Source organism: Dendrobates tinctorius, unplaced genomic scaffold (genome assembly GCF_039654945.1).
Source record: "Dendrobates tinctorius isolate UK_male_01 unplaced genomic scaffold, ASM3965494v1 ptg000434l, whole genome shotgun sequence".
NCBI lineage: Eukaryota > Metazoa > Chordata > Amphibia > Anura > Dendrobatidae > Dendrobates > Dendrobates tinctorius.
The window spans coordinates 1,117,864-1,242,339 of record NW_027362097.1 but is presented as its reverse complement, the minus strand read 5'-3'; the positions used below and the strand labels follow the sequence as shown (position 1 = coordinate 1,242,339).

General features: G+C 44.4%; 1 protein-coding gene across 3 annotated transcripts; it reads right to left on the bottom strand.

Moving 5' to 3' along the window:
- Positions 1 to 24,267: 24,267 nt before the first annotated feature.
- Positions 24,268 to 88,930, bottom strand: PPM1B (protein phosphatase, Mg2+/Mn2+ dependent 1B). Of its 3 annotated transcripts, none has more exons than XM_073564186.1 (6): positions 88,104 to 88,597; positions 61,774 to 62,633; positions 53,119 to 53,236; positions 44,381 to 44,492; positions 41,885 to 41,942; positions 24,268 to 25,610 (listed from the first exon to the last, which is right to left on the bottom strand). In XM_073564186.1, exons 2-6 carry the CDS (start codon positions 62,617 to 62,619, stop codon positions 25,581 to 25,583), a joined length of 1,164 nt encoding a protein of 387 aa, XP_073420287.1. In that variant the 5' UTR covers positions 62,620 to 62,633; positions 88,104 to 88,597; the 3' UTR covers positions 24,268 to 25,580. The 3 variants fall into 3 exon arrangements, with proteins under 3 accessions (XP_073420287.1, XP_073420286.1, XP_073420284.1); XM_073564185.1 differs by lacking the exons at positions 24,268 to 25,610; positions 88,104 to 88,597 and adding exons at positions 27,589 to 28,539; positions 88,739 to 88,930; XM_073564183.1 differs by lacking the exon at positions 24,268 to 25,610 and adding an exon at positions 27,589 to 28,539 and having other exon boundaries at positions 88,104 to 88,604.
- Positions 88,931 to 124,476: the final 35,546 nt, after the last annotated feature.

The following is a 124,476-nucleotide window of genomic DNA, read 5'->3' as shown; positions in this document are numbered from 1 at the left end:
TCTTCATTACATTTTTGATTGTGAGCGAGCGATGATCGAGCACTGAAATGCTCGATACTCGAATCAAGTGCGTCGGACGCTCGGATGTGCTCAACTTGAGTAGCCAGCATAGTTGAGGCGAACGGGAAACTCAAGCATTTTTCCGAAGGCATCTTGGTTGGGGGTCTCTGTCTCTCCTCCTGACATCAGTGCGGGGTGCGGCTCAGATGATTCAATTGAGCGTATTATGGGAACACGAGCACCACGCGATACAAAGCACTACTCCAAACTCGACTGAGCACCACAATCCTTGATCGAGTATCGAGCAGGGTCGAGAACACGTCGCTCGCCCATCACTATTTTGAGTCAGCCTTGATGATACCGTGGGGGAAAAAAAATTTAATTTCTTCTATTCTTTTGTACTTTTTCACATTATATTTCAAACTGATGCATTTAAATATTTACCTGTTTTGGAATTCTTTTTCATTGTGGCAGAACGTGCTGCTTGTTAAAGGGAATCTGATAGCAGATTTTTGCTATTTAATCTAAGAGCAGCATAATATAGGGCAAGACAGCCCGATTGCTGATATGTCTCACTTACTAGGTTGTGTGCTGTAGTTTCAATACAATCAGTGTTTTATCAAAAGGGCATTTTCACTAGAAGACTAGGGGTACTGTTACACCTAGCGATGCACCAGCGATCCCGACTAGCGATATGACGCGGTCAGGATCGCTGGTGAATCGCTGGGTGGTCGCTAGTGAGCTGCCACTCAGGCAGATCTCACTAGCGACATCGCTGGGGACGGGGATCGCTACTTACCTGTCAGACGCGGCGATCCTGCATCCTCCCGCCCGGCTCCACGCGTCGCTCGTCGTCACAGCAGGAAGCGCCGCAGGAAGTGACCGACGAGAAATGATCCAGGACCTTCTCGCGCGATCAGCGATAACCAGCGGGGGAGCCGGTCGGAGGTAAGTATCACATGCAGCGATATCGCTAGTAATATCGCTGCAACGTCACAAAATCGGTGACTTTGCAGCGATATTGCTAGCGATATCGCAGTGTGTAACAGGGGCTTAGGTCTCATGTGCACAGCAGTTTAGCTAATCTGTGTAACCTGGCCCCTACCACTCATTTGCAGCTTGCTGATAATTCAGTGTACACAGGAAGCTGTCAAATCGGTGTGGGCGGGGTTATACACAGCTCAACGTTCTGAGCACTGCTACATCTACAACAGAGAAAACAGGGATTCTATCAAAACTACAGCAAACAGTCCAGCAAGTGACACATCGCTGGAATTAGAATCTCTGCCCCACTTCATGCTGCTCTCAGATTCCATAGCAAAAACCTGCTAATAGATTCCCTTTAAGACCTTCACATGGATGATAAGGATTAAACTTCACCTACATAAAGCTTTGACTGTATTATACATGTTTTGTACAGATCTGTAAAAAAAACAAAACCTCAAGTATATTTATTGTTCTATACTGTTATCTCGGTGAGCCCCCCCCCCATGTCCAATGCGGGCAGAGGTTCTGTAAGACTGGGTACAGATCACAGGTTATATAAGCTGAAGGTCAGGGTAGGTGGCAGACAACAAAAACTTGTGAAAAATGCAGGGTGAATATTAAAAAGTTCAGAAACGGTCAAACTCCTTGGCAGAGTACAGGAATTTACAAGACCCAGTATAGTAGCTACCTGCAGGGGCAGATGGGGTGGTCGCCTCTGGGCCCGCGCTCTGAGGGGCTGACCCGGAGCTACGCTACTGTAACTGTATCAGTGTGTGCAGTGCGCCCATTACAGTTACACTCCGTGGCAGAGCAGGGAGACTCTATTTCCCTTCACTGTCTCCCGGCCGCTATGGGTGCCAGTGACAGCAGCTGGACCCCCACCCATCATCGCAAGTTCAACTGTATCGGTTAGATGCCAATATAGTTAAAAGCAATTATGGGAGAGGGAGTGTGTTGCATCAGTCCCCCTCTGCATCTGATGTCACTGATGCAGAAAATGACACCGGATGCAATGATGTCACTACATGGCGCCCGCTGTCCTGAGATGTGTGGGCATGCATTATACTATATAGAGGCCTTTGGGGAGTGAATTGCACTGTATAGAGACCTACGAGGAGTGCGTAATACTATATGGAGGCCTATGGGGACTGCATTATACTATATAGAGGCCTATGGGGAGTTCATTACACTATATAGAGGCCTATGGGGAGTGCATTATACTATATAGAGGTCTATGGGGAGTGCATTATACAGTATAGAGGTTCATGGGTAGTGTATTATACTATATAGAGGCCTATGAGGAGTGCACTATACTATATGGAGGCTACTTAGGGGGCTATCAGTGTGGGAGCTAATGTGGGGGTTTTGTACAGTGTGGGAGCCATCATACAGTGTTGGAGCCATGAAAGAGTTTGGGGGCTACTAAGGGGACAGTACTCTGTGTGGGCATCAAACTGTGTTTACAGGAGCTGTACAGAGGGAGTTAAGTGGGCACTTATTATAGGGGCATTCTGGTTATTGTCAAAGGGGTTCACAGAGGTATTACTTTCTAGGGGGCAAAATGTGGGCACTGTTTTCTAGAGCACTTTCATAAGGCATTACTATTAGAGGTTTGTTTACCATCTAGAGGGCACAGCTGTCAAGTCAGCAGTCTTCCCCATGATTGCGGAGCTACTGAAACAGACTTAGGCTAGTTTCACATTAGCGTTTACGGCCGCAGCGTCGGGCTGCGCACGGCCGCCGCTAAGCCCCGCCCCTGCCACGCCTCCGCCGATAGCTCCGCCTACGGACGCATGATGCTGCATGCGTACTGCGTCCCCTATCTTAAGCACTGGGGATGCAGGCCGTGCGCAGTATGCGTTTGGCGGCGCATGCGTCCTTTTGACGCTGCGCCGAGCGCACCAAATTGCAACCTGTTGCGTCAAAAGGACGCATGCGCCGCCAAACGCATACTGCACACGGCCTGTGTCCCCAGTGCTAAAGATAGGGGACGCATGCAGCGTCATGCGTCTGTAGGCGGAGCTACCAGCGGAGGCGGGGCTTAGCGGCGGCCGTGCGCAGCCTGATACTGCAGCCGTAAACGCTAATGTGAAACTAGCCTAAGGGACTTTTTTATACATTTAGGAAGTCTTGCAGGTGTTTTTGTTAATTATTCTAATTTACTGAGATAATAATGACTTTTGGGTTTTCATTGGCTGTAAGCCATAATCATCAACATTAACAGAAATAAACACGTGAAATAAATCACTCTGTGTGTAATGACTCTATATAATATATTAGTTTCACTTTTTGTATTGAAGAACTGAAATGAACTTTTTGATGATATTCTAATTTTGTGAGAAGCACCTGTACATACTATCGTTTATACAATTTAATGGAGACAGGCTTGTAAAGATTTTCACCTCCAACTTGAATTAACACAACTTGGGGTGTGTGGAGAAGTACGCCATCTTTTAGTACAGGAAAGATGTATAGAAAACAATAAAAATGGAGATAATTAAAAAATGAACCAACATGTCAATCTACCCTGTTAGTCAGCCTTAGCTAATTCTGCAATCTCATCTTTTCAAAAGCCATATACGCTCTTGACTTGACTGATGGACTTGCTGCCGTCAGCTGGAAATCACCTTCAATTCCCTTTAAAAGAAAAAAAAAACATTACTAAAAATCAGATATCCGGGATTTTGAACACATCCTTGTTATTTTAGTTTTTTAACCTTATGCTACCAGTCTACAGTCACTGTATCTGACTGCAGACTTGTGAATCAACATATTGCGTGCATGTGCACTTTGGGGTTTCTCTGTTGTCGGGAACAGGCGCTTGTAACTGCAACATATGTGATTTCCATACATCCTTTGGTCTCATTCCGATTAGACGTATCCGGCCTAGCTCCATACATTTGCATTAAGCAAGGCCAAGTACGTCTAGTCGGCATGAGACAGCAAATATGCAAATCATGTACTTGTGGTCACGAGCACAACGCTCCTGACGCCGGAGAATACCCACAGTGAACACGATGTGAAAATTCACAAGTCTGCAGTCACATAGAGTGGCTTTAAGCTACAAGTCTGCAGTCAAACAACCCCTTTAATAAGTGACAACTTGATCCTAATGGCAGGGTTTACGCTCTTAAGTACAAATGTTCTGACTTATACAGACGTGGATTATCAAAGTAAGTACATCAGCCTCATCAAGTGTGAGAGACCTCTTTAATAATGTACCCTGTCTGTATTGTGAAATATTTTGACAGGTTTGTTTAAAAAAAAAAAAAAAAAAATATTTGATACACTGCCGATTTTGCAAGTTTTCCCACCAACAAAGAATGGAGAGGTCTGTAATTTTTATCGTAGGTACACTTCAAGTGTGAGAGACAGAATCTTAAAAAAAAAAATCCAGAAAATCACATTCTATGATTTTTACACAATTAATTTGCATTTTATTGCAGGAAATAAGTATTTGATACAACAGAAAAACTTAATATTTGGTTCAGAAACCTTTGTTTCCAATTACAGAGGTCAGGCGTTTCCTGTAGTTCTTGACCAGGTTTGCACACACTGCAGCAGGGATTTTGGCCCCCTCCTCCATACAGAAATTCTCCAGGTCTTTCAGGTTTCAGGACTGTCACTGGGCAACATTGAGTTTCAGCTCCCTCCAAAGATTATTGGGGAAATAATAGTGAGTGTATGGTATATACTCCTTGGATTCCAACGCATGGAATTTATGTATGTACCCCTCATACGATCGCTGCCAGCTCCACAACAAAAGAACCTACTCGCATCCACCACCAATCTATAATAATAAATGTCCTAAGCAGCTTCCGGTTGTAACAACTTCCGTCCAGTTGTAATCGGTGACGTCACCGCACACCTCTTTCCATGTTAACCCTCAACACACCACAACTCCTCAACACACACTCCTCTCACCTTTCACCATCTCCACTCACTCTTTCACTCCACATACGACCCTTTCTCTCACTCCGTCTCTCATACTCACGCCGTCATCGCCGCTGATCCACGATCCCCGACATCTTCCGCCGGCGCCATCCTGGATCCAGACGTCCTCCACGCCGGCGACATGTTCTTGCGGCGACGCCATTTTGGATCGGCGAAATCCCGCGATAGTCAAGATGGCGTGCCGCAAGAACATGTCGCTGGCGTGGAGGACGTCGGGACCCAAAATGGCGTCGGCGAAATCTCGCGAGATTTCGCCGACGCCATTTTGGATCCCGACGGCATCCACGCCAGCGACATGTTCCTGCGGCGACGCTATTTTGGATCGGTGAAATCTCGCGATACTCAAGATGGCGTCGCCGCAAGAACATGTCACGAGGACGACGTCGGGATCCAAAATGGCGTCGGCAAAAACTCGCGAGATTTCGCCGACGCCATTTTGGATCCCGACGTCGTCCACGCCAGCGACATGTTCTTCCGGCGACGCCATCTTGAGTATCGCGGGATTTCACGATACTCAAGATGGCGCCACCGCAAGAAGATGTCGCCGGCGAGGACAACGTCTGGATCCAGGATGGCGCCGGCGGAAGATGTCGGGGATCGTGGAGCAGCGGCGATGACGGCGTGAGTATGAGAGACGGAGTGAGAGAAGGGGTCGTATGTGGAGTGAAAGAGTGAGTGGAGATCGTGAAAGGAGTGTGTGTGTTGAGGGTTAACATGGCAAGAGGTGTGATGCTATCGCATCCTCCCGATGCGATAGCATCGGGCCATAATCTAGTTGTATATAAAAGCGCTTAACCCTAAATTTAGAATATCATCAAAAAGTTAATTTCAGTTCTTCAATACAAAAAGTGAACCTCATATATTATACAGAGTCATTACAGACAGAGTGATCTATTTCACGTGTTTATTTCTGTTAATATTGATGATTATGGCTTACAGCCAATGACAACCCAAAAGTCATTATCTCAGGAAATTAGAATACTTTATAACAATAACTTGAAAAATGATTTTAAAATCCGAAATGTTGGCCTACTGAAATGTATGTTCAGTAAATGACTGCCTTAGGGTATGTGCACACGTTGAGGATTGGGCTGTGGATCCGCAGCAGTTTGCCATGCTGTGTACAGTACCATGTAAACCTATGGAAAACCAAATCCGCTGTGCACATGCTACGGAAAATTCAGCGCAGATTTGCTGCGGTTTATTTTCTGCAACATGTCAATTCTTTGCGCAGAATCTGCAGCGTTTTTACACCTCTTCCATTATAGGAATCCACAGGTGCAAAAACCCCAGCCGAAATCCGCTCAAAATCTGCAGAAAATCCGCAGGAAATCTGCACTAAATCCACAGATAAAACGCAGCTCATTTTACCCGCAGATTCAGCCAAATTCGCAACATGTGCACATACCTTTAGACATCTGTCAAGTCAGCAGTCTTCCCCATGATTGTGGACCCTACTGAAACAGACTACGAAACCTTTTTAAACGCTTGGGGTATGTTTCCACAATCAGTAAATGCTGCGGGTTGAATGCTGCGTACAGCTGCAGCGTCCAGATGTTACAGCATAGTGGATATTTCATGAAATCCCATCTCCACTATGCGTGCAGGGACGCCTCAGACTTCCCTGCATATCCGGACAGGCGGCGCGTTTTTCCAGACCACAGTATGTCTATTTCTCTTGTGAAGATGCTCCGTCTCTGCAAGGTAAAGTCACCCATACAAAGCATATGACGCGGGGATTCCGCACGGTTCAATGAACACATGCGGAATCACCGGTGTTCAAAAGCTGGAAGCAGTTTGGACGGAGCGGACATGTGCTGCGTCCAAAGTGCTTCCGGATACTGACCGTGGAAACATACCCTTAGGAAGCCTTGGCAGCTTTTTTTTTTTGTTAGTTATTCTAATTTACTAAGAGGATGCCTTTTGGGTTTTCATCGGCTGTAAGCCATAATCATCAACATTAGCAGAAATAAATACGTGAAAAAGATCACTCTGTGTGTAATGAGTCTATATAATATATGAGTTTCACTTTTTGTATTGAAGAACTGAAATAAATTAACTTTTGATGATATTCTAATTTAGTGAGATGCACCTGTACATGCCGACTGGACACCCGATACAGGTAGCGTATGGCTTCAGAAGTGCGGTTTAGGCTATGTGCCCACGTTGCGCTTTAATCCGGACACTCAAAACCGGACTCCTTTCCAGAAATCGCGCGTTTTTTCTGCACGATTTTACCGCGATTATGTTCGCGATCTTGCCGCGATTTTCGCGTGCGATATTCAAGCACTTTCCAAGCGATTTGAAGCATCGCTTGGAAAGTGATTGACAGGTTGCTCACACTCGTCAAACATAGTGTTTGACAAGTGTGACCAGCTTTTTACTATTGAGGCTGCCTATGCGGCATCAATAGTAAAAGATAGAATGTTAAAAATGATAAAGAAATTAAAAATCGGGGTATATTTAACTTCCGACGTCCCGCGCAGTCTCAGCGACGCTCCCGTTCCCAGCGATGCCTCGCGACACCTGTGATGACATTGGTCTCGCGTTGCTATAGCGATCTCATGAGACCGCTAGAGTCACGCGAGACTGCGTCATCACAGGACCTTGCCGCAAGGCATTACTGGGAACGTTGAAGCCCGGGAAGGCGCGTGACGTCGGAAGGTAAATATACCCCGATTTTTTTTTTTTTAATTCTTTTTTTTACAGGGGTATGGTACCCAGGGCCTGGAGGACAGTCTCCTCTCCTCCACACCGTGGGTACCAACCGCACATGAGACGCTTAACTTCGCGCATGGTGGGCATAGCCACATGCGGGAAGTAAGCGATTCTCATGCATTCCTATGGGTGCGGAATCGCGGCAATTCTTTGCAATTCCGCAAAAAAGAATGAGCATGCTGCATTTTTTCCGCGATGCGATGCCGCAACGGAAAAAAGCGCAGCATTAGCACAGCATGTGCGGAATGCCATAGGAAAGCATGGGGTGCGTTCTGTTTTTTAAAAGTTTTCGCGTTTTTGCGCCGAAAATCGCGGCAAAAACGCTTAATAATCGCATCGTGGGCACACAGCCTAAGAGGCCAAGAGGAACAGAGCTGTTACATTTTATAATTAATTCAGAACAATAGGCAGCATTTATACAAATATACAAAATATTTTACAAAGGGGATAAAAGAATAAAGCATATAAAATTACATACAATAAAAGAAATAACGAAAGAAAGTCACTAAACCTGGTCACAGAAATGGCTCAGATTTATGGAGGGAAGAACTCTGGTGAAAACACCCAGTGACAGCATGGATCAATTCTTACACGGCAATGTATCTTCCTGGCATTGAAAAAATATCATAATTGGTATTGCCTTTTTAATAGCCCAAGATACACACACCTCCCCTCTGGTGACTCATAACAGGACTGGACTTCAGAGAACCATAGGATGGGTCTTAGAAAGATATGAGATTCTCAGCTTTTATGAAATATTTGCCCATTTGGCGGCACGCCGATCATTGCCCAGCGCCATGAAACCATACATTGCATTCGCCATTACATCATGTCTCTGAAAATATGACTTTCCTATATATCATATCGATAAAAACCTCACTCCATAATTTCCATAAAGAAGATAAAAAAATTTTAGGTTTTGTCTACGTTTTCTTGGACATTGCAATAAAATGTAATAACGGGTGATCAAAATATCGCATCTGCACCAAAATGGCATCAATAAAAACAGCTCGGTGCGCAAAGTATAAGCCCTCACCCGAGCCGAGATCAAGAAAAATGGAGACGCTATGGGTCTCAGAAAATGGTGCCATAGTTTTTTTTCACTACTTAAATAAAAAAGAACCTAGACAAGTTTGGTGTCTGTGAACTCGTAATGACCTGGAGAGTCATAATGGCAGGTCAGTTTTAGCATTTAGTGAACATGGGAAAAAACAAACAAACTAAGGTACAGTATTGTACTTTTTTTTTTTGCAATTTCCCCGCACTTGGATTTTTTTTCCCACTTTTTCCAGTACACGATATGTTAAAACCAATGTTGTCGTTCAAAAGTACAACTCGTCCCACAAAAAAACAAGCCCTCACATGGCCATTTTGACCTGAAAAAATTAAAAAAAAAAAAAAAAAAAAAAAAAAGTTATGGCTCTGAGAAGACTGGGAGCAAAAATTGGAAATTCAAAAACTGAAATACCCCTGGTCGTTAAGGGGTTAAGTTGCCTATAGACTGTGTATCCGAATACAGTTATCTGATACGATAACGATATGTCAGGTATATGACAAGGACTGAAGGTGTAGCATGAAAACTGCTGCTGTAAACCTTGATTTAATAGATTTCCGTTCTTGTAGGAATCACAGAGTCCATTCAACTTTATGACTTTGCTCTGTGAAACATTTAGCCTGTTCTGCTTTATGGCTGCATGTTTTCTCTTTTTAACTGAAGAATTTATGGTGCTTTGGGTTTTTTTTGTAGCGCTATGCTACAGATTTAATATTATTATGCACTTACATTAAATTTGAGTCTTGGAAATACGGTATATTCTTTTCTCCGCTATAAAGGATTAGAAAACTATACATTCTCTCTTCCAAACAAACAGTGCCATGCCCCTTTAGGGTCTGTGTCTGCATTTTCAGACTGCTGACTTCTTTGCATTTTCACAATTAAATGGAAAGTATCTTCAGAAAGTGACCAATTTTGAAGGGCTACAATTTAAAAAAAAAAAAAAAAAAACTTTTTTTTATTTATTTTTGTTTTGTTATGCCTGCACAATGCTATGAACGCCAAGAATAGAAGTCATACACTGCCTTGTAACAACTTCCATTGGACTTAATACAGCATTAGTGCCTTTCATTTCCTAAGTCACTGTCTATATTAAAAAGAAGTATATATTTTAATTCCCACCCTGGCCACTAAGCCTTCACAAAAAGCTAAAGTCCTGATGCATTAAATAGTTTTTGCCGAAATCATAGTGTAAGGGTATGTTCACACTGGGCGTTTTTTTTGCTGCTTTTTACAGTACCAGCAAAACCTGAGATTTCAGAAATCTCATGCACACACATTGTTTTTTTTGTCATCAGGATTTTGTGCTTTATGCTTTTTTTGGACATAGAGCATGTCACTTCTTTCAGCGTTTTTCACCCATTGGCTTGGTATCATAATTTGCAGCTTTTATTCTGCAGAAAAGTCATGGACATTAGCATGGACAAAGAGACAAGATAGCCCAAAAAAAACGCACCTTATACCTGCGTTTTTGCCGCAGCTTCTTTTCTGCCAAGAAAGAAATCAGGTTTGTTGCAGCAAAAACGCCCTGTGTGAACTTACCCTATATCTGTTTGAAATTTTGTAAAACTTTAGTGAAATTAGTAGTTGCACAAAAAATTGAGCGGCATTTGGCTTCTTGTACACCAATCTTGGTCAGCTCTGCAACTTTTTTGAAAATCAATTGCTCCATTGCACTCTTCACCAAAACTTTAGTGCAAAAAAAGGCCTAAAACTGTTAGGGTATGTTCCCACGGTCAGTAAACGCTGCATCTGTAGCATCCAACCCGCAGCGGCCAGATGTTACAGAGCAGCACTCTGTTTTAGCACTATAGCATGCAAATATGAAATATGAAAATTGAATTGCATTACTGCACTAGAAATATGAAAAAATTGAGAATGCTTAGCGCATAAACTGGCAAATTCATGTGTACCTGGCAGCCACGGTAAGGCGATTCGCTCTAAAACAGAGTGCTGCTTCTTGCTTGATTGCATATGAGTTGGCGACTCTAGGTAAGCACCTGTTCAGACCTAATTTATGTTTGGATGTGACGCTCAATTTTTTAGATATTGTATTTATGCAGTTGAGACGCTCAGTCTCCGCTGCGTAAATTAGTTTCATTAGATGCGGTAAAACCGCATTATCTTCCTAGTCACATGCCTATTAAGAGTGGGAAAGCAGCTTACTATGCATGTGTACTAATTTATATAATGGTGTACCTTGATTTAGATGGAAGTACACACACACTGCAGTTCTCATGATCAACTGATCAAGAGAACTGCAGTGCACGTGACCGCCGGGGACCTAGTTGTCTCCTGTCAACAGCTTCAAGCTCAGCTGTGTTCTGGATGTCAGGCTGAATGATGGCATAATGCCCAGCCAAAGACATCCAGATGTAGCAGAGCTGGACTCATCGTGAGACAGTATGTATATCTTCTCGGCGGACAGGTAAGGAATATTGTTGCTTTTTATTTTAATTCTCTTCCAGGAGACGAGGGCGTCGGTGGAATAGGCAATGCAGTAAGTATGGTTTAATTAAGATCTATTAAAGAAGTCTGTGTCTTTATTTCAAATAAAATACTTTATTCTGGCTGTGTCTTTATTTACCATGTAACTATAGGATTAGTAATGGATAGGTCTTATTGACGACACTCCATTACTAAGCTGTGGCCTTGATGTCACCTGACAATACAAAGGTGACATCAACCCCACAAATATGAACCCCACTTGCCACCGCTACAGGGTGAGAAGAGCCAGGTAAAGTGACACAATTGGCGCATCTTTGGATATGCCAATTGTGGGGTGGCTGCTGGCTGCTATTTTTTAGGCTGGTGAGGGCCAAAATTCATGAGCCTCGCCAGCCTGAGAATACAAGGCCGCAGCTGTCTGCTTTTTCCTTGGCCGGTTAACAAAAATAAGGGAACCCCACACTTTTTTTTTTGGCGGGGATCCCCCTATTTTTGCTAACCATCCAAGGCAAGTAGACTGCTGCGGCCTGGTATTTTCAGGCTGGTAAGGTTCATGGATATTGGATCCTTACCAGCCTGAAATATCAGTCCCGGTAGTCTGCTTTAATCTGGCTGGTTAACAAATATAGGGGAACCGCAAGCTATTTTTCAAAATTATTTATTTAAAAAAAGGGGGACCTCTGTGCTTTCCTCCACTTTCTAGGTCATGTACGTCTGGCTGTGTCACAAGATTCACCATTATTAAATTTTTACAAATGCGTAGTAAGCTGCATTCCTGCACTTAATACACATGTGATTAGGAAGATAATGTAGCTTTACCGCATCTAATGAAAGTGTATGGGTAATTTAAGCAGAGGAGACTGAGCATCTCCGCTACACAAATTGATATGTCTCTGCGGGTGAGCTGCGTGCATTAGTACATAGTGGGCATGGGATTTCTTGAAATCCCATCCACTATGCTGTAACAGCTGGACGCTGCTTCTCAGAAGCCAACTTTCAATTAGCTTTATTTCAAGTGACAAAAAACCGCAATGAAAAAACGCATAAAAAATGCAGGTGACCTGCCAGTGACCTCAGATGCGGATTTCACCTGCGTCAAGTCCTGAGCAAACACTGAGCTATTCCTGATCGTGTGCACATACCCTTAGAAAATGATTTATTTTGATGATAACAGGACAACAGATGACCCTGCCCCAGAGCGCTAAGCGTCAGTCTCAGCTTCAGGGCCAGACTCTGCTACCTTCCACTGTGACCACCGCCATTTGCTGTGCTCCACATCGAGGTTTAACAAGTTGCCTGGAATATTCCGGTGACATAACCCAAGGTCTGAGACATCTATTCCTTCATAATGACCAGCAATGTGATCAGTTAGTGTTGTGTTCAGTTGCTGTTTGTTTTATAGAAACCAATATCCAGTTCCTTTGGCTGTAATCATCTCTACAGACTTTACAATTTCAATCTATTGCTGCTCAGACCTGCTGATTAACCCATCATCTGCTGAAAGCCTTACAAACTGATGAGTCAGGGCTGTGGAGTCGGTAAGCCAAACCTGCGATTCCGACTCCTCAATTTCCCTTACACCGACTCCCACATATATTGCTTATATTTAAGTGAAAAATTTATTGTAGCACAATGTGAACATCAGACATTTAATCATTTTTATGATACAATAATCAAGATATTTAGATAGAACATATTTATTGGAATACAACTTTAGAACACAAAAAACTGTAATAAATTGTAAATATGTAATACACTATGTAATATTGATTACATATATATTGTATGTGTGTGTATATATGTATATATATATAGTATATAAAACACTATGTAATAAACTATATACAGTTGTGGCCAAAAGTATTGACACCCCTGCAATTCTGTCAGATAATACTCAGTTTCTTCCTGAAAATGATTGCAAACACAAATTCTTTGGTATTATTATCTTCATTTAATTTGTCTTAAATGAAAAAAAACACAAAAAAGAATGAAGCAAAAAGCAAAACATTGATCATTTCACACAAAACTCAAAAAATGGGACAGACAAAAGTATTGGCACCCTCAGCCTAATACTTGGTTGCACAACCTTTAGCCAAAATAACTGCGACCAACCGCTTCCGGTAACCATCAATGAGTTTCTTACAATGCTCTGCTGGAATTTTACACCATTCTTCTTTGGCAAACTGCTCCAGGTCCCTGATATTTGAAGGGTGCCTTCTCCACACTGCCATTTTTTAGATCTCTCCACAGGTGTTCTATGGGATTCAGGTGTGGACTTATTGCTGGCCACCTTAGAAGTGTCCAGTGCTTTCTCTCAAACCATTTTCTAGTGCTTTTTGAAGTGTGTTTTGGGTCATTGTCCTGCTGGAAGACCCATGACCTCTGAAAACAAAGAACATTCTTCCAAAACGTTTTAGGCTTTTTCAGGTAAGTTTTGGCAAACTGGCTTTTTTATGTCTTGGGGTAAGAAGTGGGGTCTTCCTGGGTCTCCTACCATACAGTCCCTTTTCATTCAGACGCCGACAGATAGTACAGGTTGACACTGTTGTACCCTCGGACTGCAGGGCAGCTTGAACTTGTTTGGATGTTAGTCGAGGTTCTTTATCCAACATCCGCACAATCTTGCGTTGAAATCTCTTGTCAATTTTTCTTTTCCGTCTACATCTAGGGAGGTTAGCCACAGTGCCATGGGCTTTAAACTTCTTGATGACACTGCGCACGGTAGACACAGGAACATTCAGGTCTTTGGAGATGGACTTGTAGCCTTGAGATTGCTCATGCTTCCTCACAATTTGGTTTCTCAAGTCCTCAGACAGTTCTTTGGTCTTTCTTTTCTCCATGCTCAATGTGGTACACACAAGGACACAGGACAGAGGTTGAGTCAACTTTAATCCATGTCAACTGGCTGCAAGTGTGATTTAGTTATTGCCAACACCTGTTAGGTGCCACAGGTAAGTTACAGGTGCTGTTAATCACACAAATTAGAGAAGCATCACATGATTTTTCGAACAGTGCCAATACTTTTGTCCACCCTCTTTTTTATGTTTGGTGTGGAATTATATCCAATTTGGCTTTAGGACAATTCTTTTTGTGTTTTTTCATTTAAGACAAATTAACTGAAGATAATAATGCCAAAGAATTTGTGTTTGCAATCATTTTCAGGACGAAACTGAGTATTATCTGACAGAATTGCAGGGGGGTCAATACTTTTGGCCACAACTGTAAGTGGCAAAAAACAGTTTTCAACAAAAACATACTAAATAACATTTGTGCATTCTATGAATTTATTGTAAGAAATAGAATTGCCTCCATCAGATCCTCCTTCATAGAGGACCTCAAATCTGACCTAATAATTTTAAGGCCAGAGAACAACCTCTCTACACTGACTTGGGTTGGAGGCAAAGCCGTAACCACATGGGCAACATCTCTATCAATTTCCGGGTATAAAGGAATTGCCTCATGCACAGTCAGTTTGGATGAACGGTTGAATTTTTCTATTTCTTTGAGAGCAAGTGAAACATTTTGCTGAAATATGGTCAATCTGCTTGCTATAGGAGACGGAGTGAAATCTTTTTCCTTGCGGCAACGCTTTGCCTGCTCCATGTTATTCAAATACTTTTCAAAGTCAAACTCCTCATCTGATGATGAAGATATGGTAGCAGTAGCACTGTCAGGACCCAAGACCTCTTGCGCCTGGCAGTCCTCCTGTAGGCCACTCTTCCTAACTGCTACCTCAGTCAGAGCTTCTTTTTCTTTAGTAAGCCGTTGATCATCAAGCAGTATATGATGACTTGGGTCCACATAAACAGCTGCCAGAAAATTTTTATTTTCCATTAGCTGTCTCTCTCTCCATTTCATTGAAGCAGAAATGCCATCTGCAATTAAACCTCCTCTTTGGACAGGCAAAATAGCAAGTTCTTCCACTCCCTTATGAAAATGCCAGGAGTTAAATCCTCAGCTTGTAATTTTTTAGTCACGGTAAATGGGTGATTAAGCAATTCCTTCTATTCAGCCACCTGTGTCCATTGACCATCATTTAGGGTTACCCGAGGGATCGCCATATCTATAAGAAACGGTTTTAGTTCAAGCAATCGCTCAATCATTAAATAAAGGCTGCCCCACCGAGTGGCTTGATCAACAATTGCCCCTTTCCCAGCACGTCTCTTCAAGATGGAATCAATTTTAGGGGTTCTGGCGGCAATAACCAATGTCCTCACTTTTCCAATCAGATTTCCAGCATGTCCCTCTTGCAGACTATGTCTTATTGCCAGCTGCGTGTGCACAACTTTCTCCAGCTCGGGGCCCAGGAAACGGATCCTGTGCAGGGCAGGCACCCCTCCCCCTCCTCTCTCTGGTAAAGACGGCAGAAGACAGGACAGAGGAGGGGAGATTGCCCCCTGCAGTCTGGAGCCGTTGCAGGATGGGATCACTGCAGCATACAAGTGAGTTTGGATAGGTACGTGCCCCTGCTTCTGGGGGGGGGCATCTGCCCCCCCTGCCCACGGCCATGATTCACACACAGCGTTTTTGCGGATCCGTTTTTTTGCAGTAAAATGCAGTGACTCTGGGCATCCCAGCAAAGTCAATGGGTTTCAAGATATGACATTCAGACACATCGTTTTGTTAGGATTTGTTTTTGGACTGAATAGACATGTCAGTTTGGGGGGCGTTATTCTAAACTGCTTTTGCTATTGAAAACATTATCTATGAGCTCAAAAACCTTTCAGGTGATGCGGTTTTTTAAAAAGCTGATCTGCTTTTGCAGCTGAAAGACGTATCCTTAAAAAATACAGCAAAAACGCTGTGTGTGAATGTAGCCTTAGATCAGGAATAGAACAGCCATTTATAGGACATTTCATAACTTTCCCAAATTCCTATGAAAAAATATTCTGCACATTCTGCATTTAGCTACTGTACCCAATTTATTATACATTTTAGGAGTCAGAGTCGGTCCATTTTATACCGACTCCACAGCCCTGCTTGTAAGGCTAGTTTCACACTAGCGTTCCTGGGCGCAGCACAGGGCCGTCACCAAGACCCACCCCCGGCCACACCCCCTCTGGTCAGTTCCTCCTCTGATCGCATGAGGCTGCATGCGATCAGCGTATCCTATATTTAGAGTGAGATATGCTGATCGTGCGCTGGTCTGATTTTGCTGGCGCTGCGCCCAGAGCACAAAAATGCAACAGCGCATTTATTCCATCCAAATCTGTCCACTTTCGGGGAAACAACAAGCCGTGGTTTACAAATAAAGTCAGGTTGATCCGTAAGAGAAAAGAGGAGGCTTATAAAGCAGGCGATATTACTGAATTCAAGAAACTTAGGAACTCGCTATCTAAAGAGATCAAGTTAGCCAAACACGAGTATGCAAAGATTCTGGAGGAAAGGTTCTCATCAAAAGATAATAGATCTGCATGGAGAGGATTAAGAGAGGTCACCAATTATAAAAGCCACCCCACTATAGTGAACCCCAGCAGAAGTCTGGCAGCAGAGTTAAATGAATTCTACTGCAGATTTGAGGCAAGCTCTACACACAGTGGCTATTCATCTCTAAGCTCCTCAGTCTGTTCATATAAAGATCATTCATTGTGCAACACCCAAGTAGTGATCTCCGAGGCAGAGGTGATACGCATCCTGAAGGGACTTAAGGTCAAAAAGGCACCTGGCCCTGATGGTGTATCTCCAATGTGTCTGAAAGTATGTGCTACCCAGCTTGCCCCTATACTGACAAATATATACAATGTGTCACTGAAAGAGTGCGTTGTACCTCAGTGTTGGAAAAATTCCACAATTATCCCTGTCCCCAAGAAAGTGGGATCCTCTGAGTTGAACGACTATAGACCAGTAGCACTCACATCTGTAGCTATGAAAGTCTTCGAAAGAATTATGATGTCCCACCTGATAAAATTCACGCAGAAGCTATGGGACCCGCTTCAGTTTGCCTATAAGGAGAATCGTTCGGCAAACGACAGTCAATCTGGCACTGAAGTACATTTTGGATCATACAGATGAACTGCACTCATATGTCCGGATTCTTTTCATGGACTTTAGCTCAGCGTTCAATACCATTGATCCGAATTTACTTCATAAGAAAATGGTAGCTCTTGGAGTCCCTCTTAACTTATGCTTGTGGACTTATAACTTCCTGACAGCCAGGATACAGAGTGTAAAAGTTGGACCATTCACTTCGGACACCTTGGTCAAAAACATCGGGGCACCCCAGGGGTGTGTTTTGTCCCCGTTACTGTTTTCTCTCTATACGAATGATTGCATCTCTTCAGCAGACTCAGTAAAAATCTTGAAATTTGCCGATGATATGACACTGATTGGTCTCATCAGGGGAAATGCTGAAGACTTGTATCGGAGTGAGGTGGAAAGAATATGTGACTGGTGTAAAGCCAATAATCTTGTACTCAACACTAAAAAAACTGCTGAGATGGTTGTGGATTTTAGGAAAGATCAACATGAGATACTTCCAATCTACATCCATGACGAAGTGGTTCTTAGGGTCACAGAGACCAAATTCCTTGGTGTTATCATCTCTCATGATCTTAAATGGGGGAAAAACGTGGATGCTGTTATAAGAAAAGCACAACAGAGGATGTTCTTCCTGCGTCAGCTGAAAAGATATGGTTTGTCTAAGAATCTGCTGATCTTATTCGTTAATGCTGTCATCAGATCTGTGATTTGTTCCTCTCTGATAGTCTGGTATGGGGGAGCCACTGCGCATGACAAACTCCGCTTACAAAGGACTTTCAGAACAGCAGAGAGAATTATAGGTTCCCCCCTGCCTAAAATCCAGGATCTTTATGATAAGAGTATTCGATCCCACGCATTGAAAATTTCATCCGATCTCTCTCACCCGGGACACTCCTCATTCCAACTACTCCCTTCAGGACGTCGCTTTAGAGTCCCCAAATGCAGCACCAACCGCCATATGAACAGCTTCTATCCACTCTCTGTTCAACAATTAAATCGTCATGTGTAGACTATATACTGTATCTGTCTTGTTAGATGTTACTTGTTGTATCTGTTGTTATATATTATGTTGCCTCTTTGCCACAAAGAATTCCTTGTATATATGTAATATGTACTTGGCGATAATAAATTTGATTTTGATTTGATCCCGAGATTTTTTACCAGATCTGTCAACGATGGGGAACCCCGGATGTGGACCTAATGGCATCCCATCTCAATACCAAGGTTCCCAATTTCATGGCCAGGACACAGGACCCGTGGTCGCTCGGAGCGGATGCCCTGGTCCAGGACTGGTCCCAGTTCCGACTCCTGTACATTTTTCCACCCCTCCCCCTAATCGCCAGGGTCGTGAGGAAGGTCAAGCAAGAGGGAGTTCCGACCATCCTCATCGCGCCAGACTGGCCCAGACGTACTTGGTACGCCGACATCGTCCAACTTACGGCTGACGCCCCCTGGCGTCTACCCGACCGCCACGACCTTCTGTCTCAAGGTCCGTTCTTCCACCAGAATTCAGGGGCCCTCAATTTGACGGCATGGCCCTTGAAACCTGGATTCTAACCCAGGCAGGTTTTTCACCGGCAGTCATTGCAACTATGATCAGGGCAAGGAAGCCTGCCTCCGCCAAGCTCTATTATCGTACTTGGAGAGCCTTCTTTTCTTGGTGCGAATCTCATGGACAAGTCCCACTCCCTTATTCCCTCCCGAAGGTACTAGGTTTTCTTCAATCGGGCCTAGATGCCAAGCTATCCTTAAGTTCGCTTAAGAGTCAGGTGTCGGCGCTTTCAGTCCTTTTTCAAAAGCGCATTGCTATTAAACCGCAAGTAAGGACTTTCATCCAGGGAGTATCCCGATTGGTTCCTCCCTACAAACGTCCGATGGATACGTGGGACCTCAATCTGGTCCTGACAGCATTGCAAGCTCCACCCTGCGAACCTCTTAGAGGAGTTCCACTCTCCATTCTGTCTCAGAAAGTGGCTTTTCTAGTGGCTATCACCTCGTTACGCAGAGTGTCGGAATTGTCAGCACTTTCCTGCAGATGACCTTTCCTAGCCTTTCACCAGGACAAGGTGGTTCTCCGCACGGTACCATCCTTCCTTCCGAAGGTTGTGTCCAACTTTCACCTTAACGAAGAGATTTCACTGCCTTCCCTTTGCCCGGTTCCGGTCCATAGAGTGGAGAAGGCACTGCATACGCTTGACCTAGTCAAGGCATTGCGGATTTACGTGTCCAGGACTGCACCTTTCCGGAAATCCGATTCCCTCTTCATTCTTCCGGAAGGTAGTCGCAAGGGGTTGCCGGCTTCCAAGGCTACCCTTGCCAGGTGGATCAAGTCCACCATACATGAGGCCTACCGACTTAACAGTTCCCCTCTTCCGGCCGGTATCACGGCACTCTACACGGGCAGTAGGGGCCTCCTGGGCCATTCGGCATCAGGCTTCGGCACAACAAGTGTGCAAGGCGGCCACTTGGACTAGCCTACACACGTTTACGAAACACTACAGTGTTCATACCCAGTCCTCAGCGGATGCGAGCCTGGGTAGACTGGTTCTGCAGGCGGCAGTACCCCAAGTCTAGGGGACTGTCAGCACAATATTCGTCCACTGCTTCCCACCCAGGGACTGCTTTGGGACGTCCCAAGGTTCTGTGTCCCCCAATTAGGCGACAGAGTAAAGGAGATTTTTGTGTACTCACCGTAAAATCTTTCTCTTAGCCTTTAATTGGGGGACACAGCTCCCACCCTGTTGCCCTTACGGGCCGTTGTTTCCTGTTGAGTTCTCATATTGTTCTTGAGCTCGTACATAGTAGCCTTCTTACAGGCATGGTTATGTTATTTGGTTACATTCCTCCTTATGCTTTGGCACAAAACTGGAGAAGGCTGACGCCGTCCAGGGGTGTATACTGCAGACGAGCCAAAGTTAATCTTTTTCAGATTATGCATAGTGTCGCCTCCTAGTGGACAGCAGCATAACACCCAAGGTTCTGTGTCCCCCAATTAAAGGCTAAGAGAAAGAGATTTTACGGTGAGTACACAAAAATCTCCTTTTTCTTTCCATTTTTCATTTGTTTATAAACAACCAGGTTCACATACAATATACCGTATTTTTCGCTTTATAAGACGCTCCGGATTATAAGACGCACCCCAAATTTTGAGGAGAAAAATAGGAAAAAAACTTTATTTTTAATAAAATGGTGGTGCATCTTATAATCCATGCGTCTTATTGCTTACCAGGGGTGGTGATGGAGGAGGCCGGAGTGGAACATTGCTGCTGGGATGAGGGGGTGTTTTGATGTGCAGCGTGCCGCTGCCGGTGTCTGTTACTGCCGCCGCCCTCTGTCCCCTGATGCTTGCCACCACCGCCACGCTCTGTCCCCCGGTGCCTGCTTGCCACCACCGCTGCACTCTGTCCCCCAGTGCTTGCCACCACCGCCACGCTGTCCCCCGGTGCCTGCTTGCCACCACCGCCGCGCTCTCCCCCGGTTCTTACCGCCACGCTCCTATCCCCCGGTGTTTGCCGCCATCGCCGCGCTCTGTCCCGTTCTGAGGGTACTTGCCGTGGCACTCTGTGCCCTGATGCTGCCGCTGCGCTGTCCGCCACCGCCGCGCTCCTGTTCCCCGGTGGTTTCTTCCGCCGCGCTCCTGTCCCCCGGTGGTTTCTTCCGCCCCACCGCCGCCGCCGCGCTCTGTCCCGTTCAGCGTGGGGGGGGGTCTCTGTCGCTCCATGCCTGCTTTCTTCCTGGAAAATGGCCGCCGCGCATGCGCAGACGGACATCTCGGCGCTGAAATCTCATCTCCCGAGATTTCAGTGCCGAGATGTCCGTCTGCGCATGCGCGGCGGCCATTTTCCAGGAAGAAAGCAGGCATGGAGCGACAGAGACCCCCCCACGCTGAACGGGACAGAGCGCGGCGGTGGGGCGGAAGAGACCACCGGGGGACAGGAGCGCGGCGGTGGCGGACAGCGCAGCGGCAGCATCAGGGCACAGAGTGCCGCGGCAAGTACCCTCAGTGGCAGCGCAAATGTATATCCTCTTTGTAAGACGCACCCCCTTTTTCCCCTCAATTTTGGGGGAAAAAAAGTGCGTCTTACAAAGCGGAAAATACGGTAATACTGCAAAAATTATTCAATTAAAACACTTAAATTAGCTAAAAATCAAGACTTTATTAGATCCGGTCAAAAATGACCGGAACATAACAAGTGTATAGTGGCAACGAACAGAATAGCAGGGTTAAGAACATTTTGCAATACGTTTGGGATCACGCTTATCCTGCGCTCTACGCTGAGCACTTACACCGGAGTTTACATCTAAATCTTTGAGTGATGCAATTCAGATGAAACACTCGAAAGATCCACGCACTGTAATGAAGCAGTAGTTACTCTGGACCCAGTCTGGCCTTTGTTCAGCGTTGCCTCCCCCCCCTCCAAAAAAAAAGTGCACAAAACTGTGGCGGACCGCATTTTTATGCGCTCCTAAAAAGATGGATACCGCCGGATCATAGGTAGCCAGAAGGCGTCCACAGTGCCCCAATCTGCCTCATTATAGGGAATTTTCTGCCGAGGTTTCTGTCTGAATCCCGTATTTCAGAGATTTACATGGAAACACCGATGTAAGCGCTCAGCGTAGAGTGCAGGATAAATGGGTACCAAGCCTTACTGCAATCTTTGGAAGGCAGAATGAACAAGTCAACAGCAGGCAAAGAATTAGATTTATTTTATTTTTAAGCGATTAGACTTATTCTTCGGACCAGTACGATTATTACAGCAATACCATATATCATATCAATGTCGACCCTTTATTTATTGAGATTCTGGTTTGGCTTTTATCCCAAGTCATGTGAAAAGGCTCGTTAAAGGGTCGATATTGCTACTTCCAATAGGTGGTACTAGAGTTCTTGTCCTCTCTGAAGAGACTATTTGCATATTTCCCAGGAACATTGCGGCTTCAAGTCTCCTTATCTCGGCATGGTCAACATGTCACTTTCCGCAAGGAGAAACATTACTACTTGGATTACGGTCAGACGCCTCCCTCACACAGCCAAACCAGATCTCACACTTTGTGTTTCGGGGTACAGCCCCTCATCAGTGCAGTGTCTGCAAATTGAGACTCTGGTTTGGCTTCTATCCTAAGTCATGTGAAAAGGGTCAACAAACACTTTTAGGACTGTTACTTCCAAGAGGTGGCACTAGAGTTCTAGTCCTCTTCTTCTCTGAAGAGACTATTTCTATATGAGTTTCACTTTTTGTATTGAAGAACTGAAATTAACATTGATGATATTCTAATTTTTTGGTGAGCACCTGTATATACACTGCAAATGTCAGGAAGGGGTTAAAGCATCATTTCAGCGTCGCAATAAAAACGCTAGGGTGGCACTTTAAAGATCCATTGAAAGGAATTACTGTTGACCCACGGAACTTTGCTATTATGACAGAAAAAAAAAAAAAAAAAAGAAAAAAAAAAAAAAAAAAAAATCAGAAAATAGAAAACCAGACACCATTTTACCAATTCTTTATTGAATGTAACAAGTTGGTTATGTTCACTGTATTGTATGAAACATCACAATGTGGTACTGGGAATTTGTACATTTGGACCAGAGTGGACACTTATCAAGCTTTTCTGCATTTTTTTCTCCCCAAATAAAACTAGAAGGGAAAAGAAAACAAAAAAAAAAAAAAAAAAAATCCCAGCCAATGGACAAGTAGAACTCTGCATTATTATGGAGAACACTTAACTTACAAACCTAAAACCTAATGAATGAATAAATAAAAATATGGTAGCAATAATCCTAAGACAATAAAACACAGGCATAAAAGACAGGAAAATAAAGTAGTTATTGGCAGAACTGATCTATATGTACCAGTATGGACCGTATTTTTCAGATTGTAAGACACACTTTGCCTCCCAAAATGGGGAGGAAAATGGGGGGTGCATCTTATTGTCTGGATGCACTGGCTCTGGTAGGGAGGTGGGGGAGCGGTATCTGCAGAACAGCGGGTCACAGGGTCACAGAGTCAAGAGTCGGCGGCTCCGGCTAACTCATGTGCCTGCTGCTAAACAGAAATGAATATTCACTGCATGGGCATGGAGGGCAATGAATATTCATTTCTTTTTGGCATCCTGGCATGATTGGCCCCATCAGAAAAGATTAAAAAACAAAAAAAAAACAAAAAAAACATTACACTTACCTTTCTCCGCTCCCTCGCAGTGTCCTGCTCCGTTGCCAGCAGCTGCTTAATGCTTGTAAACAGCGCATGGCAGGAACGTCATGCGCTGCTCACAAGCAGAGCACAGCTGCCGAAATACTCACCGGGCCTGTTGATTGCAGAGAGCAGAGAGTATTCATTGCTCTTCAGTAGCGCGCAGTGTCAGCCACCGGATTCCTGCTACTACCGGCGGTCACGTGTGCCGATGCTTGAGAAATGAATATTCAGAATATTCATTTCTCTTAAGTAGCGGCACACGTGACCGCCGGCAGCAGCAGCAGGAAGGCTCCGGCTGATGCTGTGCGCTACTGAAGAGCAATGAATACTCACTGCTCTCTCCGATCAACAGGTCCGATGTGTATTCCAGCAGCTGTGCTCTGCTTGCGAGCAGCGCATGACGTTCCTGCCATGCGCTGTTTACAAGCATTAAGCAGCTGTTGGCAACGGAGCAGGACACAGAGGGAGCGGAGGAAGGTAAGTGTAATGGTTTGGTTTTTTTAATCTTTTCTGATGGGACCATGCATACAAAGATGGGTGTGGGGCCAATCATACCAGGACAAGGATGGGACCCTGCATACCAGGACAGGGATGGGGCCATACATACCAGTATAGGGATGAGGGCGATCATTCCTGCCAGGATAAAGATGGGGGGGGGGGGAAATGAATACTTGGCACTAGGGATGAGGAGGCCGTGCACATCAGGATAGGGATGAAGGAGCCATGCATACCAGGACAGGGATGAGGGGGCCATGTGTATTGGGGATATTAAGTACAGAATTAAACATTTTTTGCTTCAGTTTTTGTCCCCCTAATTTCCTCCTCTAAAATCTAGGTGTGCCTTACGGTCCGTTGTGTCTAATAGTCCGAAAAATACGGTAAATAGACTTCCAAAATTTCAGCAACATATCTGTTACAATAGAATACCATACATTTTCTGTAAAAAAAAAAAAACAAAAAAAAAAGAATTTAACATTCTAGCATCCACAGCATGTAAACCAATCTATACATTCCTCATTTCTTCTCCATTAGTTTTTTTTTGTCATTTTTTTCCTTTCTTAGATAAATACTTTTACTCCACGTTCAATATTTGACAGTATGTCTGACATGCACAACTCGAATTATAAAAAAAAAAAAAAAAAAAAAAAAAAAGCAATCAGGGTTATTGCAAAAATAGAATTAGACGATATTCAAGTACCTCACAACAACTACTCTTGTACCATGCTCATTGCTTTGAAAATGGAAAAAAAGTCATGAAAATATCTGCATTTGCTAAGATTTAAAATAGATTATTTGTTGTATATCTATATTTCTATATAGTCATTTCAAATTGGTAAGTTGAGCTCTGAAAATGAGGGAAAAAAAATGAAGCTATATCCACATTACACATTGCTACCATGTTACAATGAAACCAGAGGAAAGAAAAAAAAAAAAAAAAACCTAGAAATCCACTTGAACAAAAATCACAAATATACATTATAAAAGGAGGCTTGGGTTTTAGCTTAAAAAAAAAAAAATACCCTGAAATTGTGGAGGGGCTGTCCTCGCTTTGAGCGATATGTTCCAGAATAGAAGCCATCTTGTGGCTTTTCAATTGCTGTGAAGGTACCAAAAAGTAAAAGGACAAGCGCTCCCACAACAAAAATCAAAATGGTAATCAGATCTTTGAAAACTATAATTTTTTTTTTTTTTTTGGGGGGGGGGGGGGTTGAAATCAAAGGCAATAGTCTGACATTTCTTTCAAACAACTAAACTCAAAATCCTGAAAAAAAAAAAAAAAATGTCTCATACAATTAAGTGTTTTACATGCGTGTGGAGTTTAGTTTCGAAGTGGTGCACCTTTAAATGTACAAACGACATGCACCTCGATACATCTAATAAACTGCACGAGGCATCAGATTTCTTCCTAAGCTCTTTAGCACCAAAGGTGCCCGGCGAGACAATGCACAGCAGGACCCTCCAGTTAAGTGTTAAGGAGTAATGTTGCTGAGACGTGATCAGAAATCCTGAGGCTGGCAAAAAAAAAATAAAAAATACTGCTAAAGTGTGACAATGTTATAAAACATACCGATAAATGGTGCAAAATACTAATCATTTCTCATTTTGCCCATTTGTGTTTTTTTTTTGTATTATTACATAGCTGACGCTCCACCAGAATCTCTTTGTTGGTTTGAAGAAAACAGTGATTTTTAAGTTTTTTTTTTTCCCCCTTTAGTCCAGACCAAAACATAAGGAGTTCTGAAAGGCTACCATGGGTCTTCTAGATCACCAGCACCCTACAAGGAAAAAACAAACAAACAAAAAGAAAAAAGCATGACTTATTATTGCAGAGTTTGTTGTGAACCTAGACGTTATCCTCATCAGATAAAATAGGACATTATTATGCAAGAAATTCTAACTGGCTGATTAAAGGGAGGCACATTGCACAAAGTGACTGAACCAGTCATAGCCCTTCAATTAGGTGCAGATTCCCATCTACTTGTTTTCCAATTATCTCCACCCTCTCTTCATTGATTGACAGCTCTGGCATTTCAAAAAAATTCAGAAAGGAAAGGAAGCAGTCTGTCCCAGGAAAAAAAAAAAAAAGTTTTTTGCAGAATCTTTATAAAAATGGATGCAAGAGAATGCAGGTGCAAGAGACTGATGACGGCCGTTTCACACACAATGGTGCTTCAATGGGTTCAAACACCTGTTGAAGCATCTGTGTGCGTGAAACGGCTATTTGTCTCTTGGACCTGTATTCTCCTCCATCCATTTTTTAAGGATTCTGTAAAAAAAGACCTTTTTCTTGGAAGGAATGCCTCCTTTACGCTCTCTGAAGTTTCACGAAAATCTTGCATTTGGTGAAGCACAAAACGTTCCTGAATAATTGCGAGGTGTGTACAGTTACCCTATCAAGTTGTGCAAGTTATTAATAGTGCAGATTTTTCTCCTTTTTTTGTACATTGTCTGGCTTTGCAAAAGGGGGGCAGAAATAGACAAAAAAAATAGAAGGAAAAAAGATGCACTGAAGTGCTCGGCCAAACTAAGGGTGCACTGTGCACCTGTGCTTGGTTTGAAGAGTCATTTTGTGAGGACAGACTCCCTTCTGATACTGTAGGGCGATGCCTGACTAAATGCTGTGACGCAGATGCATGACAAACGTTGAACAGCTGACAAGCACCGCACACGGGGCGCGATTTAATCAGGACAACATGTGTACCAAACTTGACAACTTCACCGCACAATTGTGTCTCTTCACGTTTGAGGTCAGATCAGGTGGGATGTGTGTGTGGCGGTTTTCCAATGTAAAAAGCGATGGCATAGCAATACTAGGAAGATTACTGCAAGGGTCCTAATTGATTCTGAAAATGAACGGGCCAGTGTTCTAATCTGAGGGTTTGTCCAGGATTTATGCTTCGAATAATCCTTATGTAAGGTCAAAAATATTTTTTCAAAGGACTATGGCAAGCAGCACTACCAAAGATCAGTTCTTTGCAGCTCCTTCAGTGTAAAGAAAGAGTACAGCCCATCTGTGCATTGTGTAGTGGTCAATTTTTGGGTGCCGATACTCAGCCTCCCAAAGTCCTGGACAATCTCTAAGTACTGCAGCTCCTTCCCAGGGTGTCCCCAACCACCCATCGTTTAGCAACTGCAGCACCGTCCCTTTACTTCACTACAGAGAGATTGGACGTGCAACTGTGCAGATAAAAGGCTAAGGGACCTCTGTCCCTTCATAATCGGTGGGGGTCCACGAGGGAATGCATCATGACATTACATGTTGTGGGGAAACCCCTTTTGCACCAGGCAGTCTTACCATCTGACTCGGTACAAAAAAAGACTGTTCAAACACAGAGCAAGTAGGTGGGAAAATGCTCAGCAAAGGTCCGTGAGCACCTGTGCTTGGTTTGAATATTAATTTGGTGCTGACGGACTCCCTTTAAAAAGGGACTGTCCGCACAGAATGACTGTTCAAACCAAATACAGGCGCTCGGTGCTACTCAGCAGAGCCAATTCCTACATCTTCCCACCTGCTTTTCTTCCATCTATCTCCTCCATTTATCTGACAGTGAAGCCAGAACCATCAGTGAAGAGGGAGGATGAAGATTGAGGGAAAACAAGCAGGTGGGAAGGTGTATATAAATAATTGACAGAGCGCCTGTGCTTTGTTTGAATAGTCCCTCTGTGCTGACAGTCTCTTTAATAATATGTAAATAGTGATTGTTGAACTGGTGACTACAGCTAGAAGCTTGGGTTACAAAGAAAGAAACTGTCTGATAGTAAACCAATGGAGCATTTATTTTATTGATTGCAGTTAGAACAGAGGGTCATCTACAAGAGATAAAAAATGACATTGATACCAACAGTCTACAATAAATCGGAGTACAAATCCAGTACATAAAAAGCAGAGTAACATTATAAAAAGGTCATTACTGATATCGCCACCTTCCGAGGACTCATGGTGTTAATTGGTGCAATACTCAGAATGAGGTGTTGAATTTTTTTTTTTTTAAAGGAACTACCAACTATCAAACTCAAACACTACGGGACATCAGTAAGTAAGATGCCTGTATGGGATTCCAGTACTTTCTCCTCCCCACTTGATCAAAGGAAAAGAAAACAGCATCTATAAAGGATCAGAAAGCTTAAATGGATAAGTTGAATACTACAAAAAAAAAAACAAGAAAACTTACATCCAAGCCCGCATAAAATCAACTAAACAAGGTATCATTTAGCAGAAGTAGCGGACGGGTCCTATGGGAGATGGGTGGGTAACGTTTGATGCACACCAGACTTTATATATTAGTAATGCCTCTACGGGCAACAAAATGGTTTACAAAAAAAAAAAAAAAAACCTTTAAGCTTTAAGCCAGGGATTGGATGCAGTCTGTAGGAAGGGATGCTGACCAAAATCTTCCGTTGCGTTCACCTTGACACAACCTTACATGCAAATTTACTATGTAAGAGGGGGAAGCGAATCATGCCGTACACACTTTATTCCACATGAGTGTGGCTTCCGGTTACTGTGTCGCTGGCCGCACCGTCAGAAGCAGGAGATCCTGGAGATCCAGCAGGTGACTCTTCGCCCTGCATTTTACCTAGCCTGTAACTACTCAACATTTCCTCCAGGAGTTGACGGCAATTTCCCCTATGATTAATCCTCAGCTCCCTGAGAGCTTCCACCAACTTCCCATTCGCTGCATTGTCCGCTGTTCCAGTAGGGCCCTTATTTTAGATTAAAGACCCCAGTCAGTAAGTAAAAAAAATAAAAAGTAACTTATTTACCAAAACACTCAAGACCTAAACATGGATTACTACTCCATCGGCAAGACTTCGATCAATCATATCATACAAGCTATTCATTTGATAGGTTATTAGCTACAACCAAGCACACTCGGGAAACGATTATATGTGGATGTGAGAAGAAAAAGTACATTAACAAATGCATTTGGGAACCACACACTCTCATACATAAATGGGAGGTAATGGGATATGGCTGACTTTATCCCGTACTGGTACATAAGCCATAGTTGGTGCACACACAGCAAAAGGTTTTAACGTGTCAGCAGTCTCGACCATACAGAAGGGCGAACAGTGATAGAGACATGTGTAAAATACACCCGTGCCTATAGCATTAGGCATTGCATTATATACAATGTTTAACCCCCTTCACGACTCAGACAATTTTCAATTCTACACTTTAGCTTTTTCTCCCCTTCTCCCAAGATTCATGAACACTTTTTTTTGCTGTGAACCAAAAAAAAAAAATCCAAATTGTGGTGATGTGGAAAACGCAATTCCTCCAATGTGCTTGTTTTTAACTTTATTCAATATACATAAATTAATAGGATACTCCAAGTCAGTATAATTACAGAAATACTAGACATGTCTTTTTAAAAAAATTTTAGTTGTCAAAATTCTGAACTTTTTGCTTAAACAAAAAAAAAAAAAAAAAAAAACGTTTCGCCATTTTCTGAGACCCACAAGGTATCTTCTGTTGATGGACATTTGTGAGAGCTTGTTTTTTTGTGTGCCAATCCGTTTCCACTAATACTTTTGATTTCTCTTTACTGCTTTTTTTTTTTTGGAGGAAGGGAGGAGCAGCGATTCTAGTCTTTTGGTTTTTATCTTTTTCAAGGTTTATGGCTTGAGTTAAAAGGGTTTTTTTTAGTTTTAGAAAGCCATTGTTGTCTCCAGGCACAATTCAGAGAAAAAAAGAACAAACTGAGCTTTACTTACCCACCTCAGGTCCAGCGCAGAGTCTCTGCTGTTGTACTTACCCAATGCCTGCAGCGCAGACATCACATCAACACAGATGCAGCCAACTGACTGAACTAAAACTGTGTTCCAAATTATTATGCAAAAAGAGTTTAGGAGTGATAAGGTTAGAATTTTTTTGTCATTTAAACTCATTGATGGTGATGTGTGTCAGGGCTCTTTATATCACTGAAAGCAATTGTAGATACCTGTGCAAATTAGTTTGGCAGGTGTGTCCAAATAAAGGCAAGACTACTTAAGAAGGCTGTTCCACATTAAGCAACCTACATTTTTTGCCAAAATGGGAAAGAAAAAGGATGTGTCGGCTGCTGAGAAGCAACAAATTGTGGAGTATTTAGGTCAAGGCATGGCTACAATCAACATTGCCAAGACACTTCATCGTGATCATCGCACAATCAAGAAGTATGTAGCCGATTCCCAGCACACACGTGTGCGTGCTGATAAGGAAAAATTGAGGACTCTTTCCAACAGGCAATTGCATCAGGTTAAAAGAACAGCTGCAAAAATGCCTTGTCATAGCAGCAGACAAGTTTTTGAAGCTGCTGGTGCCTCCAACGTCCCCCGAACAACAAGATGCAGGGTCCTTCAGAGGTTTGCAGATGTCTGTAAGTCATCCTGTCGACCACCTCTATCCACTGCACACAAGCAGAAACGGCTCCAGTGGGTCAAACGATACATGAAGACTGACTTCCAAACCGTTTTGTTCACCGATGAGTGCCGTGCAACGCTCGATGGTCCAAATGGATGGAGTGGAGGATGGCTAGTTGATGGACACCCCATGAAAACACGGCTAAGGCGCCAACAAGGAGGAGGTGGAGTAATGTTTTGGGCTGGAATCATGGGGAGAGAGTTTGTCGGCCCCCTTTAGGATCCCTGAAGGGGTAAAGATAAACTCCATAATCTATGTGGAGTTTCTAAAACAGCAATTCCTGCCATGGTACAAGAGGAAGAACCGTGCTTTCCGCAGCAAGATCATTTTCATGCATGATAATGCACCATCTCATGCTGCAAATAAGACATCTGCATCTCTGGCTGCTATGGGCAGAAAAGAGGACAAACTTATGGTGTGGCCACCATCTTCCCCTGACCTCAACCCATTGAGAACCTCTGGAGCATCATCAAAAGGAGTGTCTATGATGGCGGGAGGCAGTTCACATCTAAGCAACAGCTCTGGGAGGGTATTCTGTCCACATGCAAAACAATTGAAGCACAAACCATCCAAAAACTGACAAATTTAATGGACGAGAGAGTTCAGAAGCTTCATTCGAACAAGGGGTCCTATGTGCAAATGTAACATCACCGAGAATAAAGTTTTGACTTGAAAACGGTTTGATTTCATTTTGTAATAAGCTGATAATTTCACAATTGACCATTTTTTTGTTCAAAATAAAAAGGTTTAAAACTCTGCTGTGCATAATAATTTGGAACGTGCATTTTGAGTGTTTCTTATTTTTAAAAATATACTATTTTCATAGGCAGTTTGCTCAAAAACATTGCAATTATACTAGAATAGTAGATGACTGGAAAATAACAATGACTGCAATTCATATAGGTAATTTAGAGAAAATATGAGGAAATATTTTTTGCATAATAATTTGGAACACAGTGTAGTGCCTCGTACCATTTACACTGACGTGCCATCAGAGCATAGAGAGAGACCAGGGCAGTGGCAGAGACCTCGCTGAGCCTGGGGAGGGCAAGTTTAGTCCACACTGAACTCTGCACCTGGGGACAATGGCTTACTGAACCAGGAAAACAACTTTACCAAATATGTTGATAATTTTAATTCCTACATTTTTAAATTGGGAAGAAAACAGCTTAAAAGATGCATTTTAAATCTTTTATTTGAATATAGTTTATTAAACTCCTTAAGGGCCTTAAACCTGACATTATTTGATAGTTGTACTATATTCAGCTATTTTACAGTATACAGTAAAATTGAAGATCTCCAACAAAAGCAGAGGTTTCATAGGAGGATCAAGATGGCAGTGACCGGGGCCTTCAATAGGCTCCTGGCTGCAATGGCAACCCTCAATCACATCACAGGTGGGGCACACGGACGGAAGTGCGTGTACCAGCTATTAAAATGCCGCTGTCCATTTAAATGGATAAACAGCAGCAATCAGAGCTGCTGTCCCTGCTGTTATGTTAGAGTCAAGACCTGTTCTGTACACATCACATGATCCCACTCTGACATATGCCAGTGTCAGGATGCACATGTAGGCCAGGGTGGGCAGAGAAGCTAATGCTGGCACATGAGAGGCAGTCCTCAACTCATCGGTGCTCACCAGCCTCTAGTGAACGCTACAGAACACCTTCTTACTTTGAACTTGAATTACCAGGGCTGTGGAGTCGGTAAGCCAAACCTGCGACTCCGAAATTTCCCTTACACCGACTGACATATATTGCTTATATTTAAGTGAAAAATTAATTGTAGTACAATGTGAACATCAGACATTTAATCATTTTTTTGATACAATAATGAAGATAGATAGAAAATATATTTATTGGAACACAACTTGTTGTAAGGTGTAGGTTGGGTTTCTTTGTTTTATTTTATTCTCATTTTATTCCCATTTTATTCCTAGTTTCTGTATTACATTGGTGTGTGGTGTATTTGGACATCGGGTCAGGACGATACCTTCAAGCCTACTGATTGAGAAGCTGTTACATCCCATCTGATATTGGAGCGACTCGAATATCTATTGGTCGACACTCATGGGAAATCAAGAGAGAATGTGATCATCGTGGGATTTATTTCTCAGGATTGCTTTTCTGTATTACATTGGTGTGTGGTGTATTTGGACATCGGGTCAGGACGATACCTTCAAGCCTACTGATTGAGAAGCTGTTACATCCCTTCTGATATTGGAGGGACTCGAATATCTATTGGTCGACACTCATGGGAAATCAAGAGAGAATGTGATCATCGTGGGATTTATTTCTCAGGATTGCTGTATGTCTACACTGTGGACTCTGATGTCTAGATAGAGTGCGCACTCATCAGTACATCCATGTACGTTCTTGGGTTCACACATTACCTGTTTTGGAGCCCTCACCTTTGTAATTTCAATATAGTCATGTGCTAATTGACTTGCACATGGTTGACACCCTGGTTATAATTATATTTCCATACAAAGTATTTAGGGAAGGAATACGTAGTGATACGTTATGTTATATTTTCACATCTCCATATGGCCATCCTTTACTTAACGGTGTTATGTTGCTCTGGGTATGTTGACAATTAGGGGGATAATTCATGACATCATATGCCTTTGATTGCAATTCTCTAGTGTACGATGTGATTCATATTGTATGCAGTTGAAATTTTCAACTTTGCTGCTATATATATTACTGCTCAACTTTCTAATCATACAGTTCTCTCTATAGTAATAATCTTTAGAATTTTCTCCTTATATCTCATCAATAGATATTCACTTATGTATATTGTATGGTTTAATGGTGAAAATTTTGGAAACATGTATTTCTGTATATATATCTTACAGGACGCTATTTAAGTCTATCATTTATTTATAAATGATGCATTTGAGCAACATGATTTCAAGACTCTTTATTATACCTTAATCTCTATGCATCTCCCAGAGCACCGTGCACACTCTGTGCGGATACGTCTGTTGGATGGGTTAAGCCTGCCTCTCTTCCCTGACACGTCGGGTGGAGGAGTGGCTTACCTATCTGCAGCGTTATCCTGCAGCGTGGTGCGTCGCCTTGGCAACGCGTTCACCCTGGCCTCATTCAGCCGTCTCCACATCATGACGTGTATGATGGGGAGTGGCTGTGCGGCCGGGGGACGCACGCCATGATGACGTCACACGCCGGGCACCGGATGATTTCTCAGCGGTGAATGATTTGCAATCATGTTGCTATATATACACTCTAATACACCCCACAGCCATACTCACTTACCTCCCAGGACGAAGCTAAGGCGAAACGCGCGTCGGGGACCGCGGTATCTCAGGTCATATGTGCTTTAAATTAAGGGGGCTCATCAGCATTTCTATGGGGACTTATATGCTATGCACACTTTGTGCCATTCCTTGTACCATATTTGTGATATGACTATGTGGGTATATACCATTTTATGCTACCTGGCATTCTAATTACCTAAAATAGCGCATTCACAATCATTGAACATTCTGGCCTATTCTTTTTGCACGTTTACTTTATGTTACAGTTGTGACAGCAGACTTACATTTTGCACTATTAGCACTTTTTAGGACTGGGTTGTCCAAATTATAGCAGTGTTATATTATAATAGCATATGTGTCTATGCAGTGTCATAGCGGTGACAGGGGGTGAATACATATATCATTACCTCTCTATTTGGACATGAATTTTTGTCCTAAGTATTTTAGTAATGTCGTGCATTTAACTTGGCCTTATTAATGTATTAGCTGCTAAGAGCTCTTTTTGGCCATGTGGGTCATATATATTGGGTGGTGGCCATATCACTGCCATGGATGCCTATAGCTTTCTTTCTTGATAGTAATATTACTATAGCATTTCACAATCCAGTCGCCTAAGAATGCATATACGTTATATACTTCTTATACCTCTTATTGATACACTTGGTTACGATATCTTCGACATCGGATTATTAGGTATATTATTTTTTGTGTATCTGTACATGTTTAGCACATTTGTACCAGTGATATCCACCGATATATCCATCTCTTTTTATGTACATCTTTTATGTCTATCTTTGTTATACGTCATTCAATAAAGTAAATTACATTTTATGGCATTATGCTTCCTTGATCTTTTTGGTATATGTAATACACTATGTAATAACGATTACACATACTTAGTGTGTAAATATATATATATATATATATATTTTGAACTATGGAACTATGTAAGTGGCAAAAACAGTTTTCAACAAAAACATACTAAATAACATTTGTGCATTCTATGAATTTGCTCTAAGAAATAGAATTGCCTCCATCAGATCCTCCTTCATAGATGACCTCACATCTGACCTAATAATTTTAAGGCCAGAGAACAACCTCTCTACAGTAACTTGGGTTGGAGGCAAAGCCGTAACCGCATGGGCAACATCTCTATCAATTTCCGGGTATAAAGGAATTGCCTCATGCACAGTCAGTTTTGATGAACGGTTGAATTTTTCTATTTCTTTGAGAGCAAGTGAAACATTTTGCTGAAATATGGTCAATCTGCTTGCTATAGGAGACGGAGTGAAATCTTTTTCCTTGCGGCAACGCTTTGCCTGCTCCATGTCATCCAAATACTTGTCAAAGTCAAACTCGTCATCTGATGATGAAGATATGGCAACAGTAGCACTGTCAGGACTCAAGTCCTCTTGTGCCTGGCAGTCCTCCTGTAGCCCATTCATCCTAACCGCTACCTCAGTCAGAGCTTCTTTTCCTTTAGTAAGCTGTTGATCATCAAGCAGTATACGATAACTTGGGTCCACATAAACAGCTGCCAGAAAAATTTTGTTTTCCAATAGCTGTGTCTCTCTCCGTTTCATTGAAGCAGAAATGCCATCTGCGATTAAACCTCCTCTTTCGGACAGGCAAAATAGCAAGTTCTTCCACTCCCTTATGAAAATGCCAGGAGTTAAATCCTCAGCTTGTAATTTTTTAGTCACAGTAAATAGGTGATTAAGCAATTTCTTCAATTCAGCCACCTGTGTCCATTGACCTTCATTTAGGGTTACCTGAGGGTTCGCCATATCTATAAGAAACGGTTTTAGTTCAAGTAATCGCTCAATCATTAAATAAGTGCTGCCCCACCGAGTGGCTTGATCGACAATTGCCCCTTTCCCAGCACGTCTCTTCAAGATGGAATCAATTTTAGGGGTTCTGGCGGCAATAACCAATTTCCTCACTTTTCCAATCAGATTTCCAGCATGTCCCTCTCGAAGACTATCTCTTATTGCCAGCTGCAGCGTGTGCACAACACAGCACATGTGATGAATATGAAAGTGTTTTGAAGCAGCTTCAACAAGATCATCTATTTCTAAAGTATAATTTTGCTGTTCTTCTGTTGTAATATCTGTTTGTTCCTCAGTTACATGAACAGCACTGTGGCCTTCCATCTCAAACATACTGAATCCTAAATTTTCTTCTAGCTGTTGTTCATTACTCTCATTCATCAGTTTAATTGTACTTATGTTTGAAGCATTGTCCGTTACAATAGCAAGAACCTGTTCTTTTTTGAGTTCGTAATCTTGCAGAACTTTTTCCACTAAGGCCTGGAGAAACTGGCTGCTGTGATGAGCTTTAGTATCTTTTACTGCCAGTGTCTTGGTAACAATTTCTTTGTTGTCACAAACATATCGAACATTCATGGCAAAATAGTAAACTCTGTGACGTGTGCAGACATCCATTTTAAGAAACAGGAAGCGTCTTTTGAGAGTCTTTTTAAGATCTTCCTTTTGTTTAAGGCCTCTTTCACACATCAGGTTTTCGCCTTCAGGCGCGATCCGGCGCTTTTGACAGAAACCGGATCCGGCGAAATGCAATGCCGGATCCGGTTCCCCCCCATTGACTTGCATTTGCGCCGGATCGCGCCGATGGCCATGCGTTTCATCCGGTTTTCGCCGGATCCGGCAATGTGTCCGGATCCGGCGTCTGGAAAAAACGTCTACTGTAACGTTTTTTGTCTCCGGCGAAAAAGCCGGACACGCCGGATCCGGCGCGTCCGGCTTTTTCACACAATGGAAGCCTATGAGCGCCGCAATAAGCCGGATCCGGTGGCCGGATCCGGTTTTTTTGGTCTGAGCATGCTCAGTAGCCACAAGGGTCAATTTTAAAAACCGGATGCGGCGTAATCCGTCGAAAAACGGATAGAAAAACGGATGAACCGGATGAGACGGATCCGGTTTTGTCTGTCAAGAAAAAGACGGATCCGGCAGAAAACCGGATCCGTCACATCCGGTTTTACAAAACATTTGCCGGATCCGGCGTTCCGGCACGACGCCGGATCGCGCCTGACGCCGAAAACCTGATGTGTGAAAGTAGCCTAAGGGCTTCTTCAATCACTAATTTTCTAATACTTTCTCTTTCCAGAGAAACACCAAGTTTGCGGGCCATTTCTCCATTAAGAGCTGTAAAAGCTGGTCGTGCAAATAATGATAATGGTACACCGTCCTTCACAACAAGCTGTATGAGCTGTCTTTTAAACATATCTGCTGTCATTGTTACAGTAACTTTGTCACTTACAAAATATCTTGTTAATGATGTTTGCGATGCTCTTTCCTCCTCCTTTGCCTGGCAGGAAGTGCTGGGCGTGGGTTTCTTGGTGCTGCTGTTATCTTTCTCACTCACAGCTTTGAAAACTTCTGGGTGGAAGCATTGTAAATGTCTTTTTAGATTAGAAGCTCTTGTAGGAGCATTTTTATCACTGCCTGAGTATGCACTAATTTTGGCATCACAGCATTTGTTTTCCTCTGGGTCACTTGTCATACATTGACACGCAAAATATCTTTCATCTTGAGTCACTGTGAAATGCTCAAATACAGCTGACTTAAAGGGGAGCTTCTTAGACATTTTGTAATCATATAAATTCACTCTCAAAATACTTTTGTCCTATAAAATAAAATAATGTATATTATAATTCCAGCAAGAACAGGGAACCATGTAGTGGGGAAAATAAGAATTTAATACACTGACAATTTTGCAAGTTTTCCCACCTACAAAGAATGGAGAGGTCTGCAATTGTACACTTCACCTGTGACAGACTAAAAAAAAAAAAAAAAAAAAAAAATCCAGAAAATCACATTGTATGATTTAAATATGAATTTTATTGCATGAAATACGTATTTGATACAATAGAGAAACAGAACTTAAAGGGAATCTGTCACCCATTTTTAGTGATATCATGTAAAGATATCACCCAATTGTGAATCCCATAAGGATTCTATTAGGACTTTTGATTCCCCCGACCCCGCACCTTTGATGCATAAATCCCTTTATCATCTTGGTGGAGGTGTATGGAAATCGCAGCGGTCCGATGGGCGTGGCTTATTCGCCTTCTCTGCCCCCCACCTCGGCTAGCTGAACGTATTCTTCATCTGTGAATATCACAGATGCCGTAGTTTTTCCGCGCTTGCGCACTGAAAAGGCCTCCGGCGCTTGCGCAGTATACTTTGCCCAACTGCGGGCAAAGCACATAATCGGTACTGTGCATGCGCCGGTATTTTTCAGCGCGGTCTATGCCCCGGAAGTCTTCACATGCAGGACACACTTTCGGGGCATAGACCGCGCTGAAATACCGGCGCATGCGCAGTAGCGATTATATGCTTTGCCCACAGTTGGGCAAAGTATACTGCGCAAGCGTCGGAGGCCTTTTCAATGCGCAAGCGCGGAAAAACTACGGCATATGTGATATTCACAGATGAAGATTACATTCAGCTAGCCGAGGGGGGGCGCGAATAAGCCCCGCCCATCGGACAGCGTCGATTTCCATACATCTCCACCAAGATAAAAAAAAAAAAGGTATTATTGCATCAAAGGTGCGGGGTTGGGGGGAATCAAAAGTCCTAGTAGAATCCTTATGGGATGCACAACTGGGTGATATCTTTACATGATATCACTAAAAATGGGTGACAGATTCCCTTTAATATTTGGTACAGAAACCTTTGTTTGCAATTACAGAGGTCAGACATTCCCTGTAGATTCTGTTTCTCTCAGTTGAAGTGTACCTGTGATTAAAAATTTCAGACCTCTCCATTCTTTGTAGGTGGGAAGCGACAGGGTATCAAATACATACTTTCCCCACTGTATAATTTTAGATAGAAATAAATCAAACTTTGCATAAATCAATAGTACAGATGACAGATATAAAGTCTGTAAAGTATTTTACTACCGTATATACTCGAATATAAGCCAAGATTTTCAGCCCTTTTTTGGGCTGAAAGTCCCCCTCTCGGCTTATATTCGAGTCATATACACCAGGGGGTCGGAGGGGGTGGGGGTCTACTCATGTCATACTTACCCGTCCTGGCACGGTCTCTGCAGCCTCCCAGCTTCTCCGCGATTTCCCTTCCTTCCTTCAGCGGTCACATGGTACCTCATTAAACTCATGAATACGCACATATTCATGAGTGTAATGAGCGGTACCACGTGACCGCTGAAGGAAGGAAGGGAGATCGTGGAGAACCAGGGGGCTTCAGAGACTGCGCCAGGATGGGTACGTATAGCGATATTCACCTGTCCGGGGTCCATCGCTGCTTGCTGCTGTCTGGCACGTCATCTGTCAGTGACGCTCAGACAGCAGAGGGCACGGTGACGTAGTTAGTACTCGCCGTGCCCCGTGCAGTCTGAACGTCACTGACAGATGACGTGCCAGACAGCAGCAAGCAGCGATGGACCGGGGGACAGGTGAATATCTCAGGTGCCAGCAGTGATACCGGCAACTGGCCCCTGCGACGGAGAGGTATGTCTTTTTTTTATTTTTAAATGCAGCAGCGGCAGCACATGGGGGCATAATCTATGGAGCATCTTATACGGGCATAATCTATGGCGCATCTTATAGGGGCAGCATATGGGGGCATAATCTATGGAGCATCTTATGGGGAAGCATATGGGGGCATAACCTATGGAGGATCTTATGGGGCAGCATATGGGGGCATAATCTATGGAGCTGCTTATGGGGGCAGTATATGGGGCCTATTCTGTGGAGCATCTTATGGGGCCATAATCTATGGAACATCTTTGGGGCTATCAAACTGTATGGAGCATTATGTGGGGCTCCTGATTCAATATGGATATTCAAAAACATTTAACCTACTGATGTCTCAATTAACTTCACTTTTATTATCTATTTTTATTTTTTAAATTTACCAGTAGCTGCTGCATTTTCCACCCTAGGCTTATACTCGAGTCAATTTTTCCCAGTTTTTTGTGGCAAAATTAGAGGGGGGGGGGTCGGCTTATACTCAAGTATATACGGTAGATAGCTTTACTTTGAATTCCCATGAATTTCCAATCTCAGGCTTTTCTTAGGGTACAGCTCACTAAATGCTTCACAGTCTATGAAGAGGGGAGGAGGGAGGGAGCAAGTTTGTTGTGTATCATATTCCAGGAACAAAAACTGATAACAGCTAATAACTTGATGTTTTGGCTTCTATACCTATACAAGTCCTCATAAGTCCTCATCAATCCTGTTGCTGTATTTTCCCTGTATATTGTATGTATATTGTATAAAAGCTAGCTTCCCAAAAGTATATGAGCTCAAAGATAAAACAAACAAACATACAGAGAGAACATACAGTATACTGGACTATTGATTTATGCACAGTTTATTGAAAGTTTAAATATGCTTTAAGAAGTAATTACCTTATTCTTGTTATCCTGTTCACTCTAGCAATTCTTCTGAGATGAGTGCAGGCCTTCCTTCTTTCTGAGTGTGTTTACTTTGTACCCTTGTCTGTAGAGGAGGCGCTTCACTGGTGCTGGAGTGCAGCACTGACTTCTCAGCTAAGACAAAGACTAGATCCTCAGGCTACATACACAACATGGGTATAGCCGGGATCAAAACTAGGGGGGGGGGGGGGGCAGAACCCCACACTGTTCCGCAGAACCTCATACTACACACCTCAGCTGCTGCAGAACCTCATACTGCACACCCCTACACTTGAAAATAAAGCCTGCACCTTAAGAAGATGTGGTGAATGCAGTCTATTTATTCCAACTATCAATTGATGTTGATGTGTTACTGAAGACAAGCAATGCCTGTCCTGGGCGTCCTTTTGGGAAGCTATGTCGTGTACCTGACTGGTGCTAAAAAAGGAGTGTTAAGGTACTGTCACACTTAGCGATGCACCAGCGATCCCGACCAGCGATATGACGCGGTCAGGATCGCTGGTGCATCGCTAAGTAGTCGCTAGTGAGCTGCCACACAGGCAGATCTCACCAGCGACATCACTGGGGACGGGGGTCGCTACTTACCTGTCACACTAGGCGATCCGGATGTCCTCCCGCCCGGCTCCACGCTCGTCTCTCCACAGGAAGCGCCGTAGGAAGCTGACGACGAGAAACGGTCCAGGACGTTCTCGCGCTTTCAGCGATACACAGCGATATCGCTAGCAATATCGCTATAACGTCACAAGTTATAGCGATATTGCTAGCGATATCGCTCAGTGTGACAGGCCCTTTAGTCTGTGTGCTACCCGGCTTTCATTCTTTTTGGTACAGATAAGATATGGATAGACAGATATGGATAAATGGATAGATAGAGCAGTTTTCTAGTCTGCTTTTGCTATTGAAAACATTATCTATGAGCTCAAAAACCTTTCAGGGGATGAGTTTTTTTAAAAAAGCTGAAAAACGTATCCTCAAAAAACGCAGCAAAAACGCTGTGTGTGAATGTAGCCTTAGATCAGGAATAGAACAGCCATTTATAGGACATTTCATAACTTTACAAAATTCCTATGAAAAATATTCAGCACATTCTGCATTGAACTACTGTACCCAATTTATTACATATTTTAGGAGTCGGTCCATTTTTTTCCGACTTCACCAAAATGAGCACCGACTCCACAGCCCTGATTACGACTTTGGAGCCCAACCAGAAAAACAATACAGCCATCAATCAAAAGCAGATAGAGGGGGGTTGTGGAGCGCTCATTGAGAAGTCTGGAGAGCATTTTAGAGTTAGAGATCGCCATCACTTTGGCAGCGCAACAAACAACGCACACCGGCATATTTATATTTAGGCTGGTCTACAATCTATCACTGTCAGCAGTTTTGCTGGGTCAAGTTCCTTTATAGGATATGCACTTTAAATGGGTTGACTCCAGATAGAAACTGGTGATTGGTGGCAAGGGTCCGACGGGTGCATCTCATTAAAGCTGCTTTCCCACATCACTGTGAAATGTCCGTGTGATGCCCGATTTCTATCAAAAGGCACTTGGAACCATAAAAGTTTCATGAAACTATTGACAAATCTGTGATAATGAAGTACCAGAGTATGAAATCTGTGATACTAATCGCATCCAATTTTGAGGATTAGAAGAGGACACTCAGTGGGTCTGTGTCCTAAATAAATCAGACTGCACGCCGACATTTCACATGGATGTGTGAATGTAGCCTAATTGTTAGTAAGAAGTGGTACCCTGTAAAGATTTATAAAAGTCCCATTAAAGTTAATATTTCCATCAGTAGGTTTAGCTTTTACGCAATTTATAACATTTTTATCCTTGCTATAACGAGAATTTCGGCACGCACAGACACCCTGGTGTGCTTGTCACGGGATCCTGCTTGCACAGGTCAAGAGGCGATCAGGAGGCAGATAAGTAACTTACCCCATCGGTCTCTCTATGTGGATTCAACCTATTATAAACATCTTCAATAACACTGCGTCTATAGAAAAGAAAAAAAAAAAACAGAAAAGGGTGAAAAACAATTCCATGTCAGAAAATCAAGTGTGCGTGGTGCCATGTCACATCTCCCCCACATTATAATTACCTAGCTTGGATAAAGAGCAAGAGCCTTAGGCTATGTGCCCACGTTGCAGAAATGCTGCGGAATTGTTCGCAGCATTTCCTTAACTCTCTGCCGCGGGTAAAACGCATGTGGAATTTGCATGCGTTTTCCCACAAAACACAAGCGTTTTTAGCTTGCAGAATGCTTGCGCTTTACAAACGATTTGAAGCATCGCTTGGAAAAGTGATTAACAGGTTGGTCACACTTGTGACTTGTGGGACCAACATTTTACGATTGATGCTGCCTATGCAGCATCAATAGTTAAAGATAGAATGTTAAAAATAAACAAAAATACAAAATAGAGATATACTTACCCTCTGTCGGCCCCCGGAGTTCTCATCGGCGCTGCCGGCAACTTCCGTTTCCAGGGATGCATTGCACTAATGACTTCTGATGACGTAGCGGTCACGTGAGACCACTACGTCATCAGAGGTCATTCGCACAATGCATCCCTGGGAACAGAAGTTGCCGGCAGCTCCGATGAGGGCCGGGAGGACTCCGGGGCCGACAGAGGGTTAAGTATATCCCTATTTTTTATTTAAATTCTATTTTTTACAGGGATATGGTACCCTGGGCATGGAGGAGAGTCTACTCTCCTCCAGACCATGGGTACCATCCACACATGAAGCGCTCACTTTACCCATGGTGGGCATAGCCACATGCGTAAAGTGAGGGTTTCCATGCAATCCTATGGCGGCAGAGTTTTTTTCCACGATTCTGCAGAATTAATGGACATGCTGCGGATTTTACCGCTACGCGATTCCGCAGCAGAAAAATCCGCAGCATTGGCACAGCAACTGCGGAATCCCATAGGATGCGTTTTGTTAGCGTTTAAGCCTTTCCGCAGCGGCAAAAACACGGCGGAAACGCTTAAAAAACGAATCGGTCACTCTAGTCATGCTGTCCAAACCATGAGCAGCATGAATCAGACTAGTTGAATGAAAGCTGCCATGCAGATATCCGTTCTAGCATTTTAAAGAGAATATAGTTTGAGCCTCCCTTTCCCAGCACTGCCTGGGTGATTGACAGGCCCCTTGCCAAGTACACACAATGTATAGTCCTGCCATTAAACTACAGGGGACTCAGGGAAGAGGATCTCCAAACTATATTTTTCCTGAAGCACCAGAGTGTTTCTGGCAAATATACCTGAGTGCATTTGTGAAGCCAAACTTTGATTCATGTTCGCTGTTTGGACAGCATGCACCAGCTAACAAGTTCCCTTTAAAATGTTCCCAAATTCCTCAGAGGTGGCAGGCATCAGCCATCTCTCCCGACTCCACCATACATATTACACTTGGTCAAGCATTCATGTGTTCTCAACACAGGAGAAAGCCGCTGTCCGGCACGTCAAGCGGCAACTCAAATGCCAGAACGCAAAAAGCTCTGGAGTTTTACATTCAACCCACTTGATACTTTGTTCTCCAAACATCATCTGTAGGGAGAGTCAGAAGACTTCGATTACGACATCAAATAGATAGCGATTTAAAATTGAAATTTCGTTTGCCTTCGGACAATCCTTTAAGCTTGATTCGGCCTGGAAACATGCTTAAAATCATAAAGGCAATGCCTACTTTAAGAAAAGGGTTTGTAAACGCATGGATGTTTTTAGGTCAGGGTTCCACACTCATTTACTGAATAGGATAATCACCTAAGAAAACATCACTATACGTTGTGTTTTTGTATAACATTGCATGTGTACACGTAATGTAATGTTTCGGCAACATAAAAAAAAAATTTTCAATGAAACTTGGAAAAACATTTATTCCATGCCCAACACGTGACGTATCAGCTCAATAAACGGCTCAATGTTCGAGCCGAAACGTCGCATGCCTTGGGCATGGAATAAATATTTCTCAAAGTGTTATTGAAGGACATGCTGCCTCCCATTTTTTTTTGCTTGATCTGGAGGTTTGTACATGCATTGGCAGAATGTTTTGTGGTTTTCTTTTTCTTATAATGTATGATATCCATTATAAATCCCAAAGCCAGTGGTAAAACTATACACATTTTGAAAAAGGGTTTGGTTCCTTTGAGACTACCCCATTAAAAAGATCATAAAAAGATCATATGGAATTGGAAAATTAAAAAAAAAAAAAAAAAAAAAAAAATAATAATGGGGATCTATACATATTTCTACATGGTAATAAAGGAAACATAAGCAGAGTATATGGATTTGGCTTATGTTTGTTAATTCGGACCCTACACGCCTATGCAGAGGAATACATTGTAGGCCTCCATCCAAACTACAAAATGGAGGCCATTAGCATGACTTGAATAACAGGACCCGACCCACAAGACATTATACACACACTCACTTTCCAGATAAACCACCTCCAGGTGGTAAATGTGGTATGTTCTCTGCTGATAATATGCGCATTACATGAGCGAGGTCTGGCATTCCTTCCTCCCCAGCAGTTGTCATGATTTCTAGAAGACAGACATTTGTATCTTAGATCACATGGCTTAATCTCAAAAACAGTAGATGCAATTCCAGAGACATATACAGAACGTGCAATGCAGTAGGAAGTTATAAACGGTGTATTGTGTTTGCGCACCAACTCTGCACCCTTTGCCATGACCAAATTTTATCTATATGCAGTCATAGGACCATCCTACTATGACAACCCCAGTCTATGCACCCTACCAAGCCAAATTGACATCATGGAGGTGAAGGTACAAAGTGTCTGCTCTCCATCACGTCAAAACAAAGAAGCTGCAAACCACAAGGTGGTCAATCATTTATACTATATATGCTACCACATTTTACTGGGGTTTTCAGAAGATTGAAATGAGTTTCTAATTAAGAGAAGGCGTTATCCAGATGGGACAAACACTTTAAAGAGAATCTATCAGTAGGATCAGCCCTCCTAAGACATCTATATAGGCATGTAGGTCATAGGTAACTGAATAAAATGATACCCTGGTATCTGCAATCCTCTGTTTTATTCCAGAGAAAAACATGTTTTCCTGGTAAGTAAATGAGATGTTAAAGATCTATGGGTGGCATATAGATCTCCCTGATAATCTGTCTCCAGAGCATATTTCAAGCGAAAGAGACATTACCAGCGTGAGACATGAAGGTCAGGAGATCAGACTGTCAGTCATTACATGTCTCACACCGGTAAAGCCTCCTTTCATTTGTAAGCAGCTCTGGAAGAAGATTCTCACGGAGATGTCCCACCTATAGATCTTAACAACTCATTTACATATTAAGGAAAAAAAAAAAACTATTGGGAATAAAACACAGGATCACAGAAATCAAACGGACATACAGTACAGACCAAAAGTTTGGACACACCTTCTCATGCAAAGAGTTTTCTTTATTTTCATGACAATGAAAATTGCAGATTCACTCTGAAGGCATCAAAACTATGAATTAACACATGTGGAATTATATAATTAAAAAAAAATGTGAAACAACTGAAAAAGCCGGATTACTTACCGGTAATGCTCTTTTAATGAGTCCACGACAGCACCCACTTGGAGAGAGGGATCCGCCCATAGGAACAAGAAACCTACAGAGATAAAAGAGGGCGGTCCGCCTCTCCCCCTCAGTTAGATTTCAGAGTACCAGGAGGACCGCCAATTATTAGGCCATTATATTATCCAGTATTATAAATTTATTAACTTTACAACTAAGAAGGTGTATATACATTATGTTAACTTCTAGGGAGGGTTAGTGAACGGGTGCTGTCGTGGACTCATTAAAAGAGCATTACCGGTAAGTAATCCGGCTTTTTACTCTTCGCCACGACAGCACCCACTTGGAGAGACTTTCAGAGACTTTCACCTGGGAGGGACCACCGTGCTGAGGACCGCTCTACCAAAGGCTAGGTCGGATGAGCATGATAAATCAAGCCTATAGTGATTATAAAAGGTAGAGGGTGTAGACCAGGTTGCCGCCTTACATATAGACTCGATTGCGACGTCTCCCCTCTCTGCCCAGGAGGAAGCCATAGCTCTGGCGGAATGTGCTCTGATACCCTCCGGAGGATTTTCATTGCTCTCGGAGTATGCCAGCCCAATTGCGTCTCTGATCCACCGAGACAAAGTACCCCTTGTGACTTCATGTCCCTTCTTTTGGCCCTGGAAGGAAATAAACAGAGCCCTACTCTTCCTCCAGCTGCTAGACCTCTCGATGTATTGTAATACAGCTCTTCTAACGTCTAGTGTATGGAACTTTTCTTCCTCTGGAGTAGAAGGGTTACTAAAAAATGAAGGGAGGTGGATCTCTTGTGATCTATGAAACTTCCCTGCTACCTTTGGTAAGTATGAGGGGTCTGGTTTTAATATTAACTGATCCTGAAATGTCAACAGAAAAGGAGGTTCTATTGAAAGGGCTTGTATGTCGCTAACTCTTCTGGCTGAGGTTAGTGCAACTAGCAGTACTGCTTTGAAGGATAGGTGTTTAAGGGATATTGAATCTAAAGGTTCAAAGGGAGGACGTGTTAGAGCCTCCAGAACTAGGTTTAACTCCCAAGGAGGAACTCTAGGTATGTGCACCGGCTCACTCCGCTCACAGGCCGAGATGAACCTGCTTACCCATCTATTGCCTGCCACATTATAACTATAGAGGGCCCCTAGAGCTGACACCTGTTACTTTAGTGTGTTAACAGCTAACCCTAATTCCTTCCCTTTCTGTAGGAACTCTAGGATCGCTGTAATCGGAATTTCTCCGAAATCCGGCTCTGCGTGGGACTCTAGGAATTTTCTCCATACTCTGGTGTAAATTTTTGTCGTTGTCACTTTTCGACTTTGTAGGAGTGTATTGACTAATCCCTCCGAGAAACCTCTTGATCTCAACATTTCCCTTTCAAGTTCCAAGCCGTCAAGTGGAGATTGTCCACTTGAGGATGGAAGAATGGTCCCTGTGAGAGGAGCCTGGGGGTTGAAGGAAGCACCCACGGGTCTGTCAATGATATTGCTTGCAGGCAAGAAAACCAAGGCCTCCTGGGCCAGAATGGTGCTACTAAGATTATTCGTGCTTCCTCTGCTCTGATTTTCCTGATCACCTGCGGTAGAAGTATGATTGGGGGAAATGCATATGGCAGTTTGAATTGCCACGGGGCCTGGAGGGCATCCAGAATTTCCGGATTGTCTGTCATATTTAGAGAGGCGAATCTTCGCACCTGTCTGTTCTCTCTGGTGGCGAAGAGATCTATTTGGGGACAACCCCATAGTGCCACGATGCGTGTGAATATCTCCCGGCTTAGACACCACTCTCCTTGTCGCAGTGTATGGCGACTTAGAAAATCTGCCTCCCAATTGTCTCTTCCCCTTATGTGGAGGGCTGAGAGAGACAAAAATTGTTTTTCTGCTAGGGATAAAATCCTTCTTGCGGAAGACATTAAGGTGACTGATCGAGTTCCGCCTTGTCTGTTCAGATATGTGACTACTGTGGTGTTGTCCGAAAGGATTCTCACGTTTTCCCCTTGTAACTGCGGAAGAAAATGACACAATGCATGATAGACTGCTTTTAGTTCCTTTAAATTTGACGAATCCTGATCTTCGCCTATATCCCATAGGCCTTGGGCAAAACTATTTCCCATATGGGCTCCCCATCCTGTGGGGCTAGCGTCCGTGATAATTATACGGGAGGGTGTTATAACCCAAGGTACTCCTCCCGCTAATCATCCCTTAGCCACCATGTAAGGGAGGTTAGGACCTCCTGGGATAGCGTGTTTTTCTTTGTCAGATTACCCCGATCCCGGGATTCCTCTAAGAGAATTTGGTGTTGTAGTTCCCTCGTGTGGAACTGGGCCCAGCGAACTGCAGGGATGCAGGCAGTAAGGGATCCCAGGAGGGACATTGCTTCCCTTAAAGATATGTGTGGCCGATCTATTGCTATCCTCACTTTCTTTTTAATTGCTGAAATTTTTACCTGAGACAGTAGACATTTTTGGTGTATGGAGTCTAGCTCGAGACCTAGGAAGGACTGAACAGACTGAGGCTCGATTCTGGACTTCTTGAAGTTTATTATCCACCCTAGGGCCTGTAGGGACAAGATTGTATCAGCAACCCGCTCATTACATTGCCGAATTGAATTCCCTACTATTAAAAAATCATCCAGAGAGGGTACTATTAGTGTGTCCTTCTGGCGTAAAAAAGCCATCACTTCCAGCATCACCTTTGTAAATACTCGTGGTGCGATGGAAATGCCGAATGGCATGGCTGTGAACTGGAGATGCTGTATGGTGCCATCGAGGAGGACCGCCACTCTGAGGTATCTCTGATATCTGCAATGGATGGGAATATGATAATAAGCATCCTTCAGATCCAAGCCTGCCATCATACAATTAGGGAAGAGGAGCTTAATCGTGGATCTTATGGATTCCATCTTAAATTTATGATTATAAAGGAATTTAATTTCTTCAAGTTGATTATCGTCCGGAATGACCCGTCTGGTTTAGGTATCAGAAAGAGGGGAGTAAAATCCTCTCCCTTCCTGCCTTTTAGGTACATGGACCAAAACTTTTTTGTCCAGAAGGCTCCAAATCTCAGCCTCCAGGGCCTGCTGTTGAATTGGCGAGCTGAAGGATGTTATGATTAACGAATTATGGGGTACTTGATGAAATTCTATCTTTAACCCTTCTTTAATAATGCCCATGACCCAAGGGCTAAGCGTAATTTTCTCCCATTCTCGAAAAAAAATTTTTTAGCCTCCCCCCTACTGGAGGGACTGGCTCCTCAGTTCCTGTCCCTGCGGAAGGAGGATCCCCTAAACATGGCACCTTTGCCCTTTCCTTCCTTTGTGGACCAGCGGTTTTGATTTTCTGCTGGTCTTCCTCGGCCAAATGGTCTCCTAAACGCCCTCCTATAAAATGGGAGAGGAGGGTTAGGGAATCCTTTTTTCCTTTCTTTTGCCTTCGTAAGGATTTCATCTAAGGCTTTCCCAAATAAGAACTCACCCTCGCAAGGAATGGTACAAAGCTTTGCTTTGGACTGGGTGTCACCTCTCCAGCTTTTTAGCCATAGGCTACGTCTGGCGTTATTAGCCAACCCTGCTGTTCTGGCTGCCAAACGTAAGGAATCAGCCGAAGCATCTGCTATATATGCCGCTGCGCCGCGGATTAGAGGTATGGCGGCACGTAGCTTGTCTCTGGAGATCTTCTGGTCTATTTGCTGGTCTAGTTGGTCGATCCAGACCAGCATAGAGCGAGCTGTGCAAGTACTAGCTATTGCCGGTTTAAACGTGCTGGTAGCTGCCTCCCATGCCCTCTTTAATGAGGCGTCAGCTTTACGGTCCAGAGGGTCTTTTAGCACGCCCGAGTCCTCCACTGGTAAGATTGTTTGCTTTGAGGCGGAGGCCACTGCCGCGTCTACCTTCGGGACTTTAACCCATGTCGACAAGTCTTCGTCGTTAAAGGGGTACCTTCTCTTTGAAGTTGAGGGAAGATACCCTCTCTGGTCCTGTCTCTCCCACTCCTTCTTAACCAGAGCTTTTATTGCTGGAATAACCGGAAAAACTTTCCTCTGTCTGTTAGACCTGCAAACATAATTTCCTGAGCCGTTTGCGGCTCTTTTGTATCTGTGCAACCCATTGTATTCCTCACAGATTTAACTAAATTATCCATATGATCTAATGGAAAACAGCAACGGCCCTATATCTCTGAGGAGGATGCCGATGTAGATGCATTAGAACTATCCGAGGCTATTTCGCCCTCATCGGTGTCTACGGCGTCTGCTGGCCTAGTTGTTTCGATATTAGTAGGCCTGCTAGACTGATTTAGGGCCTGTAGTTCTTCTCTAATTATAGCCCTTATGTCTGCGGCTGATGTGGACGCCTGCTTTGCCGTTTCGTTTATGCATCCTTGCACAGTCTTTTTGTGTAAGAGTCCGGTAGCAGACGTGTACACAGGGCACATTCTTTATTTTTTGATTTTTCCTTCCTCTTAGTCTGAGATAGAGACATCATGACGGAGGGGGAGAGGGAGGGGGGAGAGGGAGGGGGGAGAGGGAGGGGGGAGAGGGAGGGGGGGGAGAGGGAGAGGGAGGGGGGGAGACACATTTTATCAGCTTGATAGGCAGAGCGTCGTCCACTCACCCAGAGAAGCTGTAGGTACCGGCTCAGGAGGCTGAGAAGGAGGCTGAGAAGGAGGCTTGTTGGCATGGCTACGATCCGAGGACCCTCGTCTTGCGTGGTCCTTGGCTGCTGCTGCGTCGCCTGCCTGGGGATGCGTGTCCTGTCTTGGTGAAGACATGATTGCACGCCATATTTCTGTGCCCCAGGCCTTTTATAAGCCCCTTCATACCTGGTACCTCCCCCTCCTATCTGCGGCTCCTCGCTACAGCGCCGAGACTAGCCGCCCGCGCTCTGCAGATCAAATCGCTCTTTTTTTTTTTTTTTTTTTCTGGAGGGGGCGGGGAGCGCCTCTCTGCTTGCAGCGCCGCCCAGCCGCGCGTGCGCTCTGAGCCGAGGAACCTCCGGTAACCCGGAAGTTCCTCCTTACCACTTCCTGCCGCGCTGCCTGTGCGTCCTCCTGGACGCTGAAGCCCTTTAGGAACGCCGGAGGCTGCCGTTTTCTCCGGTTCCTGCGCCCCCACATGGACCGGAATGGATCCTCCCGCCCGGTGTCATGTTGTCCACAGAAGAACCCCGGTCGGCGCCACCCGGTACCGGGGTTTCTGCCCGTCATCCATACCAGCCGAGGAGGGAGCCGGATTCCAGCACTCCCCCGTCGCTGCTTCTGGACCGGAACCCCTGCTGTTCTCGCAGACACTGCACAGGCGGTTCCTTGGCCCAGGTAAGACTCTAGCGTATCCTGCGGTTCCCCTTCGGAACAGGAAACCAACTGAGGGGGAGAGGCGGACCGCCCTCTTTTATCTCTGTAGGTTTCCTGTTCCTATGGGCGGATCCCTCTCTCCAAGTGGGTGCTGTCGTGGCGAAGAGTAAAATATGTCTTATATTCTAGGTTCTTCAAAGTAGCCACCTTTTGCTTTGATTACTGCTTTGCACACTCTAGGCATTCTCTTGATGAGCTTCAAGAGGTTATCACTGGAAATAGTTTTCACTTCACAGGTGTGCCCTGTCAGGTTTAATAAGTGGGATTTCTTGACTTATAAATGGGGTTGGGACCATCAGTTGTGTTGTGCAGAAGTCTGGTGGATACACAGCTGATAGTCCTACTGAATAGACTGTTAGAATTTGTATTATGGCAAGAAAATAGCAGCCAAGTAAAGAAAAATAAGTGGCCATCATTACTTTAAGAAATGAAGGTCAGTCAGTCCGAAAAGTTGGGAAAACTTTGAAAGTGTCACATGAGGACAGCCCCAGGAAAGGAAGACCAAGAGTCACCTCTGCTGCGGAGGATAAGTTCATCCGAGTCACCAGCCTCAGAAATCGCAGGTTAACAGCAGCTCAGATAAGAGACCAGGTCAATGCCACACAGAGTTCTAGCAGCAGACACATCTCTACAACTGTTAAGAGACTTTGTGCAGCAGGCTTTCATGGTAAAATAGCTGCTAAGAAACCACTGTTGAGGACAGGCAACAAGAAGAAGAGACTTGGTTGGGCTAAAGAACACAAGGAATGGACATTAGACCAGTGGAAATCTGTGCTTTGGTCTGATGAGTCCAAATTTGAGAACTTTTGTTCCAACGACCGTGTCTTTGTGCAACGCAGAAAAGGTGAACGGATGGACTACATGCCTGGTTCCCACCGTGAAGCATGGAAGAGGTGTGATGGTGTGGGGGTGCTTTGCTGATGACACTGTTGGGGACTTTATCAAAATTGAAGGCATACTTAACCAGAATGGCTACCACAGCATCTTGCAGCGACATGCAATTCCATCCGGTTTTAGTTTAGTTGGACCATCACTTTTCAACAGGACAATGATCCCAAACACACCTCCAGGCTTGGTAAGGGCTATTTGTCCAAGGAGGAGAGTGATGGGGTGCTACGCCAGATGACCTGGCCTCCACAGTCACCAGACCTGAATCCAATCGAGATGGTTTGGGGTGAGCTGGACCGCAGAGTGAAGGCAAAAGGGCCAACAAGTGCTAAGCATCTCTGGGAACTCCTTCAAGACTGTTGGAAGGCCAATTCCAGTGACTACCTCTTGAAGCTCATCAAGAGAATGCCAAGAGTGTGCAAAGCAGTAATCAAAGCAAAGGGTGGCTACTTTGAAGAATATAAGACATTTTCAGTTGTTTCACACTTTTTTGTTAATTATATAATTCCACATGTGTTAATTCATAGTTTTAATGCCTTCAGAGTGAAGCTACAATTTTCATAGTCATGAAAATAAAGAAAACTCTTTGAATGAGGAGGTGTGTCCAAACTTTTGGTCTGTACTGTACATTTGCATTTCATTCAGCTTTCTATGACCTACATGTCCATATAAACAGCTTAGGAGAGTAGATCCTACTAACAGATTCCCTGTGATTCCCCAGTGAATATCTGCAGCATAAAAAATCTTGCAGATTTCAAATCCACAGCACAGGCCAATAAAAGCTGCAAATTCTTTCACCAGAAATTAAATGGATAAAAAGCAACACAGCAATAACAGAATGGGGCATTGGGCAGGTCAGGGTCTTCTGTAAGGAAGCCCTACATCAGTACACAGAAGCACAGCATCTACCAAGTATCAGCAGCACTCTCAGTATGTATCACTACTGAAATGTACCCCAGCTTTCCCAGTGTCCTCCTCATACATTGACAGAAGCAGCTGCAGTGGAATTAAGCCCAGGGCTACTGGATAGCAGTGCAGGCAGTATTTCTTCCCTCTTGATCCTACATCTATAGTAAGACTGCTGCACTGCACTATTGCAGTTTTAGCAATTTTTTAATTCATATTCAGCATCTGCAAGCCATACATGTATGATCATAGCAGTCTGCAGATCCTGTGACATACTGACAATGTATTGTGAAGCAGTCTGACTGTGCCATTTAAGGAGACAGAACTTTGTCCACCCAATGTACTCTGCCTGGCAGTCAGGTGGGGAAGTGCCGCTTACAACTCAGAAAGTGCCGAGGATTAAGTGCAGCAGTATAGTAAGGGATAGAGGGGTAAAAAGGAACAGGGTCAGGAAAAAAAAAATAAATAAAGTGTACCTTCAATTTTCGATTCTAAATATTTATCCAGCTCGGCATCTTTCTTGATAGCTTCGTCTGAAACTTTAGGAGCATTTTGAAGACAAACAAGTACGATACTCATGTTATCACGACTTCCCTGTGGAGAGAAGAGAAATCTTAACTTCCAGGATACATCATGTCCTAAATATTATATAAGATGGTATGACCCCAGAACTGCTTGTGTGCTGTAGCTCTACACCACTGTGGATAGAAGGGTTTATGTTGGAAACATAGTTTAGAAGCACCAAAGACCACTGTAGTCAAGCAAGCAGCAAAATTACCGCTGACAACACTTGACTGTTCCAGCATTAAACACAGCAAAGCAGCAGCATGGAGACAAATTCTGTCATGTATGCTTTAGAAACAGAAGTTCCCATGTTTTATGGTTATATGTGGATGTCCTGTAGATCTGCCAGAGAATATGTCCATGGACTTCAGTGATCTTAACAGATGCTGTATGTTCTTTGCAATACTAAGTGACCCCGCCAAACACAGGTACAAACGTTTAATGGGAGACACATGCAACTAAAGTTGTATTACAGATGAATATGTTGAGATTTTATATTTGGTGTGTATGCCCAATGTGCACTGCAAGAAGCATAGACATTACCCACCTTGCTGCACCCTCAGGAGCTGTGCGCCACTCACCAACAGGGAGTTCATTTCATGACCCAAGCCAACCAAAAGCAACTCTACAACTGTCACTGAGAAGCTTGTAAAACGCATCTGGTTGCACAGAGGCCTCATAGCACAGCTGTCCCTATAGGCCCCGTGTCCATACAACCATCTCTAACAGGAAAGGTGGATTATTGTGCAGTACATCAGCAAAAAGAATGAGCCTGAATCAACCATTGTGAGATCTCAGACATGTGGACTGTGCAAGGTGCAAACATTAGTGTTAGAGTTGGTGGCTTGTGTATAAACGTGTGGGGAAGTGAAAAATGGCAGGCACACTTACTGTAATGTACGTATAAGAAATGCTGCACTGTTATAGAACTGAGGCAACACCCCCCCTTTAGTAAAGACATTTCTCCCCCCCCACCTCTCCTAACAGCATGCCCCAAATGAAGAGTGATGTGAAACTACAAATCCGTCTGGCACCAGCCAATAGTACAATGACCAAATAATTTAGCCGAACGCCCACTCGATCTGGGGAATCCCACCAGTGTGAACCGCCAATCTCCAAGTCACGGAGCAACTGCTAAAATTTACCTCGGAAAACACCTTTAAAAACAGCAACGTGGCTACCCAATACCACAAAATCAGAATAGCAAATATTAAAGGGGTTTTCCACTTTAATATTTGTCCCGAAACACTAAGGCTATGTGCCCATATAGCGATTTTCATGCGTTTTTTTCCTGAGCAGAAACGCATGCCCTTGAAATGAAAAACGCATGCGCTTTTTGACGCGATTGTCAAGCATTTTTGCATGCGTTTTCCAATGCGATTTGCCCATATAATGGATGGTATGCGGAATCGCGGGCGATTCCGCAAAATTAATGAACATGCTGCGTTTTTTACCGCTAAGCCTTTCCGCAGCGGTAAAAAACGCACCATTGGCACAACATGTGGTGCGTTTTCTATTACAAATGCATGGAATGCATTTTTTAAGCAGCGGAAACGCTTAAACGCTACGTGGGCACACAGCCTTAAACATTTAATAACACAGCTGTCCATCACCTCTAGCAGCGCCAGGAGGCAGGTGGTCTCAGAGAATAATACACCTGGCAGCTTTACAGCCAAGACTCCTATTCATGATGCCCCCAAATGCTCTCTAACACTTTTACGCCGCTGACAACTTCCATTATTTCCTCCCCTTCTTTGCAGAGACATGACTCTTATTTATCTGTCCACATTGACATAAGAGGGGCTTGCTTTTAAGGGACGTTTTCTACTTTTGAATAACTTCATTTTACCACATACATGGTGAACTGAAAAATAGTTAAAAAAATAAATAAATAAATAAATATTCCAAGTGGGGAGAAGTTGTGAAAACCCCCACAATTTACCTTTTTGGGAAACGGTTTTTGCAATGTACATTTTGTGGTAAAAATAACCTCACAATATGATTATGGTGATACCCAACATGTCCAGTATGTTATTTTTTTAAAATTATTTTAGGGTAAAAAAAAAAAAAAAAAATGGTGTTGTGTCGCCATTTTTTGGCAGATGGAACACTGATGGCTTAATTTTTGCAGGGCAAGACAATGTTTTTATAAGTACCATTTTGAAATAGATTGCAACAGCATTTTTTGTGGAATTGTGGAGACAATGTAATTTTAGAGTTCTTTAATTTTTTTTCTTTTACGGTGTTTACAGACCTGGTTAACAGTTTTAATATTTTGATAGATCAGAATTTTCTGAAAGCGGCGATACCAAATGTGTAATTTTTTATACTTTTATTTACAAAGGTTGAAAAGGGGTGTGAGTTGAACAAGTTTTTTCATTTTCAAAATTTTTTTTTAGCCACCTAAGGGTGTGTGCAGACGCTGCGGAATCCGCACAGATTTTGCAAAAACCGCAGATAAACCGCAGGTCAAAAGACCTGCAGATTATCAGCGGTTTTGCCTGCGGTTTGGACCTGCGGATTCACCATCTCCACAATGGTGGAGATAGGAACCCGCTGCGGATTTGAATGGTACTGTACACCGCAGCTAAATCTGCTGCGGGTCCGCAGCGGCCAAAAACGCTGTGGAAACGCAGCGGAATCCGCAGCGTGTGCACATACCCTTAGGGTGCACCACTGCATTTAGCAGGCTGGGTATCATGGGATCACTTTAATGACAGGCACCAGGGTGGAGGGGAGTCATGACAACCCATCAGACACCAGCGACCACATCCCGGGCGCGCCAGTGGACGGAGATAATGATACGCTGACATGCGTGCGTGTTATATGCCGCTGTGAGAGACAGAGGCTTTTAACTAGGTAATTACAGGCGGTTAGTGGCAGGTTATGGCTGCAATAAGCAGCCATCATCTGCCGGGTATTGGGAGGGCTCGTAGCTTGAGCTCGCTCCATACAACCGCTCCCAACTGGCGTTATAACAGGGCTGTGGAGTCCGAGTCTGTGTCATGGAAATTGAGGAGTCGGAGGTTTGGCTTACCGATTCCACAGCCCTGGTTATACATGCAGAGCAGATGTTGAGAAGGGGGTTAAATCATATCTCTTATGCACCACCACATTAGCTCCCATGTTGAGTTTTGTCCATCTTCTGCAACTTCACCTCCCTGCCACAAATTGTAATATAAAAAGGACCTCTCACTAAATCTATCTTGTTGAACAATGTAATACCGGCTGCAGAGCAGAATACCATTTTTTTTATTTTTATTTCCCTGCTGAGATATTAGCAATCAAAATATTATTCACCTAATAGGTATTTCCATCGCCAAGATCCTATCACAATATGTAGTAGGTGTAATATTAGCAAATACCTCCAATTAGAAATGTAGTATCGATTTGCTGTCTTACCCCATGGGCAGGGAATTAAGAAATCATGGTTACGACTACTGTCCATATGAGTGGTGGTAAAAATGGATGCCTAAGGCTACTGGAGGTATTTACTAATACACTGCTCAAAAAAATAAAGATAACGCAAAAATACCACATCCCAGTTGCAAATCTTTTTTCATTACTTAGTAGGATTGAGAACAATTGAACAAAAATGATCAAATTAACATCCCATGGAGGTCTGGATTTGATATAATACTCAAAAGTGGAAAATCAGATTACAGGCTGATCCAACGTCAGTGGAAATGCATCAAGACAAGAAAATGATGCTCAGTAGTGTGTGTGGCCTCCACGTGCCTGTATGACTTCCCTACAATGCCTGGGCATGCTCCTGATGAGGTGGCGGATGTTCTGAGGGATCTCTTCCCAGACCTGGATTAAAGAGAATCTGTCACTCCATGAACGATTTTGAGCTATTACTATGGGTATACAGGTAATAGAATAGTAAAACCAGTCTTAGCTGCATGTATCATAACTGCGGTGTATAGCTTGAGAAATTATGTTATATGTTAATGATTTCTTCCAGGCTCTGGGGCGTGTGGCGCCTGGAAGAAATCACTGTCTCCTGACTTCATTATAATGGTATCCCCCCATATCAGCATCACACTGACCTGTTTGTCGCTGAAATCCCACGCATGCAATATGCGCCGCGTGGTAACGCGAACCCTGTCTGCCCTCCTACGAGCAGTATCTGAGCAGAAGATCAATACAAACACTGCTCATAGGAGTGGTTTTTTTTAAAGATATAGAGTGAGATATGAAAAATAAAACTCAAATAATGTTTGATCAAACTTTACTTACAATAAAGAACTAATTGACAACGAGTTTCTGGTCAGACAATCCCTTTGATCAAATGTTTTGATATATCGTTGAGTGTCATTTGGTCTGATATCAGATTATTCTAAAAAATACATAGAATTAACATTCTGCAGCACTTCTATCCCTATGATGTTTCAAAAAGAATGCAGGTGACAAAATTCAGTGACCTTTAAAAGAATCACAAGAGGGATCACAGAGGTTATAAGGCCTCTCTCTCCTCCAGTGTTTTTTTCAAAGTACCACAGAAGGATAGATGGAAATGGTCTAAACACGCCCTTACAAACGCATATGTAAGAAACCCTTTAACGGCTCCATCTCAATTTCAGGCCAAGGCGACTTGATGGATGAACTATCTCCCGGAAGGTCGATCTTGTGTGAGCCTAAAGACAAACATAAGGGAGGGAAATAAGGGTGCTGTCCTGAAGAACTTCTGGAAACAGAATTTCCGGTAGGTATAATTCCCTTTTTCCATTACATTCCTCTGGACAGCACCATGGAGAATACCAAAGAAAAGGTCCAAGGGTGGGTACAGAAGCCCAAGGACCAAAGTCCCAGGCAAGAACCAGGCTGGATCTAGAAATGATCTGAAAGATCAAAAGAAATATAGATATCTAAAGAAATCCGTAAAGATACCGTATATACTCGAGTATAAGCCGACCCGAGAATAAGCTAAGACCCCTAATTTTGCCACTAAAAAAAACTGGTAAAACTTATTGACTTGAGTATAAGCCGAGGGTGGTGCTGCACAAGGGTTAATGGTGGCCCAAGAAGATACTCCATAGATAAATAACCCCCATAAAATGCTGCAGAAGGGTTAATGGTGGCCCAACAAGATGCTCCATAGATAAATACGGCCCATATATTGCTGCTGTTGCAATTAAAAAAAAAAAAAATAAATAAATAATGACACTCCCCTCTCGTCGCTGGAGGCCAGGTGCCGGTGTACTGAGCAGGTGGGGACACCGACGCGCTATGGGGGACAGGTGCGGGTGTCACCGCTGGCTCAGGCCCCTGGCACTGGCGATATTCATCTGTTCCCATTCCATCGCAGGGCGCCACTGTCTCCTGAGTCTCTGCAGTGACGTTCAGCAGAGGGCGCGCACTGCCTACGTCATCACGCCCTCTGACCTGAACGTCATAGTCAGAGGACGCGGAGGACAGAGCGAAGCGCGGCGGTGGAACGGGGACAGGTGAATATTGTACTGCTCCCCGTCCTCCCCCCAATCATAGGGTCTCTACAGCCCCTGCTTCTTCCATTGTCTCGGCGCCCCTGCTCTTCCTGCGTTCAGCGGTCACGTGGTACGGCTCATTAAAGTCATGAATATGCGCATATTCATGACTTTAATGAGCCGTACCACGTGACCATGGAAGAAGCAGAGGCTGCAGACACCGTGCCAGGAGGGGGCGAGTATGATCTCTGACACCCCCGCTCCCCTTCCTCTGCCGAATCCTGGTATATGACTCGAGTTTAAGCCGAGAGGGGGACTTTCAGCCCCCAAAAATGGTCTGATTATCTCGGCTTATACTCGAGTATATACGGTAATCAATGTAGCACTAGTGAGTGTCTGATATATGTCTATAATGGCAAAATTCAGTATGAATGTGATAAACAAATTACCACAGCAGAGACGGAGAGTGAATCACACCCGTTGTACCACAACAATGAATCGCAGTGAATTACTATTATTGTGATAGATACTTATAAACACCACAGCCAAAGAATAGGCCTAAAAAGTCATATTGCCCAGAAAAAGTATGGTGATAGCCACAACACAATGAGGCCTGTACAGACCAACAATCGGCTGCATGTGCTTAATAACAGGACTGTTCCTTCATCGGTTCACCTCGGCTCAGATTAAACCTTGGTTACAGACCAGCTTACCAAACTACAAGCAGACCTGCAGGACAGAGACACTGGACTGCGGGAAGATCAAACCAATAACAGCTAGTATATGGATAATGGGCAGAGCATTGGGATGCATGTACCTTACTCATCCAGGAGATCACGTTTATTCCGAATCCTTAGATGTCTAGGCCTCAAGAAAGGGCTGGATATTATTGAAACTAAGGAAATACGCCGTCTGACAGGTAACATCTCCTGCCATTACCAACGTCGGGCTTCTCATTAGAGCCACTGAAAGGGGAATCCTTTGACACAAGAGATTATTTGAAACTGCCTCTATACCAGTCATTAGTCCAGACATTATATGTGTGTCACTTTAAAAAAAACAAAAAATATTAGCCAGGACAGGCTATTCAACCTAGGCTCAGCCAGAGAAAAAATAAAGGCCTAAAAGGCAATCTTCTCAGTGATATTTATACACCCAGACTGCAAGGGACCCTACTCTATAACTAGAGGAAAGTAGGTTTCTTCCCATCACAGAAGGTGATTATCTACTGTAAGACAGTGGGACTATGGATTCTCAACTGTATGAGTCCTGGATACAGATTATCTTAGGAGCCCTGACTGCTGTAAGAGCAGCGAGTATGGGATCCTCTGCCACATGACGCAGTGCTGCTGATTTGCGACAAGGTACAAAGAAGGCAGTGATGAGGCCCCTGGTAAACACAATACAACAGACTTATGGGACGAGAATCTGTCTACCGGATGTTGATCAAGGAAACTAGTACGACTGCCGTATGTGGAGTCGGGAAGGATTCTTTGCACCTCGTGAGAATTCCTGCTCCCAGAACAGTAGTAGGTCCTTTCATAGGATGAACCCAAAAGACGTATGTCTCCCTTCAAAGCTGACTGTGAAAGAGACTTGCCTTTAGCACTCTAGGCAGTAGCTCACTTGAGAGTACTGGTCCAAACAGAAGAAATACTAAATTACTAGGCCAATCCAAGCATAGCTGTTCCTCTGCCTAAGACCGGTTGCAAAGAATGAAGCAACAAAAGCTGGACCTGGGTCTAGAAACACGAGGACTCTAACTGGAGTTGGGGCAAGAGTCAAAATATGAAGTGGTAGGCCGACTATACAAGGTGTGGCCACACTGCCAGAGTGATGAGGTACAAGTCAGAAGGTCTAAGCCAGAGGGCAAAAAGGCACAAAGCCACAGGTACTATGAAGCACCATGAAGCACAGAGGCACTATGATGCAATATGATGCACAGCGGCACTATGAAGCAATGATGCAAAGAGGCACAGACAGCCTATGGCCATACTTGAAGGTGCTAAACAAGAGACCAGGTGCACAGCTGCATCCAAGTGAGGAATCTATCAGCATTCAGGATAAACCTTCACTCTGAATAGTACATCTCAATTGTCAGACTAACCCCACCTGAAGAAGCTAATTAATGAGTCGCAGCTGGAGGGCAGTCTTCATAAAGACAAGGTGCTGTATTAACACCATGTGTCCTCCTATGGATGGAATAGTTAAGTTGCAAAGAACAGCGAAACACTTGGTTATTAAACCCAAAAAATGGAAACATGCTTCACAAAAGTGACTGTGAAGCCCAATCATAAGGCCCTGTGCAGACATGACATGCAACTAACTGAAGTCAAATCATGAGATGTAGTCCAGACATATGGCCTTACCACAACCTAGAGATCCAAGGCCTGGCTGCATATATGTGAAATCAAACCTCAGCATGAGGCTCTAGGCCCAGCTTCGGTACAAAGGCATGAGACTAGCATTAGCCCAGAGGCCTAGGCCATCAACACAAGATTCCAAAGTGCACTTACCTGTGCTGGCTCCACACAAATAAAACCAGGGGCAGCTGGTAATGCCAAGAGGGAAGCAGCCTCACATCAGAATTACTGCTCATGATGCACAGGCTGGCTATTGACTGAGGGACCCCTCTCAGAGAGACCCCTCTTCATTCAGAGAGGTGTCTGCCACGGACTGCTTGACAGGGGGAAGGGAAGGCCGAGAAGAACCCCAGACCCCCCCAAATATTATAATAGATAACCGGTATTGCAATGAATAGGGCATCAATAACAAAATAGTACAGCCACTTTTAAAAGTATTTTCCCATTAACGTTTATCAACAATCTACAGGATAGATATGTAATCGGAGGGTTTCCACTGACTTGGGACCCCCATTCTTGTGCTCAAGAGGTTGAATCCCATGGGGGAAAATTACTGCTAGTCCTTCATGCTATGAGTACGAGTTTGTGTGTTCGGTGGGGCCCTCAGCGATCATACATTAAAGTATATTATGGACAAAAATAAAAGGGGTCTTATCATAAACCTTTAACAACCAAAGACACTGATGATAGTGGAAGAAAAAAACAAAAACAAACAAAACTTTTGTTCTATTTAGGACCATCTTTGAATTGCACAAATTTTTCTCTAGTCACTCACCTTATGTAAACAGGTGTCCACTACAGAATTGCACACTTTCTCGAGGTCATCTGTTAGCTGAAGCCTATAGTCGACAAATTCACAAAGCTCTTCGTTGCTCATGACATCCCAAATGCCGTCGCACGCTAGAACTATAAACTCATCATCTTCTGCTCGTACAATCTCATACACCTCAGGCTCGGGAGAGACAAGCTGCTCGGTAGGACCCTTGCCATCGACACACTTGTAGTCATAGTCCCCGAGGGCGCGAGAAACTGCCAACGATCCATTGACGCGCTGAATCATGACGCTGCCGCCAGCATTTTGAATCCTCTCTTTCTCCCTTGGATTGCAAGGTTTGTGATCCTGTGTGGAAAAGCAAACTTGTCCACTCCTATACAACACAGACCTAGAATCCCCACAGTTGATGAAATACACATGGCTTGGTGAAATAAGGACTGCCACAGCAGTAGAGCCGCTTCTGTCCATGCCATTCCTTAAATCGGCAAAGTTGCGCATATACTCATCAATTTTTAAAAATCCAGTTCGTATGCCACTTTTAACATTTTCTACAGAAGGTTCCACGTTGGGCCCTGACATTTCAGTCGCCCTGAAGTCCTCATTATCTGTTATATGCTCTAACAAGTGCGACGAGCAGTAATTTGCAACACGAGATCCAGCATGGCCATCATAAACAGCAAAAAAGGACCAGTCTTCCAGGCCATGAGGGATCCCTACCACAGCTGTGTGAGCGTCTTCCATTTCAACACGCCAGCCCTGCATGCTGCTGAGTCCATATCGCAAACCATTTCCAGCTCCGTGAGCGTTGTGTTTCTCTGTTTTAGGTTTGTCCAAAAATGCCCCCATGATCAGTAATTAGCCTGCAGAGAGAAAAATAGCAAAAAGGGTCAAATAACACTAGATAAAAGTAAATAAAATAAATAAGGTTACTTTTGAAAAAAGAAATCTCAAGTGATAGGTGTCTGGATCCCAAAACCCTCCCATTTCAAGAGAAGATTGTGTAAATTGATACATTAAATCCATGTAAAGACGTGGAGATTCATGATGCAGGTTTCACAACAAAAATCTGCAGAAAGTTATAGTGCAATACATGTGGAAGGTGTTCTAATATGCTCTCTACAGACAAAAAAAAAAAAAAAAAAAAATTTTACATGGAGATATTTAACCCTTTCCCGACATTGGATGTCCTGCTACATTCTATTTCCCCGCAAATGGACTTACCGGTAAGTGATAGCCGAGCCCTAGCCGTCACAGCCAGGAGCGGTGCCCGCACCTTCTCCGCCTGTTTTACCCTCTAAATGCTGTAATCAATAGTGATCTCAAAATTTAGACAGCAGGGAGAGGGAAGGCACTCTCTCTCACCCGATCAAAACCCCAGCAACATCATGGCGATGACGACCCCCTGGCCTGTTAAGACCATGCCTGCACCTACTGTAGCCGGCAGACTAAGGCCGTTATTTGGTCATGAATTGCCATGGCAAAAATCAGGACCACACAATCATGATCTCAGGGTTCCGATTGGGACAAAAAGAGAGCCCACACACTTTGTTAACCATGTATATGATGCAATCACTTGACAGCAGCATCTAAGGGGTTAAACAGATAAGGATGGTGCCAACAGTGATCGATTGTCCACTATAGTGTACAGCTGACAGCTGGTGGATTGTCACCTGTATGGGGATGCTGTTCTCTTTATCTCAGGTCAGTAAAAAGATGTATTGGCTGTCATTAATGGGTTGAGTCAAAACAGTCACTACACCTTTAGATCACTTCCTAGAGAGGTGTCATTTCTAAAATGGGGTCACTTGAGGGGAGGATTCTGCTCTTGTAGCACTCAGGGGCTCTGCATATGCAGTTAGCAAACTATTCTACAAAAATCTGTGCAGGAGGCAAATCGTGCTCCGTCACTCTCGAGTCTCGCCGTGTGGCCACAAATGGGGTATTTATACGTACAGCAGAAAGTGTGAAAAATTTTGGTGCCATTTTTACCCATTTCTCAGTATGAAAATGTAAAATATGGGGCCAAAACAATGTTGTGATAAAACTTGAATTTTTTTTGTCTTCACTGTCTAATGGTATGAAATTCTGTGACACACCTGTGGTGTCAATATGATCACTGCAAATTAGATTAATTCATTGAGTGGTGTAGTTTGTAAAAGGAGGTCACTTATGCAATTGGGGAGGAAGGGTTGTTCTGCTACCTCAGTGAATCATGGCACCCACAAACCAAACAGCCAAATCTGCACTATAAGTCTATGTGCACACGACGCAGATTTGCTGCGGATCCGCAGCGGATTTTTCCTCGCAGAAACGCTGCAGATCTGCACTGTGATTTATAGTACAATGTAAATCAATGGAAAAAAAAAACCTGTGCAGATGATGCAGAAAAATCAGTGCGGAATTGCTGCGGATTTAAAAAGTGCATGTCACTTCCATTGTGCGGATCTGCAGCATTTCTGGACCCCTCCATGATAGAAATCCGCAGTGGCAAAAGCTGCAGAAAATCCGCATAAAAACAGCGGCAAATCCGCGGATGCGGATTCTGCAAGGAGATGCGAATTTTGTGCAGAAAATTCTGCACCACTTTTCCTACGTGTGCACATACCCCAATATGGCGTTCCCTCCTTTCTGAGTTTTTCACTGTAAAAGTAGTTCCCGATTACATGCAGGGGATTGATGTAATCAGGAGAAATGTAACAAAAAACTGAGGTCCACTTTTTCCTATTGACCCTTATAAAAATTAGACTTGTAGTTTTAAGAATTCTTTTGTCACTGACCAATGATATAAATCCTGGGAGGCACATGAGGTGTCAACATGCTCACTGCACCCCTAGATGAATCCATTGTGGGGGTGTAGTTTGTAAGATGGGCTCACCTATGGGGGAGGGGTATCTGACAGGGCTGTGGATTCAGATTCGTGGAGTCTGTGTCCATTTTGGTGGAGTCAGTATAAAACGAACTGACTCCGACAATATACAGGGTGGGCCATTTATATGGATAAACCTAAATAAAATGGGAATGGTTGGTGATATCAGCTTCCTCTTTGTGGCACATTAGTAAATAGGAGGGGGGAAAACTTCTCAAGATGGGTGGTGACGATAGCAGCCATTTTGAAGTCGGCCATTTTGGATTCCAACTTTTAATGTCCCACCCTGTATAATAAATTGAATGCAGTAATTCAATGTAAATTATGCTGTAAATGTTTTCATAAGAATTTGACAAAGTTATGAAATGTCTTATAAAGGTCTGTTCTGTATCTAATGATCTCTGCTTTTAGTTGAGATGAATCTGTGCTGCACTTTATGTACATGCTCAGTAGTGACCAGTGTTGTGGGGTCATAGATTAGATGAATCTGTGCTGCACTTTATGCACATGCTCAGTAGTGACCAGTGCTGTGGAGTCGTAGTAGGGATGAATCTGTGCTGCACTTTATGCACATGCTCAGTAGTGACCAGTGCTGTGGGGTCGTAGATGAGAGGAATCTGTGCTGCACTTTATGTACATGCTCAGTAGTGACCAGTGTTGTGGGGTCATAGATGAGATGAATCTGTGCTGCACTTTATGCACATGCTCAGTAGTGACCAGTGCTGTGGAGTCGTAGTAGGGATGAATCTGTGCTGCACTTTATGCACATGCTCAGTAGTGACCAGTTCTGTGGGGTTGTAGATGAAATGAATCTGTGCTGCACTTTATGCACATGCTCGGTAGTGACCGGTGCTGTGGAGTCGTAGTGGGGATGAATCTGTGCTGCACTTTATGTACATGCTCAGTAGTGAAGCAGGGCTGTGGGGCCGGAGTTGTGAGTCAGGGAAATTGAGGAGTCAGAGGTTTGGCTTACTGACTCCACAGCCCTGGTTTCTGTTGTTCTGGCACCTCAGAGGCTCTGCCAATGTGACATGGCATCCTCAAAACCATGCCAGCAAAATCTGAACTAATATGGCGCTTCTTCCTTTCTGAACTTTGCCTCAAAAGTAGACCACATATGAGGTATTGGAGTACTCAGGAGAGATTGCACAGTAAATTGTACAGCTCCTTTTCTCCCATTATCCCTTTTGAAAATTAAAATCTTGAGGCCAAAACAACATTTTAATGGATGAAAATACAGCTTCATGACGACTTAATATATTTTGTTACTTATTTTTTTTAACAAACTAGGATGTTAAACTGCTATATTGTTTCAGGAATTATTAATTGTGATAAAATAACTTTCCATTTCATAAAAAAAAAAATAAAGTGATAGATGCGGGTGATTCTTTCTCCGCCTCTCAGGGCAATATTAGAGGAGAAATTTTTTTTTTTTTTTTTTTTTTTTTTTATTCAACCCCTAAAACCACCAGAGTTCTGTTTGGTTCCCCTAAAGTATTAAGAAGTATTTCAGTCACAAAGAACAATGAGCTTCACATGTTTGGATTAATTATCTCTTTTTCCAGCCTTTTCTGACTATTTAAGACCCTCCCCAAACTTGTGAACAGCACTCATACATGGTCAACATGGGAAAGACAAAGGAGCATTCCAAGGCCATCAGAGACAAGATCGTGGAGGGTCACAAGGCTGGCAAGGGGTACAAAACCCTTTCCAAGGAGTTGGGCCTACCTGTCTCCACTGTTGGGAGCATCATCCGGAAGTGGAAGGCTTATGGAACTACTGTTAGCCTTCCACGGCCTGGACAGCCTTTGAAAGTTTCCTCCCGTGCCGAGGCCAGGCTTGTCCGAAGAGTCAAGGCTAACCCAAGGACAACAAGGAAGGAGCTCCGGGAAGATCTCATGGCAGTGGGGACATTGGTTTCAGTCAATACCATAAGTAACGTACTCCACCGCAATGGCTCCGTTCCAGACGAGCCCGTAATGTACCTTTACTTTCAAAGCGTCATGTCAAGGCTCGTCTACAGTTTGCTCATGATCACTTGGAGGACTCTGAGACAGACTGGTTCAAGGTTCTCTGGTCTGATGAGACCAAGATCGAGATCTTTGGTGCCAACCACACACGTGACGTTTGGAGACTGGATGGCACTGCATACGACCCCAAGAATACCATCCCTACAGTCAAGCATGGTGGTGGCAGCATCATGCTGTGGGGCTGTTTCTCAGCCAAGGGGCCTGGCCATCTGGTCCGCATCCATGGGAAGATGGATAGCACGGCCTACCTGGAGATTTTGGCCAAGAACCTCCGCTCCTCCATCAAGGATCTTAAGATGGGTCGTCATTTCATCTTCCAACAAGACAACGACCCAAAGCACACAGCCAAGAAAACCAAGGCCTGGTTCAAGAGGGAAAAAATCAAGGTGTTGCAGTGGCCTAGTCAGTCTCCTGACCTTAACCCAATTGAAAACTTGTGGAAGGAGCTCAAGATTAAAGTCCACATGAGACACCCAAAGAACCTAGATAACTTGGAGAAGATCTGCATGGAGGAGTGGGCCAAGATAACTCCAGAGACCTGTGCCGGCCTGATCAGGTCTTATAAAAGACGATTATTAGCTGTAATTGCAAACAAGGGTTATTCCACAAAATATTAAACCTAGGGGTTGAATAATAATTGACCCACACTTGTATGTTTAAAATTTATTAAAATTTAACTGAGCAACATAACTTTTTGGTTTGTAAGATTTATGCATCTGTTAATAAATCCTGCTCTTGTGTGAAGTTTGAAGGCTCTAACTTATTTGCATCTTATCAAACCTGCTAAATCTGCAGGGGGTTGAATACTACTTGTAGGCACTGTATACCCTTTTTCACATGTAATGCGCCATGGAATAAATGGTGCTATAATAAATAACTGTATCAGGTGAGCAATTGTTTATAACTCTTTTACCAAATCTTACTACTCTTAGGCTAGAAGAATATTTAGAATTGAGAGTCTTCAGTGGTTGATACCATCTTTTCAGTTAGCCATTAAAAGGTAACAAATTGAAAGCTTTCGAGACTACTCAGGTCTCTTCATCAGGCTAACCTGAGTAGTCTTGAAAGCTCACAATGTGTTACCATCTTTTCAGTTAGCCATTAAAAGGTATCTACCACTGAGGACTCTCAATTCTAAATATTCTTCTATCTACTGGCTAACACGGTACAAAGATATATATCTTTCCTGTACTCTAAAGCCCCCCGTCACACAGTGATCTCGCTAGCGAGATCGCTGCTGAGTCACAAGTTTTGTGACGCAACGGCGATCTCACCAGCGAGATCACCGTGTGACAGCTATGAGCGACTGGCCCCCCTGCTGGGTATCGCTGATTGTTCATGAAAGGTCAGGACTTTGTTTGGGTCGTTGGTCTCCCACTGGCCAGCACGCATCGCTGCGTGGCAGGCGGGAGAACAACGACCAGCTAGCTGGTAACCAAGGTAAACGTTGGGTTTCTAAGTGTCGCGAGGTGCTTAGAAACCCGATGTGTACCTTAGTTACCAGCGCGGTGATGCAGGGAGCTGGTAACTAGCGTACACAGCGACGTGCCCGCTCGGCGTCATTGATCGCTGGTGAAGCTGCCTGTTTGACAGCTCACCAGCATCATGTAGCGACACAAGCGATCCTGACAAGTTCATATCGTTGTCGGGATCGCTGGTGAGTCGCTATGTGACGGGGCCCTTAAGCTAGGTTCACATTGCGTTAGGGCATCCGTTTAACGGATCCATTAAACGGATGCGCTAACGCTGATGTAATTTTTGAGATCTTTAGTGACCTAGCGCTAACGGTATGCGTTAACGCATGGTAGCGCTAAGGTACCATGCGCTACCATGCAGTTCTATGCACAGCGATCGGGTCCGCTCGCTGTGCGTTACTGCCAACGCACCCAAAAACGCTGCAATCAGCGTTCGAGGGTGAGTCATGAATTAATGCATACTTCCTAAAGCATGCCAAAATCGGCATGCACTACATTCATTGTGGGCAATGGCGGCGTTAACGGATCCGTTACATAGCATTAGTGCCGCTATGTAACGGATCGGTCAGCGCATTGCCCCCAACGCAATGTGAACCCAGCCTTAGATGGCGCAACAATTTTCCTCCTTTAGGACTACTCAACCATTGGTTAGAGAAAAAAAAAAAAAAAAAAAAAAAAGTACGGTAATTTTCAAGTGACTCTGCTCAAAGTTATGAAATTTTGTTAAACGTTTGAGGGTTAAAAATGCTTACTACACCCATAGATGGATTCCTCAAAAAGTGCAGTTTCCAAAATGAGGTCACTTGTGAGGATTTCTGCTGTTTTGGCACATCAGGGGCCCTTGCAAACGTAACATTGTGTCTGCTATCTGTTCCACCGAATTTTGAACTCTGAAAGTCAAACTGTGCTCCTTTCCTTCAGAGCCCTGCAGTACGCTTTAAACAGTAGTTTTCAACTACATATGGGGTATATTTTTACAAGTTGTACTGTCCATTTTCTCCTGTTACCCTTGTGAAAAAAGAAAAATTTAGGGCTAAAAATGTTTTGTTGGAAAAACTAACATTTTCATTTATTCCTTCCACATTGCTTTAAATACTGCGAAGAACCTAAAGGATTAATACATTTCTTGAATATGGTTTTGAGCACTCTGAGGGGGTGAAGTTTTTAAAGTCACGTCAAATGTGATGCGTTACCTAAAATAAGTTTCAAAAACCTTGTTGAAAAAATGAAAAATTACAGCCCTTGTAACAAAAAAAAAAGTGTTTTAAAAAGATGCTCATGTTAAGTAGACATGTGGTGTTATTATTTATTAACAATTTGTGGTATAACCATTTCATTTAAGGGCAAAAGAATAAAAGTTTTAAAATTGTAAAGTTTTCACATTGTCATATTTTTTAGATATTTTCCTAATTAAATTCAAGTCATATCAATCAAAGCTTACCACTAACATGAAGTACAACATGTCATGAAAAAAATAATCAGAGTCACTGGGATATCTTGAAGCGTTCCATAGTCATTGCCTTAATGTAAAACTAGTCAGAACTGTAAAATCCGGCCGGGTAAGGAATGTGAGAACAGGATCAGGGCTGAAGAGGTTAAAGAGATTTTTAGCAATTTTGAAAAAGTCTCTGCTTGAAAAAAAATCCTACAGGGTACCAACTTTGTGTGTTGGATAGCTTTGTTGAGTGGGAATAGGTGTGGTGACATCCCAACCCTCAGGCTCAGGTGACTGGGACATCGGATCAGTGGGGTATTCTATCACTTACAACCTTTAGAAGAATATCTATGGTCTTCACTTTTAAAAAAAAAAAAAATGATTACTTTCTTCCATTTAATGAGCATGTCATGGATATAAATGCCGCAGAAGCTCTTTACAGTCAAAATTGGCATGTAACATGGGAAACAATGGATACTGTTGTGAATTTGCAGCAATATTTGTGGCAGAAAAATTCCATGTATGAACCTGGCATAGGCTCGTTGGTGCATCTTAGAATAATGAAAGGCTGTTAATATTTCTTATTAGTAAGTTGAGGTCAGTAATTTTAGAGGAGAATGGTAAATCAAACCTACACCACACTGGAATATATATGTGATTACTTTACACAATGGTACATAACCGGCAGCAAAGTAACAAACGGGGCTATTTGTAGTATAGACAACATTCCTTTCCAAATGAAGCAGCGCTGTCACCACATGATATTAACAAGTCTCTGTTTGTACAATACTATGGTCCTCGAATAAGGAATGTATACTGCTCAGCTGAAGCCTGGCGTGTTACTAGAGAAGAACCACGCTGTAGTTTGGCCAAAAACTTGCTGCGCTCCACAGTGCACTGTGATCAGGGCGTAAACATTGTGTCTTTTTTATGTAGAAAATCGGCTGCATTTAACCCCTTAGTGACAGAGCCATTTTGCAGCTTAAAGGGAATCTGTCATCAATTTTTTTTTGCCTATCAACTGCGGCCACTGGCATCAAGGGATTATCTACAGCATTCTGTAATGCTGTAGATAAGCCCCCAATTTTACCTGAAAGAGAAGAAAAATGAGTTAGATCATACTCACCCAAGGGCGTTCCGGGTGCAGTTCGGATCCAGAGGGAGTCGCGGTCCGGCGCCTCCCATCTTGCAGTGATGACGTACTCTTCATTCCTGGCCGTCGCGGCGCAGGCAAACTGCTCTGCCCTGTTGAGGGCAGAGCAGAGTCCTGCAGTGCGCAGGACCTCTTCCGGCGCCTGTGCACTGCAGTAATCTGCTCTGCCCTCAACAGGGCAGAGCAGTGCGCCTGCGCTGCGACGACCAGGAATGAAGAGGACGTCATCGCTGTAAGGGTATGTGCACACTTTGCGGTTTCTGCTGCGTTTCCGCAGCGGTTTTGGCTCTGCAGAAACGCAGCAGATTCTGCTGCGTTGTACAGTACCTTTATTTCCTATGGAAATAAAAAAAAAAGCTGTGCACATGCTGCGTTTTTTTCCGCACGGTTTTCAAAACGCAGCATGTCAATTGTTTGGTGCAGAAACGCTGCAGTTTTACACCTCATCCATTATGAGGTGTAAAACCGCAGGGCAAAACCGCAGATAAACCGCAGGACTTTGTCCTGAGGATTTACCTGCGGTTTTCTATACAAAATCCGCAGAGCCAAAAAACTACGTGTGCACATACCCTAAGATGGGAGGTGCCGGACTGCGACTCCCTCCGGACCCTGAACTCCCCTGGGTGAGTATGATCCAACTCATTTTTCTTATTTCCGGTAACATCGGGGGCTTATCTACAGCATTACAGAATGCTGTAGATAAGCCCCTGATGCCAGTGGCCGCAGCTGATAGTCAAAAAAATTGATGACAGATTCCCTTTAATGACCAGGCCAGTTTTTACAATTCTGACCACTGTCACTTTATGAGGTTATAACACGAACGCTTTAACGGATCCCGCTGATTCTGAGATAGTTTTTTCGTGACATATTGCACTTCATGTTAGTGGTAAAATTTCTTCTACACGACTTGTGTTTCGTTATGAAAAAAAACAGAAATATGGTGAAAATTTTGCAATTTTCAAACTTTAATTTTTATGCCCTTAAATCAGAGACATAAGTCACACAAATTTCTTAATAAGTAACATTTCCCACATGTTTACTTTACGTCAAAAAAAAATTTGGGTTCCAAAATCATGCTGTTAGGAAGTTATAAGGGTTAAAAGTTGACCAGTGATTTCTCATTTTTACAACACCATTTTATTTTTTACGGACCACATCACATTTGAAGCCACTTTGAGGGGTCTATATGATACAAAATACCCAAAAGTGACACCATTCTAAAAACTGCACCCCTCAAGGTGCTCAAAACACATTCAAGAAGTTTATTAACCCTTCAGGTGCTTCACAGGAATTTTTTGAATATTTAAAAAAAAAACAAAAAAAAAAACATTTAACTTTTTTTCACAAAAAAAATAATTCAGGTTCAATTTTTTTTATTTTACCAAGGGTAAAAGGTGAAATTGGACTGGAAAAGATATTGTGCAATTTGTCCTGAGTACGCTGATACCTAATATGTGGGAGGAACCACTGTTTCGGCACATGGCAGATCTCAGAAGGGAAGGAGCGCCGTTTGACTTTTTCAATGCAAAAGTGGCTGGAATTCTGATCGGACGCCATGTCACGTTTGGAGAGCCCCTGATATACCTAAACAGTGGAAACCCCCCACAAGCGACCCCATTTTGGAAACTAGACCCCCCAAGGAACTTATCTAGATATGTGGTGAGAACTTTGAACCCACAAGGGCTTCACAGAAGTTTATAACGTACAGCGGTACAATTAAAAAATCTTTTTTTCCACAAAAATGATCTTGTCACCCCCAATTTTTATTTTCCCAAGACAGGACCCTAAGAGTTATTGTGCAATTTGTCCTGAGTACGCTGATACCCCACATGTGGGGGTAAACCACTATTTGGGCGCATGGCAGAACTCGGAAGGGAAACAGCGCAATTTGACTTTTTTGGCTGGAACTGAGATCGGACACCAAGTCGCGTTTGGAAAGCCCCTGATGTACCTAAACAGTGGAATCCCCCCACAAGTGACCCCATTTTGGAAACTAGACCCCCTAAGGAACTTATCTAGATGTGTGGTGAGCACTTTGAACCCCCAAGGGCTTCACAGAAGTTTATAACGCCAGGGCGTGAAAAAAAAAAAAAAAAAAAAAAAAAAAAAATCGTATTTTTTCCACAAACATGATCATTTAGTCCCCAATTTTTTTATTTTCCCCAAGGGTAACAGGAGAAAATAGACCCCAAAAGTTGTTGTCCAGTTTGTCCTGAGTACCTTGATACCCCATATGTGGGAGAAAACTACTGTATGGGCCCACGTCGGGGCTCGGAAGGGAAGTAGTGACGTTTTGGAATGCAGACTTTGATGGAATGCTCTGCGGGTGTCATGTTGCCTTTGGAGAGCCCCTAATGTACCTAAACAGTGGAAACTCCCCACAAGTGACCCCATTTTGGAAACTAGACCCCCCACGGAACTTATCTAGATGTGTGGTGAGCACTTTGAACCCCCAAGGGCTTCACAGAAGTTTATAACGCCCGGGTGTGAAAATAAAAAAATCATTTTTTTCCCACAAAAATATTTTTGCCCCGAATTTTTTATTTTCCTAAGGGCAACAGGAAAAATAGGACCCCAAAAGTTGTTTTGCAATTTGTCCTGAGTAGGCTGATACCCCATATGTGGGGGTAAAACACTGTTCGGGCGCATGGCAGAGCTTGGAAGGGAAGGAGCACCATTTGACTTTTTCAATGCAGAATTGGCTGGAATTGAGATCAGACGCCATGTTGCGTTTGGAGAGCACCTGATGTGCCCAAACAGTGGAAACCCCCCAATTCTAACTCCAACCCTAACACACCCCTAACCCTAATCTCAGCCCTAACCCTAGCCCTAATGGGAAAATGGAAATAAATACATTTAATTTTATTAATTTTTTCCTAACTAAGAGGGTGATAACGGGGGGGGGGGGGGTTTGATTTACTATTTATGGTGGTTTATTTTTGGCAGCTGTCACACGCTAAAAGACGCTTTTTATTGTAAAAATAGTTTTTGCATCACCACATATTGAGAGCTATAGTTTTTCCGTATTTTGACCCACTGAGTCATGTGAGGTCTTATTTTTTGCGGGACGAGTTGACGTTTTTATTGGTATCATGTTCGGGCAGGTGACATTTTTTTATCGCTTTTTATTCCGATTTTTGGGACGTAGAATGAACAAAAACCAACGTTTCATGAATTTCTTTAGGAGGGGTGCGTTTACACCGTTCCGCGTGCGGCAAAACTGATAAAGCAGTTTCATTCTTCGGGTCAGTATGGTTACAGCGATACCTCATTTATGTCTTTATGTTTTGGCGCTTTTATGCAATAAAAACAATTTTATATAAAACATTATTATTTTTGCATCGCTTTATTCTTCGAGCTATAACTTTTTTATTTTTTCTCTGGATGACGCTGTGTGGCAGCTCGTTTTTTGCAGGACAAGATGACGTTTTCAGCGGTACCATGGATATTTATATGCGTCTTTTTGATCGCGCGTTATTGCACTTTTTGTTCGGCAGTATGATAAATCATTTTTTGCTTCATTTTTTATTTTTATTTTTTAAGGGGTTCGCTAAAGGTCTTAACTAATGAGACAGATTTATAGGGCAGGTCGTTACGGACGCGGCGATACCAAATATGTGTACAATCTCACAGATCACTGTGACAGATCAGCAATCTGTCACAGGCAGTGCAGAAGGCTTCCTCATGTCTGCACTTTGCAAGCACTGAGGAAGCCAGCTCCCTGCAGGCCCCCCGAAGGTCCCCGTCGCCATCTTGGATCCGGGGACCTGCAGGGAAAGAGCCCCCACTGCAGCAGCGCTGCACATTGCGCTGCTGTGGGGGGGCTCAGGGAAGCACGGAGGGAGCCCCCTACCTGCTGATGCTTCCCTTTAACCCCCAATACACCGCGATCGTTTTTGATCGCGGCGTGCAAGGGGTTAACGTGTCGGGGGCGGTCCGTGACCGCCCCTGACACATAGTGCCGGGTGTCAGCTGTGATAATCAGCTCACACCCGGCCGCGATCAGCGGCGCTCACCACGTGGGCGCCGCTGATCGCGCTAGACGTACTATACCGTCCATGGGCATAGGGGCCCGGGTCCCATGGACGGGATAGTACGTCTGATGTCAGAAAGGGGTTAAAGAGGACCTTTCATCAAATCTTTCACACTGAACTGGACACAATGTAATAGTAGATGCAGAGATAAATAAACCATTTTGTATTATTTTGCCTCTCTGAAGGAGATATTAGCAAAGTATTTGGTACCTAATGAGGTAACATGTTAAATACAACTGGGTGTTACCAGACAGTAATGTGATAATGTGTGCAAAACGAAAGCGCTGCGGAATGTTAGGAATAAAATTAATATTCCTATTATTACGCCAACAGGGAGAAGTGCAGCCACCTCAGTGATCAGTTTACTTAACTAAACTGTAGTTAAAAAAAAACAAAAAAAAAAAAAGAACAAACAACAACACAAAAGCTTTATTCTGCTCTGCAGCCAATTTTACACGATTAGTCCAGATCAAAATGAAATATTTGGCAAAAGGTCCTGGACTCGTGCTATGTAAATCAGTAAGAAACCATTTCAGGGTAGGGCGTTGATTTCCTGACTACTCCTCCCTCTCATTGTGCACGTACTTCCTTGACGATGTAAGTGAAATGATCTGCAAGAGCGGCATCACCACCGAATTGCTGCAGATGTTGCATATGTATACAAACTCTCTGCCTTCGTGGGAATGTGCAATGGCATGGGTTGTCCTCTCCCCAGCTTCGTAGGTTCACTGTGCATGCCCAGGGGACACAGAGCTGGCAGTGCTTGCAATAAGGCAGCTGCCAGATTCCCTTTCAACAGAAGGACCATGGGCTGAAAAACTGATCGTTCTAATGCATAAACTAAGAAGTATTTAGCCTCAAAAACATCACTGTAGTCTGCAGTCAGCTCACTGAATAGCCACAGTTTTAGGTTTCAAGGATAATTTTCATTGTTCATCCAACAGGATCACAAGTTTTCCAGCATAAGCAGAAAATTATCTATCTGATGTAACTAAAGTAAAGTATGTGAGTCTCCAAATAATGTGCCGCTTCCTAGCATGGAATCCATGTAGCTGCCCCGCAGCATGTAAGCCAGTGCAGACATGTCCATGTAGCAAACAAATGCCACGGTCAACAGTTTGTACAAGGAGGCCGACATTCTGCAAGCCAACGTATGCTTTCCAAACAATCTCACCTGCACAGTGGAATCATCCCCAGCTAGAGCCTAAATAAATTTTGAAGTACTAAGACCACATTATTTAGGAAAAGAAATCATGCAAAAATTATACATCCAAAAACGGGCACTTTTTTTTTTTTTTTTTATAGACACTTATCACTCTGGAGAAGCGTCTTGTGAGTGAAATGTATCTGATAATTTATTGAATTACGCCAAAACTATGTCTTTTGAGCTACATAATAAAGCAGTGAAGTAAACCCAGACGTGCTCCAGTAGTTGGGTGTCACAATCACGGTCTTATTTCTACTGTCACCTGCAGAGCTGACATTAGTAACAGGAAGTCGCTATTTGTCAAAAGCACAAAAACATTGAAAATTCCTCAGCACAATAATAATCTCCATTTACAGTAATCGGCATTACTGTATTGGTTATGCCATTACTATAGACACTGGCTGGCTGTGGTCTGATCTGTGTTACACGAGAGCTCTACAGGCCTCCTGCAGCACTTCAATAGTAATTGTGATGCAACGTTATCAAGCCATGTCTGATATATTTTTAGTGCAATCTAATAAAAACTTCACGTCCTAGGGCAGCTGTCGAGCTACAAAAAGTCTATGTACAGACTCATTTACCCTTTGGCACCGCAGCCAGCTTCTATCCTTGCTTATCAAGAACCTTGTTGGACAAGACTTATTTTTATTTTTTAAAGCCACCATTTGAGGCTATGTGCCCACGTTGCGTTTTAATCCGGACACTCAAAACCGGACTCATTCCCAGAAGTCAAACTTTTTTTCCGCGATTATGTCGCGATTTTCACATGCGATATTCAAGCACTTTCCAAGCGATTTGAAGCATCGCTTGGAAAGTGATTGACAGGTTGGTCACACACGTCAAACATAGTGTTTGACAAGTGTGACCAGCTTTTTACTATTGAGGCCGCCTATGCGGCCTCAATAGTAAAAGATAGAATGTTAAAAATGATAAAAATCGGGGTATATTTACCTTCCGACGTCCCACGCAGTCTAAGCGACACTCCCGTTGCCAGCGATGCTCTGCGAGACCTGTGATGACATTGGTCTCGCGTTGCTATAGCGATCTCACGAGACCGCTAGAGTAACGCGAGACTACGTCATCACAGGACCTTGCCGCAAGGCATTACTGGGAACGCTGAGGCCCAGGAAGGCTGCGCGTGACACCGGGAGGTAAATATACCCCGATTTTTTTTTTTTTTTTACAGGGGTATGGTACCCAGGGCCTGGAGGACAGTCTCCTCTCCTCCACACCGTGGGTACCAACCGCACGAGACGCTTAACTTCGCGCATGGTGGGCATAGCCACATGCGGGAAGTAAGCGGTTCTCATGCATTCCTATGGGTGCAGAATCGCTGCAATTCTTTGCGATTCCGCACAAAAGAATGAGCATGCTGCGTTTTTTCCGCGATGCGATTCCGCCGCGGAAAAAAGCGCAGCATTAGCACAGCATGTGCGGAATGCATGAGGTGCGTTCTGTACAAGTTTTTAAAACGTTTTCGCGCCGAAAACAGCAGCAAAAACGCAAAAAAAATAAATAAAAAAAAAAAAAAAAAAAAAAAAAAAAAAATCGCATCAAGGGCACACAGCCTTATTCATCAGAGCACCATTAACCCCGTTACGACATGCGCCGCACATATATGGCGCATGTCGTGTCTCTCTGATGTGACCTCCGGCGCTGAGCCCACATCTTTCCTGACATGTCTGCTGTTTTGAACAGCTGACATGTGCCCTTAACAGTAAAAGGTGGAACCGCGATCCATCCGCGGCTGTTAACCCGTTAAATGCCGCTGTTAATCTTCGACAGCAGCACTTAATGTAATCGTGCCGAAAGTGCATCATTAATCCAGCCCAGTGGTCGGCGCTCATAGCAAGTGAGCATTTCTGCTACACACAGGCGATGATTAGATCGCCTATGTGTAGTAGAGGTGATCAGACAACTGCAGCTTCTTGTCTCCCAAAGAGACTATTGAAGCATGCAAAAGGAAAAAAAAAAAAATTTATGTTTTTAAAAATAAAAGAGTTCAAAGCACCCCCATTCAAAATAAAATTAAAAAAATACACATTTGGTATCGCTGCATTCAGAATCGCCCAATCAAGCTGTAAAAAAAAAAGTTAATTCGAACGGTAAACAGCGTAACGAAAAAAAAAAAAAAGTCAAAAAGCCACAATTATGGCTTACTGGTCGCCGCAACATTGCATTAACCCCTTAAGCCCCAAGGGTGGTTTGCACGTTCATGACTGGGCCAATTTTTACAATTCTGACCACTGTCCCTTTATGAGGTAATAACTCTGAAACGCTTCCATGGATTCCGGTGATTCTGACATTGTTTTCTCGTGACATATTGTACTTCGTGTTAGTGGTAAAATTTCATTCAAACAACTTGCGTTTTGTGAAAAAAACTGAAATTTGGCGAAAATTTTGCAATTTTCCAACTTTGAATTTTTATGCCCTTAAATCACAGAGATATGGCACACAAAAAACTTGATAAGTAACATTTCCCACATGTTTACTTTACATCAGCACAATTTTGGAACCAAAGTTTTTTTTGTTAGGAAGTTATAAGGGTTAAAAGTTGACCAGCGATTTCTCATTTTTGCAACACCATTTTATTTTTACGGACCACATCACAATTTGAAGCCACTTTGAGGGGTCTATATGATAGAAAATACCCAAAAGTGACACCATTCTAAAAACTGCACCCCTTAAGGTGCTCAAAACCACATTCAAGAAGTTTATTAACCCTTTAGGTGCATCACAGGAATTTTTTGAATATTTAAAAAAAAAAAAAAAATGAACATTTAACTTTTTTTTTCACAAAAAAAAATACTGCAGGTTCAATTTTTTTATTTTACCAAGGGTAACATGAGAAATTGGACTGCAAAATTTATTGTGCAATTTGTCCTAAGTACGCTGATACCTGACACGTGGGGGGGAACCACTGTTTCGGCGCATGGCTGAGCTCAGAAGGGAAGGAGCGCTGTTTGACTTTTTCAATGCAAAATTGACTGGAATTCAGATCGGACGACATGTCACATTTGGAGAGCCCCTGATGTACCTAAACAGTGGAAACCCCCCATAAGTGACCCCATTTTGGAAACTATACCCCCCAAGGAACTTATCTAGTTGTGTGGTGAGCACTTTGAACCCCCCAGTGCTTCACAGAATTTTATAACGACCGGGCGTGAAAATAAAAAAATCTTATTTTTTCCACAAACATTATATTTTAGTCCCCTTTTTTTATTTTCCGAAGGGTAACAGGAGAAATTGGACCCCAAAATTTGTTGTCCAATTTGTCCTGAGTGCGCCGACACCCCACATGTGGGAGAAAACTACTGTATGGGCACACGTCGGGTCTCGGAAGGGAAGTAGTGACGTTTTGGAATGCAGACTTTGATGGAATGGTCTGCGGGTGTCATGTTGCCTTTGGAGAGCCCCTAATGTACCTAAACAGTGGAAACTCCCCACAAGTGACCCCATTTTGGAAACTAGACCCCCCACGGAACTTATCTAGATGTGTGGTGAGCACTTTGAACCCCCAAGTGTTTCACAGAAGTTTATAACACCCGGGCGTGAAAATAAAAAAACTCATTTTTTTCCAACAAAAAAGATATTTTTGCCCCCAAATTTTTATTTTTCTAAGGGTAACAGGAGAAATTGGACCCCAAAAGTTGTTTTGCAATTTATCCTGAGTAGACTAAGCTTTGAAGGGAAGGACCACCATTTGACTTTTTCAACTCAGAATTGGCTGGAATTGAGATCAGACGCCATGTTGTATTTGGAGAGCACCTGATGTGCCCAAACAGTGGAAACCCCCCAATTCTAACTCCAACCCTAACCCCAACACACCCCTAACCCGAGCCCTAATGGGAAAATGGAAATAAAAGACATTTTCTTTTAATTTTATTATTTTTCCCTAACTAAGGGGGTGATAACGGGGGGGGGGGGGTTTGATTTACTATTTATGGCGGGTTTTTATGTTTGGCAGCTGTCGCATGCTAAAAGACGCTTTTTATTGTAAAAATAGTTTTTGCATCACCACATATTGAGAGCTATAATTTTTCCGTATTTTGACCCACCGAGTCATGTGAGGGGAATTCTCAACGCTGCAAAGCCTGCCCCCATCGTGACATTACCGCTCTCGCGATGCGATAGCATCGGGCCTCCACTAGTTTTACAATAAGTGGGAATCCAACCTCTGGGATTCCCCCACTAACCAAGAGAACTAACCCTATGACCCATTTACAAATTGTCCCTGAACAAATTGGAGTCGGCCCTACTTCATTTGACTGGAATGCATGAGCAGATGCCAAGACTATCCCAATTCTGGAAGTTGGCGTTCTAGAGGTCAGACAGATACCAAAGTAATGGCATATCCAAAAGGAACAGAGCCTTAAAGGGGCTGTTCCATTTTCGCCAAGTGGACCTCAAATTAATTCCCCCATCTGCTGCTCAGATGTCTGTTTTGACTGCAGCAGTGATTTCTAGTGTGAATCACTGCTGCAGGCAATCGCTGATCACAATGGCTTTGCCAATATTGATACAATGCGCTCAGCAATTAGTTGCAGCGGTAATGTGTACTGTCAGGGTGTGTGCACACACTGCGGATTCTGCTGCGGTTGCGCAGCGGATTTGGCCGCTGCAGGTCCGCAGCAGTTTTTGCTGCGGTGTACAGTACCATTATTCCCTACGGGAATACAAAACCGCAGTGCAGACGGTGCGGATTTTTCCGCGCGGTTTTTCTGCAGTTTTGAAACTGCAGAAAGAATTGACATGTCACTTCTTTCTGCAGATTCCGCTGCGGTTTGCCATCTCCTCCATTGAGGAAATGAAAAACCGCAGGGCAAAACCACAGCGTGTGCACGTACCCTCAATATTACATCACAGCTGCAGTCAAAACAAAAACTGGAGTAGACTAATTCGGTTATGTTACATGCCTCAAAGGGTTTGGGGTCAGTTTACTAAAAGTGGGAAACCCCTCAGAAGGGCAAATTGATTGAAATAATGTAACACTTGCCATTTTTAGCCAACCATCTAATATGTATTCTTGTTCCAGACTTTAGTTTTCGGGAGGAAATAAGATTTTCAACATGAGCGGCAGGCATTAGTGCAGTGTTTGCAGTCACTCATAAGGGAAGATTATTAGTCGTGAAACATTTGAGGGGCCTTGATGCTGATTTTGCAGTGGGGCCCAAGACCTTCATGTTACGACATTGGTGAGCGATGATTAAATGTATGACTGTGCGGACTGCATCGGCACTAGATAACCAAATCTAAAGCTCGGTTTACATTTGTATGTCAAAAAGTATACAGTCGTGTCAAACACTTCCAACTACATCTACCTAAATTGAAACAAATACACTGTTATGAGGACATCTATGGTTTAAGATTAAAAAAAAAAAATAATAAAATTTTGTTCCAACTAGTTTACTGGTTTAGACATGCCCTAGACACCCCTTGAACTTCTGCACAGAGTTTGTGGGGATGTGCACGGTTTGTAGCTAAAGTAAATCTTTTTCACCCCACGAAATTCATTTACAGATTAATTTGGGCCAGTTTTTTGCCTAGATTTTGTTCCCATTACTGCTTTTTTTTGTTTTGTCTTAACTTTGCTGTACGGTTCCAGAGATCTGGGCCTTGATATTTAATGTGAAGTTATGGTCTTTACAGGTGGGACTTGCTCACAATGCAGAGCAGTCTTAAAGACCTGCCCCGAGAATCCAGTCAGCCGCACCCCACTGTAAAGACCATAAGGCTATGGGCACACTGAGTATTTGCTTGCAGAAAGTACTCCAAGGTTTCTGCATCTCTTGGCAGCAAAAAACCACGGTATTTTTTTGTGCATTTTTGCATGTGTTTTTTTTCCCCTTGCGCATTCCATGGTCAAAACGCACAAAGAATTGACATGCTGCGGATTTAAATACACAGCAAATCCTGAAAGGAAAAATATTGATTATGTGCACAACACTTCAGGATTCTTATTGACTTTGCTGGCATAGGATTCGTTAGCGTTTTTGGCTTATTTCCATGGGAAAAAAAATGCTGCCCTAAGGCTAAATTTACATGCAGCATTTTTTTTTTTCCCTACAGCCAAAATGTGCTCTCTTGGCAAGAAACAAAGAGCATTTTAGAAGAGTGTTGATTTATGCAGCCCTTTTTTCAGGGTGTGGATTACATGTGCGCTTTTTTCTACAGTACATGTAAAGTTACTTTTAAATTCATTGCAAAATGCTGTTGCATTTGTAGTTGCTTTTCTCACTTTCTCATTGCTTTCTATGGGTAAAAAAAGGAGCAAAAACGCTGAAAAAAAAAACACAACAACTTTTAAATAGCGAAAACCGGAGAAAATAAGAGTAAAAAAAAAACTATATAATGAATATTCTATTAATCCATAGAAGACACATGGGTGAGATACAGGACATGTACTATTAAATAAGGTGGTCAAAGGGTAAATTAGCCTGGAAGGAAGCGGTATTAATACCGCGAAACGCGCGTAGGGGTCTTCTGACCAGCGGCCGGTTCATGATATGATGGGTATGTGCTGACTTATTACACTGTTTTCGAACATGTGCGGGCATTGTGCAATACATTTTTCCATATGACTGCAATACTCGGGTATACAGCATACTGCGGCTCCCTCTTATACTGTATGTTTCTGACTCGTGTGGCGGCATTTTCACAGCCACGGCTGATTTCACCACGGGCAATTTTGACTCATACCTTATTTGTAAGCATTTTATGTCATTAGTGACGATTATATCTGCTGTGGCCAGGGGTGGATTAAGGGTAGCCAGGGCCCGGGGCAGTTCAGACTCTGTGGGCCCCCCTCGTCACGTGACGGGGGTCACGAATCGTAGAGCCACACTCTACATAGAGAATAATGGGGCCTCCAGCACCGACCTCCACCCGCAGAGCCACACTCCACATAGAGAATAATGGAGCCTCCAGCACCGACCTCCACCCGCAGAGCCGCATTCCTCATAGAGAATAATGGGGCCTCCAGCACCGACCTCCACCCGCAGAGCCGCATTCCTCATAGAGAATAATGGGGCCTCCAGCACCGACCTCCACCCGCAGAGCCGCATTCCTCATAGAGAATAATGGGGCCTCCAGCACCGACCTCCACCCGCAGAGCCGCATTCCTCATAGAGAATAATGGGGCCTCCAGCACCGACCTCCACCCGCAGAGCCGCACTCCACATAGAGAATAATGGAGCCTCCAGCACCGACCTCCACCCGCAGAGCCGCACTCCACATAGAGAATAATGGAGCCTCCAGCACCGACCTCCACCCGCAGAGCCGCACTCCACATAGAGAATAATGGAGCCTCCAGCACCGACCTCCACCCGCAGAGCCGCACTCCACATAGAGAATAATGGAACCTCCAGCACCGACCTCCACCCGCAGAGCCACACTCCACATAGAGAATAATGGAGCCTCCAGCACCGACCTCCACCCGCAGAGCCGCACTCCACATAGGGAATAATGGAGCCTCCAGCACCGACCTCCACCCGCACTCCACATAGAGAATAATGGAGCCTCCAGCACTGACCTCCACCCGCAGAGCCACACTCCACATAGAGAATAATGGAGCCTCCGGCACCGACCTCCACCCGCAGAGCCGCACTCCACATAGAGAATAATGGAGCCTCCAGCACCGACCTCCACCCTCAGAGCCGCACTCCACATAGAGAATAATGGAGCCTCCAGCACCGACCTCCACCCGCAGAGCCACACTCCACATAGAGAATAATGGAGCCTCCAGCACCGACCTCCACCCGCAGAGCCACACTCCACATAGAGAATAATGGAGCCTCCAGCACCGACCTCCACATAGAGAATAATGGGGCCTCCAGCACCTACCTCCCCCCGCAGAGCCGCACTCCACATAGAGAATAATGGAGCCTCCAGCACCGACCTCCACCCGCAGAGCCACACTCCACATTGAGAATAATGGAGCCTCCAGCACCGACCTACACCCGCAGAGCCACACTCCACATAGAGAATAATGGAGCCTCCAGCACCGACCTCCACCCGCAGAGCCGCACTCCACAGAGAATAATGGAGCCTTCAGCTCCGACCTCCACCCGCAGAGCCGCACTCCACATAGAGAATAATGGAGCCTCCAGCACCGACCTCCACCCGCAGAGCCACACTCCACATAGAGAATAATGGAGCCTCCGGCACCGACCTCCATCCGCAGAGCCACACTCCACGTAGAGAATAATGGAGCCTCCGGCACCGACCTCCACCCGCAGAGCCGCACTCCACATAGAGAATAATGGAGCCTCCAGCACTGACCTCCACCCGCAGAGCCACACTCCACATAGAGAATAATGGGGCCTCCAGCACCGACCTCCACCCGCAGAGCCACACTCCACATAGAGAATAATGGGGCCTCCAGCACCTACCTCCACCCGCACTCCACATAGAGAATAATGGAGCCTCCAGCACCGACCTCCACCCGCACTCCACATAGAGAATAATGGAGCCTCCAGCACTGACCTCCACCCGCAGAGCCGCACTCCACATAGAGAATAATGGGGCCTCCAGCACCTACCTCCACCCGCAGGGCCGCACTCCACATAGAGAATAATGGGGCCTCCAGCACCGACCTCCACCCGCAGAGCCGCACTCCACATACATGGCTGCTCTCAGTGCTCTGTGCTGTGCGCACAGGACCTGTGATGAGGTCACAGGAGGGGAGGAGACAGTGGTCACATGATCGGGGGCCCTGACACCTTCCCTCCTGTGATCTCATCACAAGCCTTTGCACGCTACCAGCAGCATCAGCGTTCAGGCTACTTGTAGATGCTGCTGGTAGCAGAGCACATAATGCCGCCCCCACGGTCACTCACTTTTAGGTGGGGAGAAGATGGAGTGCCATTGCAGCAGCCAGCAGGAATGTGGTGGGGGCCCCGGGGCTGAAGCCCCGCCTGCCCTGCCTATAATCCGGCCCTGCGCGGTGGCGGATTATAATGGGGCAATTTACTGGCCTGGGCTGTGGGCCCCTTAACCCCACTGGGCCCGGGGCAACTGCCCAAATTGACCTCATTATAATCCGCCACTGGCTGTGGCTGTATGTCTTGCCACCGTGTCAGCAGTTCAATTACACTATTGTGTTTAGAGGATGAGCACGATAGACTATAGCCAGCATCTTGATAATAATTTCTTTATTTTTTTTCATATGATTTTTCAGTAATTTACTGCACATTTGATATATATCTATTTACCCTATCATCATTGCTATACTTGGCCTTTTCTATTGTTCCTGTCGCTGGCCTATTCTTTTGTTCCAGGCTAATTTACCCTTTGACCACCTTATTTAATAATACATGTCCTGTATCTCACCTATATGTCTTCTATGGATTAATAAAATATTCATTATATAGTTTTTTTGACTCTTATTTTCTCCAGTTTTCTCATTTGAGTTAGTCGTTGCTATGGGTACTTCATGAGGCAATAATTTTTGGATATAACTATATGTGTTTGAAATGTATCTTTGGTGTTTTTTTTGTATATTAACTTTTAAATAGTAGCATACAAACCGCAACGTGTGAAAATCGCCTAAAAAGCAGCAGTAAATAAAGTATTATATAAAATAATGAAAAAAAAAATAATGTTAACTGATTGAGGGTAGCAGCAGCAATGACTTGTGAGCAAAAACTGGTCACATTTCAACTGGTAAAAGGCTCTCTTTAAAATCGTATATGTTGTAAACATATTGACATTATTCTGTAAGTACCCCAACATAAAAATATCCAACACGAATTACACCTGTCAAAATAGTCAAACGAAGAGAAAAATAAAAACATTTTTTATTTTATTTTTTACACCAAGGGTCCTGTATTGCATTTGTGCCCATTTTTTGTTAAGTTTAGCGTTTTGCACCTTTTTTTTTTCAAATTCATTTTAAAAAAGGTATACACCTGTGGTTTTTAATTATTATTTTTTTTTTTTTTTTTAGTCTGTCAGGCCTGTTTCACACTTGCTTTTTTTTGCAGCGCGTTTTTCCCGCAAAAAAACGCATTGAAAAACGCATACAAAAGCATACAACTGCTGCGTTTTTTTCAAGCATTTTTATGAGCATGCATGAAAAAAACGCAGCGTTTTTAAGCGTTTGTATGCGTTTTTAGTGCGTTTTTACCGCGTTTGCGTTTTTTCCAACATTAGGTGGCCACTCACACTAACCCAAACCATGACTTTACTAACCCTAACCCTAACCCTTAACCAAACCATACTTAACCCTAACCCTGACCCTAACCCTTAACCAAACCATACTTAACCCTAACCCTGACCCTTAACCAAACCATACTTAACCCTAACCCTTAACCAAACCATACTTAACCCTAACCCTGACCCTAACCCTGACCCTTAACCAAACCATACTTAACCCTGACCCTAACCCTGACCCTAACCCTTAACCAAACCATACTTAACCCTGACCCTAACCCTGACCCTAACCCTTAACCAAATCATACTTAACCCTAACCCTGACCCTAACCCTTAACCAAACCATACTTAACCCTAACCCTGACCCTAACCGTGACCCTTAACCAAACCATACTTAACCCTAACCCTGACCCTAACCCTTAACCAAACCATACTTAACCCTAACCCTGACCCTAACCCTTAACCAAACCATACTTAACCCTAACCCTGACCCTAACCCTTAACCAAACCATACTTAAACCAAACCCTTAACCAAACCCTTAACCAAACCATACTTAACCCTAACCCTGACCCTAACCCTAACTTTACCCAAACCCCTAAATTCCATTGTCTAAACTAATGGTAAAAAAAAAAAAACGCATGTGCAAAAAAACGCATACATAAGCATGCCAATGCGCACATATGCTCACCATAGACTTATAATGGGTGTCTTGCTGTAAAAAAACGCATTGCGCGCGCATGCGTTTTTTTGAGGCAAATCGGACGCACAAAAAATGCAACAAGTTGCATTTTGTGCGCCCGAGCGCATTCCGCAAAAAAACGCATGCGCGGTAAAACGCGTACAAACGCATGTGTATGCGCACATAAGCGCATCCCATGCAAAGTATAGGAAAAAAAAACGCATGCGCTATTTAGCGCTAAATTACCGCGGAAAAAAAAACGCAAATGTGAAACCAGCCTCACACTAGGCAGGATTTAAGGTTTCTGGATAATTTATACCAGATCCATCATTTGTGACTTTTAGGCTGCTTTTACACTTATCGAGTTTTTGCGGGCCAATTTTGCGGCCCCAATATCGGCCCGCAAAAATTAGTAGGAGGGCAATGCGCCGTATGGCCATGAAAAAAATATCTAGCTTTCTCGATATTTTTCACGGCTGCAATACATTTCAATGGTACCGCTAAAACAACGGTAGCTTGTTTTTGCGGTACTCTGTATTTGCGGATCGCCGTATTTTTCCCACCAATTGGTTAAAATAGGGAAAAAATGCGATCCAAGGTGGTTTTTTGCGGCCCGTTTTTGCGGAAGACCGCAAAAATCACGGCAATACGGCCCGCAAAAAACCCAGCAAGTGTGAAACCAGTCTTAAGAAAAGACTCAACATTTATCACAAAAATGTAATCCAGTCCTACAATGTAGTAATTGAGTAAGAATTTCTCTCACCCACTTAAAGTTACAAAAAAAATTATATATTTTTCTTTGCGTTTGTTCGAAGCACATTCTAGGTTGGTGAATTTACTGCAGGAGAAAAAAAAAAAAAAAGTCCAAATATACTTCCAGCAAAAAAAAAAAAAAAAAAAAAGACAAGCAAATGAGGAATGGGGCAGTGTATGTTGGTAATTTTAGCTCCGATCCGGGCACACGTCCTGCAGAGCACATGTGTACATGTGACCCTTCCCCATCCATACATTTTCTCATCCAGATGCATTCAAATACATGGAGGGAAGATAAAAACTTTCTGAAAGGACACCTGTCTAGTTTAGCACCTGGCAACCAATCAGGGAACCAGCTTTCATTTTAAATTCTGCTCTTGAGAAATGAAAGCTGAGCAGTGATTGGTTGCTAGGGGGCAGCTAAGTTTCCCTGCCAGAAGGCGCTCAGTTCGGGCCCGGATATGTCGCACCGTGCCGTGAGCTGCTCCGGAGAGCGGCCATGACAGCAGCCCCGGCCTGAGGAGTGTGTGTGACCTCTCACTTACCGAACAGCCCAAGTTTCAGTGTTTTCCTCCCTACACGGCAAGCGCACGCTGTCTTGTCTCCTGCTCCTGTCACACCAGGACGCCTTTTGAGGCCGCACTGAAGGAGGAAACCGCCGAGAACATCTTGGGCCAAAACGAAGGTTAAAAAAAAAATATATATATATAAAACGAACGCCTCCCTGAGGTAAACCGAGGACCTTGTCGCGATAGGACGTTGAATTCACTGCTTCATCGTGACGGACAAGCACGCAGGCCTCACAACTAACATGACGTTACACGGGCCATTCAACGAGCATGACTCTTCTCCAACGACCGAGCGCAGCGGCGTGAGGGGGGATGGGAGCCGAGATAACGCCGTCCTGCCTCTGATTGGACGAGCGCCGAAATAAACCGACATCCGATTGGTCAGTAAGCACGTCAATCAAAAGCGACGTTCCCTAGTACGGCGCTTGTGATTGGCTGTCGCTTGTAGAAGTTTATATAGTCGAAGCCGTACTGCTATTTCTTTATCATATTAACACGAGCTTCACGCAGATCAGTATTACTCAACACGTCACGTTCGTCGGACTCCCACTAGTTCGGTTTTGAGGCCTAAAGCGCTGAAGCAAGTTCTTGCCGTTCAAGAGTCAACCAACCTTGTATGTCGCCGAGGAAGAGGCGGTCTTTGGGGTTTGAATTCGGATTGGTTTAGACGTTTTGATTGACGGACAAAAAGTTCAATGGCCTTTAGCAGTAGGCTCAAGCTAGAGTGAGAGTCAAGAAACGCAGAGCGAATGTTGTTTTCCTCAATGCGAGTCGAGGAGGGTGGGGGGAAGCGAGGAGCCCGGATGTAACATGAGATCATCACTGGCCAATCAACAGCTGCGGTGACGTCATCGTCTTCGCCAAAACATCTCGCCGGGCCTGTCTGTCAGGGAGGACGAGGGGGCGTGGCCAGGAAGGAAAGTGAAGTTTAGTGGCAGCGCTGCGGGAATGTGCTGTTGTTGTGGCACATGACGGGCTGCTGAGCAGCGGGAGGTGCAGCTGCCATGGGAACACGTGAGAGCGCTAAACAGCAGCAAGGGTGTCAGAAACACGGGGTGTAAGTCACTGTTCACACAGAGGGGTTTTCATGTGGATTTTGAGGCAGATTCTGCGCTGAAATTCACATGAAAACCTGGCTGCTGGTCTCTGGAGTTTTGTAAACCTGAAGCGTCATTATTTTTTTGCGTTATTTGTTTCCTAAATATTTTTGCAGTGTTTTTTTTTTTTTGCCACTGGTGATTTATTTATTTTTTTTTGCCATTTTTGGTGTTTTCTCTTTGTTTCTTGCAGTATGATAAGCCATGAAGAAGATGCAGGGGTTTTTTTTATTTTGCATCTTAAACGTAAAAGAAAAATGCTCAAAAATCGTCTCTGCGGTTTCTTGGCTTTTCCAGTAATTGTTAATTGTATTGAGCGTCTTCTGAGCAGCAAAGGCCAGAAGAGTGGGTGTCACGTCATTTAACCACTTGGCATTCTCAGGCCACGTTCGTGTTTGTATTCTCTCTCTTTCTCTTTCTCTCTTTCTTTCTCTTTCTCTCTTTCTTTCTCTTTCTTTCTCTTTCTCTCTTTCTCTTTCTCTCTCTCTTTCTCTCTCTTTCTCTCTCTCTTTCTCTCTCTCTTTCTCTCTCTCTTTCTCTCTCTCTTTCTCTCTCTCTTTCTCTCTCTCTTTCTCTCTCTCTCTTTCTCTCTCTCTCTTTCTCTCTCTCTCTCTTTCTCTCTTTCTCTCTTTCTCTCTTTCTCTCTTTCTCTCTTTCTCTCTTTCTCTCTTTCTCTCTCTTTCTCTCTCTCTCTTTCTCTCTCTCTCTTTCTCTCTCTCTCTTTCTCTCTCTCTCTTTCTCTCTCTCTTTCTCTCTTTCTCTCTCTCTTTCTCTCTCTCTCTCTTTCTCTCTCTCTCTCTTTCTCTTTCTCTCTCTTTCTCTTTCTCTTTCTCTCTCTCTTTCTCTCTCTCTTTCTCTCTCTCTTTCTCTCTCTCTTTTTCTCTCTCTCTTTTTCTCTCTCTCTTTTTCTCTCTCTCTTTTTCTCTCTCTCTTTTTCTCTCTCTCTTTTTCTCTCTCTCTCTTTCTCTCTCTCTCTTTCTCTCTCTCTTTTTCTCTCTCTCTTTTTCTCTCTCTCTTTTTCTCTCTCTCTTTTTCTCTCTCTCTTTTTCTCTCTCTCTTTTTCTCTCTCTCTTTTTCTCTCTCTCTTTTTCTCTCTCTCTCTCTCTTTTTCTCTCTCTTTTTCTCTTTTTCTCTCTCTTTTTCTCTCTTTCTCTCTTTCTCATGTTATAGCGTTCCCTTTATATTTTTTGAGCAGTATATTATTCGAGCACACCCAAGATGCTCTTAAAGGGAATCTGTCACCACATTTTTGGCCTATGAGCTGCCGCCACAGCCATCAGGGGCTTATCTACAGCATTCTGTGCGGGTCCGGTGTGTGTCGCGGTCCAGCGTCTCCCATCTTCTAGAGATGACGTTCTCTTCCTTACTTCTGCCTCGGCTCCTGCGCAGGCGTACTTTCTTTGCCCTGTTGAGGGCAGAGTAAAGTACTGCAGTGTGCAGGCGCAGGGAAAAGTCAGAGAGGTCCGGCGCCTGCGCACTGCAGTACTTTACTCTGCCCTCAACAGGGCAGATAAAGTACGCCTGCGCAGGAGCTGAGGCAGAAGTAAGGAAGAGAACGTCATCTCTAGAAGATGGGAGACGCTGGACCGAGAAGTAAGAAGTTGGACGTCATCGCTAGAAGATGGGAGGCGCTGGACCGGACCCCCGGGAGAGTATAATATAACTCGTTTTTCTTATCTTTCCGGTTATTGCTGGGGCTTATCTACAGCATTACAGAATGCTGTAGATAAGCCCCTGATGGCTGTAGCTGCAGCTCATAGGCCAAAAATGGGGTGACAGATTCCCTTTAACATCCGTGCATGCTCAGATAACACCTTATGGTGGATCAGTGGCTAGCAATGCAGCCTTGCAGCGCTGGAGTCCTGGGTTCGAATCCCACTTAGGATAACATCTGCAAGGAGTTTGTATGTTCTCCCCGTGTTTGCATGGGTTTCCTCCAGGTACTCTGGGAATTTAGATTGTGAATTTAGATTGTGAGCCCCATCGGGGACAGTGGTGATAATGTGTGCAAACTGTAAAGCGCTGTGGAATATGTTAGCACTATATAAAAATAAAGATTAATATTATTATGTTTGCTCATCACTAATCCTCACCTGTGCCCATATAACCTTTATGACAGCTCCATGTACATACAGCACTACTTACCACAGTGAGGTACAAAAATACATCCAAAGCAGCACCAAATATTACAGGTCAGCATTGAACATCTCCACCGTGCCAGAGTGGGTATACATGGTATATGGGTATATACCTTTGATGCATAAAATAAGTCTTCAGAAACACGTGTGACTGTGCTGTAGGAAATACTCCTAGCAATGTAAGATTCCCCGTAAAGGCTTGTTCACACGTTGCTCTTTTGACGCGCTTTCTTTCTTCTCGTAGGTTTTTGCTGTTTTACACTACCAGCAAAGTGAATGACATTTCTGAAATCTCATGCACACACTGCTTATTTTTTCTTTGCTGATTTGGCCATGTTCACACAATCAGTATTTGGTCAATTTTTTACATCAGTATATGTAAGCCAAAGTCAGGAGTGAATGAAAAATGCAGAAGTGGTGACGTGTTTCTATTATACTTTTCCTCTGATTGTTTCTCTCCTGAGTTTGGCTTACAAATACTGCATATTTATGCAGCATCAAAACCGCTGCAGCCAGATGTTACAGCATAGTGGACATGAATCCTAAAATCGCCCAGACTGCACGCAGTAAGGTCTCTCTGGTGCCACAAGTTTGCACTATGCTTACATGCAGTCATGTGCCGACTAGACGTGTGTGGCCTCTCTCAATGCAAGTGCACTGAGCGAGGCCAGATACGTCTAGTTGGAATGTGGCCAGAAGCATGCATATCGTCCATGTCCAGTCACGTGATCGCCCACCTCTGGCATCTGAGAATCCTTACAGGTCATAATAGGCGTGATGTGAGGAATAACAAGTCTGTAGGCACACAGAGTGACTGTAGACGTGTAGCCTATAGCCAGACAACCACCTTAAGGCCTCTTTCACACGTCCGTTTATTTCCGGTACTGGAAAAATTGGTACCGGAGATGTCCGTGTGTGTAATACTTGCGGTGCAAATGTGGCAGCCGTGTGCCGCATCAGTACCAGACGGACAGCAGGGAAAAAGCGCTGCAGTAAGCACTGTTCCCCGGCGGCAGGAGCTGAAGACAATTCTCATCATTCTCCCCTGCTCTGCCGGCGATCAGCGCTAGCAGGGGAGAATGATGAGCGTTATATTAAAGTCAGAATGATGACAGCAGGTGGGGGCTTTTTGGGACTATTACTCCCATCAACCTACACTTTCTGCCGCTAAGAACAGTGACAGCAGGAGTGGATGATCGGGGTATTCCTCACCCGCCGCCTGCACTATAACTAAATGAATGAAAAACCCCTCGTGGCTTCCCCCTATTTTCTATAACCAGCCTGGCAAAACTCACAGCTGGGGGCTGCAACCCCCAGCTTCAGCAAGGTTGGTTATCAAGAATAGAGTAGTCCCCACAATGTTTTTTTCATTATTTAAATAAATAATTTTTTTTAAAAAACAGCATGGGGTCCCCCACATTTTTGACAACCAGCCTTGCTAAAGCTCACAGCTGGGAGTTGGTATTCTCAGGCTGGTAAGGGGCCATTGATATAGGCCCCCCAGCCTAAACAGCAGCCCTGAAAAGGCACATCTATTAGATGCGCCAATTATGGCTACATGGCAAGTGGGAAGAGCTGGGTAAAGCGCCAGAATTGGCACATCTAATAGGGTTGCAGCCCCCAGCTGTGAGTTTTGCCAGGCTGGTTATAGAAAATAGGGGAAAGCCACGAGGGGCTTTTCATTCATTTATTTAGTTATAGCGCAGGCGGCGGGTGAGGAATACCCCGATCATCCGCTCCTGCTGTCACTGTTCTTAGCGGCAGCAAGTGTAGGTTGATGGGAGTAATAGTCCCAAAAGCCCCCACCTGCTGTCATCGTTCTGACTTTAATATACCTCTCATCATTCTCCCCTGCTCGTGCCAATTGACAGCAGAGCAGGGGAGAATGATGAGAGCGCATTCAGTTCCTGCCGCCGGGGAACAGCGCTTACTGTAGCGCTTCTTCCCCTGTGCCGATGCATGTCACACGGATGACATCAATGTGTGTTCTCTGTGTGCGGGACGTTTTGCGGCCCGTGCTGATGGTAAAAAACGGACATGTCAGTGTGTTTTGCCCTCAGACACCCGGTTCCTGGAAACACACTGACATGTGCACAGACCCATTCATTTGAATGGGTCTACGTATGTCAGCGTCTCTGCTATGTGTAAACTGTCACCACACGTACCGGAGACACGGATGTATGAAAGAGGCCTAACACCAACAGAATATACTACAGCATTTATTTCTTCCTTCTGATACTCAGGACAGATGAAGACCAGCACCTCATTAGGAAGTTAGATTAAAAAACTGCTAATGTAAGGGGTAGGTGGAGGAGATCCTTGGGCCCAGCTCATCATTTGTGTATACCGTTTTTTTTTTTTCAAGTCACTTTTCTTATTTTGTCTTTGGGTTTTCGTTGATGTTTTTTCTCTCCAAAATCTTCAAAATGTCGAGTATAGTTCACGAACTTTGTATAAACTCAAAAATTCTCTTTGTGTTTGTTTTCTACCTTTTTTGCAGCTTTTAAGAGTAAAAAGTCACACATCTGGCTAAAATGTCTCAAAAAGTGCAGTGGGTGAAAGCAGACGATAAAAAACGCACATAAAATCTGGGAACCCCAAAACCCAAACCTGTCCCACTAAGGCCTCTTTCACACATCAGGTTTTCGCCGTCAGGCGCGATCCGGCGCTTTTGACAGAAACCGGATCCGGCGAAATGCAATGCCGGATCCGGTTTCCCCCCCATTGACTTGCATTTGCGCCGGATCGCGCCGGATGGCCATGCGTTTCATCCGGTTTTCGCCGGATCCGGCAATGTGTCGCGATCCGGCGTCTGGAAAAAACGTCTACTGTAACGTTTTTTGTCTCCGGCGAAAAAGCCGGACACACCGGATCCGGCGCGTCCGGCTTTTTCACACAATGAAAGCCTATGAGCGCCGCAATGCGCCGGATCCGGCGAAAGCCGGATCCGGTGGCCGGATCCGTTTTTTTTGGTCTGAGCATGCTCAGTAGCTCTGCCCACAAGACATATATAAAAGCAAGACAGTTGGACCCACAGCCACATCCAACATGCCACCCAAGCTAAGAACCAGGAGAAGGCAGCAGACATCTGCAGCACCATCAGCACCACCACCACCCCAAATGGAGCAGCAAATGGAACATGCTGAGGAGGGGAGTCCAGAAGCTAATGAGAGACGGTAATTATCAAATCCCCCATTCCTCCAAACTAGGGCCATGGAATATCAAGATATTCATTGGCCCTTTGTTTTTCTTTATTCAACAGCCGCCAAAGAGATGCAGCAGCAGCAGCAGAAATGGCATCACTGGCAGCAGCAACAGCAGCAGCAATACCCACAGCCATGGAGTCTGGCCATCAACAGGACAGCACATCTTCTTCTGGGAGCCCTCCCTCGCATCGTCAGCGTTTGACGGTAAGTTTTTATTTCCAAAATCCATCATCTCTGTAATATATGTCTATTCATTGACTTTTATTTCAAAACAGGAATCACAAGATGAAGAGGAGCTCCCAGAAGAAGAAGGAAGGGGTGGACAGACACCTGGAGTGGGCTCACAATTGGTAAGTTTTTTGCATCAAACGCAGAAACACAACATCACACTACACACAACACATAGAAAACAATGTTCTGCAGACCACACACAGCAAACAAATGCCTACATCCAAAGACATAACATTTTTTGTTTTCTTCTCTAGTCTTCCCAATCTGGTGCTCGGCCAAGAGGTCCTCGCAGTGCCTCCCAGGGTCGTCGGCGACAGCAACGCGGCGGTCACCAGCGTGTAAGTATAAATATTTTTGCTTTGTTTTTTTGCACTTTTTATTTCATTTCTTTTGTGGAGGCTAATTATGTTATTTTTGTCTTTTTCTTTAACAGCCTTCACAGCGTGCTCCCGACTCTGACGGTGAGGATGGAGGGATTGATGTGGACCGCCTCATCGATCTCGTCAGAGAAAGGGAGCCGCTCTGGAATATGGCTGACCGCCGCCACGCTGACCTGATCGTTACCCGACGACTCTGGGAGGAAATCTGTTCTCTCCTTGTGGGCCGCTGGGAGGACCTCGAAGCTCGGGCCCAGATTAAAGAGCGTAAGTATATACAGTACCGGTTGCTTGATGTAAACCAGTGTTTCCCGAACTCCAGTCCTCGTGGTCCCCACGGATCATGTGTTCAGGATTTCTATTTACTATGGAAATCCTGAAAACATGACCCCTGGGGACCATGAGGACTGGAGTTTGTGAAACACTGATGTTGTATACTAACCACTCCTTTCTCATTTCAGGGAACAGAATTGTGAATCGGTGGCGGTCTGTGAGGGATCGTTTCAAGAAGGAGTTCAATAAAGAGATGCGGGCCCCGAGTGGATCTGGAGGACGCAGGAGCAAGTACAAGTACGCACAAGCCCTGTCGTTCCTCCGGGAAACAATGCTCACCAGAAGGTAAATATTACACACCACATGTGAAAAAAATGTTAGATGTAACTTTTTTTTTTCAGCCAGGGCCATACCATGTCAGTATTTTAATTGTTTTTTTTTCTCTTTATTACACAGCACGGTGAGCAGCACTCGGGAGCCTGCACGATTGGACCCTTCTGAGGCGATCCCTGAGGAGACTGGCACCGAGGGACACTTCGACCGCCCCGGTACATCTGCACCTTCCCAGCCTTCCCACACATTCGACCCATCTGTCCCATCCACCAGCACAGGAGCATCGTGGCCGCCTACATTACATGAAGCTGCTGGTGAGGAGATCGCTTTCCCTTTACCCCACCCTTCTGCCCCTGCCACCTCTAGTACACCTGCGGGTACTGGGCTGCAGCGGCAGAGGGGTCAGGAAAAGAGTTATGCGCAAGAGTTCTTGCATCTGAATGCATCTTTCCAGAACTGTCTCAAAGTCTTGTCAGAGCAAATCTCCGCAGGCTTTCAGCAGATCAACTCCAGCATTCTGGAGGTGAAGACACTTCTGCAAACCATGCATTCAGAAGCAAGATCTTCGCCAAACCACACCTTTTTCAGGTCTGTTGTGGAGCGCATGGCAACACTATCTCCTACCCAGCAGATGCATGTAATGCATTCGTGCCACGGTGCTCTACAGCAGGTTACCTCCCAACCTCCACCTCCCACCACTGTAGTTCCTCCACCTGCACCCCCTCCAGCCACTTTCCATCCTCCCCCTCCTATTACATCTGCACCCCCTCCAGCCACTTTCCATTCTCCCCCTCCTATTACATACCAGCAACCTCACCAGTACCAGCAACCTCCCCAGTACCAGACATCTCCCCACTTCCAGCAACCTGCCCCGTACCAAACTCCTTCCCCGTACCAAACTCCTTCCCCGTACCAAACTCCTTCCCCATACAACTTTCCATCAACATCATCTGCTCCTACAGTCCCTGCCCAACCCTCCACTCCACCGCCCACCACCTCTTCTGCCTCCCACACGTCCACCCATTCTGTAGCTTTTTCCACACCTTCACCTCTAACTGTTCCTTCCCCACCACGATCCCAGTCCTCTCTCCACACACCCAGTGTCGAAGTGTCCCGCAGCCCCTCCAGCAGTATTTCCACCCCACAGTACACAGATTTGTAATGTGTGTTTTTTGTAATAAAAATGCCCATTGGGTTTAAAACCTTTATTAAAAAAGTTTTTTGCACTTTAAAAACATTTTACTAAAAAAAAAAAAAATTTAAATAAAAGTTAAATTATCGTTTCACAATGGTTGTCTGTCATTTCTTTCTGCGGCGAACTATGTTTTAAAAAAAGGTTAAATACAGGGTATTTCAAAGGTAAAAAGGTATTCAAAACCAGGTATATAACTGTGGGTAAATTTTAGCTTTTTGCCACAGTTGTGTTCCTGGTTGTGTTTGAAGCAAAGTATTTCACCTAAAAAGTTGTGTTTATTGTTGGTGATTTCCTACCAATGTATACAACTTTTGTTAAAAGGTGAAATACTTTGCATAAAACACAACCAGGTACACACCTGTGGCCTAAAGGTAAAAATAGTAAGACCATGACAAGATAGCCAACTTTGGTTGGCAAAGGTATATACTGTTGGTCCAGAAGGTACACAAGTTTAGGGCACAAATCTTTCACACTCTGTCATCCCAGTGTACTCTGCCTTGAGGTGACATAAAGTATAGTGGAAAATTGTCCCTGAAACCGTCACAGAACTTCTAGTGGTAATATTTCCAATGACAACATCCATCTTCGCCAGTAACTTGCTCTTCTCTCCAACCTGCACTTTCTTCTCTACAACCTGTCAAAGAAGGGCTGTAGGAACATGCTATATCTAGTTTTCCAGTAGCCAATCCCGTTCGGAAGGCCACAAGGGTCAATTTTAAAAACCGGATCCGGCGTAATCCGTCGAAAAACGGATAGAAAAACGGATAGAAAAACGGATGAACCGGATGAGACGGATCCGGTTTTGTCTGTCAAGAACAAGACGGATCCGGCAGAAAACCGGATCCGGCACTTCAGGTTTTATAAAACATTTGCCGGATCCGGCATTCCGGCACGACGCCGGATCGCGCCTGACGCCGAAAACCTGATGTGTGAAAGTAGCCTAAGGCAAACATAAAAAGCAAACACTTATCAAATAGACTTTGAAAAGGGCGCAAGTATAAAAAAAAAAAGTGCAAATGAAAAACAGGTAAAAAAAAGACTAAAAACTAATCAAAAAGAGGCACAAATTCAGTAATAAATCTGCCCTATATCTGCAGGATGAGACTTCACAGGGATTGTTTGTAGTTGGTAATCATGGAGACACATAGGTCGGTATAGGAACTGTAGATGCAAACAGAAGGAAATGGTTTTCATAAACCTGTTGAAAAATGTTTTATTTTTTTTTTTCCTATTTTAGATGTACTTGAAAAGTAAAAAAAACCCTCAGCTACAGCAGAAAAAAAGTATTTCGACTGTGTTGCGTAATGTCTTATAACTTTTTATTTTTGAGACTTGAGATGAAAGTGATGACTAGTGTCGGTGCTGAGTGCCAAATAAACTCTAGGGAAACTTGATTCCACTCAGAATTACTGGCTTTTATCCAACATTCAAAATGAGAGTAGGTTAAAAAAAAAAACACAAATAAATCTTTGCTCGCACATTACGTATCAGCCACTTCTTTTACCTTCTATCACAACTACGGTATTTATAATACATTATCTTCCAGACTCATTATTTTACTTTTCTTTTTTGGAAAATAGTCAAAAGTTTTAATGACTCCTAAAACTCCTGTAGACAAACTGAAGAACATGTATTTCTTGCTAAAAAAAAATAAAGGGTGCACTTGCACATCACAGTGTAACTCTAAGGGCATGTTCACACCATGTCTGTTTTTTCTCGCACCCTTTGACTTGTATTTGCGAGTCTCGTCCGATATACGAGCACAATCGCAGCATGCTGGGATATTTTTCTCAGGCCGATTTCAGCTGAGGAAAAAAAAATCGCAGATGTGCAGGGACTCCTAGATTAACATTGGTTAGAGAACAATCCGATTTTTTTTTTTTTATCGGATTGCACTCGTCCGTTTTACTCGCAGATCAGTGTGAGTCCTGAGAAATATAATCTGGACCCACAAAGAAACTGCTCGTCATCTAAGGTCAGGGGAGAGGTCACCACAAGTTACCTTCTCATTCTCTGAGCACTAAAATCTAATCTTATTTGAAGCACATAAGTCAGCGATCAGTTTATTACCTTATCTACCACTGGCCTTGTGCCAGTCACAGTGTAGTCGGCTTGGTAATGGCTACATTACAATCCTTTATTGGATTTCCTCTTTTAGGCTTGACTGGAAGTAGATGAATACTGTCAGTTAATGATGCTTAACGAGAAGCCGGTTAGATATGTAAACTGTAAGCAGCTACATTACAATCAGGTTTAACTGGCGTACGTAAGCATGGAAAACGCTAATGGGCATTAATTTGTTATCTCGGCTTAAATCCTTGCTCCTTAAGGAGTCGGGGATAAATCTTCAGCGATAGTCTACTTATTGAAATCTAGTAGCTGCTGAACGTCAAGCAGATGACACAACAGCAGCAGCTTTAGGCAATTTACAATAATTATTTGTAACAATGAAACTAATGAAAAACAGATGTATAAATTCTAGAAGAGGACTTGTAAACTAGGCAGAGAGTTACACTATGTTCTTGTACCATCATATGCAAATATTTTTCACTTCTGACCTTTCATTTATTTTAGGGTGTATAATCTGGTGCACCTGTGATTAAGATTTGTTTTTGCTACAAGAAAAGGCATACCGTATGTTGGAATCCATGCGACTTTTTGCACTTCTGGGGGGTGATGTTCACCTGATTGATTGATTGACAGTATTGGTTACCAGCGTTGTTGTGCCACTGGTCCACAACTATGTGCTCTCCAATGCTGCAGCATCGGAGGAGAGCAATGACACGGAAGCTGTTTGGCTGGATCGATCAGACCAGCATCAGAGCAGTGAGTAGAAGTGTTATTAGAAAAGGCTTATAAGTAGTGATGAACAAGGTGTTATCCGAGTATGCTCGGATGCTAACCAAATGACTTTGGTGTGCTCAAAAAATATGTTTGCGTCCCCGCACCTGCATTTCTCTCAGCTGTTCGACAATTGGAACACATGCAGGGACTGCCTAACAGTGGTTAGGTTTAAGTGGTACAAAGACTTGCAGAGAAAGTCTGAGTACTGCCTCACTATATGTGGGTTACAGGACTTACAGGTTTTCTCTATAAGGGTTGGCAGCATTTGGGTGGGGTTCTGGCAGCATTTATGTAGGGTTTGGCAGTATTTGGGTAATATTTTGGCAACATTTGCGTAGGGTGTGGCAGCATTTGGGTAGGGTTCTGGCAGTCTTTGGGTAGGATTTTGGCAGTGTTTATATAGGGTTCCAATACAAAACAGCCGTTAGACCACACCAGCGAAGAGTCAACACCAATTGTGCTTAGATGCAAGGTCAAACAGTCCGGAAGATCCAGACAAAATCCACAAAGTTAGAAAAACAAGTTTGCCAACATCTTTTAAATTGTACTAATAAAACTTTATTGGAAATCTATGATGTCCTCAAGTATCAGCCTTCATTTGTACTTGAAAACGCTCGCCCATACATGGGACAGGATGGATTTTGTACATTTTCCAAGATGCTGGGAATCTTCTGTGTTTGTGTAATGTTCCAAAGTGTGGCCAAAAACCATTTTCACATGCCGGACGATTAAGATTCAATTTGTGATAAGGCTAGTGTCGGCTAGTGTCTCATCTCCATTAGGGCTTGGCCCTGCGACTTCTGCTTCTCTCGCCAGACGCCACTGTATTGACTCTGCAGGTGGCCCTGATGATAGAAATGTCAGAACCAGAAGCTCTGGACGTCAGGCCCTGTCCAGCCACTAAGAATAGAGTGGCTGAGAGTCCCTGTAGTGCGGTAGAGTCTGGCAGTATAGGTGTGTGTGCTTCTAGCTTAAGTTATCAGTTCTCTGCTCTAGCCAATTGGAGAGCTTCCACCTTTCTGCTGGAAGTTGCCACATATAGCTTTGTGTTTCCCTAGCTAGGTGTGTGGCTTCCAGTCCTGTTTTATTTAGTATAATCCAGTTTTGAACCCAGCTTGTTTCTAACTATTCTTACGGATACTGATTTTGTCCTTGACGTGACCTCTCGGTTCTGACCCTGCTTGGCGACAATTCCTACCTGAGAACGGCAGCCCTTCTATGGTAGCATTCCATTGGGTCGTATTGTAATACCAGATCCCTGGGATAGAGGGTACTGGATTTCTCTGGAGTCTGCCAGATGGAGTGGCTGGTGCCAAGCCTATCCAAGATAGCCTTTTGAACCTGAGACTTCATGCAGACGTTACAGCTAGGGTCACAAGATCATATTTTGTCTCATTCGATAAAATCGGTCCAATTATGCTACTCACACTCGGATCACTCTCATGCTTTTCTAGCATGAGAAAATTGAAAATAGTGTCATATTTTTTCCATGGACTCATTGACTTGCACGGCCGAGTATGATACAATTTTTGGATGAAAAATCGAAATGCACTCAGATGTCATCCGAGTGTGGTCTGATTTTTTTTTTCCACAAACTCATTGACTTGCATGGTCGAGTGTGATCTGAATATCATATGCAAATCATGCATGCTGTGATTTTTTTTGCTCAGACAAACTCGGTCCAAGAAAAAACTTGGTGCTGTGCACGGCCCTATAGACTAACATTGGTCCTAGTGCGATCCAATGTTTTGTCGGATCGCACTCAGACTGAAAATACGATGAAAATAGTGTCTGCACCGGCCCTTACGCTGAGGAGTTACCTGAAAATTTATGAGCTCATTTTCCTATGGCTGCCCTGTAGGCCCCTACTCTTTACATAGCTTTATAAGGGTATGTTCCCACTGTCAGTAAACGCTGCGGGTTGGACGCTGCGTACATCCGCAGCGTCCAACCCATAGCGGCCAGATGTTACAGCATAGTGGATGGGATTTCAAGAACTCTCATGCCCACTATGTGCATGGACGTGAGTCTCCGCAAGATAAATACCACCAGTGCAAAGTATAGGATGCGGTGATTCCGCACGGTTCATTAAACACATGCGGAATCACCGGCGTTCAAAAGCCGGCAGTGGACATGTGCTGCGTCCAAAGCTAAACCGGTTACTGACCTTGGGAATATACCCTAAATGAAAACACTAAACATATCATGCCATCTATACCTCTAAACTCAGCACTTCCATTTTTATAGATATAAGTCTAAATCATAAGTAAATGTGCTATGTTAAATGAACACTGATTATGAACCCCCGCAAAGCTGCTTGATTTATCTCTCATGTCATAAGGGTGATCCCGGAAGGAATAGTGTGAACTGGGTTTTAACCTGCTACTCACTGAAAATAAACACTTCTTCTGTATAATGTGTTTCTCAATTAGCACTGGAAAAAATGAGTAGACATCTGCTATCAATAACGGCCGATTAATAGGATTAGTTTCATAAGAAGATCTTTGCTATACGCCCTACAGGAAACTGGAGTAAACAGAATCATTTACTGCTCGTTTTTTTGATGGTGGTAGCAAAAAACAAGAAGTTTCCCACAAGACAGCTCTATTGATGAATAACTGTGGAGATACAAATCGTATCGTAGGAAAGTGCTCCCCTCCATATGCCTCTTTATGTTGTTTTTACTTGATGGTAAGAAGATTTTATATTTTCAATAAAGCAATTGTTATTTTATCTCCTGGAGACGCTGGAAAATCTTTTTCTATGTTGTGCATACAAATCGTCCAGTACAAAACAATGCATTAAGGATTTAAAGGACATCTCCACTCCAATAAAACAGTGCAAAAATTAATATAAGACTTCAAAATCTCCTGTATTCTCAAATTTTCTTTTCTTCCCCCTACTCCAAACATGACAAGGGGAAATGGTTTTAATTTTTATTTTGCTCTCATTTGAGTTGTTACCCAATGTTTCAAGATTCCAGTATAACAAATCCATTTATAGTTCTATGTTGTTACATTGAGGGATATGCTAAAGGTATGTTGACTCTTAATCACCTATATGAGTGTATTGGACTTATCCCACTCTAGAACAATGGATGATGAGGAAGGAAGGAATTTTTTTCCCCAATGTGGAGCTTAATGTTTGCCGCATGGGTTTTTTTTTTGCCTTCCTCTGGATCAACATATTAGGCAATGGGTTGAACTAGATGGACTTAAAGTCTCCCTTCAATCTTAAATACTATGTTACTATAATATGGAGTTTGTTCCCTTTTGTATATCAGTCTCCGTATCCCAATAATATTTGATGGGGTTAAGGTCAGGACTGTGTGCAGCCGCTCGAGTTCATCCAAACTCCACACACCATGTCCTAATGGACCTTACTTAGTGAACAGAGGGACAGTCGTGCGGAAAGAGAAAAAGCCGTTACTAAAACTAACCGATTGTTATATATGGAACTACCAATCAAAAATTAGTTTGGATCAGCAAGATAGAAGGTAATAAAGGTAATAAAACATAACCATTAATGATGATTTAAAAGAGACCCTCAGGCTCAAAGACTAAATAAACAGCCGTCCGTCTGTTCTCTTCCCCCACCCAGGGATGAGGGACGCTACTGTGCACCGCAGTACACCAACCCAACGAACAAGGCAACACAAGGGTAAACTGAAAATACCAAGCATACAAATATTCACTCACATACAGCAGAGGAATGCACCAGGGAGTGGAGGACAGGGGAATAACTAAAGTAAGAGGAGGGAAGGGAAATATCACACTTACAAACCACGCAACAATCACAGATAACTCCTACTAGACCCGTCATATAAATACCTTTCCTACAAGCCATGCAGCATATGCTAGCTCTGACATGGGTTTGAATCAGGACCCAGATTATAAAGGGAATAAGAGTGGCTAACCGAATTCAACTGAGAGCTCATACTCCCAAAGTTTCCAACATGGCCGATTAACCCGTGTTCTGCCAAAACAAACACCATTGAAAAAGAAAAAGTGTTTCTTTTCAGCGCAGAAGTAGGAACATTCAGATGCTGAGGTCTTCTGATTTCTCTCTGTTGCAGGAACCTTGTGACAGTACCCCCCTTCAATGAGGGACCTCCAGAACCTCAGGAACGGGTTTATTGGGGTGTGCCATGTGAAACGACCGGATCAGTCTGGACGCATGAACGTCAGATGCAGGTACCCACATCATCTCCCTTTGGCCGTACCCACTCGAATGTACCAGATACTGAAGCGACCGACAAACTAAATGAGAATCCATGATTTTCGCAATCTAAAACTCCAAGTTTCCATCGACAATGACCGGAGTTAATGGTAGTGGTGATGGTATCGAAGATGTTACGTATTTTTTGAGGAGAGGTCGATGAAATACATTATGGATCCTTAAGGTGAGCGGCAATGCAAGGCGGAATACTTGGGGATTGACGATGGCTACAATCTTATAAGGACCAATAATCCTGGGACCCAGTTTCCAAGATGGAACCTTCAACTTAATGTTCCTAGAGGACAACCACAACAGGTCAAAAACACCCACGTCCGGACCCACCAAACGTCTCTGATCAGCCACACACTTATCTTTGGATCCCATCTTCCTCAAATTATTAGAAACCCCCTGCCATTTGGACGTAATAGATTATGAAAACCGTTCCTCTTCAAGTAGTCCAGAAGGAGGATGTAACCCATACACCCTGAAAAATGGGGACTTGCCCATAGATTCATGACAACGATATGGTAAATAGGTAACCCAATCCTCCTGACTCTTTCAGTCTGCCCATTAGACTGCAGGCGAAATGCAGAAGAAAATGACGGATCCCTACATGGGTGGAAAATGCCCTCCAAAACTTGGAAACAAACTGTACCCCACCTCTGGTCAGAATCAATATCTGTGGGGCTCCCATGTAATTCTACAATTTCCCAGATGAAAATTTGCACCAAGGACTTGGTGTTTGGTAAAGCTGGTAATAGAATAAAATGAGAATTCTTACTGAATCTATCTACCACCACCATAATTACAGTATTCCCCGCCAACACAGGTAGATCCGTGATAAAATCGACCAACAAGTGAGTCCGGTCTACGGGGAATCTTCAATGGTTGGAGAGTCCCCAAAGGACAAGTATTAGAGCTGTTAGAACACGCACGGTCACTGCAGTTCGCTACATACTCCCAGACATCTTGATGAACCCCTGGCCACCAAAAACATTGAGTAAGATCAGTGGTGGCTTTATTAGCAGGATGTCCAGCCAAGACCAAATCGTGATGTTCACTAAGGACTCTTAGACGAAGATTAACAGGAACAGTTTACCTAGTGGACAGGCAGCAGGAACGTTCCTCTGAGCATAAACAACCTCTCTTTCAAGATCGGAGCATATAGACACTAAACCACCCCTTTTTGTAGAATGTTCACAATTATTTCCTCCCCCAGGAAAATAACGTGATAAGGCATCTGCCTTAATGTTTTTGTTCCCCGGCCTATATGTGACAAAAAGTTAAACCTGTTAAAGATCATGCCCATCTTGCCTGTCAAGGCGTTAGATGTTACGCCGATTCCAAATATACCAGATTCTTCTGATCTGTGATCATCATAGCCGGATGAACCGCTCCATCCAAAAAACTCACAGTAGTAGTTGGCGAAAACTAAAACCTTTGTAATGCCTTCAAATCCTCAGGATGTTTCCAATCCAATATTGCCCGGACTGTCACCGGATCCAAGCCAAAATTGGTGGATGATAACACATATCCTAGGAAAAGGAGCTCCTCAACCGAGAAAATAAACTTCTTGGGTTTGACATAAAATTTATTGTCCCTGAGTATATGTAAGACCTGCCTGAGATGTACCTGATGTGATTCAAGGTCAAGTGAATAAATTAATATGTCATCCAGATAGATAACTAGAAATATGCCTACCAGGTGACTAAAGATGTAATCTACAAAGTACTGAAAGATGGCAGGTGGGTTCATCAACCCAAAGGGCATCACCAGGTTCTCATACTGTCCCTCAGGTGTATTGAATGCTGTTTTCACTCATTCCCCTCTTTAATGCGAATGAGGTCCAGTTTTGAAAACCATTTTGCTCCTACAATCTGATTAAAGAGATCCATGATGAGAGGGAGCGGATATGGATTCTGGACTGTGATATTGAGTTCGCGGAGATCTAGGCATGGGCGTAATCCCCATCTTTCTTCTTTCCGAAAAAGAACCTCGTGGCATTGGGGGATGAGGTTGGTCTGATATGACCCTTTGCCAAACGTTCCACGATATAGTCCTTTATGGCTTGCCTCTCTGGCCCAGAGATATTATACAGTCTGCTCTTAGGAAACAAGGCACCGGGAACAAGATTAACGACGCAGTCATAATGACGATGGGGAGGAAGTTTTTGGCACCTCTGCTCTGAGAACACATCCCCAAAATCAGACAGGTATTTTGGCACAGACTGGGTATACACCCTAGCAAGCCAGGTACCCAAGCAGTGTCCTTGACAATACTCACTCCACTTTATCAATTTCTGAGTCTGCCAATCTACTACAGGAATGTGCAGAGCGAGCCAAGGAAGTCCAAAAACCACAGGTGAGGGCAGACCCTCTAGCACATAACAGTCTATTAACTCAGAGTGCATGGCCCTTAACTGAAGATGTAAACCTCGGACGACTTGAATAAAATACCCCAGTCTCAAGGGGGCAGAGTCAATGATGATTATAGGTATGGGTCTGGACAATGTATGTGGATAGAGCCTGAGCTCCTAAAAGAACTCTTAGCTGTCCCCTCCCCCACTCAGGGAAGTGGGGAGTTGTAGTGTATAAGAATACACAAACCAGACTGACAAGGGTAGACGTACAGGGATAAATGAAAATACCAATCATAAAAATATGCACTCACAAACAACAGAGTGGAACACCAGGAGGACAAGAAAGGAAAAAAGCAAATAGGATAGAATGAGGATATGCACACAGACAAATAACCAAGCAACAGTCTTCTGAACAACACTCCAACCGCTTCCTTAAACATCCAACACCTCCAATTTAACTCTGTTATTTTTCTTTCCACATAGATATATCAGGGCTTGTTTTTTGCAGGACGAGTTATACTTTTGAAGAACACAATTTATTTTACCACATAGGGTACTCGAAAACGGGAAAAAAATTCCAAGTGCAGTAAAATTGTGAAAACCCCCCCACAGTTCTGACATTGTTTTTGGGAATTGCTTCTACATTGTGCATTTAGTAGTAAAAATGACCAAACATGTCCAGTTTTTTTTATTATTTTAGTGTTGAAAAAAAATCTGAAGTTTGCAAAAAAAAAAATGTTTAGAGTTGTGTCGCCATTTTATGAGACCCGTAACATTTTTATATTTTGTACGATGGAGCTGAGTGATAGCTTATTTTTATTAGTACCATCTTGGGATAGAAGTGACTTTTTGGTCGCTTGTAACAGCATTTTTTGCAACCAAAAAAAACATAATTTTGCTGTTCTTAAATTTTTCCAGTTTATGGTGTTTACCAATCCGGTTAATTTTAAGTTTTTATATTTTAATAGATCGGACTATTATGAACACGGCAATACCCCAAATGTATATTTTTTTATTTTTTAATATCTTTATTTTCAATGGGTGGAAGGGGAAGATTTGAACTTTTTATTTTTTTCATATTTTTTAAAACTTTTTTTCTTCCTTTTTACTGATTTTGTTAGCTTCCTTAGCGCAGGGTTCCCCAACTCCAGTCCTCAAGGCCCTCCAACAGATCATGTTTTCAGGATTTGCTTAGTATTGCTCAGGTGATAATTGCTTCACCTGTGCAATACAAAGGAAATTCTGAAAACATGATCTGTTGGTGGGCCTTGAGGACTGGAGTTGGGGAACCCTGCCTTAGCGGACTTGAAGATGCGACCATCCGATCGCTTGTGCTATATGCAGCCATGCTTCAGTATGGCTGCATATAGCAGAAATAACAGCCTCCTTTGAAGCTCTTTGACAGGAGGAGTTCCGTAATGACAAGCGTGGTGGTCATCAGCTGTCATGACAACCCATTGGTGACCCATGATCACATCATGCGTGAGTTAAATTGCGCTGTCAGAGACTGACAGCGGCAGTTAACATGTTAGCAATCGTTGACGGAGCACCTCTCCACCCACGATTTTTAGCGGTAGGTCCTGGCTGTAATACTCAGCCATCGCCTGCCAGGTATGGGGTGGGCTCGCTGTATGAGCCTGCTCCATACAACCGTTTCCGACTTGCCTTGTATATACGGCACATATCGTGAAAGTATTAAGGTTAGCGTAGCTCAGGTAGCACCCCTCTGAGTGCAGCTAACATCAGTAACAGCTGATCAACCGGGGTGCCGGTTGTTGTACCTCCACCGATCAGACACTGATGACCTATTCTAAGGATAAGTAATCAATGTTAAAGTATTGGAAAACCTCTTTAAAGCGTATCTGTCAGCAGGATTTTACTAAGTAATCTACAGGCACTGTCATGTTGCAGCTGTTATACTGATTACAATGATACCTGGGGTGAAGAAATCCATCTTGTGGTTCTTGTGTAATCAGTGTTAGAAGTTTTCATTTAATGATATACTCATACCATAGGCAGAGTCTTATCTTCCTGCTCTAAGCCAGAGAAACCAAGAAGAGACCTGCCCACAGGCCGCCCCGAAGCACAAACAGTCTGCCTCTCACTGTCTATATGATGAGTGACTGTCATGGGGCAGTGGGGAAAAACAGGAGACGTGGAACCTGGGCCCTTGAACTGCCCCCCAGGCTAAGGAGGTGCCCTGACTTTCCTTAACTTGGGGGTACACTTGAAGGTAGTGAGGCCCAAGTCCCCATCTCCTGTTTAGCCCTGAGCTAAACACCCAACCCCCTCCCCAGGAGGTGAGATAGGGAATAAAGTGAACTGCACCAATAACACAAAAGGAAAAGATTAAACAGACACCATGGGGTTAAAGCAACTAAAAACCAAAACTTAGCTTTATCTGCTGTCAATGCTTCAAGCAGCAGAGAATGGCACCCGATCAGCATCCAGCAGCAACACCACTGCTCCAGATAAGATGAACCCCCTCTGCACCAGGAAGGTCCAGTCTTCACCAAGGTCGGTTAGCAAATGACCAGTATTACCAACAGGGAGCTGCAGCAGCTGATGACGTTTTATAGGAAGGAGGGGGGAGGTCACCACCTACTGACTAATTAAACATGTAGTAACACCAGCAGCCACCGGGGGGAACCCCATAAGCAGACTAACTACAGTTGTAGTAACACCAAGGGCCACCGGGGGCAAAAACATATTAACCCCCGAGGGCCTGAAAGGAAAAAGGTTTATAAAAGAGAATCCAGACTCTGCCGCAGATCCAAAAATGGATTGTGACAGTGACATGTTTGTGCTTTGGGGTGGCCTGTGGGCATGTCTTTCCTTGGTTTCTCTGGCTTAGAGCAGGAAATTAAGACTCTGCCTACAGTCCCGCCCCAGAGCACGAGCATATCATTAACTGAAAACTTCTAACACTGATTACACAGGAACCACAAGGCGGATTCTTCATTTTAATCAGTGTAACAATGCCAGCCTGACAATGCCTGTTGTTCACTTAGTAAAATCCTGCTGACAGGTTTTCTTTAACTTCCCAAAAGCAAATCAATTACAAATTGTGTAAAACTTAAAGCTCCTGGAATGTGTTGATGAAAAATTGACTAGATGCTAAAGACTCAAAATAGTTCAACTTTCGTAAAGGCATTGTCCAGGAATATAAACTATTGCCGAAATGTCCTCAGCGTGGCAAAAATAGTAATAAAAAAAACACTCTTAACTAGTCTCCCACAGGTCCCATACCACTTACCTAGTCCTTGCTGGTCTGTACTTTCTTTTCCCATCCTCAACATAATGGAAATGCCTGCTCAGGCAAACCTGGGCAGAAATGGCTCACTGCTGCAGTCAGCGACTGGCTGAATGGGCATTTCCAGTCATATTTGACGTATCAAAAATAGAATCAGAGAACACAGAATTTTTTTTTTTTTTTGTTTTTTACTTAATCCCATTTTCTGAGATTGGTCAATAGCATGTCACATTTCTAGGTTTCTTATTCTCAAGTATTAATATGTGTATAAAACTATTATTAGCTCAAATTATCAAAACGCTAGAAAACAATTCAGCCCCCTCCACTGTAACAAATGGTATTTAAATGGGGTTCCGAGACACTTTTCGTAACTAAGTCGACTTATCTGAGGCAATGAAAACTATTTGTAAAAATATTTCAAGCGTGCAGGGTAGGGCCTTGACAGATGAACCAGCTGGGCTAAAAAAGGAATCCTATCCAGGGAACATGCAATGAGTTCCAGCTGAAGAGTTTATTAAACAGAAATCAGTGTTGGTTATACACAATAAAATAAGAACATGGTGTGCTAGTCACACTGCCGGAGAACGTTTATAAAGAGGTCTTAAAGGACGCACACATACACTGCATCCTCATTTTCCTACTTTAGCATCAGTTTTTTGTTTTTTTTTCTAATTCTTAGTTTGGTATAAACTTCTGTTCTAAATAATATTAATATATGTGCAAAACAATCAGAGATATATTTGTTTTGTTTTTTTTTTATACACAGCTACACATCCCTGCCTAGATATACAGCCACATGAGGGAATTCTGACATTCTGATGCCATTATCATTGGAAGTTTAGAAATTTACTACATAGTGTTTATGTATTGAAGTCAGTAATAGAAGAGAATGTTGGACCTTAGCCCTTTAGTGTACTATAAAGTACATACAGGCATAAGTTTGGGAAAAAAATGATGCAAAGTAAGAACGCCTTCACAAATAGAAGTGTTATTAGTTTATTTTTTTTATCAATTAGCAAAATGGAAGGTGAATGAACAGCCGAGAAATCTAAATCACATCAATATTTTCTGACCTTCCTTTGCCTTCAAAACCACATCAATTTTTCTAGGTACTTGTACATCACAGATAGTTTAAAGAACTCAGCAGGGAGTTTGTTCCAAACATCTTGGAGAACTAACCACAGATATTCTGTGGATGTCGGTTGTGCAAATCCTCCTGTCACTTCATATAATCCCAGACAGACACAAGGTTGAGATCAGGGCTCTGTGAGGCCGGGTCAGGACTTACAGGTCTCCTTGTTCTGTTTAATGCTGAAGATATTTCTTAATGACATTGGCTGGATATTTGAGTTCATTGTCCTGCTACAAATTAAATTTGGATGCAATCAGATGCCTCCCTGATGGTACTGTGTGATGGATAATGATCTGTCTATTTCTCAGCAATGAGGACGCAGTGACCAAATTCTCAACTCCATTTGCTGATATGCAGACCCAAACTTGCAAGGAGCCTCTGTGAGGGAGGGTCAGGGCCGTAGTCATGGCTGAGATTAATGGTTCAGGCACACCCTGGCCTCCCATCACATACAAAGTGTGTCCATTACTCACCATATTTGTGGTTTCACTTCCTGCACCGTCGGGGTCTCCTCTACGTTGCTGGAGGCTCACTCAGTTCGGTTTTGCACAAATTGAGACACAGTCCATTTCAAATTTTAAACGCACAACTTTACTGGTCTTCATACACAGCACATCCATATTCATCACAGCATCATCATCAGATTTTGCATAGTGCATCTCATCTTTCCCTATACTTCTCTCCTGGTTATACAGCATGTTCCTGGGTTGGACCGTATCATACGGTTCCTCAGCGTCCTCCCTGCTCAGAATCTCTGCGCTTGGGGGTTCCCTCAGCCGTTTCACCCCGGATCTGAGGGCGTCGGCCCATGCGATGATCTGCCACATGATGAGTGACGTGCCCATCTAAATTGCTGTGACTTCTCCTGCAGTTCCAGTTCCCACTACTGCTGTCACTGCTTTGCTGTTGTTCTGACCCACTGGCCCTGGATGGGATCCAATATTTCAATGTTACGGGGTCACTGCATTGTCCCTGTATAGCCCGGGCTATAAGCCCACCCGAGCTGTCGGGGCACCCTCGCTCTACTCCCTTCCCTTCAGGAAATGTTCCTAACTTACCCACAGTGAACCCCTTCTACATTTATCCGTTAACTATACTGAACTACTAGCTTATATTATGTACCCTATAATGCTCCCATCTAGTGGCCATAAATGAGTACTACAGTTTCTCTATGACTAACACATCACAGGACAACCCATTGAATATACACTTTATAGCAAAAATATATACAGTAGCAATCCATATGAAACATATATAAATCATACCGGGACGAGTAAAGGGAAAGAAATGGTACGGCCCTTGTATCCCCTTACACCTCCACCACGCTTCACTGCTGTCTGCAGAAAATTATTGTACAGCTCTCCAGTCCTTTGGCAAACAAACTGCCTTCTGATAGAGCCACATATTTAACATTTTTGACTACTCCATCTACAGTACCTGCTTTTTCTGCTCCTCAGTTCATACAGTTGTGGCCAAAAGTATTTACACCCCTGCAATTCTGTCAGATAATACTCAGTTTCTTCCTGAAAATGATTGCAAACACAAATTCTTTGGTATTATTATCTTCATTTAATTTGTCTTAAATGAAAAAACAAAAAGAATTGTCCTAAAGCCAAATTGGATTTAATTCCACACCAAACATAAAAAAGAGGGTGGACAAAAGTATTGGCACTGTTTGAAAAATCATGTGATGCTTCTCTAATTTGTGTAATTAACAGCACCTGTAACTTACCTGTGGCACCTAACAGGTGTTGGCAATAACTAAATCACACTTGCAGCCAGTTGACATGGATTAAAGTTGACTCAACCTCTGTCCTGTGTCCTTGTGTGTACCACATTGAGCATGGAGAAAAGAAAGAAGACCAAAGAACTGTCTGAGGACTTGAGAAACCAGATTGTGAGGAAGCATGAGCAATCTCAAGGCTTCAAGTCCATCTCCAAAGACCTAAATATTCCTGTGCCTACCGTGCGCAGTGTCATCAAGAAGTTTAAAGCCCATGGCACTGTGGCTAACCTCCCTAGATGTGGACGGAAAAGAAAAATTGACGAGATTTCAAAGCAAGATTGTGCAGATGTTGGATAAAGAACCTCGACTAACATCCAAACAAGTTCAAGCTGCCCTGCAGTCCGAGGTTGCAACATTGTCAACCCGTACTATCCGTCGGCGTCTGAATGAAAAGGGACTGTATGGTAGGAGACCCAGGAAGACCCCACTTCTTACCCCGAGACATAAAAAAGCCAGGCTGGAGTTTGCCAAAACTTACCTGAAAAAGTCAAAAACGTTTTGGAAGAATGTTCTCTGGTCAGATGAGACAAAAGTAGAGCTTTTTGGGCAAAGGCATCAACATAGAGTTTACAGGAGAAAAAAAGAGGCATTCAAAGAAAGAAACACAGTCCCTACAGTCAAACATGGCGGAGGTTCCCTGATGTTTTGGGGTTGCTTTGCTGCCTCTGGCACTGGACTGCTTGACCGTGTGCATGGCATTTTGAAGTCAGAAGACTACCAACAAATTTTGCAGCACAATGTAGGGCCCAGTGTGAGAAAGCTGGGTCTCCCTCAGAGGTCATGGGTCTTCCAGCAGGACAATGACCCAAAACACACTTCAAAAAGCACTAGAAAATGGTTTGAGAGAAAGCACTGTAGACTTCTAAGGTGTCCAGCAATGAGTCCATACCTGAATCCCATAGAAGACCTGTGGAGAGATCTAAAAATGGCAGTTTGGAGAAGGCACCCTTCAAATATCAGGGACCTGGAGCAGTTTGCCAAAGAAGAATGGTCTAAAATTCCAGCAGAGCATTGTAAGAAACAAATTGATGGTTACTGGAAGAGGTTGGTCGCAGTTATTTTGGCTAAAGGTTGTGCAACCAAGTATTAGGCTGAGGGTGCCAATACTTTTGTCTGGCCCATTTTTGGGGTTTTGTATGAAATGATCAATGTTTTGCTTTTTGCTTCATTCTCTTTTGTGTTTTTTCATTTAAGACAAATTAAATGAAGATAATAATACCAAAGAATTTGTGTTTGCAATCATTTTCAGGAAGAAACTGAGTATTATTTGACAGAATTGCAGGGGTGTCAATACTTTTGGCCACAACTGTAAGGTTTTTGTGCATGGTTGAGTCACTTGGTCTTATTTCCATGTAAAAGGTAAGGACTATTTCCCTGAAATTCTTCCATAAAGACCAATTCTGGCCAAACTTCTCTGAACAGTAGATGGGTGTAACTGGGTCTCACTGGTGCTGCCAATTATGATCTGATAGCACTGAAGGAAACTTTCCGATTTCAAAGCATGATGTGTCTTTCATCTGCTGCACTACGTTTCCATTGCCGAGTACTGCTTCCACGGACCTCAACATCTGACTTGTGTCCAATGGATAAATCAACAAAGTATTGAGTTCTAGAGCTGGTTCAAAATACAGAAGATTAAGCCGCACATATATGGGTCGCCCTCCCAGGGCCGTGGGGTACTCAGTACCGGGTCGGTGTCCGGGGGGATGTGTCACAGCAGCGGTGACCCGGTCCGTGGCCCTGGGCACCCAAGTAATGGCGATAGGTTAATGGTGGAATGTAGTTTAAGTGGAATAGAATAGTTCGTGACGCCACCTGTGGTGCTTGGCAAGGGAGGTGTTAAGCCGACGCTGCAGACAGATCCTCTGGGACAGATGGTATGGTGCAGCAGTGATGGTATAGCCCTCCACAGGCAGGGCAGAGGTCCCAGGGCAGTGTAGTGGTAATGGTTGTGGAAAGGCGCAAGAATGAATGGAGGACACCGAGGCTTGCAGTTCCAAGGCTTTACTCACTGTCTGCGGTACACAAGGGTGCCTGCCTCCGAGCCGTGTCCTCCGGGTCAGAGACTCAGCCAACCTCCAGGCAAGATGAAAAGCTCCTCTCCAACACTCCGCCAACATGTACCTTTCCTGAATAACTCCTCTATTGCACCTTAAAGTGTGAAGATCTCCAGTACCGTGGTACTCCGGAGTTCCTCCTGTCAGATGTTCCCAAGAACTCTACTTGTACGGCAGACAGCTGTAGCCTGCTTCGGGGACTCCTTTCTCCTGAGTCCCGGCTCTCTAATCAGTTGCTGTTGTGCCCCAAGTCTTAGATGGGAGTAGTGCATTTACAGCCAACTACTCCACCGATTTCTGCTGCAGAACCATAAGTGTCCATACAACCTCGGGGACCGGGCCCCAGCCTTGCGCTGAGAACCTATAGGCAGGGTTCCTCTTCCAACCCACGTCCTCTCTGTTCTCCTACTTCTTCGTTTCGTACTTGTCTTTCTCTCTCTTATGGAAGCTTAGGTTGCAGTTCTACGTCTTTCTCCTTCTTTTCCCTTCCTGTGCCAGCTGGCTCAGATCACTGAGGCAGCTGCAGCACTCCTTCCTCCATCCCTTCTTCCAGGGATCCCCCACTCCTCCCGAGTGGCTTCCTTCCTCGCTGACCTCCTGTCAGACTGACCTGTAATCCTACACTTTCCCTCTCTTTTATGTATCCTAACTCCACCCACCTCCCAGCACTGAGCCGCAATGTGGTTGTGCAGAGTGTTGGAGTGTGGAAAGGAGTTCCCACCTTACCTGGACGGTGGGGCACTACACCTTAGGAGAAGGTGCAGTACCTCTGTGGTGACTGAGCCTCAGGGGCGCCACATACCCCCCCGTTAAACATAGCATGTCCGCGGGCTGCAAGACAACAAAGTTGACAGTACAGGAACATACAAAATTTTTATAATGCTGCATAAACATTTCTTACACTAAACTTCCTAATATAGGAGGCATTGTTTCTTGAACGTTACAAACAATTCTTAATTAACTAGCTAAATTTCAAGTCAAAAAGTGCAATTTTTCATTCTAAGTGCCATTATCTGTGACTCACTATCACTTCAGTATTATTCAGCTTTCCTTCTCTTGTACACATTTCCTTTCTCTTTCTAGTGTACATTTTCTACTTTCCTTCAAGTGACACCTGTGATACCTGGTTCACCATTCACGTTTTCAACTCTTTATTTAAATCTCTCATATCAAAACAATTCTCACTCTATATAAAAGTCATTTCCTAGTTACTAGTATTCTCATAAGATACATCATTATCAAAAATACATTACATTAAAACTATTCTTGTAAGTGCTGGACACCGCTCCCAGCCGGGATCTCTTGCAGTGTCCTTTGAGGTAGACATCATCTTCGCAAAGTGTCCTTATGTAAAATCTTGACATCATCTTCTCAAAGTGTCAATATGTAAAACCAAGAGCGGGCACCTAAAGAGGTGCAACTATTTACAATAAAAGTTTTGGATCATGTAGCGTTCATGATCTCCTCAGTTCCAAATGCAGAAACACTGCCAATCAAACAGGGCAACTCTGGGAAAACCAAAAACTAAACCGTGATGAGCAAACAAAAAGGCACAACGGTGCTAAACAAACCCTCCTTGGTCACGAGAATTTTAGTGCTGGTCCCCTCCTGGGGTTCTGGAAGCTGTTGCTGATGGGGTACTGCTACCAGATGTAAGGAACGCATTAGCAGTCCTCAAGTACTCCTCTTCCAGTGGGGTGAAACCTGTGGCTTTCTGTACCTTGGGCACATCTGGGCACATAGGGGCAGTAGGTGGTCTCTGCCTGCAAGTCTGGCTGATATCCTCTGGGACTCGCCTGATATTCATGGAGTACCATCCTCTGAGACCTTCATGTCTGGTAAAGGTCACCTTGTCTCCCGGGCTCAGGTTCCGGGCAGGGTGTCCCTTCCTCAAGTGAGGCTTCACATCCCTCCGGTTGAAAAATAGATCAAAGATTTGGCTGGGGTCATGGATAAAGCCAAACCCCCTCTCATGGTTAACGTTTAGGATGTGGCCCCAACCTGCCGCATCTTTGGGACCAAAATGACCGGCACGGACGAGCTCCTTCCGGTCCAAATCCGGGCCTAGTACCGCGCTTGCCGGCGCTGCTCCCTCTCCCGGTGTTCAGCTGCCGGATGGTGGCTTGACACCTAGCCCAGTGTTCATCATACTCCTGCTCCTCCCGGGATCGATCCAAACTGGTCTGGTACGGCGGCGCCACTTCCAGGGGTTCCGGTGTTCCCCCCGGGGACTGGTATCCCGGTCTCAGACCAGATCTAGCACGACCTGGCCAGCAGCTGCGACCGTGGTGCACCCCAGGGTCTTCCCAGGTGTCGGGGCATCGGACATACCTGGGGCCTCCTGGCGGCATGGTCTCTGCTCCAGTGCCGGTGGAAGCGGGCCGATGGCAGCGGGTGGTGGCTCCGGGTCCTCGGGGGCCTCTGGTGGGACCTGCGCAGCCGCGTCAGGTCCAGGCGGGAGCTTCTCTTCTTCCGTCTCAGCTCCTGAGGCTTCATGTAGGTCTTCTTGTGACGGCAGCAAAGGGGCTTCGGATGCAGCTGGTGATGCGACGGCGGCGGCAGGCTCCATTGAATCTGCCTGGGGAAGCTCCAGTGCAGCGGCGGCGGTCACCGCAGATGTAGGCCCCTCCTGGGCGCGCTGCCAGTTCAGCCTCCACAAGGCCTCCTGCCTCAGCCGCAAACAATGGGTCAGCCGGGTGATTTCGTCCTCCAGCTGCTGACGGTTCATTTCTGCTACAGGGTCAGAGCCTTCAGCCATGGCGCCGGGAAGATCCGCTTCCCCGCGCTCCGCAGGCCTCCTTCCCTCTCTCTCCAAGATGGCGTTCTGGCGTTCTTCCTGCCTCGGCCCCTTTCCCGCCACTGGCTTCTTCTGCCCCTCCTTCTGGGGGCGGCGTGTTCTTCCAGCGCCTCCATACCAAGCCAGTATACGAACCCCTCGGGGGGTGGGCCATGTTGCTGTCACGTAGTAATTCAGGCAGGGGAGGCCCAAGACTCTTCGCGGTCTTTTCCTAGGACCACCTATCTCTTCACGCTCTTCTTCTCCGTGCCAGCGGCCATTTTTAATGTTCATGTCACAGTCTATTAAATTGGGTCTTCTGCACATTTTCAAAAGTTCAAAGTCCAACAAATCTCAGGCACACAGAACCCGATGGCATCGGGTCTCATCATCCTGTTCGTGACACCAAGTTGGGTCACCCTCCCAGGGCCGTGGGGTACTCGGTACCGGGTCGGTGCCCGGGGGAATGTGTCACAGCAGCGGTGACCCGGTCCGTGGCCCTGGGCGCTCAAGTAATGGCGATAGGTTAATGGTGGAATGTAGTTTAAGTGGAATAGAATAGTTCGTGACGCCACCTGTGGTTCTTGGCAAGGGAGGTGTTAAGCCGACGCTGCAGACAGATCCTCTGGGACAGATGGTATGGTGCAGCAGTGATGGTATAGCCCTCCACAGGCAGGGCTGAGGTCCCAGGGCAGTGTAGTGGTAATGGTTGTGGAAAGGCGCAAGAATGAATGGAGGACACTGAGGCTTGCAGTTCCAAGGCTTTACTCACAGTCTGCGGTACACAATGGTGTCTGCCTCCGAGCCGTGTCCTCCGGGTCAGAGACTCAGCCAACCTCCAGGCAAGATGAAAATCTCCTCTCCAACACTCCGCCAACATGTACCTTTCCTGAATGACTCCTCTATTGCGCCTTAAAGTGTGAAGATCTCCAGTACCGTGGTACTCCGGAGTTCCTCCTGTCAGATGTTCCCAAGAACTCTACTTGTACGGCAGACAGCTTTAGCCTGCTTCGGGGACTTCCTTCTCCTGAGTCTCGGCTCTCTAATCAGTTGCTGTTGTGCCCCAAGTCTTAGATGGGAGTAGTGCATTTACAGCCAACTACTCCACCGGTGTCTGCTGCAGAACCATAAGTGTCCATACAACCTCGGGGACCGGGCCCCGGCCTTGCGCTGAGAACCTATAGGCGGGGTTCCTCTTCCAACCCACGTTCTCTCTGTTCTCCTACTCCTTCGTTCCGTACTTGTCTTTCTCTCTCTTATGGAAGCTTAGGTTGCAGTTCTACGTCTTTCTCCTTCTTTTCCCTTCCTGTGCCAGCTGGCTCAGATCACTGAGGCAGCTGCAGCACTCCTTCCTCCATCCCTTCTTCCAGGGATCCCCCACTCCTCCCGAGTGGCTTCCTTCCTCGCTGATCTCCTGTCAGACTGACCTGTAATCCTACACTTTCCCACTCTTTTATGTATCCTAACTCCACCCACCTCCCAGCACATCCAGTGTTCCAAGCAGGGAACCACCAAAAGTGCTCTGCTACTCTCTAAGCACTGAGCCGCAATGTGGTTGTGCAGAACTACCCTGTTTGTGTAGGGTGCGAGTGTTGGAGTGTGGAAAGGAGTTCCCACATTACCTGGACGGTGGGGCACTACACCTTAGGAGAAGGTGCAGTACCTCTGTGGCGACTGAGCCTCAGGGGCGCCACATATGGATCAATGGAAACAATGCAATGACTGCCAATAAACAAATGTAAAATGGATTTTTTTAAGCTAATCAGCTAAATGATTAATTGCCGCTGACCATCTGTAGCTTTTGGCCAATCTACAGGATCTAATTTAAATATTTGAAACATGAAACTGAATAGCTGGATGTTGTGCTCTGTTCAGCAGGAAGGGAGATCAATTCCCTACTAAGGAAGTGTGACAGACTAAGAGCTGACTGGTTAGTGCGAATACCAGCAACTGCATCATCGCTGCCGCCCACAAAGCCAAAGTGATGACAGTTGATACAGCCTGCGCTGGAGAGGTTAATCATGGTGCTGATTAAAATACTAATTGTTGGCCCAGAATATTAGCTGTCACCCACCGAAATCAACAGAGAGAATTCTTTTCCTTGCTTCATCTTTCATCTTTTTTTTGCCATTGCTCATATGGATGCTTTCGTTACCTAAACCTGCATCTCCTCAACAGGCAAATATCTAATTACTAGACATGACCAAACGTGCTTGGATAATGTGTTATCCAAGCATCCTCAGGTGCTAACAGAGTGTCTTCGGTGTGTTCGAAAAATATATTCGAGTCCCTGTGGCTGCATGTCTCATGGCTGTTCGACATCCGCAACACATGCAGAGATTGCATGTTTGTTGAACAGCAGCGAGACATGCATCCATGAGGATCAAATGTCACGCTGCGATGGTCTTCGGTAAGGAAGGGGGGCTTCCAACTGTACCTAGAACTGGGACCCTAACTAACTCTATCCCGGGGGTACACTTGAAGGTAGAGATGCCCGAGTCTCTGAGCTTACTATGCTCCTGTTGATGTCCTAAGCTGTCCCCTCATCTACCCCAAAATGGCCTTGTACAAATATGTTAGTGTAAACACGTAAGACAAGCAGGGATAAGAAAAAGCAAGTTACATACAAAAACACCAAGAGTAGAAAAGAATAAAGTGAAGGATAGGAAGGTACAAACTAAATGAGAATAGAATAATGGAGAAAGCATACACCCAAAAACAGGAGACAACAATCTCCAGCAGCAATTACGAACTCCAACTTCAGCACACCAACTCAAGCAAGCCAGGAAGCAAACTTTGATAAGAATGTCTGTCCAGGATTTGTAGAGAGAAAAAGAGCAGCTGTGAGATGGAGCTGCATGTTTCCAACCAGCACACAAAGGATCATTAACCTCTTCAGCGCCTATGGAAACAAAGTCCATTTAATATGAGGGACAAAACACACAGGCTAAATGGAAGATCTACTGTATGTGTTAGGCGTCAGATTTCCGGCGCTGCACAGCGGGAATCCCAAGCCTTGCCTCCGACAGTTTCCCATTCCTCCCCAGCCGCAGAGGAGCTTGCTCAGCAAACTCGTCGGTCCCGGCGCTCTGTCCAGACCAGCTCCGTGGGTTTGCTTGCTGCTGCCACCCCTGGTTCAGCTTTGGCAATGCATGCTGCTCAGCAGCAAGATCCTCCAGGGACTAAGTCCTCATGTCGGGCCACTGAGCATGCCTGTGGAGTGATCTCCCATTGGAGATCAAAGGTCATGTGCTCAGGTCCTGCTCGTGTTCGGATTGGCCCATCCGAGAAGCAAGGAGGATCACGGACGCCTGCGGCTATAAAAGGTTTGCATGGCCGCTCGGCCATGCGCTAAGATAGACTCAAATAGTTTGGTGTGTATGATGATGGATGCATGTATCTGGTGTCTGACTCATTATGAAACCCCTACCCTTTGATACGTCTGTTGTTAGGGTTTAGAGACTGAGTCAGCGCCTGCTAGTGGCTAGCCTGTAGGCCACAGTGCATACCGGCCGTCTGCACACTTGCACACGCCATTTATTTGATCCCTGTTGGTATCGCAGTCGCGGTGCCGGGCGCTAGCGGTCTAGAGGGACTTCAGTCCTTCTGTCTAAGGGCTGAGTTCTGTGACGTTACGCTAGCGCTTACTCTGCCGAGCTCTGTGAGCGAAAACAGGCTACGGCATCTATTACTTGCGGTAGTGCGGCTCTAAGTCATAAGAGTTCGCCTCGGTACACCTTGGGTGAGGTTAACCCCGTGTGTGCCGTTATTGCACCGCCATATCGCGTCCACCATTACCGAGCAGCAGTTAACACCTCTGCACGGTGGACCTCGGGCTGCGAACACACCTAAACACCATCTTATTATTTGGTATGTTCCGCCAGCCCTTAACATTATCTTACCGCCAGGGTCTGGCCGATAATGGCGGATGAACAACGACTGCATAGGTACATCCAGCAGCTGGAGGGTAGGTTGGCAGCGCTAGAGCGTTCCACCTCAGCTGCGGATGTTACCTCGGTCGCCGTTCAGGCAGCTACAGAGGCTGTCGCTCGTGTCTCCACGGCCAGTCCTGCCCCGACCTTGTCCCGCCTCCCGCTGCCCGAGAAGTTCTCAGGGGATAGTGCTTTGTGTAGGGGTTTCATGAGTCAGTGCTCCATTCACCTAGAGCTGCTGGCTACACGATTTCCCTCTGAGCGGGCCAAGGTGGGATTTATCATCTCCCTCCTGTCGGGCAGGGCCTTGGAATGGGCCACTCCACTGTGGGAGCGTGGGGATCCCCTGGTACAGAGTGCCACCCACTTCTTGGTCACTCTGAAACAGGTGTTCCTGGGACCTCAGGTCACACATGATACGGCACTCCAGTTGCTGGCGCTAGCCCAGGGTTCGACTTTGGTCAGCCAGTATGCCATCCTCTTCAGAACTCTGGCCTCTGAGCTGGAGTGGCCAGATAAGGTGCTCATACCCATATTCTGGAGAGGCCTGGCTGATCATGTCAAGGACGCCCTGGCCACCAGGGAGGTGCCCACCACCCTAGAGGAGCTCATTACAGTCTCCACCCGGATTGACGTTTGCTTCACTGAGCGAGGGTTGGAGCGCTCCAGGTCCCGCCAACGCTATAAGTTGGCTCCAAATTTTGCCAGACCGCTGGAACCCCTCGGCCCACCGCCTGAGCCTCCAGAGGCCATGGAGGTGTCCCGCACAGGGTCCAGGGCCCGGTCCATGCGGGTACCCCCAGTCTGCTTCCGTTGTCGGCAGACTGGGCACCACGCTAACCAGTGCCCACAGCGGCCGGGAAACGCCCCCGTCTAGTAGTTATCGGAGGGGGCCTACTAGACACAGCTAATTTCTCCTCCAAGCTCCTGTTTAAAGGGGCGTTAGAGTTTGAGTCTTCCACTCTGATGGTGGAGGTTTGCGTGGACTCTGGGGCGGAGGGCAACTTTATGTCATCTGCCTTCGCTCAACAACACGCAGTCCCTCTGGTCTTGCTACCTCAGCCAGTCACCATTAGGGTGGTGAATGGGGTGACACTCCCGTCCCTAATCACCCACCAAACGGCTCCACTGAGACTCTCACTGTCTCCGTCTCATCAGGAGATGCTCTCTCTCCTTGTGATGCCAGAAGGTATCAACCAGGTCCTCCTAGGGGTTCCCTGGTTACGGGCCCACTCTCCTCACATAGACTGGTCCTCAGGGAAAATCCTTGCTTGGAGTAAGTCCTGCGAGGGTAGGTGTCTGAGGGACTGCATTCAGGTCGCTACTTCTGAGGTTCCTGCAGATCTCTCCTCGCTTCCCAAGCCATATCGGCAGTATGCAGACGTTTTCTCCAAGAAGGCGGCGGAGATCCTTCCGCCGCACCGCCCTTACGACTGTCCTATTGACCTCTTGCCCGGCGCTGAGCCTCCCCGGGGTCGAGTATACCCCCTATCTCTCCCAGAGACAGAGGCCATGTCGCAGTATATCAGGGAGAATCTGGCAAGGGGATTCATTAGGAAGTCGGTGTCCCCGGTGGGAGCGGGATTCTTCTTTGTCCAAAAGAAGAATGGGGAATTACGTCCATGCATCGATTACAGGGGACTTAACGCCATAACCGTTAAGAACAAGTATCCTCTGCCCCTGATATCGGAACTATTTGATAGGCTACGGGGAGCAAGAGTGTTTACTAAGCTTGATCTGCGGGGAGCCTATAACCTGATTCGCATCCGTGATGGGGACGAATGGAAGACGGCATTTAACACCAGAGATGGGCACTATGAATATCTGGTGATGCCCTTCGGGCTATGTAACGCCCCAGCTGTCTTCCAAGATTTTGTGAACGATATCTTCCGGGATATGCTTGCCACCTCGGTAGTAGTCTATCTGGATGATATTCTTATTTTTTCTCCAGATATTGACTCCCACCGGAGAGATGTTCGCAAAGTTTTCGATCTCCTGCAGGCCAACTCCCTCTATGCCAAATTGGAGAAATGTGTGTTTGAGCAGGAGTCCTTGCCTTTCCTGGGTTACATCATCTCAGCCCAGGATTTGGCCATGGATCCTGCCAAGCTACAGGCGGTGATGGATTGGCAGGAACCCCATTCTCTCAAAGTGGTGCAGCGCTTTATGGGGTTCATAAATTACTATCGCCAATTCATTCCCCATTTCTCAACTTTGGTTGCACCCGTGGTAGCCCTCACCAAGAAGGGTGCGAACCCCAAACTGTGGTCGGAGACTGTCTCCAAGGCTTTCGCCTCCATTAAGTCCCATTTCGCTAGCGCTCCCATTCTACATCGCCCTGATGTAGATAAGCCATTCATTCTAGAAGTGGATGCCTCCTCCGTCGGTGCTGGGGCGGTCCTTTTCCAGAAGGACTCGCAAGGTCGGAAGCACACATGTTTCTTCTTCTCCAAGACCTTCACACCGGCGGAGAGGAATTATTCCATCGGGGACAGGGAGTTGCTAGCAATGAAGCTGGCCTTCTCAGAATGGAGACATCTCCTGGAGGGGGCTCGCCATCCTTTCCAGGTGTTCACCGATCACAAAAATTTGGTCTATTTGCAGACGGCTCAGCGGCTGAATTCTCGTCAGGCCAGATGGTCCTTGTTCTTCTCCCGGTTCCATTTCACACTACATTTTCTCTCCGGGGAGAAGAACGTCCGAGCCGATGCTCTTTCTCGCTCTGTGGTGTCATCAGAGGAGGAGGAGGAGCCTCGACTGATAGTCCCATCGGAGAGCCTGAGGACCGTGGCTCTGGTTGCTCTTGAGTCTGTACCTCCGGGCAAGACTTTTGTCGCTGTCCATCTGCGACCGGAGGTCCTCTCGTGGGCTCATTCGTCCAGAGTGGGAGGTCATTTCGGGATCAAACGGACCACTGAACTACTGGCGAGGACGTACTGGTGGCCGCATATGGCCCGTGACGTCAAGGACTATATTCAGGCGTGCGTCTCTCGCGCCCAGAATCGGCCCTCTCGGCAGCGGCCCGCTGGGTTACTCTATCCTCTGCCGGTTGCGGACAGGCCCTGGGAGATGGTTGGTATGGACTTTGTGGTGGGTCTGCCCAAGTCCAGTGGCAGCACCGTCATCTGCGTGATCACCGATC

What these genes read in the sequence shown, in the direction of transcription:
- PPM1B (XM_073564185.1), bottom strand. Translation starts at nt 62,619, where the DNA reads ATGGGGGCATTTTTGGACAAACCTAAAACAGAGAAACACAACGCTCAC. An exon ending in TGGACACCTGTTTACATAAG is followed by an intron (nt 53,237 to 61,773) that starts GTGAGTGACTAG and finishes TTCTCTCCACAG; the next exon opens with GGAAGTCGTGATAACATGAG. An exon ending in GGAGGTGGTTTATCTGGAAA is followed by an intron (nt 41,943 to 44,380) that starts GTGAGTGTGTGT and finishes TCTTTTCTATAG; the next exon opens with ACGCAGTGTTATTGAAGATG.